We start from the raw sequence: 143,791 nt of genomic DNA, 5'->3' as shown, positions 1-143,791 counted from the left end.
TTATATGCTTTGTAGTAGCGTTATCCTTTCCCAAAGAAATCGAAGATTTGGGGAAAAACTAATGCAAAAAATAACGAAACAAGCTCAAAATCATCTAACGCATCCGGAAAATCCAATCTGTAAGAAAAGAGGCCCGTCGCATTAATTTGTCTCAAACGTTACACACAATGAAGAGCTTGTTAACCAATTTTGTCAAAACAAGAAAAAACAGAATTATATACGAATTTCAATTGCAAACCCGAAGTTCAAATCCAGGTTTTAAACTCTAAAAAGTAATATTTAATTCAATAATAGGAAAGAATCAAGTTGCTTCTTTGCAATGTTGGATTCTTCTCTTATATTTACATTTTTGTGTTACAGTCCCACCAGTGCCATCGTCGGCTTTGAAATGTGACTTCGATTCTAACAACCTATGTCTCTTCGAAAACAGCCAGAATGATGACTTTGATTGGACACTCGATAGCGGTGGCACCTCCAGCTCAGACACTGGGCCTGACTCGGACCACACTGTAGGAACTTGTAAGTTAAACCAATTACAAATAGGAGGAAAGGCTTGTCTAGGATTGCCTTGGGTATTGTTTCACTAGTTTTTATCTTAACCTCTCATCCAATTTAAAACATTACTCATTAACATTATTTTCAGATTCCGACTTAATTGCGACGAGGCATTGTTTCTTGATGTAAAAACCGAATATTAATACATGTAACCATGATATAAAAAGGAAAGGAGTCAAAAATTAGAGATAACGGTTCAAATATTAGCCACTTCGGTAGAAAAAGAATAAACAGGAAATTACTGCCTGATTTTAATGTGATCAAACTTTTACTTTGAAGCGAGTGGTTTCTACATCTACACTGAAGCATCGAGTCCCAGACTTTCATCAGATAAAGCTCAACTAGACAGCCCCAAAGCCATTGCACCTGCCACTGGTGCGTGTGTCAGATTTTGGTACCACATGTACGGGGCAGACATGGGATCATTGACGGTATACACAGGTGATGGTCAAGGTGGTCTCGGCCCTGCCCGCTGGTCAGCGAATAGTAACTCCGGAAACAAGTGGTTGGACGCATCAATAGATATTGCCTCTGGGCTTGAATTTCGGGTGAGGAACTAAACAATGTTCAGTCACAAAGATGGCTCACCAATTGAGAAAGCTCTTTACTTATCATGCAGGAAATACCTGTTTTGAGAAATCAAAACGTGTCTAGAATTTTGGTCACCAAATAGCTTGAAGTAAACTGAGGACCACTCAGCTGTACATGTTCAGACGTAAATCGACGTTGCTGAAGTTTTTCTGTTTAACCTTATTCTTTTCCCCCTTTTTTCTGAAGGTTTCTTTTGTAGGTGAGCGAGGAAGTGGTTACAAAGGTGATATAGCCATCGATGACATCGGCGTTGATGCCGGCAAATGTGGTACGTTTTCGCCTGTCTGTTATATTAATGTTTTATTAATGTGCTAACTAACAAATATTTCAATGGAGATAACCCTCATCAAAAATCTTTTCGAATCAAAAAATAATTACAAACACTAAATTCGACAGCTTAATACACAATGCGAGACGACTATTGCACTAGCTCCAAAAAATGCTAGCTGGAAACCAAACTTTGAGACATCCTCAAAGTTATCAGAAATTGTAAATTTCCAATTCGGAGTTGATGTCTAGTTTCATGGTTTTAACCCGATAAAGAACAGAGAGCGCAAACTTAGTTATGTTTTTATCATTATTTATTTCAAAAGCTTTTCCTTAATAACAATTTCTTTCTGAGTACTTTTTTTTATCGTTTGTTATAACTTTCGACTTTGTCGACAGATCCAACCGTGCCATTACCAGCTTTGAATTGTGACTTCGATTCCAACAACCTTTGTCAACTCAAAAATAGCGCTTATGATGACTTTGATTGGACACTCAATAACGGCAACACCCCCAGCGCAGACACTGGGCCTGACTCAGACCACACTACACGAAATTGTAAGTTGAATACTACCCAGTAAAAATAATAAATTAAAAAAACACATTTCGAAGGAATGTGCTTTTGTCATGTGAGTTCCTATTTAAGGTATGGTGTTTGCAAAATAACGTGTCCTTTTTTTTCATGTAACTTGAACTTATGACCGGAATTAAAATGTATCTTGACTTCATGATTACATGTACAGCAAGTGGGTTCTACATCTACACTGACGCATCTGCTCCCAGAGTTGCATCCGATAAAGCTCGACTAGACAGCCCCAAAGCCATTGCACCTGCCACTGGTGCGTGTGTCAGATTTTGGTACCACATGTACGGGGCAGACATGGGATCATTGACGGTGTACACAGGTGATGGTCAAGGTGGTCTTGGCCCTGCCCGCTGGTCAGCGAGTAGTAACTCTGGTAACCAGTGGGTGGAGACGGCAATAGATGTTGACCCTGGGCTTGAATTTCAGGTACGGAATTCAACAATTGTTTTTGGATTCATTTAATAAAGAAACCATGCAATAGAAATCTATTCTATATATTTTTTTAAAAGTCTGATAACCAGTTGTAATTCTTTGGACGTAAATGGAAAACAGCTATTTAACTATAGATACAACAGACGTCGGTTTGTTTTTGTGTTTCACTTTGTATTCCTTTATTTTTGCAGGTTTCTTTTGTCGCTGGACGTGGAAGTGATGTCAGAAGTGACATAGCTATTGATGATATCAGTGTTGAGGAAGGCGAATGTAGTACGTATTCTATTTCCTTTGATGTTAGCTTTGACCGCTGTGAATATTTGCACATATTTTAAAAATTCAGGAAATCCAAGCTTAGCGAATGACATGAAATTCAACAAATAACAAAATATGAGAAAATTGAATATCATCAAAGAAGCCTCTTTTTCTTGTATGAAAACAATAACAAATGTAAACTCAAGTTGTAAAACTCCTGAAAAGAAAATGAATTATAATACAAATTAAGTATAACAAGTTCATTTGTACATGTAAGTCAAGTTGAAGTGCTTAAAACTCTGTTAAGTAGTACTTCATATTCACATAACGGTAATTGTTAAAGTATAGGGGTAGATGGAGCAGAAAATAGTTTGATGCTTAAATTCCACCCTTTTAGGTTTTTGATACTGTTAATATATTTTTTCTCTTTTCCGCAAGGTTTGCCGACCGTACCGTTATCAGCTTTGAAATGTGACTTCGATTCCAACCACCTTTGTCAATTTAAAAACAGCCAGAATGATGACTTTGATTGGACACTCAATAGCGGTGGCACCTCCAGCTCAGACACTGGGCCTGACTCAGACCACACTGTAGGAACCTGTAAGTACAGACAAACGTGCAGGGATTTCCTATGGTGTCAGTGAATGCTTTAGGTATTGTTTCACCATCTTGTTTGTTTTTTAATTCATGTCTTTATTAAATATTCAAGGCATGCAACAGTGTCAAAACCTGGGACACTTTTATCAAAACACTAGATTCAAAGGACTACAATGTGAACTGACACTAAAGCAAGGCAGAATAACATACATAAACAACAATACAATCAAGTTTAGTGGGTCTTTAAGTTAAATAATAATACTTTAACTGAGCATAGGCGGGAACAAGAAAAAAAGGAAAACATCTAGTTGAATGTTGATAGAGCTCATGTGGGGTTTACTCGTCTTGAGTTTTATCATCTTGTACAAAAATATTACCCCTAACCTTTCCCACATTTTCACAGAAATTCGCATGCAGCATAATTTTGATCAGCTCAACCTCGAAAAGAATATCCTAAAAGAAATAATGAAAATATTCTCAATGAACATATTTTTTTTTTAAATATGCCTAACGGACTTTATTATTACTTCAATAAACTTGAAGAAGATTTTTTTTTCTGAATTAAAGGATTCAAAAGCTAAACTTAATTTTGCAGCAAATGGATTCTACATGTACACTGAGGCATCTGATCCCAGAGTTGCATCCGATAAAGCTCGACTAGACAGCCCCAAAGCCATTGCACCTGCCACTGGTGCGTGTGTCAGATTTTGGTACCACATGTACGGGGCAGACATGGGATCATTGACGGTATACACAGGTGATGGTCAAGGTGGTCTTGGCCCTGCCCGCTGGTCAGCGAATGGTAACTCTGGTAACAAGTGGCTGGACGCATCAATAGATATTGCCTCTGGGATTGAATTTCAGGTAAGGAACTGAACAGTTTTCTGTCACAAAGACAGCTCAATTAAAAGCACTCTCTCTATTTTGGAGGGAATACTACCGAATCGTGTGAAGAAATTTGATAACAATTTTGTTATCTTGGAGTAAACGAAAGATTAGCTGTATTATGTCAATACGGGAATCGACGCTGGTCAAGTGTTCTTGTGCAACTCTACGATTCATGTTCCTTTATTTCTTTATTTCTGAAGGTTTCTTTTGTCGGTGAACGAGGAAGTGATTACCACGGTGACATAGCCATCGATGACATCAGCGTTGACGAAGGCGATTGTAGTACGTTTTCGTCTGGTTTTTTTATATCAGTTTTTGATTAATGTACTAATTAACAAACACATTTCAACTACTGGAGAAAACTGCCGTCAAAAATATTTACGAATCAAATACGAAATGAAAAGAAAAAAATCAAAAAGCTCAATACACCATGAGAGAAGAATGCCCACTAGTTCCAAAAAAATGCTAGCGGTAAATCAAATTTGGAAAATTCCGAAAAATTATCACAAATTGCTCATTTCCAAATCACGCTTAATGTCTAATTTAATGAAAACTCCGTAAAAAAAATCAGAAATTACAAATTTCCGATTCACAGTTAAAGTCTGATTTCATGGGGTTTTTTACCCAATGTAGTCCCCTTAAACGGATGACTTTTTCGTATACTTCGTATTATTTATTTTGTTTGATAATTGTATTTCTATGACAAATAAGTATTTCTGTGTACACTGGCCCTTTATTAGTTTGGTATAATTTTCTACCTTTGTCAACAGACCCAACCGCGCCATTACCAGCCTTGAATTGTGACTTCGATTCCAACAACCTTTGTCAATTCAAAAATAGCGCTTATGATGACTTTGATTGGACACTCAATAACGGCAACACCCCCAGCGCAGACACTGGGCCTGACTCAGACCACACTACACGAAATTGTAAGTTAAATTCCACCAAGTAAAAATAATCAAAAAAGCACATTTGGAAGGAATGTGCTTTTGTCATGTGAGTTCCTTTCAAAGATATGGTGTTTGCAAGATAACGTTTCCTTTTTTTCATGTAACTTGAAATTATGACCGGAATAAAAAGTATTTTGACTTCATGATTACGTTTACAGCAAGTGGGTTCTACATCTACACTGACGCATCTGCTCCCAGAGTTGCATCCGATAAAGCTCGACTAGACAGCCCCAAAGCCATTGCACCTGCCACTGGTGCGTGTGTAAGATTTTGGTACCACATGTACGGGACAGACATGGGATCATTGACGGTATACACAGGTGATGGTCAAGGTGGTCTTGGCCCTGCCCGCTGGTCAGCGAGTAGTAACTCTGGTAACCAGTGGGTGGAGACGACAATAGACGTTGACCCTGGGCTTGAATTTCAGGTACGGAATTTAACAATTCTTTTTAATTCATTTAATAATTAAGAAACCATGCAATGGGAATCTATTCTATACATTTTTTTTTTCTAAACGTCTGATAACCAGTTGTAATTTTTTGGACGTAAATGGAAAAAAGCTATTTAACTATAGATACAACAGACATCTGATTGTTTTTGTGTTTCACTTTTTATTCTTTTTTTTTGCAGGTTTCGTTTGTCGCTGGACGTGGAAGTGATGTCAGAAGTGACATAGCAATTGATGATATCAGTGTTGAGGAAGGCGAATGTAGTACGTATTCTATTTCCTTTGATGTTAGGTTTTACCGCTTTGAATATTTGCACATATTTCAAAAATTCAGGAAATCCAAGCTTAGCGAATGACATGAAATGCAACAAATAACAAAATATGAGAAAATTGAATATCATCAAAGAAGCCTCTTTTTCTTGTATGAAAACAATAACAAATGTAAACCCAAGTTGTAAAACTCCTGAAAAGAAAATGAATTGTAATACAAATTAAGTATACCAAATTCCTTTGTACGTGTAAGTCAAGTTTAAGTGCTTAAAACTCTGTTAAGTAGTACTTCATATTCACATAACGGTAATTGTTAAAGAATAGGGATAGATGGAGCAGAAAATAGTTTGTTGCTTAAATTCCACCCTTTTAGATTGTTGATACATATTAATATTTGTCTTATCCGCAAGGTTTGCCGACCGTACCGTTATCAGCTTTGAAATGTGACTTCGACTCCAACCACCTTTGTCAATTTAAAAACAGCCAGAATGATGACTTTGATTGGACACTCAATAGCGGTGGCACCTCCAGCTCAGACACTGGGCCTGACTCAGACCACACTGTAGGAACCTGTAAGTACAGACAAACGTGCAGGGATTTCCTATGGTGTCAGTGAATGCTTTAGGTATTGTTTCACCATCTTGTTTGTTTTTTAATTCATGTCTTTATTAAATATTCAAGGCATGCAACAGTGTCAAAACCTGGGACACTTTTATCAAAACACTAGATTCAAAGGACTACAATGTGAACTGACACTAAAGCAAGGCAGAATAACATACATAAACAACAATACAATCAAGTTTAGTGGGTCTTTAAGTTAAATAATAATACTTTAACTGAGCATAGGCGGGAACAAGAAAAAAAGGAAAACATCTAGTTGAATGTTGATAGAGCTCATGTGGGGTTTACTCGTCTTGAGTTTTATCATCTTGTACAAAAATATTACACCTAACCTTTCCCACATTTTCACAGAAATTCGCATGCAGCATAATTTTGATCAGCTCAACCTCGAAAAGAATATCCTAAAAGAAATAATGAAAATATTCTCAATGAACATATTTTTTTTTAAATATGCCTAACGGACTTTATTATTACTTCAATAAACTTGAAGAAGATTTTTTTTTCTGAATTAAAGGATTCAAAAGCTAAACTTAATTTTGCAGCAAATGGATTCTACATGTACACTGAGGCATCTGATCCCAGAGTTGCATCCGATAAAGCTCGACTAGACAGCCCCAAAGCCATTGCACCTGCCACTGGTGCGTGTGTCAGATTTTGGTACCACATGTACGGGGCAGACATGGGATCATTGACGGTATACACAGGTGATGGTCAAGGTGGTCTTGGCCCTGCCCGCTGGTCAGCGAATAGTAACTCCGGAAACAAGTGGTTGGACGCATCAATATATATTACTTCTGGGCTCGAATTTCGGGTAAGGAACTAAACAGTTTTCTGTCACAAACATAGCTCAATTAAAAGCACTCTTCTTTTTTGAGGGAATACTACCGAATCGTGTGAAGAAATTTGATAACAATTTTGTTATCTTGGAGTAAACGAAAGATTAGCTGTATTATGTCAATACGAGAATCGACGCTGGTCAAGTGTTCTTGTGCAACTCTATGATTCATGTTCCTTTATTTCTTTATTTCTGAAGGTTTCTTTTGTCGGTGAACGAGGAAGTGATTACCATGGTGACATAGCCATCGATGACATCAGCGTTGACGAAGGCGATTGTAGTACGTTTTCGTCTGTTTTTTATATCAGTTTTTGATTAATGTACTAATTAACAAACACATTTCAACTAATGGAGAAAACTGCCGTCAAAAATATTTACGAATCAAATCCGAAATGAAAAAAAAATCAAAAAGCTCAATACACCATGAGAGAAGAATGCCCACTAGTTCCAAAAAAATGCTAGCGGTAAATCAAATTTGGAAAATTCCGAAAAATTATCACAAATCGCTCATTTCCAAATCACGCTTAATGTCCAATTTAATGAAAAACTCCGTAAAATAATCAGAAATTACAAATTTCCGATTCACAGTTAAAGTCTGATTTCATGGGTTTTTTTACCCAATGTAGTCCCCTTAAACGGATGACTTTTTCATATAGTTCATATTATTTATTGATTTTTGATAATTGTATATCTATGACAAAGAAATATTTCTGTGTACACTGGCCCTTTATTAGTTTGGTATAATGTTCTACCTTTGTCAACAGACCCAACCGCGCCATTATCAGCCTTGAATTGTGACTTTGATTCCAACAACCTTTGTCAATTCAAAAATAGCGCTTATGATGACTTTGATTGGACACTCAATAACGGCAACACCCCCAGCGCAGACACTGGGCCTGACTCAGACCACACTACACGAAATTGTAAGTTAAATTCTACCAAGTAAAAATAATCAAAAAAGCACATTTGGAAGGAATGTGCTTTTGTCATGTGAGTTCCTTTCAAAGATATGGTGTTTGCAAGATAACGTTTCCTTTTTTTCATGTAACTTGAAATTATGACCGGAATAAAACGTATTTTGACTTCATGATTACATGTACAGCAAGTGGGTTCTACATCTACACTGATGCATCTGCTCCCAGAGTTGCATCCGATGAAGCTCGACTAGACAGCCCCAAAGCCATTGCACCTGCCACTGGTGCGTGTGTCAGATTTTGGTACCACATGTACGGGGTAGACATGGGATCATTGACGGTCTACACAGGTGATGGTCAAGGTGGTCTTGGCCCTGCCCGCTGGTCAGCGAGTAGTAACTCTGGTAACCAGTGGGTGGATACAGCAATAGATGTTGACCCTGGGCTTGAACTTCAGGTACTTAATTCAACAATTGATTTAGGTTCAGTTAAAAAGATGGCTCATTGGAAAACATGGTCATTTGAGAAAAAAAATCTGAAAATAAAAATCTATTCAATACATTTCACGAAGTCTGATAATCAGTTTTAAATGTTTGGACGTAAGTGGAAAACGGCGACTTAATTCATGGGATAAACGACGTCTGTGCAGTATTTTGTTGGACTATGTATTCCTTTATGCAGGTTTCTTTTGTCGCTGGACGTGGAAGTGATGTCAGAAGTGACATAGCTATTGATGACATCAGCGTTGATGAAGGCAAATGTAGTACGTATTCTATTTACTTTGATATTACAAAATAATTATACCAAACTCCCTTTTAACGTGTAAGTCGAGTTTAAGGGTTTAAAACTAGGTAAAGAAGTAATTAGTTTTCACAAAATGGTAATGATTAAAGCATAGGGGTAGGTAGAGCAAAATCATACATTTGTTGCTTGAATTCCACCCTTTTAGATTTTTGATACATATTTATATTTTTTTTATTTCCGCAAGGTTTGCCGACCGAGCCGTTATCAGCTTTGAAATGTGACTTCGATTCCAACCACCTTTGTCAATTTAAAAACAGCCAGAATGATGACTTCGATTGGACACTCAATAGCGGTGGCACCTCCAGCTCAGACACTGGGCCTGACTCGGACCACACTGTCGGAACTTGTAAGTGTACGGGAAATCATGTAGAGTTTTTTCTTATGGTGTCAGTGAATGCCTTAGGTACTGTTACTGAAATTGGCGGGCAGCATAATTTTCAACAGCTCAACCTCGTAAAAGCACATTCTAATAGAAAGAATGCAAAAATACACAATGAAAAATTAAAAAGATAAAATAAAATATGCTGTAAGTACCACATTGTTCATTCGATAAAACTGAACAGTGATTTTTTTCTGAATTGATGTTTTCCAAAGCCTCATTTAATTTTGCAGCAAACGGATTCTACATGTACACTGAGGCATCTGATCCCAGAGTTGCATCCGATAAAGCTCGACTAGACAGCCCCAAAGCCATTGCACCTGTCACTGGTGCGTGTGTACGATTTTGGTACCACATGTACGGGACAGGCATGGGATCATTGACAGTCTACACAGGTGATGGTCAAGGTGGTCTTGGCCCTGCCCGCTGGTCAGCGAATGGTAACTCTGGTAACAAGTGGCTGAATGCATCTATAGATATTGCTTCTGGGGTTGAATTTCAGGTACGGAACTGAAAAGCTTTCTGTCACAAATGTATTTCACCAATTAAAAAATTCACCTTATTTATCAAGGAGGAATTTTTTGAGAAATCGGACTGATAACCAATTTTGTTAGCGTGGAGTCAACTGAAGACCAGCTGTATTATGTCAAAACGTGAATCGACGCTGCTTAAGTTTTCTTGTGTTACTTTATACTTCGTGCTCCTTTACTTTTGAAGGTTTCTTTTGTCGGCGAACGAGGAAGTGATTACCATGGTGACATAGCCATCGATGACATCAGCGTCAATGAAGGCGATTGTAGTACGTTTTTATCCGTCTTTTTTATCAGTGTTGGAGAATGGAGAAAACCAACAGTCAAAAGGTTTTGCGAATCAAAACGAAATAACAAAACATGCAGGCAGCTTAATACACAATGAGAGACGAATGTTGCACTAGTCCCCCACCCCCCAAAAAAACCAGTAATTAAATCTGTTAAACTATTTGGAAAGATCCGTAAAAGTATCAGAAAACAAAAGTAACAGATTTTCAATTCACAGTGTAAGTCTACAACTCATTTTTTTAACTTTATAGAAAGTACCATTTAAATAAAATAAGAGTGAAAGAACGATACTAATAATAGATATGTGCTTTGCAACAACAAATTACTTCTGTGTACCCTCCCTTTTATGTTTGGAATTACTTTATTCTTTTGCGTTACAGTCCCACCAGTGCCATCGTCGGCTTTGAAATGTGACTTCGATTCCAACAACCTATGTCTCTTCGAAAATAGCCAGAATGATGACTTTGATTGGACACTCAATAGCGGTGGCACCTCAAGCGAAGACACTGGGCCTGACTCAGACCACACTGTAGGAACTTGTGAGTTCTCATGAAAGAACCTAGAGCATATTTATTCCTTTCTGCTTTGCGGATATTTACCAAAAGTGGCATGATCAAAACATCGTTATCAAGGTTCACCCACGATTGTTGTTAAAAAACAACAACTCAGATTTCACAAGTGAATTCGTTTTGAAAATGGGTGACATGGGGATGAACTACATTACCGGAAACAGTTCTCTGACCTGATCCGTGATTAATTTTGCAGCAAGTGGTTTCTACATGTACACTGAAGCATCTGCTCCCAGAGTTGCATCCGATAAAGCTCGACTAGACAGCCCCAAAGCCATTGCACCTGCCACTGGTGCGTGTGTCAGATTTTGGTACCACATGTACGGGGCAGACATGGGATCATTGACGGTATACACAGGTGATGGTCAAGGTGGTCTTGGCCCTGCCCGCTGGTCAGCGAATGGTAACTCTGGTAACAAGTGGTTGAATGCAGCAATAAATATTGATCTTGGGAGTAAGTTTCAGGTGAGTAATTCCTCTTTGAAATGTCACGGACTCATAACGACTCCTTTCGGGAAACATATACTCAAAAGTGTGCTCGTTAATAAAGATTTATGTTACTTCATTCGTTCAATCTTGAGATAATCTTGCTCCTGACAAAAAAATACTAATAGAGGCATTTACTTAAATGGACAAGACCCTCAAAAACAGAAGCAGACGAATCTTAATCCATCAATATGATAATTGCTGGTCGATTATTTGTTTTGCAGATGATTTTCATCGGCGAACGTGGAAGTGATGTCCTTGGTGACATGGCGCTTGATGACGTCAGCGTCGATGAAGGGAAATGTAGTATGTAAATTGGTGACTATTGAAAGAATGGCTGTGGAAATATTGACATGCATTCTTATTTTCAAGACACGTGGCCCTCCTAGACCAATGAAATTACATTATCCAAGCACACGATATCATAATAGATTTCACTGTAAACAATACAGATCATTTCAATTCAAATTTCAATTAGAATGCTTCTCCCAAAACTTTGCTTCTTTAGTAGTGTTGTGGTCCTCTCTGACTACTCCTGTATCCATTAATCCACAGACAAGCCGTTCTCGCCAGTTGACTGTGATTTTGATGGCACAACGCCCCTTTGCAATTATACCAATAGCAAGAGCGATAATGGGGACTGGTACCGCAGGTCTGGTAAACTAAACAGTGACTCAATTGGACCCGCTGCAGACCACACAACTGCAAACTGTAAGTTGATAATCAGGCTTTGTCACGACAGCTCTTTACAATTGAGTTCAGAAAAAAATAGGGGTTACCAAGAAAACGATTTGTTTCATCATACGGAAACTTTTGTGAAAGGATTATTTTACGGTCCTCAGCGTTAATGTGTTCAGTGAATTAGCAGTGTAAGTGTGTGGGTGACAAGGGCGGATCCGGGGGGCCAAAGGGGGCCATGCCCCCCCCCCCCCAAAAAAAAACCCAAAACGAAACCATTTTTTTTTTTTATGTTACATCGCAATAAAGGTAGGCAATGAGTACACCACCATCTTTTCCCCCAAAAAACATTGGTTAAAGTGGTCAGAAATTGCCTCAGATCGCACCACAGAGCATCTAGAATCCAAAAAATTTTCGGGGCCCTTAAGCGGGCCCCGAACCCCACGCCGTAATTTTGTTGGCCTACTTTTTTGGGGGACCAAAACATTTTTTAGCCCCCCAAAAAATTGTGTTCTGGATCCGCCTTTGGTGGGTGACGTTGATAAGGATACTCTACAGTCACCAATTTAAAACAGAAATAATCTGCAAACTTAATTTGATTGCACATTAGATTAGTGCTGCCCCCAAGGTTAACAAGTTTACATCAATAGAAAAGATACATCAGGGACTTTTCATGATCAATAAGCATTAATATTTTGCTAACTTTAATTTAACTGTATGGTCTGTTTTGATATCCCTTTTATACAATGCATCTTATAACAGCCTCGGGCTACTACCTCTACACATCTGATTATGGTTCTAACCAGCCACGCCTAGAAGGGGTTACGGTTGTTGCACCAGCCAACGGCGCATGCATCACATTTTGGTATCACATGTATGGCTATAACATTGGCACACTCAATGTCTACACCGAGACGAATGACGTCCTTGGCTCGGCTCGTTGGTCTCAGTCGGGATATACCAAGGAAAGCAAGTGGTATGAGGCATCAATCAGCATCGATCCAGGAAGTGAATTTAAGGTAAGCTATGTGATACCCGGATTGTCTTTTGCTAAATACGAATACCGGCCTGTTATGTTAATTTTTGATACTGTCTCAAACCAAACCCTGTCTCCTTTCATTCATAAATTTCAACAATTTTCACTAAAACTGTCTTCCTTTCACAGCTCGTATTCATTTCCGAAAATGCATTCGGTTCCCAAGGCAACATTGCAATTGATGATATAAGTCTATCTGATGGAGTATGTTCAGGTAAGTTTGTTTCACATTAGGTATTATATTGATTAATTTATGTAGCATTTGATGATTGTCACTGATATTAGAGGTCATTGTGAGTGACTTTATCTGCACTTTGTTAGTGCTGATACAATAGTTCAACAATCATTGAGTCCGTACCCTCTGTGAGTTCAAACAAAGTTCTCTATTATATCCACAGCTCTACCTCCAAAAACGCCTGATCCGTCCTTCCTGGTGGACTGTGATTTTGACGATGTCATCCACCTGTGTCATTATACCAATAGCAAGAATGATGATGGTGATTGGTATCGCGATTCTGGTAGCATGAACGGTGTCTCAATTGGACCAAGGACAGACCATACTACCGGGAACTGTAAGTTTCAATTTAGTCTTCGGCGATGATTGGTGTAACAATTAGTTCGTCAGGGGACTTCAGAGAGACATTGTTTAAGTGGATTGCGCTGAAGATGTACTGACTGGCTTTTATTTCTGTATCGTTAACTAAAATCATATCGTGTATCTGTAGGCCCTATGTCATTTCCCAACATATATTAGCGATCTCTCGAGCTAGTTTTACTTTGTGTTATACAACGATGATAAATATATGCCACCATTTTACGGAATCCTTTTTGTAAGGTCTAAAAGTTAAAATCTGAGCAACGCTGATTTATATTTTATGGTGAATATTGCCTCTTTTTTTTTCTTGTTACGTCGCAGACAGGACGCAATCATACAAAGCCATGTGTCGATCACAAACTGAAAAGTAGTCATTAAAATAGCTCATCATTGGAAATCCATTTTGCTGTTCAGACTTGTCTAATGTCTTGATATAACACGATTTAATTACAGCTTCGGGCTACTACCTCTACACACCTGATTATGGTTCTAACAACCCACGCCTAGAAGGGGTGACAGTTGTCGGATCAGCCAACGGCGCATGTGTCACATTTTGGTATCACATGTATGGCTATAACATTGGCACACTCAGTGTCTACACTGAGACGAATGGCGTCCTTGGCTCAGCTCGTTGGTCTCAGTCGGGATATACCAAGGAAAGCAAGTGGTATGAGGCATCAATCAACATCGATCCACGAACTGAATTTAAGGTAAGCGATGTGATACCCAGATTGTATTTTGCTAAATACGAATAGCAGCCTGTTATATTTGATTCCCTTCTCAAACCAAACCCTGTCTCCTTTTATTCATAAATTTCAATAAGTTTCACTAAAACTGTCTTCGGTTCACAGCTCGTGTTCATTTCCGAAAATGCAGTCGGTTCCCAAGGCAACGTTGCAATCGATGATATAAGTCTTTCTGATGGAGTATGTTCAGGTAAGTTTGTCTCACATTAGTAACAGGTATTCATAAATACCTAAGAGGTTTACCCATTGCATACTATTGGCCGAGAGCCCGCCACGTGGCCGGTTTTAAACGGTCGATAAAATATAGGATGGCTGGTCTGAAACACTTTTTCTGGTGTCACATGAAACCTGGACACCTATGAGGTTTGTTTCCTTTGACCCGTTTGATTGGACGTTCCAATTTTCTACTAGGTATATGCGTGCGCGATACTGGCAACGAGTCTGTATTTCGAGAGTCCTAAATTCACACTATACTGGCATCACCGCGTTTTTTGCCTCATCGCGCATTGCGCCTATGTCCATTAGGAGCTGTTAACAACTTCTCGCGTAGGGACATTCTATAGGGGTGTTTGGAAAAACACGAAGTAAAATTGTTGACAAAATAGCTGAAAATGTATGCTTTTTCACTTGTTTTGACTTTTAGACCGATTTTTTTACTTTTAGACCGAGCCCTCATTGAGTTCAAATAATGTTATTGTTTATGTCCACAGCTCTACCTCCAAACACGCCTGATCCGTCCTTCCTGGTGGACTGTGATTTTGACGATGCCATCCACCTGTGTCATTATACCAATAGCAAGAATGATGATGGTGATTGGTATCGCGATTCTGGTAGCATGAACGGTGTCTCAATTGGACCAAGGTCAGACCATACAACCGGGAACTGTAAGTTTCAATTTAGTCTTCGGCGATGATTGTCTTAACAATTAGTTCGTCAGGGGATTTTCAGAGAGACATTGTTTAAGTGGATTGCGCTGAAGATGTACTGACTGGATCTTATTTCTGTACCGTTCACTAAAATCATATCGTGTATCTGTATGTCATTTCCCAACATATATTAGCGATCTCTCGAGCTAGTTTTACTTTGTGTTATACAACGATGCATGCCACCAATTTACGGAATCCTTATTGTAAGGTCTAAAAGTTAAAATCTAAGCAACGCTGATTTACCTTTCTTGATGAAAACTGCATTTCTTTCTTGTTACGTCGCAGACAGGACGCAATCATACAAAGACATGCGTTGATGTCTAATGTCTTGAGATAACACAATTGTATTACAGCTTCGGGCTACTACCTCTACACATCTAATTATCGTTCTTACAAGCCACGCCTAGAAGGGGTGACGGCTGTCGCAACAGCAAGCGGCGCATGCATCACATTTTGGTATCACATGTATGGCCATAACGTGGGCACACTCAATGTCTACACTGAGACGAATGGCGTCCTTGGCTCAGCTAGTTGGTCTCAGTCGGGATATACCAAGGAAAGCAAATGGTATGAGGCATCAATCAGCATCGATCCAGGAAGTGAATTTAAGGTAAGCGATGTGATACCCAGATTGTCTTTTGCTAAATACGAATAGCAGCCTGTTATATTTGATTTCCTTCTCAAACCAAACCCTGACTCCTTTTATTCATAAATTTCAACAAGTTTCACTAAAACTGTCTTCGTTTCACAGCTCGTGTTCATTTCCGAAAATGCAGTCGGTTCCCAAGGCAACGTTGCAATCGATGATATAAGTCTTTCTGATGGAGTATGTTCAGGTAAGTTTGTCTCACATTAGTAACAGGTATTCATAAATACCTAAGAAGTTTACCAATTGAATGTTATTAGCCGAGAGCCCGCCACGTGGCCGGTTTTAAACGGTCGATAAAATATAGGTTGGCTGGCCTTAAACACTTTTTCTGGTGTCACATGAAACCTGGACACCTATGAGGTCTGTTTCCTTTGACCCGTTGGATTGGACGTTCCAATTCTCTACTAGGTATATGCGTGCGCAATACAGGCAACGAGTCTGTATTTCGAGAGTCCTAAATTCACACTACACTGGCATCACCGCGTTCTGTGCCTCATCGCCCATTGCGCCTATGTCCATTAGGAGCTGTTAACAACTTCTCGCGAGAGGGACATTCTATAGGGGTGTTTGGAAAAACACGAAGTAAAATTGTTGACAAAATAGCTGGAAATGTATGCTCTTTCACTTGTTTTGACTTTAAGACTGATTTTTTTTTACTTTTAGACCGAGCCCTCTTTGAGTTCAAATAATGTTATTGTTTATGTCCACAGCTCTACCTCCAAACACGCCTGATCCGTCCTTCGTGGTGGACTGTGATTTTGACGATGTCATCCACCTGTGTCATTATACCAATAGCAAGAATGATGATGGTGATTGGTATCGCGATTCTGGTAGCATGAACGGTGTCTCAATTGGACCCAAGGCAGATCATACTACCGGAACCTGTGAGTTTCAAGAAATCCAGCCTTTGGCGATGATTGCCTTAACAATTGGTTCTTCGGGGGACTTTCAGGGAGACATTGTTTAAGAGGGTTGCGCCGGAGATTAACTGATGGGCTGTTTTTTCTGTATCGTTAACTAATTCATATCGTGCATCTGTAGGCTTTGTCATTTCCCAACATGTATTAACGATCTCTCGCGTCTTACTTTGTGTTATAACGAAGATGATCAATATAGGCCACCAATTTACGGAATCCTTTTTATAAGGTCTAAAATCCAACATCTCAACAACGCCGATTTACCTTTCATGGTGAATGCTGCGTCGCAGACAGGACGCAATCATACATAGACATGTGTTTTTTCACAAACTGAAAAATAGTCATTAAAATAGTTCATCATTGGAAATCTATTTTACTGTTCAGACTTGTCTAATGTCTTGAGATGACGCAATTGTATTACAGCTTCGGGCTACTACCTCTACACACCTGATTATGGTTCTAACAAGCCACACCTAGAAGGGGTGACGGCTGTCGCACCAGCCAGCGGCGCATGCATTACATTTTGGTACCACATGTATGGCTATAACATTGGCACACTCAATGTCTATACTGAGACGAATGGCGTCCTTGGCTCAGCTCGTTGGTCTCAGTCAGGATATACCAAGGAAAGCAAGTGGTATGAGGCATCAATCAGCATCGATCCAGGAAGTGAATTTAAGGTAAGCGATATGACACCCAGATTGGCTTTTGCTAAATACGAATACCAGCCTGTCATATTAATTTTTGATACTGTCTCAAACCAAACCCTGTCTCCTTTTATTCATAAATTTCAACATTTTTCACTAAAACTGTCTTCGTTTCACAGCTCGTGTTCATTTCCGAAAATGCAGTCGGTTCCCAAGGCAACGTTGCAATCGATGATATAAGTCTTTCTGATGGAGTATGTTCCGGTAGGTTTGTTTCACATTAGTAACAGGTATTCACAAATACCTAAGAAGTTTACCAATTGCATGTTATTGGGCGAGAGCCCGCCACGTGGCCGGTTTTAAACGGTCGATAACATACAGGCTGGCTGGTCTTAAACACTTTCTATGGGTCACATCAAACTTGGACGCTGATGAGGTCTGTTTCGTTTTACCCGTTAGTGGATTGGATGTTCCTACCCTCTAGGCATATGCGCAATACTACCAACGAGTCCGTATTTCGAGAGTCCTAAATTCACACTACACTAGCATCACCGCGTTCTGTGCCACGTTGCCCAGTGCGCCAATGTCCATATAAGGATCTGTTAAAGACTACTTACAAGAGGGACATTCTATCGGGATGAAAAACACGAAGTAAAATTGTTGACAAAATAACTGGCAATATAAAAGTTTGGACTTTTAGACCGATTTTATTTTATTTTTGACCGAACCCTCTGTGAGTACAAAAAAGTTCTTGTTTATGTCCACAGCTCTACCTCCAAACACGCCTGATCCGTCCTTCCTGGTGGACTGTGATTTTGACGATGCCATCCACCTGTGTCATTATACCAATAGCAAGAATGATGTTAGTGATTGGTATCGCGATTCTGGTAGCATGAACGGTGTCTCAATTGGACCACGGGCAGACCATACTACCGGGAACTGTGAGTTTCAATTTAGTCTTCGGCGATGATTGCCTTAACAATTAGTTCGTCAGGGGACTTTCAGAGAGACATTGTTTAAGTGTAATGCGCTGAAGATGTACTGACTGGATCTTATTTCTGTATCGTTAACTAAAATCATATCGTGTATCTGTATGTCATTTCCCAACATTATTATCGATCTGTTGAGCTTGTTTTACTTTGTGTTATACGACGATGCCACCAAATTACTGAATCCTTTTTGTAAGGTCTAAAAGCCAACATCTGAGCATCGCCTATTTAGTTTTCAGAGTGATTACTGCCTTCCTTTCTTGTTACGTTGAAGACAAGTCGCAATCATACAAAGAATCCCGGTACATACCGTTATATCGTTTTGCCGTTGTGGATTTCCTCAAAAACAAACAATAAACGTACCATTGACTGCTTTGTTGTTTTACAGTTTTGTAAAACGGTCAACAGTGTTAAGTGACCCAAAAAAATACTTTTTTTAATTTTTAAACTGATAAACTGTTAGTTGCTTTATTTTTAGAGTGTTGTTTTACAAAAACATGACAATGACATAACGGTCATGTATCATGTATCACCATCATGTATCCATTGTGAAATTTCCTCCTTGAAATTGCCTGAATAGACTTGTCTAATGTCTGGAGATGACGCAATTGTATTACAGCTTCGGGCTACTACCTCTACACATCTAATTATCGTTCTTACAAGCCACGCCTAGAAGGGGTGACGGCTGTCGCAACAGCAAGCGGCGTATGCATCACATTTTGGTATCACATGTATGGCCATAACGTGGGCACACTCAATGTCTACACTGAGACGAATGGCGTCCTTGGCTCAGCTCGTTGGTCTCAGTCGGGATATACCAAGGAAAGCAAATGGTATGAGGCATCAATCAGCATCGATCCAGGAAGTGAATTTAAGGTAAGCGATGTGACACCCAGTGTCTTTTGCTAAACACGAATACCAGCCTGTCATATTTGATACTGTCTCAAACCAAACACCTGACCGTTCATTCATAAATTTCAACAAGTTTCACTAAAACTGTCTTCGTTTCACAGCTCGTGTTCATTTCCGAAAATGCAGTCGGTTCCCAGGGCAACATTGCAATCGATGATATAAGTCTTTCTGATGGAGTATGTTCAGGTAAGTTTGTTTCACATTAGTAAAAGGTATTCACAAATACTTAAGAAGTTTACCAATTGCATGTTATTGGCCAAGAGCCCGCCACGTGGCCGGATTTAAATGGTCGATAACATACAGGCTGGCTGGTCTTAAACACTTTTCATGGGTCACATCAAACTTGGACACTTATGAGGTCTGTTTCGTTTTACCCGTTTGTGGATTGGATGTTCCAACCCTCTAGGCATATGCGCAATATTGGCAACGAGTCTGTATTTCGAGAGTCCTAAATTCACACTACACTGGCATCACCGCGTTCTGTGCCACATTGCGCAGTGCGCCAATGTCCATATAAGGATCTGTTAAAGACTACTTAGGCCTACGAGAGGGACATTCTATCGGGATGAAAAACACGAAGTAATATTTTTGACAAAATAACTGGCAATATAAAAGTTTGGACTTTTAGACCGATTTTTTTTAATTTTTGACCGAACCCTCTGTGAGTACAAACAAAGTTCTCGTTTATGTCCACAGCTCTACCTCCAAACACGCCTGATCCGTCCTTCCTGGTGGACTGTGATTTTGACGATGCCATCCACCTGTGTCATTATACCAATAGCAAGAATGATGATGGTGATTGGTATCGCGATTCTGGTAGCATGAACGGTGTCTCAATTGGACCAAGGTCAGACCATACTACCGGGAACTGTAAGTTTCAATTTAGTCTTCGGCGATGATTGCCTTAACAATTAGTTCGTCAGGGGACTTTCAGAGAGACATTGTTTCCAGTGGATTGCGCTGAAGATGTACTGACTGGATCTTATTTCTGTATCGTTAACTAAAATCATATCGTGTATCTGTATGTCATTTCCCAACATATATTAGCGATCTCTCGAGCTAGTTTTACTTTGTGTTAACGATGCATGCCACCAATTTACGGAATCCTTTTTGTAAGGTCTAAAAGTAAAAATCTGAGCAACGCCGATTAACCTTTCATGGTGATTACTGCCTTTCTTTCTTGTAACGTCGCAGACAGGACGCAATCATACAAAGACATGTGTTGATCACAAACTGAAAAGTAGTCATTAAAATAGCTTATCATTGGAAGTCCATTTTACTGTTCAGACTTGTCTAATGTCTTGAGATGACGCAATTGTATTACAGCTTCGGGCTACTACCTCCACACACCTGATTATGGTTCTAACAAGCCACACCTAGAAGGGGTGACGGTTGTCGCACCAGCCAGCGGCGCATGCATCACATTTTGGTATCACATGTATGGCTATAACATTGGCACACTCAATGTCTACACCGAGACGAATGGCGTCCTTGGCTCAGCTCGTTGGTCCCAGTCGGGATATACCACGGAAAGCAAGTGGTATGAAGTATCAATCAGCATCGATCCAGGAAGTGAATTTAAGGTGAGACATACTATTACCCAGATTATCCTTTGCCGAACACGAATGACAGCCTGTTATATTACTTCTTGAAACTGTCTCAAACCAAACCCTGACTCCTTTTATTCATGAATTTCAACAAGTTTCGCTAAAACTGTCTTCGTTTTACAGCTCGTTTTCATTTCTGAAAATGCAGTCGGTTCCCAGGGCAACGTTGCAATCGATGATATAAGTCTTTCTGATGGTGTATGTTCCGGTAGGTTTATTTCAGAATTAGTAACGGGTATTTATAAATACCTAAGACTGTTTTACCCATTGCATGCTATTGGCTTTTAGCCTAAACGGTTTATGGCTGGTCTTAAACACTTTTCTGGTGTCACATGAAATTTAGACTCCCAAGAAGTGTGTTCCCTTTTACCCGTTTATGGATTGGACGTTCTCATTTTCTACTTAGGCATAATGCGCAATTGACCTATTGCGGTTGCGAGTTAGCAACGCTCCTTAGATAACCTTATGGAGTTTTGTACGTTAAGTTTTGTTCGTCTCAGATATCGCACGTTCCTCGTCCATTTGTACATCATGTGAATTGACAATTTAAATAGCTCTATGACTATTTCACAAGCTGCGTTGACGCGATTCGTCTTCGAGTCCGTATTTCGAGAGTCCTAAATTCACACTTCACTGGCACCACCGCGTTCTGCGCCACATCACGCAGTGCGTGCCAAGTAAGAGCTAATGTCCATAATTATAAGGAGATATTATCGACTACTCGTGAGAGGCACATTTCATAGTGGTGTTTGGAAACTCACGAAGTAACATTTTCGACAAAATCACTGGAAATTTATAATTTTGAACCGTTTTGATCTCTAGACCGATTTTTTTCCCCTTTTAGACCGAGCCCTCTGCGAGTTCAAACCAACTTCTTGTTTTTGTCCACAGCTCTACCTCCAAACACGCCTGATCCGTTCTTCCTGGTGGACTGTGATTTTGACGATGCCATCCACCTGTGTCATTATACCAATAGCAAGAATGATGATGGTGATTGGTATCGCGAATCTGGTAGCATGAACGGTGTCTCAATTGGACCACGGTCAGACCATACTACCGGGAACTGTGAGTTTCAAGAAATTCAGCCTTTAGCGATGATTGGTTTAACAATTTTGTCGAGTGGCTTTCAGGGAGACATTGTTTAAGTGGATTGCGATGAAGATGTACGGATTTGACTGTTATTAATTCAGATCGTGTATAGAATATATATGATATCTATATTTTACATTTTACAATCTGTCGAGTCTTACTCTCTGTTACAATTGTGGTAAATTGTTTCAATGTATCATTTTCTGCACATCAACCACCAATTGATTGAATCCTATTTCATAGGTCTTAAAAGCCATCATTTGAGGAACGCTGAAATACCCTTTCAAATTGTAATCAACTAGGCCTATTCCCTTTCTTTCTTATTGAAGGTACACAATCATAAACAATATAAGTATAGTCATTTAAATACCTTTCATATGAAATCGTTTTTACTGTTCAGACAAGTCTAATATCTGAGACAATACGATTTTATATCAGCTTCGGGCTACTACCTCTACACCCCGGCATCTTCATATAGAACTTACAAGCCACGCCTAGAAGGGGTAACGGTTGTCGCACCAGCCAACGGCGCATGCGTCACGTTTTGGTATCACATGTATGGCCAAGACGTAGGGAAACTTGAGGTCTACACTGAGATCTATGGCGTGCTTGGCTCAGCTCGTTGGTCCCAGTCTGGATATACCAAGGAAAGCAAGTGGTATGAGGCATCAATCAGCATCGATCCAGGAAGAGAATTTAAGGTAAGCCATAAGAATATTAGAGATGCAGAGGACTATTTTAAGTATAGTCCCTTTCTCTCTCCTGAGGATTTGCAAAATAAAAGAATGAAAATTGATATAACAGCCAGCTGGCCGGTCAGTCACGCCCTCCCATTGGCCTCCCCCCCCCCCCCCCGTAACATCGACAAGCTATCGGCAAGAATTGTTTATGCATTTGCAATTAGCTTGTGTTAACATCGTGTGAGTTGGTTTCTTTTCCACAGCTCGTTTTCATTTCCCAAAGCGGATCCAGCTACCAAAGCAACATTGCAATCGATGACATTGGCGTGGCCGCCGGGAAATGTTAGGGTAGGTCTTTCAATTTGACGTCTTTTCTGAGCTCCGTAGAGTCGGAATACCCGACCCATTCTGATACAGTATTGCAAGTTAGGGGAAAACACGAAGCAGATTCGCTAGACCCCAGCTGTATTATCATGATTTTGCATGATAAAACGCATTGAAAGAGTTTAAATTTAAACACTTTCTTTTATGCATTTTGACCTCTTTAATTACACTTATTTAGTAAAACTGGAAAAACAAATTACCTTCATTCCATGCTATTTCAGTTAACACAGGCTTAATCAGTTATTGCTCATCTGAAGTTAATACTTATAAACAAGTACTTATTAAGGACGGGTGGTAATGTTAAATGATCATTCCGAATTCTATGATAACTAATTGAAAGACTCAATGTTTTTTTTCTCGTTTTTTCATCTTCTCTAAAACAGAGGTTGAAAACCAACTCGGAGGAATTCACGATTTCAGACGAAGTAACAACTTCTCGATCAAGTTTCTCACAGGATCTGTCCTAGTTTCGTTTTTTTCTTTTTGAAAATTATGTTTCGGATGTTCTCATAATGAATAGTTTTAGGTTTCACATTTGGGTAACTTTAATTTAGTCTAGGTTGAGTTTTGGGGTATGATGTAAACAAAGAATATGGATTCAAGATAATTTCAAAGAAATGACGTTCACCCATATTTCAAAAGTTAATTATTTGTTGCAGTTTCCATCATTGCGCGATCCTTTCAATGATGCTCAATGCAAAGCCTATTTTGCCACGAGTAGTAAATTTGGCTTGCACTACATAATACAATGTTGTTTCAAACATGAGGCCGACACAAAAACGCGAGCAGGTAGGCCAAGGTAGCTTCAGTCATTATATTTGTTCTCTTTAATAAGATTGTTTTGTTGTATTTAACTTGTTACGATTACTCTGGGTTTTTGGGGAGTCTGTTTTGTTCATTTATATGTAGTACTCAGTGTTTTGTTTTGTTTTGTTTTGTTTTTCTTCTTTTTTTCACAAACAAAATTAACCTAGCCCTGGATTAAGTCTAATAAATTTCTTATTTGGTTGGTAACATACCGTACTCTGCAACTGGAACTCCAATGACAAAAACTAACAATGACGTGCGCCACCAAGAGGTTTTACTAGGTTAGCCCTTTTCTGCAACGCATTATGGATAACGGAGGCGACAGGTTTTCCGGCTTTTTGGACGAACACGATTTAAGTCGAAATTCACTAGACCTCATAGTGCATTTTGTGATCTGTACTGTATGTGTACGGCGTGTGATAATGAAGGACGGACGATTAAATTAGGCCAACATGATAACGTCTACCCTGAAGTGGCTCGTTGAATCAAACGCTTGATGGCGCACTTGCTTTGAGGTCGTGTTCGAAATGGGTAGGCCCCCTAATCAGAGCATAGGGTTACAACTAATTTTCGTCTTCTTCACACGTAGTTTTAATTGTCGAAGACATAGACAGTAGGGTTGGACACAAGATTCGAACCAGGATTACTTGCAGTGAGTGAACATTACGAACCAGAATCACCGCTTATCCAAAAAAAAATCAAGGGGATCATTAAACGCTGGTGGACGCTCTTTAATATTTTACGAATCCCGTAAGCCTGGAAAGGAGATGGTAGCATCAGTTCGGAAACGGTCTCTTTTTCAATACCGGTGTAATTAAGAATTACATAAATGACCCATTGCTTATTCAGGTGCGGTTTATTTTGTTTATTAACTTCTTATTTTGAAGTAAGTTATTTCTTTTGTTTTATTAAATTCACCGCATTTCATTTAATTCTATTTTACTCAATAAGGTGGAGGGTTTGAATTTAATTCTATTCACTTTTTGTCGTGATTCTATGTTAATTTATTTCGAAGTGATTGACATTAAAACTTTCAAGCAGCACGTTTCCGTTGTTTTCATTTTTTTTTTCAATAGTGTTTATTGGCAGAATAATGTCATTGTATTGTGGGGTAAATTTTAATTCAACATTTCATAGATTCCCTTAATGTATATTATATTATGTATCAGCCTCTATCCAGCGAATAAAGACTCGCAATAATTAGCTCGTTTGAAACTGATGAAAAGAAAACAGACTCATGTGCGTGTAGCTTATTGAATTTTCCTAGTATTTAATCTCTGCCCATTAAAAATTGAACTGAGTTAATGTACTGTTCTTATGTACACGCATTTAAAAAATTAATGACTAGATATACAGGGTATGCTATCATGGCCGCGCCGAATCCGATCACAGACACCTGATACTTGAAAGTATACTTTTTAGAAACGGGATATCTTTGAAATGTATCGATTTTTTTTCTCTGGAGAAAACGTAGGTCTATAATTTGGCAAATATTGTTTCATTGACGGCACAGTTTAAATTACTGAGGAAACAATGTAGTATCCTGACGCCGCTTCTTTACTTGTCAGTGTACAAAGTCTATGGAGGGTTGAGTGCATTTTCCAAATATTTTCTTACAAAATTTAAAATGTTTCTCAGTCCAAGATTCATGTCTTTTCAACATTTTTTCTATGCTCTTTTGACTGGTTGAATTGACTGCCGGGTACTTTATTTACATAATATTGCAGTCATCCGGGTACTTTTTACGAAAGCATACAATACGATGATTTATTTTTACCACTGGAAGCCTAATATAAAATTAATGAGGTGTTATATCGCCGTATTTTATTACGTAATATCGCCGTAACATTGCGCTTTATTGCCGTTATAACAGGCCCGGATTACCCAATAGGCACAGTAGGCACTGTGCCTACGGCGAGTGCCTACGAAAATACCGCAGTGTGCCATAAAACACATAGGCCTACCCACACGCGCAGAGAAAAGTTTTTTTTTTTTTAAATTACTGTCATGGTCTCTCTCAGAATTTTCGATTTCACCAACTGACGCTGTACAGCATGTATGCATTGGCCCTACGTAAAAAAAATGTGCGTGTAAAGTCTGTCGTTCTGAAGCACGGTGCCAACCATGGGCGTCGATCGGTGGGGTGGGATCCGGGAACGGGGGACTATGGTGGCCCTGAAGGGACATCGCATATCGCAAACGTGTGCGCATACGTATGCGATGTCGCGAAATTTATCGCGAATGTGTGCGCACACGTATGCGATGTCGCAAAATTTATCGCGAATATGTGCGCACACGTATGCGATGTCGCGAAATTTATCGCGAATATATGCGCACACGTATGCGATGTCGTGAAATTAATCGCGAATATGTGCGCACACGTATGCGATGTCGTGAAACAATTCGCGAATATGTGCGCACACGTATGCGAATTTGTTTGCAATGTCGTGAATTTTATGGCATACCTTGTCGCATACCTTTCAGTAAAATTCCTAATGAACTGGGGAGTTGTAGCAGCTAGTCTGGAATCTAGACGTACTGTTAGATATAAATAGGGTCTGACTAATAAACCTTCGCGCGCACGCTGTTCCTCGTGCAATCGTTACTACTAGTACTGTTGAGCGCAAACTTGCTACTTGCGCAACTTTGAAATTTGCACGCGCAAGTTTCAAAGTTAGTTAGACCCTATTTATATGTAACAGTACGTTTAGATTCCAGACTAGCTGCTACAACTCCCCAGTTCATTAGGAATTTTACTGAAAGGTATGCGACAAGGTATGCAATAAAATTCACGACATTGCAAACAAAGTCGCATACGTGTGCGCACATATTCGCGAATTGTTTCACGACATCGCATACGTGTGCACACATATTCGCGATTAATTTCACGACATCGCATACGTGTGCGCATATATTCGCGATAAATTTCGCGACATCGCATACGTGTGCGCACATATTCGCGATAAATTTTGCGACATCGCATACGTGTGCGCACACATTCGCGATAAATTTCGCGACATCGCATACGTATGCGCACACGTTTGCGATATGCGATGTCCCTTCAGGGCCACCATAGGGGACTGATGTCGTTCCCCAACGATTTTCGTCCTTGAATAAAAATATGTAGCCTACATTTGATTCTATAGCCCAGAATAGCTGATTTAATGACTCCAAACTCGAAAAGGATGTTTAAATGATGATCTTGTGCTAAAACTTTGGCAGTCGTCAGAAATTGCCTCAGATCGCAACGCAGGGCGCCTAAAATCTAATCTTTTTAAGGGGCCTTTAAGCGGGCCCGAACCCCGCGCCGTTTAGGCTTCGCACTCGCACAATTAGTACTGCTAATTTGCATAATTATCACGCATAAATTGCACGAACTGTCATTGTCAAAATGACATTAATGAATTCGTTGACCCCAAACAAATGTCATGGTCTAGACATTTTGATTGGTGCATGAAGAGATCCTGAAGAAAGTCTTGTATTTTAAGGCGGTAGCTAATTTGCATATTTATTCATTAAATAAAAAAAAATTGTTCAAGGATGCCAAAGTGGCACCCATCGGAATATTGACTTTTAAGGTTCAAAAATAAAAATTAATGACAGGAAAATGCCAAAAAAAAAAAAAAAATTGTGCGGACTCTAATGTACGCTCCCGTGGAAACCCCCTACTTATCACCGAGTTGGAATTTTATAGGACTGCACGGTGATGTGATATAACACAATAAAATACGGCGACACATTACAATACGGCTTAGATACGGCGAGATGATGGAAATGGGTCAACTCGTACCCGAGTTAACTCGTACCCGAGTCAACTCGTACCCCAAAATTGACTCCCCAGTCAAGTCGTACCCGAGTTAGGTCGTACCCGAGTCAAGTCGTACCCCAGTCAACTCGTACCCGAGTCAAGTCGTACCTGATTTGACTCGTACCCGAGTTGACTCGTACCCACAGCTCAAAATAGTTGCCTATTTTCGAAGAAAAAAAATCAGTGAAACGAACGGAAGATCGGAGGGATATGATATGGCCGGTTGTCCGTGCAGGGTGACATCGTTTTTGCCGGGCCTGTGCGCGCACTCGCCGGTCCACGTGGTCGTACCGTGCACGGTGATATCGTTTTTGCCGGGCCTGTGCGCGCACTCATCGGCCAACGTGGTCGTCCGCGCACGGTGACATCGTTTTTGCCGGGCCTGTGCAGGCACTCATTGGCCAACGTGGTCGTACCGTGCACGATGATATCCTTTTTGCCGTGCCTGTGCGCACACTCGCCGGTCAAAGTGGTTGTGCGTGAACGGTGTTGCCGTCGCGTTGTTAGTGTCGGAACCTTCGCTGTTTTTCAACGGCATTAGGCCTTGGTCATTTGTGTAAGTTGTAGTTGTACATATTTAATACAGGGCTAATTTTCATACTTCAAATAAATGTTCTACCCAAAGTATGCATGCTTTTATCACTTTATTTTATTTTTATATTACAGATGATCTTGTGGTTTTCCGATGAACCATTTTCTGCTGCTCAAACCGATCGATCGGATGGTCTGTCACACAGTTCATGATGAATCGAATCGGATGTCAAGTTTTGAGGACGATACCCGATTAGCTCAGTTTTGTTTAAGATAAAACTTTCTCTTGCACTTGAATTACAATTTGCTAATGTCAAACAATCTTTTACACCCAAGGATCAACTAACAAATTGGTCCCCTAAAACTTATGGAAAGAGCATCTCTGAATGAAACGAGCCAACATTTTCCTTTATCGTTTTTTATCGAGTTGACTCGGGTACGAGTTAACCTGGGTACGAGTTAACCCGGGTACGAGTTAACTTGGGTACGAGTTGACCCGGGTACGAGTTGACTCGAGTACGAGTTGACTCGGGTACGAGTTAACTCGGGTACGAGTTGATACAGCGATATAACCCAATAGTATGGCGATATAACGGCCAAATAACGGCATAAAAAAATTAACTTGCGTAACGAAGTGACGAATAGGAGCCACCGTAGAATTCGGAAGACGTTCAGGAGCATGGAGTGTAAATCATGATCGATGGCGATGGCACTTTGCAATAAATTACGGCCTCTTGTTCAAAATCTTCCCAAGATTTCATGGAACCAACGGAAGCTTCTCATATCTCCAACCGTGCCGGCACGTGCAGCAGCAGCAGTAAGATGTATCAGCATCGATCGTAAGTTGGCATAAACTGAACTACCACAGTGTTGTCCAGTTTCCGGACACATTGTTTTATGTGATAATTGGGCGCTTTCGGTGATTTTTTTCCTGGCTGTTATTATTGAACCTGGGTTTAATTTCAAGATGTTAGGCTGGCTTTCACAAATTAAAGACTTTCGAATTTTTGAAATCGGATGACCACAAGCATGACAAGTGCCAAGTGGAGATATTTCACTAGTTTGTGTTTGTTTCAAAGACAAAGACAATTAATTCTCAACTGTTAATGTTATTATTTATGGTGTTCCCTAACGTGGCACTCTTCGACATAATACCCCAACTTTCCTCATCAGTGTTGCCAAACTTCTTTGTTGACAAACTTCAAATTCATTCAGTGAAAAAATACATTGACCTTGTTAATTAAGATAGTGGATATTTTGCCGGAGGTAATGACGGCAAACTAACGATTACTAAAGGTTTGCTGGCGGCAATCCATATCAACAGAGGGCGCTGTACTCTTTAAAATGGGGCTGATTTATAAGATGTATTAAATTCCCATCAAACGTTATGTAGCACGTTTGGTGTAGTGGTTAAGCAAAGGCTCTAGTAAGCGGGATGACCGCGTTCGAATCCGACCGCATCACATTTTTAAGTTTATTTTCTCATCCCCAAATAAATAAGAATATTCTTCTTTTATTATTTTAACATGTCCCAAACATTTTTTGCAGAGTATTACATTTTCTTTTTCAGATTTGTGGCTCTGGAGGATTTTTTTTTAAAGGGAAATAAAGTCCGAAATTATAAAATGGTCTGAATCCCATCTTGTGAATACGAGGTAACAACGATAATTTTGGCAAAAAAGGAGCCAGACTAAAACTTGTCACCAGAAAATGTTTTTTAAGTACAAAAAAACAGTAACTGCGCATGTTCAGTGCATATCCGGCAAACTAACGTTTACTAAAGGTTTGCCGTCTCCGGCAAAATATACACTGCCGTTAATTAATGCTTGCAATTTATCTCTGTGAACAATTTCAGTTTCACGAAATTAAATCCGAAATTAAAAAACGGTGGTGTCCGGAAATTGGGCACAAATTGGCTGAGTGTTCCCCCAACGTGGCGCACTTGAATAAATCTTTAAAAAAATCCAAATTAACATTTAAGAATTTATGTAAAGTTGATAAATTCTGATAAACAATTATTATCTCTACTTACATACCCAACAAGAAGTTTATCAGCAAATTATTTTCTATTTTTGGGGGGACATTTTCAAAGGGTTCACTGTGCACTTCGAAATTAAATCGGAAAATGACAACGAAATAAATTTTGCTTCTAACTTTGTAACGGGAAGATAAACTCGTAATTTATGAACGGAAGTGTTTAGAACTTGATGAAATTTCACTTTCTGTGAAATTTCAGTTAAAAAACTTTTGCTCTCGCTAGGGCGCTACTGGTGAAATATCAAAGTGCGCCACGTTGGGGGCCCCACCACGTTAGGCTACATCAAAAATAACACTGGAACTCACTTTCCTTGCCTGCTGTGAACAGTGCAACTTTAGCTGCATTCAACATGTCAGTAATCTCTAATAATACAACGTTTGGAGCTAGTCTATTTCCACACGCATTGTGCAAGTTAGCAATCATTGATGTATCCGATAGGATATTTGCTGACTGAACCTACGGAAATGGAGATGAGATGAGACAATTACTGCTGCTGGTGACGGGGGTGGCGCTCTTAAGTCTTTTTAATTTATGGACAAAAATGCAGTAGGGCTTCTCACAACAGAGATTCCCAAATGAAAATAACTTCACGCAGTAGGTCTTTAAAGCATCATAAAGCCCGGTTCATACTCGGCGCGCTCTTTGTTCAACTATTTACTGGCGCAGAATGCAGTTGCAGCTGGCAGGTTTAAATTAGGCCCAAAAAAAAGTAGTTCTGCTTCCGGTTACCCTTTTTACCCTATTTTGACAGCCCCTACTCTAGTTTTTTGGGGGGAAAATGAGGAAACAAAAACCTGAAAAGCATCAATTAGGCCTACTACCTTTTACCCTTGACTTCACGGAGACACCTCCATATGGTGTACACCAAAAAATTGCCAAAAAAATTAATCCTTACCTACATGTACCTACCCTATTTCCAAATGTCATGTAATCTGAAGCAGAACTACTCTCTTTTTGTTTTGGCCTTATCCGAATATTTGGTCAAACGCAGTTTGGAGTAATCAAATACGAATTTATTCAAAAACAGACAGCCCTATATAGCAATGCTTGAGTGAAGGGGAAGTTAGAACTTTTCATTAATCCTATTTATTTTTATTCTAATAGCTGCTGCAGGTCTGACGGAAGAACAGAAAAGCTTCCAGTCAGTAGCCCTCAATTTTGCAAAGCAAGAAATGGCACCCTACATGAGACAATGGGATGAAGAGGTACAGCTTTTATCAGTGTGGATATGAAGTGGCTTTGTCGACTTGGAATTTCATTTGAATTCCATAATTTTGTTATTCCCAGGCTGTGAAGTAAACTTGCAAAATTGAATCAGTCTCTGAAATGCTACACATGTATGTCTTCACGCAACATTTTCTACAAGAGTTGTTCCTAACAATTTGGCATTTACTGGTTAAAACGCTTAAACAGAATAAATCAAAATTCATGAAATAAGTTTTCTGAGCACTGAAATAAAACCAAAACTTTAAAAAGGGAACTTTGTACTCACACTACACGTATGTGACTTCCAGTTTATTTTACAAACATCAGATGCACCTATAGGGTTTACAAAGTATGAGAAGCACCTCCAGAAATTGACAGCGTACAGTGGTAGGAACTAGGAAGTGTGTGGACAACATTTTGTCAATCAGTAAAACATCGCCAGGCCAAGATCAACTTTCCTATGCCTCTCTGACATGCAACACACACATACCTGGCAGACAACAGCTTTTGCAAAAGTGTTTGCTACATGTATGTAAATGAAAGGGGCATATAAGAGTTTGGATGAATGTTCAATGATATGTATTCTCAGCCTTGCTTTTCCCCAAAATCTATGACTCAAGGAAATCTAAAATAAATTGTGCATCATTACACTTGATTTATGACCCAAGCTATTGTGGGTCATTACACTTGATTTATGGCCCAAGCCTATGAACAAGTTCTGACAAGTGAGAAAATTATCGATATTGCCTCTCCCCCCTCCCCCTCTCTTCCCCCACCCACCCTCTCCCACTCAGGAGATATTTCCCGTGGACATTCTGCGCAAGGCAGGCAGTCTTGGATTTGGAGGCATCGTCGTTGGAGAAGACGTCGGAGGTTCAGGACTGACACGTCTGGATTCCTCTGTTATATTTGAAGCCCTATCCCAGGGCTGTGTCAGTACCACAGCTTACATGAGCATCCATAAGTAAGATGACAGACCCATGTACATGTAATACATGACACAAAAACAATATTTGCTGGTACAAATTAAAGGGATGATTTTTTATTAAATGGGATTAAATTTATCGTAAAGTTTTTTTATAAGTATGTGATATGGGAACGATTGTCTTCTCAGACAGATCAACAAATTACACGAGTGATGACTTTGTCATCTTTCATCTCACATTCATTCATGATATAAGCAAACAGGCTGTTCCTGTTTGCTGCCCTCATTGGCACAACTTTCCATTCTGATTATTACCACGCAAGACTTATACAGTGAAACGCCGTGATAATGAACATCGAGGGATCCACAGAAATTGTTTGTAATAGTGATCGTTTGGTATAGCGAATTTAAGCTGTCGGTGCTCCGGTACTCCCGTTTCAATAAATAGCGCCCTTCAGAACTTCACCCAGCACGCCCTGGTAGTTACTCTAATGTGAATGAATGTGTTTCCCCTTAAAACACTGTTAATGGAAATCAAACAAGTTCTTCGACACCCAGCGTTGAAAATTTAACATTTTGTGCAAATGCAAGACATCAGTCTACAAACTTGTTAAAATGCACAGCGATGATATAGCAAAGTGGACAGGAGAAATCTCCCCTCCACTCCTCCCCCACCCCCTGTTAGTGTTAGAGCACTCTCTTATTTTGTCTTTTTTTGTCTTCGTCAAATGATCACATGATCACAGTATGTGTTGCTGGATGGTTGATGAGTTTGGTAATAGCAACCAGAGACACGCTGTTCTCCCTGCATTGTGCTCTATGGAGAAGCTTGCCTCCTACTGTCTGACGGAGCCTGGCAGTGGTAGCGATGCTGGGTCCTTATCAACCACAGCACGACGAGATGGTGACCATTACATCCTGAATGGGTCAAAGGTAAGAGGTCATGGGCAGCTTGGATAATTTGCCATGTTGAGGTCAAAGTCATGCCCTACCGGTACCTGTGGCTCACACATCCCACATTGCATCAAGATCTTCACAGCACTTGTGACGTAACACTAAATCCCAACATTTGAAGGTAGAATTTCGTCATTCAGATTAAATTCTTTCCAGTAATTTCATCAGACAACATTTTGATCAGGTAAGGGCATGAAACTGACAACCTTTGAAGCATAGAGACTCTTTCCTGTTAGTGTTTTGTAGTAACCATGGAACAACTCCACCCACATTTGTAACTTGTATCGTAATGTTTTTGCATTGCTTAAAATGTCCCTTATGCATTAAAATTTGATTTTTAAGTAAATTCACAATGTGGGGATAGTATTGTTACATGGATAGCTCGAGATTGGATGTCGATGCTTAAATTTGATTTGCAAGTAAACCACAAAGGGAAACTGACCAGGTGCATTATACTAATTTTTAAAAGCTGAACAAAGAAATTTACTGAAGTGGGGTTTGAACCCGCAACCTCTGGAGTACCATTGCGACTCTCTACCAGCTGAGTTATCAGGCCCTATGTTAGCAGTTCCCCAATTTTGTCAATGTCTTTGTTCAAGGGGCGCTAATCAGAAGCCATCAACCTGTATATTCCATGTAGCTAGCAAAACCCAATCTCACAATGCCATCAACATCAGCAATCCTGGGTAGAGCACCGGAACGGTAATGCGGAGGTCACAGGTTCAAACCACGATGCTGTCAATTTCTTTGTCCAACCTACTAAACTAAAATGTGAATTTGATTGTATTCAGGCATTCATAAGCGGTGGCGGTGACACTGACGTATACGTAATGATGGTCAGAACCGGTGAGCCAGGCCCCAGAGGAATATCATGCGTTATGGTAGAGAAGGGATCCCCGGGACTTAGCTTTGGCAAGAAGGAAAAGAAGGTACTGCTGTTATCATAAAATGGTTGTGGTTTAATCACAAAGAAAAAGGGATAAAAAAAAGTTGGAAATATACATACTGCGTAGAGAGTCCCAAGGTTTGAAACGTTCAATACCAAAAAATTAAACTGGCATGAGGAAGCCCCAGTCCTTTAATTTGGCACAAGGTAATTGTGTTAGAAGCTTTGTTTCCAGTCAACTGTTACATATTGTCTTGCTGTCATGGCACATGAATGCATATGGCACACAATTGGTCCATCTTTACATAAAGATTGACATGCAGGGTGAGTCAAAAAAAGTGTGCGTTCTCTCAGCAAAGCAAAAAAAAAACAACACACATCCCTATGTGATTTGTTTTTGTTTTGCTGAAAGAACACTTACCTTCTTTTTTCCCCTTAACTTGCTCTGTTTTACTTTGTGTGTCTGTGAAGAAAAAAATTTGTCTTTAACAAAAATTGAAATGATATGTCGTCCTGTACATAAGCCAGTTAAATTAATCTGATCATCTCAAAAACAGTGCTATTTCTACATCCATGCGTAAATTTCTAAAACACCACTTATGCGTTGATTTTGTTTTTTAGATGGGTTGGAATTCACAGCCCACACGGATGGTCATCATGGAAGATTGCAGGATACCAGTGTCTAATAGACTCAGTGAAGAGGGTATGGGCTTCCAGATTGCCATGAAAGGTACATTTTTAAATTAAATTTATATTCATTTGCTCAGATTAGTCATTTCATTTCGTTTGTTTAATTCGTTCAGCTCTCGCGGCCATGATTCCAAATTATAGCTTAACTAACAATGAATTGTTACATATAAAAATAATTTTGAAAAAAATACTAAATATCACTGAAATCAAAGAGATAATTAATTTCAAAAATAGACCAAAAATACAGCTTAAACATGGGTTTAACTTAAATAGCACACCTAAAATACGAAAAACCTTCATACCTTTTGCAATGCCAGATTAAAGGGAATATACATCATTTGCTTTTGCTGTAATTTTCAGAAATGGATGGAATTGGGGGGTTGGAAATATATAGCAAATATAGTTACACTGACTTTTTTGAGGTTTTGGGTTCGAAAATGCTATAAAAACCAAGAAAAACAATCATTTTCCTGAAGTCTGGTTCCCTGACTTCATATAAGAAGAAACAGAGCAGTTTACATACATTGGGGAATTGTCAGGTGAGGGAACCAGACTAGCTGGCTCGTACCCGTTCATAGGTTTGTAATCGATTGCACACAGGTGCGATGGTCAATGTGGGCCAGTATTTGAAAAAAAGCCAGTTTTTTCCAACGCTGATCGGCCGATCAGCGTTGGAAATTGATACAAAAATACCACTTTTCTTGAAAATAATAGTAGACCAGGTGCCATGATTTTACAGGATGCTTTACACTGTCATTCACTAACAATCCAGCAAAGTATTTCAAAATGATTTGGTAGTTTTATTTGTTGATGTTTGCAAATGTTGTATTTTCCCCTTTAAAGCAAGGACCGGGCTATTAATGTGAGATTACCACTGTTTCAGAGTTCTCTGTGATGAGAGTTTGTGTTGGGGAGCTAGTGGCAAAATATTATTTTGGCAAGTTTGGGGGAAAGATTTGCATTCAAATGTACATTGTGTTATTCAGTTTTTTATCAAGGATTCCTGTTTAAGGTTTTAAATCTAGTAACACTGGGAGCATGCAAAATGGTGTCCTGAAGAACAGCAGCTGTGAGACGAAGAGACGACATGGTTTGTTTATGCTTTTTCTTGTGGGAGCTAGGTAAGAACGATATCCCCTTGACACATGTAAACAAAGCGCGATGTCATGTCATTTATAAAGGCTATAACGTTTGCTTGTTTTCAGGCTTGAACGGAGGCCGCCTCAGCATTGCTTCATGTTCGCTAGGCGCCGCCCAGGCCAGTATAGAAGCCGCAAGAGACCACCTTAAAGTCCGTAAACAGTTTGGCAAAACTCTAGAGAAATTTCAGGTGAGAAATATTTTTTGGAATTAAAGATTATGGAACGACCGGCAGATTTCAGCGGAAGAAATTTTACAGTCTTTAATCTTTGTATTGAGAAAAATTGGCAGATAGAAAGTGTCAATGAAGTGTTTCAGTTGTTGGATCTGTTTTGAAAGGTTTTAGATTTAGATTAGTTGAGCCAACACACACACTGCTGGCCTAGAGGTTGAAACCTCCGCACACTTGTTAGGATACTGAGGGTTTGATTCCAACTCCAGAAAGGCTGTCGACTGTTTCTCACAAATCTCCTGAGAAGAAGTTGAGTGTACAGTACCAGTAGTACTTCTTTGCTAATGGAAAACATCTTCATCATCAGATTGAAACTTGAAAATGTTACTCTCATTGAATATCCACTGCAGTCAACATTTGTGTGCATTTTGCTCCAGTATTTGCAATTCAGGTTAGCTGAGATGGCCAGTGAGTTGGTGGCCTCTCGTCTCATGGTGCGCAACGCAGCGAGGGCGCTACAGGATGGCTCGCCAGATGCTGTGCCGCTCTGTGCCATGGCTAAACTCATTACCACACAAAGGTGCTCATGGGTAAGGAAACACCTCTTAGTTTTCTTATATTTAACATTTTTCTGTTTTTGCTGATGAATCAGCTTCTTGATCAATGTCATTGTTTGCAGTCTTTTGTTTATGAGCTTTGGTGTAAACTGTAAGAAACTCAATAGAATTACATATGGTAGCCATCTTAAAGGCCTTTAGTTATTTTAAATCAGTAATACTGAATGAACAATGATTCTGCTTATGCCTTTCTTAATAGCAGAACAGAGGCTGCAAAAACGGTTGCTCTGCATAATACCAATAAGGTCAAGTAAAAAAAGATGATGTTCCCGAAAGACTATGTATGTTTGGAAGAGAAAAAGTAAAATGCATATCATGGTGATAGAACTGTTGATTACATTAGGTGTGCAAATGAAAACAGCTCCAGCATTTTTCTTTGTCCTGTAAAAATTAAAAGAAGAGAAGTGCGGTTGACTTTTTGAGGTAAATTATGCAAGAATGTTGTCTCTTGATGAGTAACCAAATGCAGCCTTTTTTTCATAGATTTGCAACGAAGCGCTACAGATGTTTGGAGGTTACGGTTATTTGAAAGATTATCCAGTCCAACAGTATCTTAGAGACATCAGGGTACATGAAATATTGGAAGGTAAGTTTGAAAGCTTTGGAAAAATGTGTCTCAATTCGTTTTCTTTTTATTTCTTCAACTTGCCTATTCATGTATGTGATGTAGCATCCTACATATTATGAGTATTAGTCTGACGCCACATTTCATGTACTTCCATGAAGTATTTCATCAAAATGTTACATTGACTTGATCATTTGTTTTCAACTTTTTCATCTGTCACCAGGCACCAGCGAAGTGATGAGGTTACTTATATCAAGAGATCTTCTCCAAGAGTAGTGGAGTCTGTTAGAAGTAGCATCCGAATACACATTGAAATTCACTGGCACAAAGCAAATTCAAACCCCCAAAATTGAGTCAGATCACTTGTACTGTTGGTTAATGAAGATGATAGTACAGACTCTTATGTACAAGAATTCCCTCATTGGTGAAAATGGCAATGCATACAGATATCAAGGTGCGATTGGGCACCATCTTGCCCACATGTGGCGGGAGGAGAGGATGCAATGGAGGGGAGGCTTTGCCCCCCACTTTTAAACCTTACCCACCCACATTTGGCTACTGATCTTGCCGTGTGTTTTCTGTTATATGCAGATTTTATGAACAGTGAATAGCTTGCAGAATCCAGCAAAGTTACCTTCACAGGCTTCATAGCGTACATATCGCCCTCGCTTGTTCATGCGGAGCCACACCAAATGAAACGCGGCTTCAAGTTTTTCATTGTGCACCTAGCCTTTTGAGAAATTAAAAAAAAAAATTCAAATTTATTATTTGGACTGCAGTGGCTTCATGATCTTGAGCATCAAACTCAAAATCTGTGGGTAGATCTGCAGATTTGAGTAATTGTGGGTTCAGGTTTAGCCTATGAGGTATTTGTATGTGTCCTATGCCAAGGAACTTTATAATAAGATCAAAGCGCTTTACAATATAATTACCCAGCTCCCTGGCCAGGCCCGTCGCAAAGGGGGGACCGTGTGGGGCCTGGCTCCCCTTGGCGAGCAATTAATTGCCCTCCACCCCCCCCCCCCCCATAGCAAAAGCCATATATGTATTTTTGTATTTTTTATGGTAGTGCCCCCCCCCCCCCCCCCCCCCCCCCCAGTTGTTACCCCTGATGCTTGGGACTGGTGACGGTGCCGTCCCTGGGGAGTATGCAGCCGTTTGGGCACAAGGCAGCTAAAATCAGTGACAATTATTAATCATCACAGGCCCTCACTTTGTAACTACTTGCTTCTTCCTGCTGAGGAGTAAAATGGGTACAAGTGACGGCAGTGGTGGTTATTGTATTTGATTAAGCTGTTTGCTTCCAATATGGCAGCATCAAGTTGTATACTCCTTATATGAGGCTGTGATTGATGTAAGACTGTTTTATGGGCCCAGTACTAGTCCTATTGGTCGAAAAACAAAACCCGTCATGTGGGTGGTCTTAAAACCCTATCTAAACACTTGTCACCTTCGGCTCAGGCTATTTTCAGCGGCCAGGCCTCTAACTGGTTTTAAACCGCACAATTGTAACTGCTCCATCACATTGTTATCCCCTTATTATGATTTCTGGCCAAGATTTTGTCTGGGATTTGAGAAGACTGGATTCATAAAGTTTCATGGGAAGTTTTTTTTTTTATATACTCTTCACCTTTCAGCCTCAGCACAAATCTGGTGGCAGACTTTTCATTGGATTTTAGCAGCAGAGTGTCTTTAAATTTACTTTGGAAATGTTTGTTTGTATGACAGGAAATGAACCAAGGAGGTTCATATTTATGCATTTCAAAGGATATAGGATCATGGAAGAAATTATCAAGTCACGTTTTAACTATCTCTATGGTGTTTTCAAGTTATTGTTTATATTACACGGTGTGTTTAAAAAGCTTTTACAAATATAAAGAGTTTTTGGCCTAATACAGGCTGATATATTTATCAATTTCTTTATATAATTCAATAAATGAGGTAACTTTATTTGTACAGTAAACTGTTGGCAGCTCTTTGTCAGTTTTAGTTTGTTTTGTTCGTTTCTGAGACTGGTTAGGGTTTGCTGGTAACGTGAGTGGTTGGTTTGGTTATAGTTGGTCATTACAGTTGGTACTTTATATGTAGTGATAGACTGGTTTACAGGCCGGCTCGATTGTCATTGCTTGCTGGCAGTCCGTCTGGCTGGTCTGCTTGATGGCTTGAGGATCGGCTGATCAGCAAGCTTAAAATTTTGCCCCAGGGGTGGGGATTTTAAAACCCAGGGCTGATTTTAAAATCGCTTCAAAAGTGGCAATCCCCACGTCTGGTTTGAGGCAGCCCAGGGTAGGGGGAAATTTTTTTTTTTACTTGTATTTTCTCTCCATAAACCGTACGATTAAATGTAAATGTACGATTCATAATCCAGAACCCACCCACCCAATTCCCCGCCATAAATCCACACCCACTGGGCCCTAGGCAGGGCCGGCGCAGTGAGTACGTGACTTCCCGCACGCGCGTATGTCCTTTTGTTTAGTCAGTGACCCCACACAAATATTTCTAGTTGCATGTCCTTGCCGCGTGTGGTCTGGGTACCGCGCGCAGTTATCATGGCGCTCCGAAGACTTGCAACTTGGTCTTGGAAGCAGGGTCAATTTCCAGGCTTTCGGACGGCATTATGTGCAGAGCGATTAGCAGCTGTTAGTAGAACAAGTGGGCCAGTGCTTGTTGTAAGTATTTCAGATATTGAATTAAAAATATTGTGCATCTGTGTGAGTTTAATTTTCAATCAATGGCCAGCAATGGAGACGGCTATCAAAATGAAAACACTGAAAAAGGGGGCGTGGCGTAGGTGTGTGCTATTAATGGCGAGTGTATGGCCCCCTTCCCTATAACTTACTTATAGTTATAAGAGAAAAATATCCACTTTTAATTTATTTATTTACCAAACTAGTTGATGACATTCAGAACAAACAGGTATGACATTGATCATGTTGATAAAGCCTAGGGCAGGGTTTTGACTTTTGGAGGAAAATTTGGGGGGTAAAAATTAAAATTAAAAATTAGATAGTGGATATTTTGCCGGAGGTAACGCCGGCAAACTAACGTTTACTAAAGGTTTGCCGGCGGCAATCCATATCAACAGAGGGCGCTGTACTCTTTAAGATAGGGCTGAATTATAACATGTATTATTCCCACCAAAATTGTGTAGCACAATCGGTGCAGTGGTTAAGCAATGGCTCTAGTGAGTGGGATGTCCCGAGTTCGACTTCTGATCCCTGCCACATTTCTATGTTTTTTTTCCCATCCCCAAATAAATAAGAATATTCTTCTTTTATTATTTTAATATGTCTCAAACATTTTATTGCAGAGTACTACTTTTTCTTTTTCAGATTTGTGGCTCTGGAGGATTTTTTTTTAAAGGGAAATAAAGTCCGAAATTATAAAATGGTCTGATTCCCATCTTGTAAATACAAAGTTACAACGATAATATTGGCATGGAGCCAGACTAAAATTTGTCACCAGAAAATGTTTAAGTACAAAAAACCAGTAACTGCGCATGTTCAGTGCATATTCGGCAAACTAACGTTTACTGAAGGTTTGCCATCTCCGGCAAAATATCCACTGCCTAAAAATTATGATGATGATGATGATGACAAAACGCAACACAAAAATAAAGATGGTGATCACCGCAATGTGCCATGAACATGAAATACCGCGCTGAATCGAAGAGAAGACTGCTCTTTAGATTAACATGATTGAAAAGGTCATTTTTTAATGATAAACAAATTTGATCAACATTATAAGAGGGGCCCTACACTAGCTACACTACACGATCACCATTTAATTATCATAAGACTATATGTAATTAAACTTTACTTTCACCTTTGGTATAGAATGCAGTAGCCTGTCGCAATATTTTCCTTTTATGAACTGCATAACCTTAACCGCTCGTCATTTGCAAAACGTTGAAAGCATCAAACGAATGTGAGGCTCAGCCTGGCCGGGGAAATATTTTCATCTTTGTTACAAAAGAATATGACTGAGGTAAATTGATATGGATCACATAATCTCAAAGAGTTGAAATTTAAATAACATGTTTTACTTTTGTAGATCTACATGTATGTTTAAGTAGCAGTTTTGGACTTGTGTTTACACAAAATAATCATACTCGAAGTGGAGATAGTTATATTTCATTTGTTGTAGGAAAACCCTCATAAAAAAATGCCTTAGAAATCCCATGGGGAAAAGAGTTAAGAACTGAAATCCCAGCTTGAGCATTTAGGTTTGTTTTCATGTACTTACGAAAAGCAAGTGATTCACTGTATTTTTTTCTATGCATAGCAATCTCGACCTTTGACCTCCGACGGATCATCTTCGGAGGAGAAACTTGCCGCAGAGGCCTCTCGGCGAAGTCGGGACAAGCCCAACGTCTTCCAAAAGATCATCGATAGAGAAATCAAGGCAGATACAATCTATGAAGATGAACAGGTTGGTAAAGAACACTTAGGATATAACTCATTTCTCTACATGGAATCTTCCTGACTCCTTCAAAATTGTGCAGAATCCCAAGGCTATATATTATTTGAAATTGAAATTTTCAAGAGAGACAAATTCCATCTAAATGAATAGTAGTGCCTGGGCTTTTACCTTCCTGCATCCTTCAAAATCCTCAAAACTCCCAAGTAGATTTGAAAGATTCAGAGGGTTAAGATTATTCATAAACCCTAATCACTCTCTAGTCATTTTGCTAATAGAGCTAACACTAACAGAACATTCATGGGCAAAGTGAACATCATGCCCTTTGTGCCACTAGGCTTCAACAGTACTTAATCTATCAAAGAAGTGCAAAACTAGGTGTTGGATTTTGCCAGATTTGGGTTGACAGGAGAGGTATCACTAACCTCGTTGAGACTTTGTCTTTGAGATTTTCAAAATCCAACAGAATCCAGCAGTGCTGAAACATAAAGTTTGATCATTCTAACATCAACCAAAATCAAAAATGGAAGGCCTTCTGTTATAGGCCTACAAAGATATTGATGAATTAGGCCAAAAAAGAAAATAGTTCTGCTTCCTATTACATGGTATTTGAAAATAGGGTAATTAGGTAGGTATGGATTTTTTTTTGGGGGGGCAATGTTTTTGTGTGTATGATCATATGGAGGTGTCTGCATGTATCAAAGGGTAAAAGGTAGTAAGTTTTTGGTTTTCAGGTTTTTTTCCTCATTTTCCCAAAAAAATTAGGGTAGGGGCTGTCAAAATAGGGTAGGTAGGGTAACCGGAAGCAGAACTCTTTTTTTGGGGGGGGCCTTACAAATCCCTTGTCCAGCTAAGATATAGGTCCAAAAGTGTCCAAGCAGCCAAAATCAATCAAGGGATTGTTCATTTCTAACTGCTTTGGCTACGGTTTTGAATGGACTGTAAATTGATTGATCTGTTAGTGCTATGGCTGGCTGCTGAGGGTTGGTGGAATTTGGCCAGTCACAATGCTCACCCTTTCTGATGTGACTAGTCTGCGTGTAATGGTATAGCAGGGAAATTGGATTGAGTTTTTGACCAGTTGTTTGTGACTGTTCAAATGACATCTGAATAAAACATGTGTTGAAATCTTCACGTGACTTCTGTCTGGGTTTCAGTTTACACAAATATTGTTAGATCCAACAGTAAATTTATTAAATTGTTTTATCCAACAGTGTATGGCCTTCCGAGATGTTAATCCAGTTGCACCGGTTCACATAATTGTCATCCCACGCAAGCCGATTCCTTGCCTGAGTGAATCCAGCGATGCCGATGCGCCTGTGAGTATTTTCTATTAATCTGCATTTTGTCACAGAAATTTTTTTTGTTTCCTTAAAAAGGTAACTAACTGCTCGTCCAAAATAGTTCATAGAGAATAGCATTTTGATGGCATTTCTTACAATAATTGGCATTTTCTGAAAAATATTTGTTACCGTAGTACTACCCTATATTTTGAGGGAATGAAAAAAATAGGGGGAAATCAAAGTAAAGTACCCAAACAAACAAGTTTCACAAAGAAAAATGTTGACTTTGATGTTAAAAACTGTCCTGTACTTGCGTGTTGACTTTTTGAAAGCAGGCATGTAACTTTTCATAGGATCTGCTGATATTCTCGGGTTTTTTTTCACTTCGCACTTATGCCGTCACAAATTGAAAAATACTGAAATATAATAATAATATAATAATAACGGCAATTTATAACGCGCCGGTATCCGCCATAAATGACCCTCATGGCGCAATACAAAAATCAAGTCAAATCAGAAATAACAAAACAATTAAATTTAACTAAACAAGAATATTCTGAGTGATCTGAAACAAATAGGTCTTCAGGGCCACTTTAAATTCAGAAAGCGATGAGATATTGCGAATGGCGAGGGGTAGTTTGTTCCAAAGATGAGGACCTGCGTAAGCAAATGATCGATCACCCCAAGATTTGTGAGTGTGAGGGACAACAAGCAAAGAAGCATCAGAAGATCTCAATCAAAAGTCTTGAAAAGCTTGAAATTTCCTATGTTTTGGTTATTTCCCAGTAGGGAGATATGGACTGAGTCATGCCATTTACTAGTGTGTTAAAGTTTCTTCCTGGTAGATGTCCTTGGGTTTGGTTTTTCACGGGATTAAGCCAAATTTCATCATTTATTAACCCTGACGGTGTTTTGCTTTTCATAGCTTCTTGGCCATCTTATGACTGTTGCACGTAAAGTAGCAGCACTTGAAGAACTAAAAGATGGTTTTAGGATTGGTAAGTACAGACAGCCTTTTCCCCCTTTTCTTTGTTTTAACATGTGGAGTGCTGTGGCCTGGTGGTTAAGGGCATCGGATTTGCTGTCTGCGGGTAATCCTGCAGGTTGTAGGTTTGAGTCCAGCCTGGGGTCATGGTGCGTGTGCCCTTGGGCAAGGCACTTTGTCACTCATTGCTCCTCTCATCCCAGGAGTAAATGGGTACCTGTGAGGGCAGAGATGGTTATTGTGGTTGATTTAGCTTCCTTACGCCTAACAGGCTGCATCGAGCTGTATACTTCTCAGGGAAGGGAGAAGGTTTCAGGAGTGTTTGCCCGTTGAAACAGGGAAAATAATAATTGTAAAGTGCTTTGATGCCCCGTTGCGGCGTAAAAGCGCTATATAAATGCCTGCTATTATTATTATTATTATTAACATTATGGCCAACCAAACTCGCCTCAATCTTCCCCCTTTCCAAAAAAAAATGATAAAACCTAAAGTATTCTATAAAGGCATAAGACCCTGTCAAGTATTTAAGTTTTCCAACTCTAACTCCCCTTTTGGCATTTTGCTAGGGACCTTGCCAGATCACCCGTAGGAGCCCAATGACACAGTCTTTCTTCTCTAACTTTCAAGCTACATTGAGTACACAAGATACCCTGTACTAACCTTAACCCTCCCAAGTTCTACAAAACCTAAAGCTTGTGTGAATTGTTTGAAGGGTCGTGTTGTTAGCGGGGCATTCTAAATGTGAGGATTCCAAGTTTTATTCGCATGCTTACAAAACTCTCTGTCTCTCGTCTTCCAGTTTTGAATGACGGTCGCCATGGTTCCCAGTCTATCTACCATCTCCATGTCCATGTCATCGGAGGTCGACAGATGCGCTGGCCACCAGGCTAACGTGTGGCAACCAGGCTATCATGATTGGCCACACACTGATAATAGAGGGCTCCTTGAGAATGCATGACCACTGAAGTCGTAGGAGAACAACTTATTTTGCAGGATGTGATTTTGGGTTGTTAATCCATATGTGATTGGTTGTCGTGGATTTTGTATAAAACTGGAATTTTGTGATTTAATTGACGAACGCGGTACTAAACCATAAAGTATGGGTCAAAATGAGATTTTGGCTTAACAAACGGAGATTATAACGTCTGACAGTTGTTGAAATTACAGCACGGAGCATAAAGCCCGTATAGCAATGTTCTATACAGATTGTGCCCACCTTTGATCTCCGTTGCATATCAAGTCTTTAGTTTTGTTATGAATAATGATGTACCCCTAAGAGCTGTTTACACAGAAATCATGTGATATTAATGTTGAGAATATTGTTTCAATTTGTTTGTAAATAATTCCTCTATCGTGGCAATGTTTTCCCAAATCAGAAGGTCATTTTCCAAAAGATGTAACCAACAAGTTGTTCATTTTTGATTTGACTCAGAAAAAAAGTCTTTTGGGCAATTTTAAGTTGGGGTTTTTTTTTCAGAGCCTTGCAGATTTTTATTTCACCATCCTTGCCACAAAACAAATAATTATGCTTGTACATGTAGTAACTAGTACAGCAAATGTACATTGAGGTCAGCTTAAACAACTCGCATTTAAAATATCAGAGTGCAGGAATTGTTCCTTAATTCAGTGAAAGTTGACACACTGCTGTAGTGAGCATGGTGAGTGAGGAGTCTGTCCGATTCCAAGCCATGATAGTAAATAACTTGGCTATCGCTTGCAGTTACATTTGTGCCTATGGCTGCGGCTGTAGCCACTTCCCATAGGCTCATGTGTTACAGCTAGCCATAGCCAGGTCATTTTGGAGGCAGTCTGTGTTCAAATTACTTGGCTACGGCTTGAAATTACACACATGTCTATGGCTGTGGCTGCAGCCACATCCCATAGATTTGTGTGTTACAGCTAGCCGTAGCCAGGTCATTTGGAGGCAGTCTGTGTTCAAATTACTTGGCTATGGCTTGAAATTACACACACGTCTATGGCTGCGGCTGAAGCAACATCCCATCGACTTGTGTGTTACTGCTAGCCGTAGCCAGGTCATTTGGAGGCAGTCTGTGTTCAAATTACTTGGCTATGGCTTGAAATTACACACATGTCTATGGCTGCGGCTGAAGCAACATCCCATCGACTTGTGTGTTACAGCTAGCCGTAGCCAAGTCATTTGGAAGCAGTCTGTGTCCAAATTACTTGGCTACGGCTTGAAATTACACACACGTCTATGGCTGCGGCTGCAGCCACTTCCCATAGACTCGTGTGTAATTTCAAGCCGTAGCCAAGTACGTAATTTGGACACAGCCTCAGTCCAAGTTGTCAGTTGTGAATTGAGTCACATGAGAGTCATGGAAAGTGCATGAATTATAACAACACTAGCTGTACTTTATAATAATGCATGTGTACCTGCTTATTGATGCTTAGAAAAGAAAAGTGAAATTAATTATCAGAGTGTGGGTTGTCGGTGTATGTGAATTACAGACAAGATGTATCAAGCGTGCATGAACAGTTTTCTTTGGTTAGGTTGTTTCCTGCTCTTTTCACTCCTTTTTGTTGCAATTGTAAATGGAACTCTAATACTTGTGCAGTTGTGAACCCTTTTTTTTCGTAGCAACCAAGTTGCATATCTGGGGAAATAACTTGTCAGTATGAAAAATGAAGCATTATGCTAAAAATGTTACTGCAGTATAAACATGTTGATGTTCAGTAGAGATTGGCAAATTTTCAACTTCAGTTGCTTGAAACTTGCTGAAAAGTTAAAAAATATCGAATTTGTGCAGATAGAATTTATTATTGTGGAGACTTAAAGGGAATGTACATCATTGCCTTTTGTTGTAATTTTCAGAAATGAACTATTCGAGGGGTTAGTATAATAGATCAAATATTGTTACACTGACATGTTTGAAGTTTTGTGTTCGAAAATGCTGGAAAAACCAAGAAAAACAAAAATGTTCAAGTAGTCTGGTTCCTTGACTCCACTAAAGATAAAATGGATCAATTTATAGATGCCGGAAAATTGTAAGGTAAGGGAACCAGCCTAGCTGGCCTGCACCCGTTCATGAACATAACCAATAGCAAACAAAATTTGGACTGAAAAAAAGTGTAAAGTTGGAGCAGTAGTTCAAAAATAGTTAGGTTTTTCCAACGGTGGTCGGCCGACCACCGTTGGAAATGTATACAAAAATACCATTTTCTTGAAAATGACTTCACACCAGGTGCCATAATTTTACAGGATGCTTTAGACTGTCATTGACCAACATCCTAGTAAGGTATTTCGTAAAAACTTGGTAGTTTTATTTTTCGATGTTTGCAAATGTTGTATATTCCCTTTAAAAAAATACCTAAGAGAGGGAGAAAATTATGGTAAGATTATGTCACTTCTATTATAAAGCGACAATTGAGTTTTAAAATATGAAAATATGCTGTGTAACCAAAAAAAACCTGATAAAGAAAAGTCCGAGATAAACTTTGTGACTGGTTTGATTACTTCCTCTGCAAACAAGTGTAGCGCCCTCTACCGGTACTCTGTTACCCCTCCCATAAAGAAATCTCTCAAAATCATGAAAATTAAAGACATAAATGAGTACATATCGGCCGCCCCCCCCCCCCCCCCCCCCCCCCCGTCATCGTTTTGTTTAAACACCACGGTAAACCCCCAATATTTTGGCATGTTTTACCTTGCTGCGTGAATGAAACAGGTTCATGTGACCAGTGACGTCACTTTAGACAAGGGAGGCCGCCATCTTGTGGCCGAACTATGCACAACATGCAAAAACTAGCGAGATCCAGAACGCAGTAAGCCAAAACCTCAAGAATAATCTGCTCAAAGTACTCCTATTTCTGGTTTTTGTCGAAAAAAATTAATATTTAAATATTATTGGGAGTATCTGAAAGGTGTGAGGACAAGTATTTCCCCTGAAAAATGGCGACAGGGGGTGGAGGAGGCAAGAATTTTAAAGTCGTCTTACTCGGCGAGGGGTGTGTGGGAAAAACGTCACTTGTGCTACGATACGTCGAAAACAAATTCAACGACAAACATCTTTCAACGTTACAGGTAATTTGCTTTTTTTGCTGTGACTAAACTAAGGCTGTTTTCCTCTAGTCTAGGGAAAGAATGTTGCATTCTGACGCCACTTGTTTTCATCATACATGTCATAGTAAGCATGGTAACTAAAGGGGGAGTAAAGGAAACTTGGTCCATTTTGTATCTTTATTTCAGAACTTATGCATGACTAGACCCGTGAACGTGGCTTGTAAACTACGCCACGCTGTTGTGTATTTTCGAACCTGGCGAACGTGTCCCTCTGACTCTCCGTTACACACACTGGACGTTATTTTGCCCATGTAATAAGTACTCACATATGAAGCTGTCTTGAATTCTATTTGTACGTCAAAACTTGCATTTGACGAAAATTGAGGAAAATTCTGGCCCCGGTTCATGAAGTCCGTCCGCTACTCCATGGCTACTGCTAGCTGCCATTTTCTCCCATCTGACGCATGCGCATTGCGTTTTATTTTCGTATGATTCGACGGCTGTTTACTGTCGCAGCTAAAACAGACATCGTTTTAGACAAGTTTCAAGTCCTTTCCTCTCTCACCGCACCGCACGCGGTCGCACGTGCGCCCGCGTGTGTGTGCGCACACGTACTGTACACGAGATGAGCCGAGCAGCCAATCGTCTGCCGGGGTTTTTTTTCGGGGTTGCGACATGAAACAGCCGTCAATCTGTCCAAGCGACTTAGACGCGTCCGGGGTTATTTGTCAGGGTCAGGTTAAAATCTAATTTCTACACGTTCGTATGGGTCTTTACTGATGGGCAAATTTCGTCGAAATTACACAGCCTAAACAATCGGACGGGCAAATTTAGATTTCTAGGTGAGTACTCAACACCCATACGGAATTATGTATGTCGGATCGATTTCGCCAGGTTCGAAATGACACAAGAACGTGGCGTTGTATACAACGCCACGTTCACGGGTCTAATGCATGACTTACCTGGTCAGGGTTGATGGTCACGAAGTATGACCTTTGACCTTTTGAACGAGCGGTCACTGTGTGGGAGAATTTGACCAGCATGTAGCTGTTTTTGAGCGGGCCAATGCCTAGGGCGTGTTAATCGTTTTGTTTTTAACAGAAAGGTTTTTCCCCACCACTTTTTTACATTTCTTTACAATAAATTACGGCACAACTTAGCTGGAGTTACCCAGCCCTGAGTTTTATCATTGGTTGATATTCTACGATGTCCCATCTATCACTTCTGGGATGCTTAGGTGTAATGATGTTCAATTTTCCGAGATATTCGTGAATCTTTCTGGAGCCCATATGCACTCGTGAAACGTCCGGTGATGGCAGCCATTTTGAATGTGACAAGAGATGACCTCAAGCTGTGACGTCGCGTTTATGCAAATTGCTTGTCGAGCGAGGGCGCGAGTTGCAAATGCGACGGCTGTTTCCTGTGCCGTAGATCCTGAATAGAGATCAGTGCACGTGGCCCCCAGACGATAAATGCATGGTACAGGAAACAGCCGTCGCATTTGCAACTCGCGCCCTCGCTCGACAAGCAATTTGCATAAACGCGACGTCACAGCTTGAGGTCATCTCTTGTCACATTCAAAATGGCTGCCATCACCGGACGTTTCACGAGTGCATATGGGCTCCAGAAAGATTCACGAATATCTCGGAAAATTGAACATCATTACACCTAAGCATCCCAGAAGTGATAGATGGGACATCGTAGAATACAACCATATGTAAGAAATTCCCTGCAAATTTTATGAAAACGTCCTCAGTAGTGCGCGGACCACGGTGTGTGGCCTTAGGTTCAGCACAGCATACCGACGGCCACACTAGTGGGGCTAGGCTGCGTGGAGCCGCAGTGGACCTACCTCCGAGAATTGCGCCCTCTACCTGTGCGCGACTCCACGACTCCGCACCTCCACGGCTCCAGTGCCACGTCACAAGCGCGCGTGCGCCCTCCCTTCCTTAGCGAGGAAATTAATATGGATATGGATGCTTCGTTCTCAAAAAAATGTAGTCTACTCTTAGGATCATTCATATGGATATCCTACCGCCGAGAATTGCGCCCTCTACCTGTGCACGACTTGGCGCCTCCGCGGCTCCAGTGCCACGTCACAAGTGCGCCCTCCCTTCCTTTGCGAGGAAATTAATATGGATATGGATGCTTCGTTCTCAAAAAAATGTAGTCTTAGGATCATTCATATGGATATCCTACGGCTGAGGATTGAGCCCTCTACCGGTGCGCAACTCCGTGACTCCACGGCTCCGCGCCTCTTTTTTACTTGGACCTAGATAATCAATTCCTGACACTGTCTCTCTGACGGCATTACTCCTATCCTCACATCGCCGGCCTCGATCCAAGGAGCCGTGGAGGCGGGGAGCCTTGGAGTCACGGAGTCGCACGCTGGTAGAGGGAGCAATTCTCGGAGATAGGTTGACCACGGCTCCACGCAGCCATACGGAGGCGCGGATGTAGAGTGGAATGGCCCTGTATTCTATAGTTGTGCCTAAATTACATCATAAAAATTAATATTTCCTGGGAAAAATAAGAACTAAACCCCTAAATTGCACAAATCAACCCTTAAGTTAAAATCTCAAAGTGAATCTCAAGGCCTGATCCAATTAACCGCGCGTGTACGCCCCCACGGCCCGCGCCCCAACGTGCCAAGCCAATACAATAAGCAAGGTGATCGAAAACAGCCGCAGCAGCGCCCTCTGTTGGTCATAATTTGATCACCCCTACATCAGCCCTGCCCACTAAATGTTGTCAGCCAATCATGCATCGACCTGATGACCTAACCAATAATGATTGACAGGTTGGCTTGATTTGACGTCATCACCCCTGTAAAGTCTCAAAGAGCGCCACCAATGATACCCGTGTTCTTACGTGACCCAATAACATGGCCGCCGCACCGCGCAACGGCTTACGCAAGTTCAATTTTGGACTGAATTACAAAGATTTCACGGAGCTGTTCTGACTTCTGAACAATGGACAATCAAGGGCAGGAAGTAAACATCATGCGTAAATTTTATGTTAACATGATACCTCGGGCGCATTTTATTTAGCAATTAGTAGCGGGCGGTCGAATTCTCATCCTGTCGAAAATACCAGCTCTTACCCTATATCATCTCAATGAAGGACGGTCAGTCATTGCAATGAATCTGGTAGTGGTAGCTTGAAATTTCCAGCTTTCTAGGCTCATGACATGGCCGAGATTCGCCAGGAAAGCTGGAAATACTCGGCCATGGAAAAAATGTTGCAACCCTTACATTTGTTGAACAATGCAACTATATTTGTGTGGCTAAATTTATTTGGGGCTTGTGATATCAAATTTGTGACTGCCCAGAGAATTAATTATACAGTTTATATTGTCCTTAGACCAACTTCCTTGTCTCGTGTTTGAATTATTTTGAGTTTGTGGCAATTCACTGGCAAGTGTGGCCTCCATGGGGGGTCCCCGTAACATACATGCAACTACATCTTTCATTATGTACATAATTGAATTCATGTAAATGCATACACTGCTAATGTTATACTGTAAATATGTATACATATACACTGTATGTAATACCCTCAGAAATTTTAGTACCAAAAAGTTAAAAGAATGCAGAGTTATGTACAAAATAATAATGCACATCATGGTCGGAATTATGCTTGAAAATATCAGCAATGTGCACAATGTACAACTCTAAATTCAAAGTTCACAAGAGTACATGTACATTGTAGCTATGTTCAGTGCCATTTTATAAACGTTTACAAACACACACATTGATGTTTTGGGGTTGCTTTGTATATTTACTAATAACAGGATGCATGCAATTTAATAATTTTCTCTTATTCCGTCTTTCTCGTATTTAGGCATCTTTCCTCAACAAGCGGTTGAACATTGGAGGCAAAAGAGTCAATTTGGCAATATGGGTGAGTACATTGATAGGGTATCCACTTGCGTAAAAAAATGGTAAATTGATCAAATCTGGCCCTTATATTGAAAAGCTCAATGTTTTAAAATCTAGCTCATATTCAATACATTTCATATTTTGTTATACACGCTGTTTATTGTCTGCAACTTTTTCGGTTATTGTTTGCTTGTGTGCCCACATGTAACGAACCATTTGGGTATTCGCCTGCATACTTCAACCCTAACCTTCCAAAATCCTCTTTGCAAAATGGAGAATTTTGCAGGATTGGGGCCATATGGCAAAAATGTGTGGCTGATTTTGGAGGATGCACTGTTTCAAGGCCTTGGGCCGGACCTTGTGTTGTTTTTGCTCAGCCTTACATAAATTTAGGCCTAGATTATACTTGAAATCCTCCGCACTGTTCCAGGATGACACTGGCTCTGCTTCAACGTATTGACAGTGATTGCTTGAGGGTTTTGCAGGATTGAGGCAGTGGTCACCCTCCAAGGACCACATTCAAGAAATAAAGGAGCATTTTGCAGGATTGAGGCTGTATGCTATTTTTACATGGATTCAGTTGGAGGATTTTGCAGGATTGAGGTTACATCGTAGCAAAAATGCCTAGGGAGTTAGGGTTAAATCAGTGCAGTGTAATCATTGATAACTGCAGGCTTTTCTGCCAGACATGAGACTGAGCTGATGAGCGGTTGCGCATTGCAGAGTTCTCATCTCAGTCGTGAGTGCGCGTGCAGGTTCTACATGCGTGTGCGCAAAGCACGCATTTTATATGAGATTAACTGTATGCATTTTTACAGACTGGACACGTAGCCGTTCTTGACCAATGAAATCACAGTATCCAAGCACACAATATAACAAATTGTGTTTATGGCATTGCAAACATATTATTGAACTGACTTTTTGTCTGTTTTACAATGACAGGACACAGCAGGTCAGGAGAGGTTTCATGCACTAGGACCCATCTACTACAGAGACAGCAATGGGGCAGTATTAGTCTATGATATCACAGATGAAGACTCATTTGCAAAGGTAACCACAAGCTGCTAAGTTAATGGGGATTATGACGACCAATTAATCTACCAGGAAATACAAATAATCTCAAACAGAATAAGAATCAAGATGGGATTCCATCAAAGAACATTTAAGCAAAGTGATAGTCTGGTTCTCAGACACATCCGCATGATATTCTTGATTTTGAAAGTATCGAGCAAGAACCAGTCTATAAACAAGAGCGTCTTCCCTTGTGGTTTGCATGTGCTATTTCAACACTTTATGAATCATATTACATACTAGGAAGGTGTCCTGCTAAGATGGGGGGAAGGGAACTTGGTTATTGACTACATTGGAAATTACATCTCTACAGTTTTCGCCCACAAGTCTGTAAGGTGGACTTAGATTGACTATTTGACTGACGTATTTTGCCAACAGGTGAAAAACTGGGTGAAGGAGCTGAGGAAAATGCTGGGCAATGAAATCTGTCTTTGTATAGCAGGTGAGTATTAGAATGAACGTGCTCCATTTATTGTCAAAACTCTGGGGAAAATGTCACCGTTTTGTTTGCATTCTGATTCAGTGGCACCTATAATAGAGTGCTGTTAAAAAACTCATTTCTATTACGAAATATCTCTGATCAATGATGAAATGATGTATATTTTTGCTTGTATATTTTTGCTTGTCCTAGAGGGCTTAGCCTAGTTTCCTCTTTGCACTTTACTGACTGACTGAATATCACTTGTGAATTAGACTAGCTACCTATCTAGGCCATCAGCCCGGGGGTTTGGTCAGTATCAAAACAGGGCATAAATGATTATAATGAGCATGCGCAAGGTATGCCGCCCCTAGAGTGGTAACAAGCATTTTGATGGACATTTTGAAAAAAAGGTGATAACACCCAAAAAGCTGCCACTGTTGCAATGCTATCACATATTTTCCAACTCCCAATGTGTATACCTTGCCAAAAATCGCTATGACGATTAATCCTCTCATTTGATACCGGTGGCCAAAATTTTGGACCGAGGCTGATGGCCTAATCTCACTGACTGACTGTCACTGTGACTTACACTGGTATGAGAGCAGCTTTTCATGGCTTGCCTATTCATTGTCAGGTAACATCTGCACCACATGCACATTAGTCTGGTGCCGCTTGTTTCATGTACTTTCATGGTGCACTTGTAGGCAATAAGTCCGGTCCTCATGTGACCTGAAAAAGTGCATTATTCATTTCCAACACATTACCATTCGGCTTAATCTACAATTTTTCTTCATTCTGAATCAGTGGAATAGAATTTATTGCACTCTGGGATCATCTTTACTAGGCATGCCTTTGTTTTTTTAGTAGTCCATCGGGTGCCCGGCAGAAGTTATTTGAGCATTCTGACGCAAACATCACTTTTCAAGAAAATTGCTTTGAAAGGCTTCAGTGTTCCCCACGCGTATTATGAATCCAATGTTCTACCATGGGTATCATAAATCGTACAAATTTTTTTATTTGTCACAAATTTGAATCACAATTTTTGGAACAACTTGTGTTAATTTCCGATGAATTTCTGATAACGCTTTTGCGCACGAGGGCGTACACGCATGCCCTTCTGCCAGGCACATGACGAGTTATTCACATTATGTTGTTGAACCTACTTCTATACCTTGGGATTTTTTTCCTATTTTTAGGCAACAAGATAGATCTTGAAAAACAGAGAAATGTGTCCGTTGCAGAAGCAGAAGCGTAAGTATATGAATTATTCATGGCAGTTCAATTCTGTTGTAACATAAACCTGTTGGCCTATCTTATTATTTCAGATGTGGTGTGCTACTTTTCTCTCCAAAATAGAAAAGCAACATGTACAAAAAGGGCGTAGCGTAACATGACAGGGCGCAAAATAATGACAGACAATGGACTGAATGGTGCCCATTATTCACCTAAAAACCTGTCAATTACGGCAATAATGATACTGTCTGATGAGTGAAGATGACTCTTGTTCAAAATTCTGGTTAAAGGGAACACAAATCCTCGGTCTCAGCCATGCATTTAAGTGCACGATGAATGAGACCAGTAATCCACTTGATACAAAATATGATTTGACAAAAGATATTCGCCAGTTCTGGCTGTGTTTGTATTCATGGAAATTGACGTTTGTCATTATCAGTTCACTTTTATTTGTGTTCTAGGTATGCGGCCCAAGTCGGTGCCAAACACTACCTAACCTCGGCAAAGCTCAACAAGGGAATTGAGGAGATGTTTTTGGACCTTAGTAAAAGTAAGTGCTCTGTGTTGCTCTGTGCTAGAAACTTTGTACAAAGCATAATACAATGTAGGGGATGTTGTTTACCAAAAAAAAAAAATGGAATATGAGGGAGATGATTGCAAACCCCAACTTCCTGCAGAAAACAGTTGTTTCATGTGTACCAGTACAGCTGAAAATCCTTGGCACTCTGCAGGACTTCTGTACCAGACTTGTGTTAAGACAGTTTTTGCACTGGACACAGTTATCTTGAAATATGCATGCTGGTAAAAGCTATGAATACAGTCCCTTTTGTCATCAAGATGAAGAGATATGAATACTGTATGCATTGTATGTAACACTGATTCAATTAAACAGGGGTGTGAAATCTCGGCTTTAAAGCTGATTTCAGCTTTTTTTGTTTTGGATTTCAGCTTTTTCCCCTCTCTTTGCTGTGTACAACAGTATATTAGATTTCCAAAACTCAGTTTCTTTACACCTTTTTCGGCTGTTTTCAGCTATTTTTATCAGTGGTCACTCACACTCCTGAAAGGTGGTTGCTGTGCAGCCTTGTTATGAGGTTTAATAATAAAGGGCACTTACATTTTGAAGTTCCATGTGTGCTGTCTGTCCAAAAAATCAGTGCACGTAAGGAGAATGACATGGTTTTGCCAAATATGTTGAAACCATTTCATGCAGTATATTCTTGAATTCTAAAGGAGGGGTTTGGAACTAGTCTTGAAGTGATCGTTGGTTCCTTGTTCCTATGTACTGTTGTCCTATGAGTAGCATTGCATGCAAGTGGAGTATCCTACATTGACGGCCATGTTCGGTATTTTCACCGTTGGGGGAGGGATGTGGGTACTTGATCATAGAATCCACAACAATTTGATGTCAAGTACACAACACTGACTTGAACACAAGGATTTTGTCTTGTTCTGTTTCCAGGAATGCTAGAAACAACGCCGTCCGATGATCTAGGCAAAGGTACATCATCAGCAAGGGCTTCAAGGAAGACAGTCACCATTGTGGATGACGAGGACATGCCGAAGCAGAGTGGCGGAGGTTGCTGTTCATAAACAGTCCACCCATCCTTCCCTCATCCCTCCCCAACTTCACTGATTCTGTCATTCAGTGGCGGTCTTTGCACGTCTCCTTTATGTATATAAATACAATGCTATCAACATAAAAAAAATTAATTGTGTATATTAATTATAGCAAATGCACTCTCCCAGTGAATGATATAAGGTATGGTGGACTAACGTCGGACAGTGATGGCTGGTAGCAACGGACCCTGACTGAAGATAAGGCCATGTCTGAATGACATGCCTATGGCTGGCGGTCACACGCAAGTGGCTGTGACTGCAGTATCCATAGATACATGTGTAATTCCTAGCCGTTGCCATCTAATTCGGACGTAGCTTAAGTTTTTGTCAATTGAGGCCGAAGGGTCATTAACCCTCCTGCTGTCTGAACAGTCACAGACAGTCAAAAAAAATCAATCCTCTTCCCCTGCCATGCCTTTCACATAGGCTAGCCACCAACAGTCGGATCATATTTCAAACGAGCACTGTGACAAGTCAAATTCAGTCAACAGTAAAAAAAAAAAAGCAGGAAAGTTCAAGGCACAGCTGGCTTATCAATCACCTACAGTCAAAGCATAGCTGTATCAAGTTACATATTACATGTCACAGCCAGTCAATCCAGCTTAATGTAGGCTGGGAGCTTTAAACTGTTCAAAGCAGATTGATTTTGACTGAAAGTGAAAGGACAAATTTGCACAGAATGTATGTTTGCATAGGAGAGTTAATGGAAATGATCATTTATTCCCACGGCTGATAGTGGACCCTTCCCGTCCGTCAATCAGTGTGCATTGACCAATTAGATCAAAACGTTTGGTCAGGTGACCATAATAGCTTGGTCACATGCACTGTGAGATATGGACACAAACCACAAGGCAGGGCTTATGGCCAGATCCAGACCGGTCCATTGTAAGATGTTCAAGTCCTGTGCCTTCTGTTGCACTGGAAGGAACAATTGTTAGTGGCAGGAGACTTTGAAACAAAAGGAGCGCATTCAAGCTTGTTTTGTTGTTGATTCATTTGCCCTGACGTTCTCAACAAATCTTTTCCGATGCCCTTCACAAATTTTTGTATGTACAATAAATTCAATTTATAGCACAGGAAATTATTTATTCCATGATTGCTAGTATTTAAGATACTCTATTGTTGCTTCAAACAATCTCATATAATTAACTAGATGTCTATTGCATTAATTTTTAAAAACTATTTTAGTATATCTGAAGTTTGTTACTGAAGGATTCTAATATTAGTTCTTGCACATTCTTGACTGACACTGTTCATGGGAATCAGAAACAAATGATCTAATTGAGTCATTCCGGAGGTACTGGTTTTCACAATAATTTGTCCACTATCACTTTTCTTTTCTTCTAAGTCTGGAAACAACCAAACTTCTAAAACTGTTAAAGAAACGCAGAAAAGACTTTGTAATGTTACACAGTCTCAGAAGATCCAGAGAACTTAATTTGCCGGTCATGTCACAGAATATTTTAGAAACTTTGTGGGTGACAATTGAACTTTGAATTTTGTTTTCAACCGAGGCTTTTGAGAATGGGATATGAAGCTTGTTTGTTGTCTTGTATTTCTGTGACCCTGTAAAAATATTGAGAGATTTGGGGTTTTTTTGTCAGATATGAGAAACCTTCATCATATATCTACAAGCAATTTGATTGCTAAAGTTCAAGACTGGTTTGATTTGACTTCCCAAGGGATTCATTATGGATTTGAAATTAAGAACATGTAGTCGTGGCTGAACATGAGATTTGTCATGTGTCAAGTCGAGTTTGTTTTCTGTTATGTGAGATTCACAGTAGAACTTTAGGATGAGAAAAACCTTCGACAGTGCCAAAATTGTGAAGGATACCATTACAAAGCTAAGACAGGTGTAACTTTATAGTTTGATTTCAAACCTTTTCAACTGTTCCAGTTGTTACATCAAAAATAAATACATATAGTGCAAGATAGAAGCATCCATTGTGCTCAAAATTACACCGATTTCTGGCCTACAGCTTGTAGTTGCTTGACGCATTATACTCGGGCTAGGGCTGTGCCAAATACATGGAATATTCAAATATTTTATCCGCTACCAAATTTCCAAATAGCATTTTTCGATTCAATATTCAAAAATTGTTGAGTTGTCTAAAGGAGATGATGAAAAACGTCCATGGTGTTATTCTAAATTGTATAAGTGTTGTGGTTTTATTGTTTGTCAAATGCTACACTTTTGTTTGAAAGCCATTTCCTCACATGATTTGAGAGGTCCCATGAAAGCTCCAGTCTGCAGCCAGTTTATGCAGCCAGTAATATTCCATTTCAAAATGGAATATTTTGAATGTTCGATCAAGTCTAAGTGGTAATAATCAATTACTAAATGATTCAAAAATGCCCAGCCCCAACTCGGGCACATGCTGTCATATTTGATATGGTATTTAAATTTCTGTGTGTCTTGCTAATGCAACATTTGTTTGTATAGTGCCACACTCATGTTAGACTGTCCCTCACTCAGCCCAAAATTTAAGAGTTACCTAAACTTCTCATCATCCTAAACTAAAAATCGAAAAAGGTGCATTACTTCTACCTGCAATTTGGTAGATTTGTTTGATCTGGGCACCATAATCACTTTAAATGGACTTTCTCTAATCCAGGTCAGTTGAGGTCAATCAAGGTCAAGGAGAGGTCAACCCACATTTCTCCTGTGTGGTTGGGGCTTTGAGTCATAGTTTTTCTCGTTAGTTTGTGTCGTAATTAAAATCGGATTGTTCATGACAGACTTAAAGACCACTCTTTCGTAGTGGTTATTTTATAGCTACATGTAATAGTGCATATTACTGCATGGAATATGTTTTTATGTAATTTCATTTGTTTGGTATTTTTTTTATGGCCGAATGTCAAATTCCAACCAATAGTTGGCAAAGCAAAGTTGTTTAATTTGAGGTTGCTTTGAGAAGTTGAAATATGTTTTAGTCAGCTAAATTGGAGTATTTGTAAAAGCTAAATACAGATGCCAAAATTAAGTTTATTGCATTATGGTAGAATTTAGAGACAGAATTCGTAAGGGGGAAAATGTTTAAAAAAAAAAAAAAAAAAAAAAAAAGGAAGAAAAAAAAGAGGCCTATTTCCTGTCTTTGCTTCTTAAGCTCTAAATACATCATAAAATCGAAATATTGATTGCTGCAGCTTCATTCACCATCCTTAGGAAATTAAAATCACTTCCATAGATAAGTGTTCATGCATAGCAGCCAATATCCTTCATCAGATTTCAAAAGAAGCTTCAAACAGGTGATTTTAAATTATTGTACAATTACTTAAAAAATATTCTGTGTAATCTAACTGGAATACACACAGATGGTATGGTGTACTTCTTGCAATTCTTATCTTTTTGTAAAGTAGGGCAGAGGCCATTAAAAGACTTTTGGTAAAGGATAATGTCTGGTTGGGATTTGACATTTGACCTTGATGAATATATATATAATATGTACATACAGTGCCAACAGAACGTAACTTGGTGTTAATCAATGGTCGATTAAAACATTTGCTATAAATTAATGAACATGTTGTTTGAGTGATTTTCTTTTATTTGTCCGTGTTAGTGGTGTGCCCATGTTTTTATACAGGACTAGTATTTCCAGAAAGGACTAGTATTTCCAGAAAGGAAAAATCATGTTCTCATTGCTAAGATTAACACTCAAAACACAACTGTCATTGTTGAAACCACACTCATCTGAACTTTACTTATTCAATATTTTATTACAAAAAATCAGTGAATGATTAAGGCACAAATACTTAATAAAAACTGAAACAAATGGTCTGTGTTCTTTTTGCATTTTAAAGGCATTTTTGTGGTGTTCAAATACATTGAGAAAAACTCAGGAATAAAGATGCAACATTCCCCCATTTACATATTACACATTTTTCAACAAACATTTTGCATATTTCATTATTGCTGAGTATATATTTCATATTCAATACTTCTCATTTAAAAATTCACCAATGTAAATAATTTTTAATTGCATATTTTCAAGTGGTTAACAGTACCTAATATTCCTTTAAAAAAAACACCAAAATTTGCAGCAAAAGATATCTGTATTGACTATTAAATCATAAACTACATAAACTAAACACTTCAAAATTGTTTTTCCATTCAAATCATGTACCAGTACATGTTTAAAAAAAAAAACTTTTATTTTTCTTGTAAATCCTCAGTATGCTTACACCACATAACTAAAATCATTTAAATTCCTTAAACAAATGTACAAAAGTTATTTTATTCCACAACTGAATCCACATCGACTTGTTACGCTGTAATTCTGTCAAAATTTAGTAGTAGACAAATAAGGAAAGTGTATGAGTGCATTGCAAGAATAATTTCATGAGTTGACACAGAGAATGGAACATTCCATCTGTAACTGAATGAAATTCTTCTTTTCATTGCACGAATGTAAACATTCATTATTTGTTTTATACAACACCTGAATAAATCCTCGTCATCTGATCGGTTACTTTGTTAACTGAATGTATCAGAGTTATCAGAGCCGTGTTGAAGTGCAACCAATAGTGATCAACGACCCACCAATCAGATGACAGGGATATATTCAGGCATTGTATAAAGTTATTTACTTCAATACAAATCATTGTATTTCAAGGATCTAAAAAAAAAAGATCTTTGGAAGTGCGTTGCATTGTTAGGGCATGTTAGTGTATTATATGACATCTTGACTCAAATTTCACGCATATAAATAAATACAACTTGGTTATATTCATTTCAACACATTTCATATTCTAGAGCTACATTTTTTTTTCAATCTTAAAGGCAATATCATCTGCTTCTCATGCATTTTGTACGTTTCCAATAATAACGCCACTCAAAATCCAAAGAACGTTCAAAATCTAACCTGTTCAAATTTCAGCTCAGTGGATGCTTCACGTTTTGAGAAAACAGTGAAAAACCATACACAACCTTTTGATCATGAAACACGATTTCATTGACAGCACTCTTTATTCCAAAAATCACTCAAGTGACTGATTGTTGGAAATCACCTACATGTCTTGATTTCTTCTAAATGACAGCACACCAGATGGAATACTTTCAAAGAGTGTTTAGTGCCAGTACGATCTTTAATCCAAGTCAATATTATTTTGATAATTTGGTAGGTTACTTTGGGGATAAATGCAAATGATCCTAGATGCCTTTAAGGAAGGGCAGGACTTGCGACTGATAATCAAATTCCCAACTAAACCAGCATTTTATCATTAAGAACCATTGATTATAATAAATAATAAATTAAATCAGTCACAACAGAATATTTAGTCATATGTACAAGCCATGCCTCAAGTTCAAAACTATATATATTTCATAACGAATTTGTCTCTTAAAATAGCCATGGCTAAATTAAATATGGAATGATTGAATAAGCCTATCAGGGCCAATGAAATACATTAATACCTGAACATTGGACACCAAAAAACACTATTCCCAATCCAACCACAGAGATGTAATCCAAGTCTTCACCAACCATTTCAGTTAATTTATCCCTCAGAAGACAGTATCGAAGTTTATACACACACAAATTGTCCTGAAAGACGTGGCGATCATGAATCATAGATTTCAGGGACTCGGTGCAAAAGTACCTACCTCTCAGGAGTAGAAAACAGAGAGATATGATAGGCACTTGGCTGCAGAGCATTCCTCGGCAAAAGACGCTATCAGGTTTGTGCATATTCAGAGGAAATTAGTCAGGCGTACCACGTGCTATATGTGACCCTCCTTGGGCCACTTTTTGAAAACTGGGATATTAGGGTCATTGGAAAGGACATTGAACGAGCTTTTCAATGATGTATAGAATGTGGGAATCGACAAAATCTGAGGGAATTATAGAAATTTCAGAAATTTCTTAAATCCAAATTTGTTGTTAAAGTTTTCTAAATGAACTCCTTGACAAACATTCCTATAAAAGCAATTAGAATGATATTTGGAGTATGCGTTCATCACTTGTCCTATTTCTACAAATCAATATTCTTTGTATTGTAGGCTGTGTCTGCACTTCTGACTGGTTCTGTGCTGGAGGGTCAAATATGTGACTTATGGCTCTTTGTGAGTAGGCAAAACAGTGCTATTTTATTCTGCATGGATTATACAAGGTGCATGGAAAGAATTTTGGATTGGCATTGTGTGGCCTTCTCGTGAGCGCTAGTCTAGAAGTCAAGGTGCCTCTACAACCCCAATTGGCATGAAGTATCACATCATGACATTTAAGATTCCTTGCATATCTATCATAAGCTACACCTCGACAGTGATTTTTGCTTGTTGACCACTCAGTGTACTTGTGCACAGAGCCCTAACAGATCTGTGGTTATGGTACTCAATTTCAGGAAATCATAGCTTTCTTATTGTGTCTGCATGTTAGACGTTGAGGAAGACAAATGTTTTTGAGGGACACTGCCTGATGGATATTCCTCGGACACACGGTGAGATAAAAACCTTGGACCAAGACCTCAGACTTTCAGCAGACCTTAAAGTTATGTTTGAACTTTGAAAGACCCGGCAATCATGATTGGTAGGCAAGGAGCGTTTCTGCATGTTGGACGTTGAGGATGCGTAGATCTAAGACAATCTGTAAGCAGCGATGGAAGACAGAGGTATCTGAGCCGTGGCTGAGATACAGGTATCGCTCTAGGAGACCAAGCAGGCAAGTCTGAAGCTTACGGGTACACTCTGCATCAGCAAGACCTTTACGATCTGGTGGAAAAATGAAAATATATGGTAACGGAATAACGCAGACTTGATTTGAAGACATAGTGTATTATAGTTTACTTCAGTAAAAAGAGACTTTACAATGAAACACAAATGTAGACAGCAATCTTGGCTGAAAAACAATTGCATGTTAGAAAGTCTGCACTTCAAAAGACCATTGAGTTTTGGTATAAATTTGTTTTTCATCTGCTAAGTCTTTTTAATAACACAGAGAGAGAATTTGTTTTTTCAGACCAAATATCAACCTTATCCCTCCAAGATTCTTCTGGAAGTTTTTGAAGGATTTTGTATGGTTAAGAAGGAAGAGCCTATATAACCAATATTACTTTACATGAGACTGGATTGAAAGATTGTGCCTCTGGTTTTCAGTGAAGTGGAGGAGTTGGCAGGATTCAAGAATGTTCTTAGCAAAAATATCCTAGGGATTAAGGTCACCTCTTTGTGTATAGGCTGAGAAATGACACCCGATAGTGTCGCCAAGCTTTTATACATGTATCGGCGCAACTATCTGTCTGATTCAGGCGATTAATTCTACACTTGAAGTCGTTGAGTTGATGCGACTTATAAAATTGATTTGACTGAAGGATTTGTCATTTGATTGAAACACAAAAAGCCTACATCCTGACTAGTACTAGTGTGCAGGCTTGATTTATCACTGAAATAAGAAAGTGGTAGGAATTACTTTAAAGTTGAATCATAGTGAACAAGGCCCCATGACAGCAATACATACGTACTAAAGACAGTCGCAGCCTACATACACAACCAACCATAGATTGTTGCGTCATCTTCCAACTCACCTGAGGCTATTAAGACTACAGCATGTAGGAGCACCGTCTCCGACTGAGTCAGCTGAAGATTTTTCAGTTGCTTAGCAACAGAGAACATGGCTTCCATCAACTCACCTAGCTCTGTGATCAAGAAAAATAAAAGTAGTGGTTTTTGTTTCACTCTAAAAAAAAAAAAAAAAGCAGCGATTACACAGCTGCCTTGGCAAGTACATAATTATCAGGTCAACATTTACATTGTAAAGTGTCAGCAAAATACATGTACATGCCTGGTGTGGCATTAGCATATGCGGCCAGCTGAGATACTGGCTTGACCATCTGATGACAATATTATTGGGTGACACAGACTGTGCTTAAAGCCAGAGTCCATCATTTGCAGCTATCCAAAAAGTAACTGGCGCAAAACATACTTGGTTGAAAGATAGTAAGGGGACTAAACTCCCTGTGAAATTATTCTTTCTGGCAAGCTGTCATTTTAAAGAAATCAGCGAAAGAAGACCTTTCCAAGGGTGCGTCTTACGAAGCACCGTTGGAAATTTCCATTTGTAAATCATTTTATTATTCGGCAAAACACGCGCAAGCGTTGACACAACGAACACGTGCGCGCAGTTGCTATAATTCGTCAGATCTGTGCGTGACATCACGTAGCCTCAATCGGCTCAGTGAGAACATGTCTCGGACGCTGAATTCAGGCCCAATTCAAAACATGATTCAGCAACTTTTGATTTGAAATCGAGATGCTAGAATGTTGTTTTTCTCGAAATATACAGCTAAAGCTGAGCTGAAACTTCATCAGGTTAGTTGTTTAGCACCCTTCTTTAGATTTTGAGCACTTTTGTTGCTTCAAACGAACAAAATGCATAAATTACAAATGATGGACTATACCTTTAAAGAGTTACAAGCATATTATGTTCTTCCTCCAATTTCTGAGGGCTGTCTAGCAAACAATCTTGCTTAACAGATAAACATGCTGAGCAAACATGAGTTGGGACCCAGTCAAAATCAATACACGTACAATGACATGTTGGTTGGTAGCCTGTCTATCCAGACAAACGTCTTCTGTCCCTAGCAACAATCTCCATGACATTGGCCATAGGGAAACTGTCATCAAAGCCCAATCTCATTCACTGTTAAGCACATAATTGTCTACTGAAAGAACATTCCTACATTACTCAGGGAATGTAAAATTTAAGCACAAACAAACATTCTAACTTCAGAGGAAGCTTCTGCTGAAACTCGTGGCACAATTATGGATAAATCTGTGTACATGCAATTTCTGGCCAGATTGCCTCTTTTTTTCGCGGAAGTGGCTCAAATAGTTTTCCTGCACTTCCATGATATTGTATCCTAAAGATCACAACGCTTGTTGACAATAAAGCCTGCTGCACACCTTTCTACCTTCACTGGATCACCTGATCACCGGATCACCCGTACGGTTTTTTTTTCACCGTTGAGGAGAGCAGACATGCCTGATTCTGTTCTATAATCGGTCACATGAAGACCAATCACATGATGATAAAATGGCAGCCGTCAATTTTGAATCATGTGACTTCCTTCATGAATCTGATTGGTTAACATAAATATCATTTCCGGTGAATTCAGAGTGCTGCCCGCACACCTTTCCGGTGACATCCGATCAGGTGAAATTGGACAGGTTTGATTCCATCTGGTCACCCAGTGTACGCGTACGGTCAGATCGGTCCTACTTTGCAGCGCGCACCTCTCTTATCTGTACGTCCGATGGCCCAATGATCAGGTGAACAGGTAAAATCAAAAAAGGTGTGCGGCGGGCTTTAGATTCTAAAGTTGCTTGAGAATATCCAGTGAAAATACATTCTCTACTACCACTGTCGAAGGTTTTCAAAACACAACCAGTGGCCAAAAATATGTAGTAACTGGTTTCCAAATTTATCAAATCAGGCATGCAACTCGGAGTAACCAAAAATACAAATGCCAAGCTTCACAAGACTTTGGTAGTTGCAAGCCTGAGAAATGACACCAAAAACCTTACTTGTCTGTTTGAGCATCTCTCGGGTGAACCTCTGGCCTACCAGTTGGACGGAGTCCTGGTTCACATCCAGTATCTCACATAGCTGGAGTAGTAAGACCTCAAAACAACCTGCCTTTAAAAGGACAACCTGGGAGGGGATGGAACACAGACAAAAGATTTAAAAACTTGGATTGACTTGCGATTGACTTGCGATTGACCGATTAGACTTGCAATGGATATAACTACAACTCTCTCTCTGATTATCTGAGGGTTTGGCTGCGTGCTGTCCTTACCTGATCAGGATGTGGAATGTCGTTGAATCCTGGGATGGATTTAGTGAAAGCGACGATGCGACCAATGGCAGGAGAGAAGCGACTGGAGAATGCTTCTTCCTTGCTGGAATCTGGACCATTGCTAGTCTCAGAAGATTGATGCTCTGCCGTCTGTTGAATGACAGTTAAAAGGACAACATATTGTGTACTTTAGATTGTTGAAGAAATCATGCAATGTGGCAAGCATCTTTCTTTCTTTTTTGCCTCAAGTAGATATTTAACTTAAACGTTTTATTCAGTGATAAAGTGCGGGGTTTTTTTCACTGAAGTTGAAATTGAATGAAGTGCATTAGGACTCCTCCTGGGGAACATTAAGAACTGTTTAGCCCAATAGGTCCTGTATCACCCCAAACTGCCCTGCCTGTTTTTCCCTGTACTGCCCGGTCAATGAATAAATACAATGTAATATAATGTAGTACTGGTGCCAAGGTGTTAACTATTAAATGTCAAGTATCTAAATTTAAGCCTGAGCAGTGCCTATGGTTTTTTTAATTAACCTTAACCACCCCAACCCTTCAAAATCCAACTGCGTGTTTTGTTGGAATCTGTTGGAGTGAGTACCACACTAGTAAACTGATAATGCCTTACATTGGGTCAGGCGTACCACCATAATCAGAATCCAACAGTTTGGGCGTACAGTTTACCATATGGTGTTGGAATTTGCAGGACTGAGGAAGGTTCTTAGTAAATCACTCAAGGGGGTTAGGGTTCATGCGTAAATTGTTTTGCAGATGAAAGAAACCAAGAATGACACTTTCACACAAACCTGTGACATCTCAGGAGACCTGGGAATTTCTTTAGGTATTTGCTTCCTAATTGCAGCTAACAGAATGTTCTCAAGGTTTGCCCACTGTTCCTCCATACCCTCAGCATACGCCCCACAAATGGCATCCACTGTGTCTATCCCATCATGCTCCAGTTCAAGATGGCGTCCAGTCTCCACGGTAACTACATCTCCTGAGGCCTTATTCTTTTTTGGATTCCGGCTCCATTCAGAGCCGTTTGCATTGACCGTGCCACTCGGCAGGTAAGTATTGCACTTGCGTTTACTCTTAGGAGCTTTGATTTCGTCTTGCACTGGGGAGAGAATGTGTCTCTGGGGCGCATCCCTGAAGCCTCCTTGGGAGACACTCAGGAGAACTTTGGTGCCGTTTTGGTACTGAAGCACTGCATTGTGGGCTGACTTGCTGGGAAAATCTTGAAGCTTGACTGCGTGTGAGTCTACGTAAACCGGTTGACCATTGCTTGGCTCAGGATGTGTAACCTTCTGGACCTCTGGGGCTGAGTTTTGAACGATCCCATTTAAGTTTTCAATAGTTTCCTGTTTGATTCTGTCAGATTTATCAGTTTGGTTTGGTATAAGAGGGTCTGTTGGGGCCAATGGTGTCACGCTTGAGTGTTTGTCTGGCATGATACGGGGCATGGAGGCTAGATATCGCAAGTGGGATGTAGCAGAGTAATACTGGGGACCGTTGAGCAACATGGGATAGTTATGATGTGGGGAGGCTGCTAAATTAAGAAATGCCTTGGACTCGTCCTTGCTGTAGTTGACAACAGCGCCCTCTGGTGAGTGACTATGAGGTTTTCCGGGCAATCCGTTGACGATTATTGCACTGGTTGCCGGATGTTTCCCATTTGGGATTTGCACTTTCTGCAGATCAGCGATCTTCGGATATTGCAGCATGTCGTTGGGTTTTGGGTCAGTTTGACCTGGCGGGTCCTGATTGGACGAGTGGCTGAGATCCAGCGGTTCTGTAGAGGGCGCTGTTACGGTAGCTCGGCTGACGACTTCCCGTCTGGCTGCCTGAAGTTTGGCCTTCTCTTTCTTGGACATTCGGCCAAACCGTACAGCTTAAAATTGAAAGAAATGATAAATCTGGCATTAATTAGTAAAACTTTGAAATCAGTCACTGCAATTGACGTATCGCGGTAGAATCGCGTCAACGCAGCCTGTGAAATATTGTCCAATTATATAATATACCGGTACAAATGGACGCAGAACGCGCAAAATCTGAGACAAACAAAACTTAGTGTACAAATATTACATAGGGTTGTCTAAGGGGCGTGGCTAACTCGCAAACGGCGATAGGTCAATTATCTCTTGAGACACACAATGAAAATTAAAATTCTACAAACTGACTACAAAAAGCCATATTTGTAAAATGGTCAACAATTAACAATTTGAAGTGACATGTAGTGTAGACCTAACTGTTTGATGATATTACATTCAAAACAAAATGTACCATTTCTGGACATGCCCATGTCAATGCACTTTTTGAGTCGACAGGACTGGCATTGGTTGCGACTGCTTCGTTTGATCTCGCACTGATCGGCATTCAGGCAGGGGCGGTACGTCAAGTTCTGCTGGACAGTCCTGCGGAAGAATCCCTGTCAAGAAAAGACAGAAGAGGAAATCAGACATCTTAGAAATCATACCCTTCAAGTTCATTTCCAAGTTGCCAAAAACCCAATGTTCAATTAAGTGCATGATCATTTTTTTTTGGTTGCTTTGTTTTAGAGTTTTTGTTGAAGAAAATGGACATCGTGAGCATGTCCACCCTGCTCAGAACAGGTGTATCATGCCCCCCCCCCCCTTTTTTGTTGTATGTACCGGTACTGTTCCCACATTTGATAGTCTTGTGAGTAGGAAAGCCCCCTCTATCATCAGGCACATAACAAACAGGGCTAGCCAGATCAGACATGGCAGGAACAGAACATTTGAGAGCCATCAAAGAGCTTTTCACAAAGGTATTCCCCCCCCCCCCCCCTGTCGCCAGACCAATCTATATGGAGGGAGGAGGTTGACCACAAGTTTGCTGACAGATGATGTATGTACAAAATGTAACTGGGCTAGAATTGTTATTCTGCATTTTACTGAATTAAGATTTGACAAGTTGGGGGGGGGTGCCTGGATTCCCTGAGAAATGTATGACATACGTAGTGTCAATCCTAATGCAAGTGTCATGTTGTCTGTATGGGTGGCCACTTTTGTGAACCACAGTGACCACATATTTGAGTTGGGGTCCAAACACCAACTGATATCAACACATGCAACAGGTGGAGAGAGGTACATGTAGGTCTCTTGGCCTGACCATGGTGTGACTGACCACATCCATGGGTATTTTCTGGGAATCTACAAGCAATCCCCTTTGTGGTTATTTTTAATTGATGTAAAATGCTGAGAATGTCTCTATTGTCATTCTGAAATAATGATTGATGTCTGCAAAAAAAGAAAAACAAAAAGCAAAGACACATATACCTTGTATACATTGTCCCCCAATTATTAAGAAAACCAACCACACACATCATACAAGGCAGTTGTGATAATCTGACATGTTTGAGAAACTACCTCTTAATAATCACACCAGGTTTAAATGTACGTGAAAAAAATATCCAGAACTTCTCAATTTTTCTGAGCCATTTTTCTCCAGGCCTGAAAAAGGTATTATGTATCTACTGTGAGTTCTACTCTGAATAGTGATGCAAACAACTTGAATTTTATGTTTTAAAAAAAAGGAAAATTGTACCACAAATACATTTTAATATAAATTCGAGTTCAAAATACGCTTTCATTTGCAGGTCAATAATCTGGCTGCTTTTTAGCGGCCGTTCCCACGTTCAACCAGAAGTCAAGTGTTTCATTTATACCTTCATTAACTCTACACATATATCCTCTTGACACAGAAAGCTACAGTTCAATTTGTTTGAAGAGGATATTCAGGTCATATCATCAGAATACAGAGGCCAGGGTGATGTTTTCAGGCAATTAAATCTGAGAAAAGTTGAAGGTACATGTACACGTCACATATTCTACATACAATACATTTTGTTTGCTAGTCTGTAGCATTGCCAGGGTGGGCGTATGCAAGGGGGGGGGCAGACAGATGCAAAAGAGGGGGGGGGGGTGAAAAGAAGAAAACCAACGGCCAGATGTCAATAGGAATTATTTTATGGTGGTAATTTGAACAGTAGAAACTAGTGGGATTATTTTTGGGCAGTGGGGGGGGGGGGGGGGGGGGGTAGCCTTGACTTCACTTTTTGTTATTTTCTTATTCCATTTGCATGTTACCATGAAAATTGTAGCTGTAGATAACATGGCATATAGGTCAACATGATATGTACATGTATGTTATGAGTGGGGTCGCTGATGATGAAAGCGCCCTCTTGTGAGCAGGTTACTCACCTTGCATCCTTCACATGAGTGTACTCCGTAGTGGAACCCCGACGCTCGATCCAAGCAAATCTGGCACAAGATGTTCATGTCATTGTCAAAATCTGTCCAAATAAGGCCAAACAAAAATCAAAACAATTAAAAAAAAATCTCCAACAACTAAATAATTAAGCTCTATTAAAAGAGGTTATGACTTATCATTTATTTGTTTGATCCGGTTTTGGAAATCCTGTTTGACTTGTTTTACAATGTGTTTGGCCTGTTTTATAAATGTGTTTGGTCATTTGGATACATTGAAGTTTCCTTTGGGCTTTCATATTTGGTTTTTGTATGCTTTACATTATGCTGTCTTATTTTGATTATTATTAACTTTGTTTTATTTTGATATTTTTATTTATATTTATGTACATGTACTTTGGTTTTATCTTTTGTACAGCGCTTTGTGGTTTTTATATAAAATGGAAGGCGCTATATATGTGTAAGTTTTTAATTATTAAAAGCACCCTTTTTGCCAAACAAATGATGTATGTAAGAAACAAAAAGGAACCAGAAAGTATATTGATTTGCAACAGGGGCAAACACATATATTTTTTACTTTTTTACATTTAAAAAGCTCCAATTTAGTCATTCACCAAAGCTGTTGCCAGCTATTTACATTATTAAGTTCAACTCCTCCTTAAAAACCAAACAACCCAGCACAAAAAATAAAACGATGATTAACAGACAAAGCAAACACTAAACAAAACCAAATAGATCAGAGTGACAAATGCCCTTTTGCATGATTAGATTATATTACATTTTCATGATATTTTGACAGTTTCAAAACTGAAACAATTTTCAATCCGAAATGAAAACACTTTATTTTCACAGAAAAGGCAAATCTATTGTACTCTAGTCTTGCCTTGCTTTCATACTGGCCTCTCCCCTCTACTCCCCACAGACTCAAGTGCTAGCCACAAACTGCCCTCATAAAGATCATACGTCCTTGACCGACTAGTCTCATGTCTGGACGATAATTGCAGGTACCAAAGGCAGCCACTGACCCACAAAGACTGATAATAAGGTCCATATTTGGGTGGACAAAAAAAACATTCTTGTATTGAAACTCATACTTTACCCCAAAAAATTATCTTAAGTAAAGCACGATGATTAGGTTGGCACAATTCTATATCTACATACATGAACACTTTATTAAAATGAATGCAAAAATAGTTTCAATATACTAAAGGAAAAAAAATATATAAAATTGTAATGTTTTATACCTCCTGAACTATTTAGCTAACCTGTATTGCTGTTTCAGTGACAAATTAATACAAGAACAATCTGGAATTGAATCAAAATAATATAGAATTTTCTAGAAATATCAGTTTTTCTTTTTTCAATTCAATACATACTTTATTCTCACTTTATTCCATGATACAATATCAGTTTACAGAATCATATATTACAATAATGCAGTCAGCAAAGCTATGGAAAATACCAGAAGGGGGCACAATTCATTATTCTGTTTTGAACGTCTAGAAATTACTTAGTGATAAACACCCATTTAAATTCACAGAAAAAATCCTAACCATTGTAACACAATGTGTTGTGTTGTCAATAATCCCCTGACGTTTGACAATTTAGTTTCGCTTGAGTCACTTATTGTTGGCATTGTGTGGGATATTTGAGGGGACTGGTGGAGAACAAAGTATGTCACAAAGCACCTGGAGGAGATTAAATGGGAAAAGGACCGGGAATTCCCACAAATTTCTGCATCAAAACCAGGCCAGCATATCAAGGGCAAAAAATTAATATCGCCTCATAAAAAAAATTATGACCCTAGCAACCTAAAACTATAGTAAAAGGAGAAAGCATTTGAAAACGGTTTCTGCTTTTGTTTGGGGGATAGGGAGTGGAAATTCATAAATCAAATTTTGGCTTATTTGTTAGTTAATTATTCAATTTTACAACCGCAGCCGTTAGGACAAAATTATAAGAAAACAAATACAACCTATAACAATTTCCTTTAAAGCAATCACACATGCATTATTTAAATGGACTGGAAAAAAACCCTGAAACTTCACTGTACAATGAAAGTGTTTCAATACGTTGGGAAGAGTATTTTATGTCTTCAAATGATATTCACAATCAATCCAAACTAATCCAACTGCAAACAAAGAAATAATTGTATTTAACCGGAAACCTCTCAAACAGAGCCGCTACTGGTCTGGTTTCATAGAAACTCTAGCTAGCCTTGACCTAGTGCCTTGGGCTGTGGCCAGCAGCCACCAGGGGCAATGAAAGGAGGCAAAAGAACAGGCTAGGAAAAGCTGAACTGACCTGAAAACATTGACCTACATGTACATGTACATCTGGTTTGTGTTCTTTAATTAGGGTGTACACTGTACCGGTATGATTTCATACACATACTATTTGTGCGAGTCAGATCAGCTTACATGTCCTGACCAGAACTTTGTCCTAATTCTCCTCAAACCATATTGGACTAATCAAGGTGGGACAACTGGTCAGAGTGTGTCACTCAAATTAGCTACATGTACATGTAGATAAAAAAAAACTGAAACACACATGCAAACTAGGGCTATCCCGAATGTACCAAATATTCTAATATTCGATCATCAAACGAATAGTTGAACAGCTTTTTGCCGGTTTGAATTATTCAGGAAAAAAATTAATAAACTACACATGACTGTGATTTTACATGTATTTTAATTGTAAGGTTGTGGCGCTTTATCGTCAGATACCAATTTTTTTTTTTTTAGGGTACATGTAGTTCCTTGTTCTCATCCTTTCAGCACATTAAAACCCTTGAGACCTATAAAATTCCTAAAAACACTCCAGCCTTCAAACACCACACAACTTTTGACAGGTGTGGCACGCATTTGCAGGTGGCATGTGTAAAACTTGATCAGAGAGTTTCAAATAATTGAATATTCAATGGAATGCATAATTTCTGAATAATTGAATACTAAATTATTGAAAATGGACAGCGCGAATGTAAAGCAAGCAAAGTACAAGTAACATTTAGTACCCCACAGTTCAAAACTGATATGTGTATGACAGTACGCATTTGGTTTTTCCAAGGAAATCATGAACATTTTCTAAGGGGAAACAACCCGACCTTTTAAACACAGTAGTACATCGGTTCATTGCTCAATGTACACTGAACCTCCATTATTAAAAACCTCAGGATGTGAACACAGACATTTTACGGTTCATTTAAAGTTTAAAGGAAGTCCTCTTTAGAAAAAATAAAAGTTCAGAGCAAAACAAGCCCTACCGGGATAGCTGGCATTCACATTTTAAGTACCAGTATACTATGTTGTACACTATGTGGAGAAGTGATGTATAGGATGTGGTTTGGTAAACTGTATGACCAGGACACCAAAACCAAGCAATTTTCATTTTACGTTACCACATTTTTGTTAGGGGTTGGGGGGGGAGACATGAGAGAATTCCTGGGACACAAAATCTTTGTCATGTTTGTTGGACAGCACTGAGTAAAATGAGATACATGTACAATAAATTTTAAAAATTTTTAAATAAAGAAAAACTGACTATAATTACACAGAATTTGACTGCAGCTTGGGTTTGAAACTGCGACCTCCGGATTATCATTCCGGTGCTCTACCAACTGAGCCATCCAGCCCTATGTTTGGTTCCTCGTTTTTTTCAATGTCTTTATTAAAATGTTAACAAAATAAACTAAGTGAAAGTGTAAATTTTGAGCCGTCATAGTTCACGTACAGTGCTTACATTTGACTAACTTAATTTCTTTTGGAACACTGGAATATTTCTAATGTCTGACTATAACTTTAGCCTGTGTGAGAGTTTATCACGAGTTCATCCTTTCATTTTTGTTGGGAAATGGGAAACAGCAACACAACACATGCAGGAAGAATAACAATGAATTGGATGAGGCCCTGACCTAGTAAGTACTGCCATGGCGTGGGAAAAGTCTGAACCATTGTTCAGAGTTCACACACCGTCAAGTTTCCAAACGTCAAAACATGATGCGTCATGTTTGCATTGACCCGAGATTTGGCAACATTATATTCACAATAGCTTGAAAAGGTGTGTCCCGCTACTTTTAACCCTATTAAGTGCACATGACTACATAAATCCACACCCGAACTTGAAGTATTCTGATGGATGCTGGACGGAATATAAATCGCTAGGGATATGTGCGATGAGTGTGCAATTGGACATTCTGCACGGTGTTGGATATTTTCGTAGACTCCAGAATAAAAGGGAAAAAAGATGGTTTAAAATGTTTAGAGGCGTCACGGCGTCAGCTTGGCACATGTCAGTGCTCAACGTTTGGGGAAAAAGCCGAAATATTCAAAATTGGGATCGTATGTTTTTGACTATTCAATAATAATAATTTTAATTTAATTATTTCATTTAATTATTTTATCCAACGACCGTATGAGTGTTATTCATTGCACATCAGTAAACTGTTTCATTGCACATAAGGAAACTGTTTGAATTGACTTTTATTGTTGGGTCAAACATGCGGCAGTATTGTTAAAAATTTCTTCGACAAAAATTCACAAAGGTGGACACACCGTTAGACTTTTGAATGATTTTTTTGATCAAGGAATGACATCTTTGCTTTCTCTAAAATGACACTTCATACAATTCTACTGAATATGATTAATGTTACAGTATGGGGTTTAAGTGAAGTTTTGGGGGATAAATTTGCCACAGTGTTGATCTAAATTGTAAATTTATGGGGGGGGGGGAATAAACAAAGAAAGCGATTGGAGAAGATTTTGAAGTTGGTTTTGAACTGGCGGTCATCAACTGACTATGCGGTTCCCCATTTTGTCATCACAATTTTAACAATCTCAGTGGTTCATTAGGAAAAAAAGTTGTGTAAATGAAAAGGTCCTTTTTTTTCTAGGTCGCTGTTAGTGGTGAACTGTGGTATAATGTCAAAGGTCTATACATTTACATACATAGATAAACTCAAGACACACAATTCATGACACTTCCAACACGCATTCTTACAGTCTGGTTGATAATTAATTTGTGAGGTATTCAAAGTATTCGTCTTTCTCATGTCAGGTGTTTATATTCAATGCCAAGTCAACATATGTAGTTGGTAACATGATTTTATCAACATTGGAGAGCACCAGGCTATAGTAAAAAGATTTTTTTTTACTTGCCTTTTTGTCGATACAAATTCTACCAGAAGCAAATGTTTCCCAAAAATGATTATGAAATTATTCAAAAGTAAGGGCTTTACCTTAATTTTTTTTTTTCCATTTTAAAAATACATGCAACTAAGTTAAGTGCTTTTAATACGAGACAGTAGAAATGTGAGAAATTTTTCGGAATTGTTTGTCTGGTACAATACATACATTTCTCAGTGCAAATTCTTACAGTAAAATACTGTTAAAAAGAAAATAATAAAAGGGGAGAGAGCCCCCTTTTTAAGGGGTTAGTTAATGCCTACAAGTACTTGCTCACACTCGTTAATTTCTTTGATTTTTTTTACCTCAAAACTGAAAAGAAAATTTGAAGTACTATGTACGTGTATTTATTTAGTGATTTTGTACATGCCTACTCATGCCATCAATAAAACTTCACAATGCATTGTTCCATCTGTGTCACAGCTGTTATCTAAACAAAAAAAATGCTGTGAATCGGGTCACTTGGTTTGAGGTCACTGTACCACCCTGTAACCAAATATTATTGCAAAGGGTCAGCACAACACAATGGCAGTTACCATGCGTAAAATCAACCACAGATCCAACAATACCAAATATGGCGGAAAAGGACCCATTGAACTATTGGAAGGCCATGCGTAAACCTTTGTTTGGCCTATAATTTTGTTTTTCAAATATGCCTGGTTTTTCAAACAAACAAACAATCCATGGGTGTTTTGTGTGTTACGTTGAGGTTACAAACTGAATATGGCTAAACATATGTATTCTTCTGAGAAACACTTTCAGTACAGATTTATACACAGTCAAAAACAGTATCCTGACTATTTCTTTCCTTCTTGTTTTCTGTCAAATGAAAGGACACATCACAGTTCTTTTCTCTCAAAAACTGACTTTTGTTTCAAAAGGGCAAAGAAATAAGGTTCCAAAACACATCTGCATGTACATTATTGTAAACACAATCACACATAATCATTTCAATAATGTCAAGAAAAACACTTGAAAAGTAATAAACTCAAAAATCAAACAAAAAAAATCCATAATGTACATCTGATGTACAAACTCCTCAAAGGTACCGGTAATATACAATATTGGCAAACATCTTCATGCCCAACAACAATTTCATGCCCCAGGGTGGGGATTTTGGTGACTAAAAAACATTGTTACCGTGGACATACTACATGGAAAGGCAATCACTAGTGCGCCCCACGTATGTATGTCAGAGATAGTCACTTAAATTTTGCCCGAGGGGTGGGGGATTTGTCACTTCAAAAGTGACAATCCCCACATCTTAGGTTGGGCAGCCGGGGGGGGGGGGGGGGGGGGGGAACAATTGATAGGCGCATTTACTCTACTAACTCCTTTAAGTTTGGATAAAATTAGACACAAAAATGACTGACCGCAAGCAACTTTGAGTTTGAGCTGCCACATGCACTGTATGTTGGCATGCAAATTACAGTACAAAATTTGTTCCGACAAATACAGTAAAAGATCAGTAAATATCTGACTCCAATTTCACCCATTCCTGCTTTATGTGTATCTATCCTCTACAAAACAAGTTTTGCTGAATAGGTGAAAAAAAAAGACACTTACCCAGTACACCCGACCCAAGACGATCTCTGGCCTCCCATTCCATCTTCTTGTCTTTTGATGAACAAATTCAGGCCTTCGCTGCCTACAAGACTTTTCTCTGCCACAAGCTTCAATTTTTCAGGTCACTTGTTACAAAAAGTAAAAGTTACCTGAGAAACAAAAGCAAACGATGGAATTTGTTCATGGTACTGAAGAACATACTGCCTTCAAAACAAAGCATTTGCAATAACCTACAGAGTGCTGGTATATTACTTGTAAACATAAACAAAACACTATTAAAAATGTGCCTTTTTAAAAGACTTTTTTAAAGTAAAATACCGTACAAGTACACACTATCTTATATTTAACAGAGCAATAATGATTACAACACAATTTGTTAAAATGTTTCCTTCAATGTAGACTACGTGACAAATTATATTAGTTTTTATTTCCATTTATCCACAGTGTCACTTGTACTTTTTTTTTAAACACTTCTAGGAACAACAGGACTCCAACTCTAAAACAGGATGTTAAAAAGCTGTTTCAGTTTCTGCTTTTTTTGGTGGTTTCTAAATCTAAGGCAGAAAGAAACATTTTGGAAACTAATGTTTTCTTTGAAAATACTCTGTAGGAGTGTACTGACTAGCAAGATCAATATCCATATTTGTGTTTGACTTAAAGGTAATATACATTATACAACATTTGCTTTTGTTGTAATTTTCAGAAATGGATGGATTTGGCGGTTAGTAATTTATAGCAAGTATTGTTACACTGACCTGTTTAAAATTTTGTATTCATAGATGCTGGAAAAACCAAGAAAATGCCGTTCTTGTAGTCTGGTTCCCTGACCCTACCCCAGACAAAACGGAGCACTTTATAGACATCAGGGAATTGTCAGGTCAGGGAACCAGACTAGCTGGCTTGTACCCGTTACCGATTGCACACAAAACATGGACCAACGTAATTTGTAAATTGAGGGCAGTATTTGAAAAAAAGTCAGTTTTTTCCTAATTGATGCAACAATTCCACTTTTCTTGAAAATGACAGCACACCAGGTGCCATGATTTCACAGGATGTTTCACTTTTCTTGAAAATGACAGCACACCGGGTGCCATGATTTCACAGAATGCTTGAGAGATGAGACTATTATTCACTTACAGTTAAGTAAGGTATTTCATAATAATTGGGTAGTTTTGTTTTTGGATGTTTGTAAATGTTGTATAGGCCCCTATAACCTTTACTTTTATGAAATATTTGATGAAAAGAAGTATTGGCCTTTTGTAGCAGGGCAAATCTTAATATCCAAATACACTGTCACATCTAAATGCAAAAATTCATCAAAGAAGACAAGCTCAATTCGGCAGTGGGTTTGGTCCAAAATTCAAGCCTAAATCAATGCATGGCTATATTGTGCTTTACACCAAGAGTACATATTTCTGGGTACATTTGAAAATTATTTGACCTACGTTGACTAGTTTAACACAAATTTAGAAGAAGAAAAAAAATGATTAATTTCTTTGGGGTGAAAAAAAAAATTTTCCCAAAGAAATATTGTAACCTGGCACTAAATAAAAACATGTCGAAAACATATTTTCAAGTAGAGAAAGGTCTATGTTGTGCGCTTTCTTGTGATTTGCGCAATCATAAGAATGCGCATGCACATTCTTATGATTGCGCAACCGGATCCTTGCGCAATCTTCGCAAAAAAAACTCTTCCAGATTGAGCGCACATTCTTAAGAATGTGTGACAAGATAACGGTCTTGTCGCTGCCGACCACCGGCTATGCTTGGCAAGTCTAGCTGCATTCTTGTTCACTGATTCTTAACAATTATACTGTTGCAAGGCAAGGTCACTTACCTAGGAAAAGATTTAACGATGAAAAGTAGAGTGGATATGAAAGTACACGTATTCGGAGGACCGGGAAAAAATAAGAGACATAATAATTGTGTAGTGGAAAGAATTCTGATTTTTGGGATAACAAAATCGTTTTTTTCGTGACATGCATATGATACATACAGGGACTTGTAACTTGTCTAGCCTAAACAAAGCACTTCCCAGACTACTTCCCAGTCCTCCGTTATTACAAAACTTCCCATAGTGGGCAGAAAAAAGCAATAATATTTAACAGGTTTAATTTGATTCAAATTATCGTAGTTATACGAGTACAGAAGCATAGATCATTTTCTTTCCTCGTTATATGAATTATTTCCCCTTTAACCGCTATACACTTCATTTAACATAATTATGCCGTGCAATGTTTGTTAAGATTGCGCAATATGCGCAAGTGATATTCCCATGCAATCTTCAGAATGAGTGCTCATTCTTCAGATTGCGTGCTCATTCCTAAGAATACGCGCTCGTTCTTAAGAATTCGCGCTCATTCTTAAGATTGCGTGATTTGCAAGAAAGCGCACAACATATATAAAGTTGTGCAGCAAGCATTTCCATTGTTTACGCAAATAAAAGGAAACAGAACGACAAAAATGTGTTCTTTTAAAAAGTGGTTAGAGCTCGTCTTGACAACTTTTTCTCCCACGTGATGCAGAAGATATCTTTATTTATGCCACAAGGTCCAATCATAGGTCCAATTAACATGAACAAGAAATTGGTAATAAATAGTTACTCACCGAAATTACCACAGGACAGCTGCCCAAAATAGTCGCTGCAAACTGCCCGTACGTTCGTACGATGAATGCTTTGAAAAACAAAAGCATGCGTGCGTCAATACAACTTCTCAGAGCTGAGTGGGCACGAAAAAACTGGTTAGAAACTGAACTTTCGGAGGGCCTAGTTCACTCAAACGGATCAAAAGTGCCGGCGAGTACCCAAGGAATCAACAGTTAAAATGTTGAGGATTGTACTCTGTGAATATCACGGGGTAAACGCTGACACGAAATAAAGAGATTGCGTTGACCCACTGACCTACTTTGTGTTCCCAAGAAATGAACCGTCTGATGACCTTTATTTCCATTGCCCTTTAGCTTGATTAATTACAGGGATTGCTCTCAAGTTGCTGGTGACCTGAGGGTGTGCAAAGCAACGGCGCGCGTGAAAACAACTGGGTCAAGTTCTCCCGCGATGATGGACTTGCAGCCAATCAAATCTTGGAACAATTCCTTAAACTACATAGAATTGACAGAGGGCGCTATTCTATTTTCTGGTTTTAGCTGGCGCGGCGTCGTCTGTTGTTATGCAGAGTTTCTATCATCTGTGGTGTTTTGTTGCATGCAGAGTTTCTAATGGTGTTGTGATATCCTACTGATTCATTGCAGGTATTTAGGTAAGCAAACAGAGCCTGAAGATGAGGAAAATACCACTACACTCATGTGACTTAAAGTTAAATGTGAATTGATGTGTACAAATTAGTTGACCAAATATATGCAGTGGCTATCGTAACGGCGAATGTCGGACACTTCGCCCCATTTGCACGTCGCCCCATGTCACTTCGCCCCTAACCACTTCGCCCCATCCCCACATCGCCCCATCCCCACATCGCCCCATTCCCACATCGCCCCATCCCCACTTCGCCCCATTCCCACTTCGCCCCATTCCCACTTCGCCCCATCCCCACTTCGCCCCAGCCGTTACATGTAAAAAAAAAATCTCATTAGATTCACTAATTGCTAACCAACGGAAAGAATTAGCCCATCACCAAATGAACAATTCATAACCAACCTTTCAAGCTAGGCTCTCCCCTACCGAGAAAAAAGCTTGAAGTAAAAGATCCAACTTTGTTCCCAACCCGGCTATACCAACCCGTCTCCCACTTATCTGAGAACGACAATACCTTTGACATCCTAATTTCACTCTTTGAGGAACCAATCTCATCTAAATGAAGTTGTAAGTGTCACATATCAGACAAATTTTGACGGAACATTTTCCTCAAGGCAGTGAGTTCCTTTTAACTCACTGACCCATACCTACGGATTCTTTTGAATCCAGCCGCTTCCAGCGGCTGATGATTCACAAGCCAATAGGAGAGGCGTCTCTGAATGGGATAGAGCCATCATTTCTCTCATCTGTGTCTCGAGCACCTCATCAGAGAGTTTGTATTTTTCCTAAGTTTCTAGAATTGGGAGCATTTATTATCTGGGGTCTTTGGCAGTTTATTTGGTCTGCACCCCTAGCCTTCACCTTTTTCATACTACATGGGGCGAAGTGGGGATGGGGCGAAGTGGGGATGGGGCGAAGCGGGGATGGGGCGAAGCGGGGATGGGGCGAAGCGGGGATGGGGCGAAGCGGAGATGGGGCGATGTGGGGATGGGGCGAAGTGGGGATGGGGCGAAGTGGTTAGGGGCGAAGTGACATGGGGCGACGTGGAAATGGGGCGAAGCGTCCGACACCCGTAACGGCTGTCATGGCGGTATCGGGACAACTCGTACCCGGGACAACTCGTACCCGGGACGACACGTACCCCAAATTTGTGACCCGGGACAACTCGTACCCGAGACGACTCGTACCCGGGACAACTCGTACCCGGAACAACTCGTACCCGGGACGACTCGTAGTACCTTGTACTTTTCTTACCATTTACTTTTCTGTTCCTTTTTAGTTAGATGTAATTGACAAATCCGAAGATGTGGAAAACCAAAAGCCGTTGAGTTTTGGGGAATTGCCAGTGGTGACAAGCAAGAGATTGTTCTGGAGAGATTCTGGCAGCTGGCCGATGATCGTGGAGTTCGCCAAATTCGCGGAAGGAGCTTTAGCAATCATGAGCTTCGTAACTTATTTGATCTTCATTTATTGCAAAAACTTATTTCTAAAATAAGTGGACCGATTCATTAAAATTATAAAAATGTTACATATGTCACCTTCTACACTTTTTATGACATTAATTTTGATAACCATCAACAATCCCAGTAGCGTGTCAGTCTTTTGCATAATTATGTGAAATAATTCAAAAGTCACTTAATTAGAATTGTTAGCTTAGTGAGTAGCGTGAGATGCCATGTTTCACGCGTCATTGTGTTCCCGTTTGCAGGGCTATAACGCCAGCTACTAGGGCGGAGTTTGCTCGTAACTTATTTGATCTTCAGTTATTGCATTACTAAATAAGTGTACCGAGTCATTATGAAATGTTACATAATAATGTCACCTTCTACAGTTTTTATGACATTAATTTTGTCTTTCATTTCATGGGGTTTTATTTTACGGGGATAACTGACTCAATCAACACAAATTATCATACCATCAACAATCCGAGTAGCGTGTCAATCTTTGCCTATGTGAAATAATTGAAAAGCCACTTAATTACTATTGTTAGCCTTGTATAAGTAGTGTGAGATGCCATGTTTAGCGAGTCATTGTGTTCTGGCCCAATGGATAGTTCTGAAGACGCCGCTCCCGTTTGATCGGGGCCGCCCACGCCAGCTACTGGGGCGTGCAACCCCGATGCGTGGAACGCGACGTCGCCTATTGGGTGGCGGCTCTTCAAAAAAAGAGAAATCTGGAAAGCGATTGGTGGATTAAAAAGTGCCCAGAATCGCTGCAGAAGCCTGCAAAGTCTTCATCGGTTTATTCCAGTCTCTATTCACATAATTCCCAAAAAGAGATTGCATCAGAGTTTCTGAAACGGAATGAAAATAAAACAGTATTAAAAAAAAAAAAAATCTTTAGGCCAACAACAGAGAGACCTATTTAAATGAAAAACTTCTTCTCTATTTAAAAATGAAAAACGGAAATAAAATAATTGAATAATAATTGGTTGAAAATAAGTATGATAACAGTCGGCACAAGTAAGGCACAGATACGAGTACGCTGCACAGTGTTTTATTTTCAGACGGGTACGAGTTATCTCGGGTACGAGTTGTCCCGGGTACGAGTTGTCCTGGGTACGAGTTGTCCCGGGTACGAATTGTCTCGGGTACGAGTTGTCATGGGTACGAGTTGTCTCGGGTACGAGTTGTCCAACATTCGTCATGGCCATGATGGCTGTCAACCACCTTGATTTAGTTGATGAAATATTCCATGTCAGCATCTTTTGCTCTTGGAACCAGACTATCAAACGAATGGTACTCAGACTGTATTTCCCTTTAAAAAAAACATCCAAAGCCATAATATGGATCACTAAGAAAAAAATGAAATCTACTGCAATAAAAAGTAAGATTTGATTAAAAACATAAAAGTAAAGAAAGCGTTAAAAGAACGCAAAAAAAAAAGAAATTCTCACAAGCGTGAATTCCTTCCATTTTTTCCAGGTACCTTGTGTATGGTAGTCCAACATTTAACCATGGAGGTAGGATAAGATTGTGATATAGATTTGCAATGGTGTTTTTGTAATGCCGTAACGATAGCAGATGACAATCGTGTTATGGCTGCGTAACGATAGCCACTACAAAAAACTAATGTAAGAGAAAAAGGAAAGAAAGAACACAGTAACGAATCTTTAGTTTCTCTATCATAATTAGACATGTTCATCACCATGAACTAACCAAGGCAAAGACATCAAAGGCAAACGCTACCTTATCCATCACCATGGCAGACCTGAAGGAAGACTGGATCGATTTTGGCAAATTGGAGAAGGAACTTGATGCGGCTGTGGAGAAAGACGCTCGATACTGGCGAGAGAACGACGCCAAATTTCGTGCTGTGGACCAGCGGGTTGAGACGTATGAACAGTTTAGGTGAGACCAGTGGGTGTGGGAGGCGTGATTTGGGGGAGGGAGGGGAGGGGGAAGAGTAAAAGGGAATCAAAAACTCTGACCTCCAACTCTTTGCAGCACACCAGCAAGTCTCATATCTCTTTGAATGAGAGATTCACCACCCAGGGATGTAGTCGAGTCCATCACAAGTCCCTGGAAGTCTATCACAAGTCCTCCAGTCCCAATTCAACTCAAAGGAGCTTAGACAAAGGCATTCCTTTGTAATTGTTCATCCACTGTTACTTGTGACTGGACTTATAAACTGACTTGTGATTTACTTGTGACTGGGCTTGTGATGGACTCGACTTCATCCCTTTCACCACCTGTCTGTTTAAAAATATTAGGGTTTTAAAAATATTTAACCCTGTTTCATAGCTGGTAAATACCACTGAAGCACTTTTGCGCAACAGTTACAAAGCAGTGTGGGAGTGCAGAAGTGTCAATGCCTTTGGATTTTCCCTCCCACAATTCTATAAGGCAACTTTTGATATCAGCCCAGTGATTTCTGTGAAATCAGCCAAGCAGTGTTTATGATAAAGCCTATTCCAATATTTGTCAAGTACTCATACATGAAGTTGGACCAGTGTTGCACTTTTTTTGGATCCTATACTTGTGTGATGCAGGGTATGCTTATATTCTAGTTACATCCTGATTGTGAAAAAGACAATCTGCTTGTTTTGGGACTGAAATTCTCATTACGCTTTCAAAGAAATCAAACTTGTGTGAAAAAAAATCTACTTGTATCCCAGAGAGAGTTTTTCCAAACATACATGTACACAATCTACTCTGCTAATCTATACGCAACTTTTTTTTACAATGAGGTGTTTATCTCAAATTAGGTTTTGCCCTTCACCGACGTTTAAACACTGTATACTCAGTGTGTTACCTCCCGAGTGAAAGTTGGAAAAAATCACTCGGGTGGGATTCGAATCCATCACGACCTCCTGCTTTCTAGTGCAGATGGGTGGTCGAGTGGTAAGACATCTGCACTAGAAAGCAGGAGGTCGTGGGTTCGAGTCCCACCCGAGTGATTTTTTCCAACTTTCACTCGGGAGGTAACACACTGAGTATACAGTGTTTAAACGTCGGTGAAGGGTAAAACCTAATTTGATTTATATCACCCCGATGCAAAATTCCATGTTATAAGAGTTGTTGATCTGAATACAGGGATATAGTGAAAGCTGCTCACATCAAACCGTTGGACAAGAAGGACAAGATTGGGGAAGGGAAACGCAACCAACCGTGGAACCCTTACACCTCAAAGACGGCAGGTGCAGAGCCTCCCAAATCTGAGGACTTCTCACGAAAGGTAGGGTCATGCGACTAGTTATTGGTAAATAAATACTGTATGGAATTTGAAATCTTTCACTGAGAGTGCAGATTTTTATAAGAACTATCCGAAGGTAGTGTTCAAGTTGAGTCCATCACAAGTCCTCAAGTCTTGCAGTCTCAAGTCAAGTCAGAAGGTATCGCCATGAACTGCGACACTCATGTTACCATTTATCCCCAGTTCAGGCTTGTGACTGGACTTACGATGTGATTGGACTTATGATTCGTTACTTACTTTTGACCAGACTCTACAACACTGTCTGATGCAAAGGCACAATGACCTGCTGAACAATGGAACATAAAAGAAGAGGGGGGGATGTTTAGATTACTTAGAATTTTAGATGACCTTGATGATTTATGTCCCAATATGAACATTTGTTTTTCAACAGGAATCCAGCAGTCTCCCCAAGACCAGCCACGAATTCACGCGAGATTGGAAATCGCGCTGCAAAACACCCAGCGAGAAGTACCACTTACTCATGAGTCTCGGAGGCGAGCAACTGGGTCACATTTTTAGAGCCGAGATAGGCTTTGGTCTCCTAGGCGACTTCGTAACAGTGATGAACAAGGAGTTCCAGGGGAGCAATTTGCATTGCATTGTGGGTATCCTTGGGAGTCTGGCGAGAGCAAACCGGTTTGGGCTGTCGGTGGATTTCCTAAGCAAAACAGAAAGACAAGAGTGTGTGGAGTTGTTTCAGAAACTCCAACAAGCTTCCGAGGTTCAGGAGGAAAGTTCAGCAACTGCAAATGTCCCAAGCGATTCCAGAGCTGAAGAAGTGCCTTCAGAGACAGCAGTAAGTGCTGAACATCAGCTGCATCAAACGTTTAACGAAGGAACTGACACTGTTCAGGAGAAACTCACTTCACTGAGAGAAGTTTACAAGTTATGAGACAAGTAATTCAACAGTTTTTAAAGATGAGTCGTGTTTAAAGCTATGTTCCAAGAGATTGGAATTGCATTTATTTCTGTGTAAAAGTTTGCATCGTCAACCTGCTCTCTCTACCTTGGGCAGCACAGGTCACAAACCACTTGCACATAGCGCCCTCAATAGGCCAGGTTTTGTTACTGATTTCAGAGAAGATGAAAGTGAAAGGCATCACAGAACAAAGGCCAGTCCTTAGAGCCCTTTTAGCAAGAGTCAGGTTTGAGGATTCAAAGTTGCAAATGTTTATTCATTGTGAGTATAGCATGAATATGCAAAACAGCATGTACATAATTTGAAAACTCAACTATTTTATTGCCTTGGTAATATATGCCATACTGATTGTGCCACGCTATGGATTGCCAATAGCCATGAGCCATAATGACGTCACGCTTTGTTTACATGTGCACTTTCTTGTGAGAGCCAGGTAGAGATGAGAGCCACCTAGCTCCCATAGGAAAGCAGATCATGACGTCATTATGCCACAGGTTTATTTGGCAAATTAATGGCATCTAGGATCATTTGCATTTATCCCAAAAGTAACCTACCAAATTATTATTATCAAAAAGCTTACTTGGAATAAAGATCGTACTGGTGCCAAACAACCCGTGAAGTTATTCTGTTTGGATCGCTGTCATTTAGAAGACATCAAGAAATGTAGGTGACTTCCAACGATCAGTCAATTGACTGATTTTTGGAATAAAAGAGAAGTATTGACAAAATCAGGTTTCCTGATCAAAAGGTTGTGCATGGTTTTGCACAGTTTTCTCAAAAAATGTAGTATCCACCGAGTTGAAACTTCAACAGGTTGGGTTTTGAACAGCTTTCTTTGGATTTTGAGTGGTGTTATTATTGGAAACAAACAAACATGCATGAAAAACAAATGATCCGATATACCTGTGAATCAGCCATGTGCACTGAAATATGACGCGGCCCACTTCTTTGAATGAAAGGATAGTTCAGCTGGAAGTACCGAAATTGGAATTGCCACCTTTCTCTTTGTTAAAAATATTATAAAATTCTTCATCACTTTGAAATACTCTTTAGACAACAAAAACCAAAGGAACAAGACAACACAGTTACAAGCTCATCAGAAACATATCATTTATTTATTTGTTTTTGTTTTTGTTTATCTTTTGCCTTTGTACATGCAGGTAACTGATGCTAAACAGACAAGCCTATGGCATTCATTTGTCACACAAATCGACTTAAAAATATTTCTGGCGTGATTTTTTTTACATTTTTAAGAAAAAGTACCTTCATTATGAGGTACAATATTTATTGACAAGATTTTTAAATTACATGATCTCCAAAGTTGTTATCACAAAACACAAAACTACATGTATATCACTTTTAAAAAATAAGGGACAGAATCGAATATTTACGGAGGTGACTTTTTTGGTATAAAGATACATTTGCCATGTATAAATTTACATGCAGTATGGTGCAATAGGAACAAGTATTCAACTACGGACTTGATTATTAAGGGGTGATATAGTGGTAATGTTAAATCAATTACATATTAACATAAATACACAGACACTTCATATGCTTAAAGGAATCATTACAAGGAAAAATTATTATCTTGAAAACGTCCCTTTTTCAGTGCACCAGCTGAAATTTTTTTTTAATTCATTCGAAGAAACAACTGTGTTAAATATGATACATAAAAGAACAAGTTTGGGCTTGTGCCTAATTTGAAAGGTCCTGATACATAATTTGAATTCAAGGATTTTAACAATGAAACTGCTTTCTCGTAAAGGCTTTCTAAAAACATTTTTGTTTTGGGGTTACTTTGCTTCTTTTTTGGATACTTCAACATGATTCATGTTCAAACCCTTAATAGACGACAATGCCTGTGACGACTACTTTGTTACCTATAAGAGTACATCTTGCCACATTTATAACGAGCTTTACTCAATTCAAATATGGAAATTTAGAACCATAACTATCTCAAGTCATTGTTTTCCGTCTGTTTAGAACAATTTACCTTACGCAATCTTTCCAATTTCACTTTTAAAATGCTACAATCTACATGTATGTAGAGTTGATATAAGTGGAAAATAAAACGCAACATTTTCAGTGAAATTAACAATGGGTATTTCAAATTGAAAAGGGAAGGAATTAGAGAAACACGAGAAACATTATTTCAGCACAGGAAATGCAAGATCTTCAACAAAAGTGAACATTCTGGATTTTTTTTTTCCATTTTAATAGTTCATGATGCAAACTGAAACTGAAAATCTAAAAAGTATGCAAAATCTAAAGATGTAAAAATGCTTCAGTAAGACTCATGGGTCAGTATGATTACCCGGAAATAGTTTTACATATTTTTTTAAAAACTTTTTTTGGTTTCTGGAATATTTTCTGTGATGCATGTAGTTGAAAAGAAAAAACAAATGGTGAGACACTTGATATACATTTCTGACTTTACGAGAAAAACTTAAGTATAGAATTTCTTTTCACTATCTTCTATAGATTACTTTTCTTTTACTCAAAAATCAAACTCCAAAATTCGCTTTCTACGAGTAATACTAAATCATTTTTTTAAAGCTTTAAGCCAGCAACAAAAAAAATGAAAACACAACAAAGGCTGATGTTCTATCAGAAAAAGGAGGAAATATGTCAACTACATAGGATTATGGCACATGATTCATAGTGGTTATACACTTTTTTTTCATTGGATGAACTTTCTATATCTCATACAGCACTCATTTTTCAAATGAGATTCAAAGTAAAAGAACAAAAGATCTATAAAAAAAAAAAAAAAAATTACAAAAATGAACAGTGTTAAGATTCGGAAATATAGCATGATTTTTATCTCTTTACATAAAATAGGTTTGCAAATCTAAAATCCAGTTATACTCTGCTAATACATTTGATGTGACACTATGGCTAGCGTGGTATTTTTTCTGATATAGCTTTCAATAAGAAATCAGTGAAGTTGTCATAAATATCTTAAATACTTCTTGTGGACATGTTTCCAGTTCTAAAACAAAAGCCCAGCTTTTAAGGATACACCGTATCATCGTACTATCATTCACAGGCATTTCTACAATATAATTTCAGGTAAAAGAACAAGCTTTCAATAATCTACATTGATGAAAACTAAAAAGTTTGATCACGCAGCTTGCCGACACATTTTCAATTTGATCAGTGTTTTCAAACCACACAAAAGGAAGAGATCAAAATGGGAGAATAAAATATATATAGACAAACAAGACACACAGATAAAACTAAAATGGAGGATTTTCAATCCAGGGGCTGATAAACTCTTTATACATGTAATGATTGGAATCAAGGGAAATTGATGAGTTGTTGTATTATTCAAGAGACGCTTACATAAACTTCAGTCATTTCACTGGCATTTACTGGCCGACGACATCGATATAAACTTCATTTGTGGTCATATTACATCACTTCAAAAGAAAGGCTCCACCACATAAAACTTTCAACAAACCAAAAACAGAACATAACAATCTAAGTATGTTAACACAAGTCTTAGTAATACTAAGACACAATGACTTCATTTATGGTCAACAAGTTTGCCAGGTGTCCTGAGCATTCAGTAAAAAGACTGAATACCAAATATTTGACCCAGGTCAAAGTCTAAAGGTCAGACAGTAAAAGTATCGGATGATTTCCAAATATTCTTTACGACGAATCCAGGCACATGATCACTGTACACTCCGGGGCCCCCTTCAATGGAGAAACCATTGTGTATGCTATTGTAGAAGCTCCTGCCCTGTGACTGATCATCTGAACAATAGCTAGCACAATGCTTTCGCCATTGAAGGGGGCCTCCATGATAGAAGTGCTATTGTGCCCAGTTTGGTCTAAACGATGGTTACAAAATGTTTCCGTTTGGTTTCCTTCAAAATCCACAAATTTCAAAGCATTAAACAGACTCAATATACATCTGAAGATGAAAAAGTACGGGCATTTTGTTTAAAGTGGCACTTGAGGTTGGATTGTGATGTTTATTTGATAGAAAAGTGAACTAGTGGAAGAGCTCTTGATGCAGCAAAGATCATCAACCCTGAAGTCAATTCAGGTGCTCAAGTACTTCAATTCTCTCCAAAATCCACTTTGTACTTGAGTAACGTCTTCTTGTAGATGAAGCTGGGTGATCAGCTCAAGATGGCCATGAGGACATATCCTGAGCGTGCTGTGGTTCACGTGCGCACAGAGTATGTACAATCAATTTAAACTGAATTTGCAGCAACTCGGAGCTTTGCCACATGAGAGGGTCACATGTAAACATCTACACACGATGGAAATGACATATACTTGTCCTCTATTAACAATAATGTTTCCCATTTCCACCAGTAATTCACAGAGCCCATTGTCAACTATGTGGAGCAACCAATTCCATATACCTGCAAACTCCCAAATACTTAAGAAACACACCTACGTGAAGTTAGCGGGTACATCTTTTAGAATTCTAGCTGTTCATATACTCTGTGCGTATACCCCTGTGCATATACCCCCAGTGGTATAACTAACGTACTTGAGGGGCCTACACACTGGAAAATAGTACCCATGTACGATTAGTATGTGGTCCACAACAAAACAACGCTGTGTCACAAGGATCAACTTTTTGGGGGCCGCTGCACACCTGGCACACAGTTCACCGTTCAGTCACTGTACAGCTGTGTGTCAAACACTAGCACTAAAACTTGCAAAATTGTCTTCAAAAACTTTGAACAAGGTTTGTTTTGATATTGTAGAAACAAATAAAGGAAATGTGTTGGCCCACGTTTGGTGTGTCAATGGCTTCCCACAAAATACTTAAGTTATTGATAGAGTTCAGGCATTTCAGTGGCTGTAGGGTTAACAAGCATGCCAGTGTGCAGTCCAATTTACACATATTATTTGGTTTGTGCGTACCTCATGCATCAACCTATCAATTACATTCAGCATCCATTCAAATAACCAAAGCCACAATTAAAGGAATCCTTTAAAACCTTTTTTAAATTTCTTCCAAATTCTATAAGCTACTTTGGTTTGGGAAGAATTACAGACATGTGTTAATAACCATGAATATATCAAACCTCATCATGTCTTCAAAACACCTGGTTGTATGTATACATGTACTTGACTGCTCAAGTACGCAGACACAATCAGCGTGTCAGCATTCTATGTAACACACTATATATGAAACGGTATATACAAGGATATGAAAACTCACATCATTAAAGAATGTCACTGGTAGAAATACAGATTTAAGAAGTTAGGCTAAAGAAAAAAAAAACGTTTTTTGTGCTACTTATTGCTCCCTCATCTTGACCTTGTCAATCAGATCAGAGTGCCCACTGCAACAGGACGCAAACTTCAAATCTGTGTCCATCTACCCCACTCAACTTGGGTGTGTTTTAACTCATTTCAGAGGGAAAAAAAATAAATCAATAATAAATCACAAAATATAACCAATTTGATGCTCTTAAAAATCTGTGACTTTTAGTCATGTTTCCAACCTAATCATCCCAAAAATATTTTAATGCAGATGTCCGCCTGTTTTTAAAACAGACTTTCATTTGCATTTCAAAACGAATTTCAGTTCTCAACAGTTTCTTGGCAACTACCTTTGTGCTTTTTGCATTTGAACCACAATTTTTTTTTTTCTGCTTCGTGACCCAATGACACGCCAAGATATTTCATTCAAAAACAAAACAAGGAATAACAAAAAAGAAATTTGTATCAACTCTGCAGAGCACACTCACAATTCACAAACAAGCCTGCCCATTGGCTGCTCCGTTTATAACACGCTCTCTGATTGGACAATCCAAATTAACTCAACCAACAGGAATTCTTTCTCATCAATCTGCAGAAACGCCTTTGTTGTGCATTCCCATAAAATAAAACTACTGTGTACAACATGGAGGGTACTTAAATACTGAAGACGTAGACTAGTTGAGAAAAAAACTGGGTGCTTCCAACAGTGAACAGGATTTTACCCATGGAAACTTGCATTGAAACTTCCATTAAAATTAATCTCATATATGCAAATGCAGTGGATCTGATTGGCTTATCCTACACACTGTCAGCCATTACTGTCTTCTCATTGGTTGTCGGCTCTGTCAATCATTTCATTGATGAGGGCAGGGAATTTGTTGGGTAATTCTAACTTGAGGTTGAGTACTCTTTCAGCACCTGTTGGGAAAAGGAAGGAATTATGAAAAATGTATTGGACTGTAACAAGAAACGCTTCTTTTTAGGAAAGGATTCCTGTAGAAAGAGTGAGTTTCAAATGTGTGAGTGCGTAAAGGAGACATATCCACCAGTAACATTTCCACAGGCTAGAGGCCCCTTGACAATATCCAAAATCTCCATGATGGACCAAGGTTGAAACCCAGAGTTTTTGGCGACTCCTTCCACACTAGCAAGAATCTAACATGACATCTACATGGGCCCATGCTCTATACGGGTACAATGAACCCTTGATTGGGACCAGGATTAAGAGGCTCTACCAGGGTAGACAGGCCAAAACTAAGGCTGATCCATGTACACACCGGTGTCAGTGTGAAAGCTATGCCTTGGTGGAAGTGTTGGACTGGGCCCAGTTTTACCCACAGGGGACCCAAGTTGATCTTAACCGTTAGGCAAGATGGTATTGTGAAAAGGACTTAACGCTCCTTTACACGTCCCAATCTGTACTTACTCTTCACGCTGATACTTCGTAAGTCGGTGATCTTCATCAATATTTTTGCAAAGATATGTGGCTCTAGAGGGCGGCGTTTCTTGACGTATAGTCGCAGACCCTCCAGGAGGGGTTCCTGGAGTTTCTCTATTTGAACAGGATTCTCCAAGCCGGAGCGATCTATAACATGAAAAGACAATGAATGGTGATAGGGGTGTTTAGGGTTAGTATACGGTAACAAGGTCCAATGCTTTCTTCGGCAAGAATTGTAACTATTGGTGGACAGGAATTAATTCTTTCTGAAACTTGATCTCCAACAGTTACATGTATCTCTGTAGCACTTTCTGTCATTTTGACAGTGAGCTATGACTCCAAAGCTACATGGATGCCCTTAGAAATCTTTGCTGATGGAAAAGTTAAGAGTACACTTGAGTGCTCCAGGACACATGAATTGTTATACACTCTAAAATTAGCTAACCAATGACCATATCAGAACCAGGATCCAGTGTAGGCCATCAGCCTCGGTCCAAAATGTTGGCCACCGGTATCAAATGAGGGGAATAATCGTCATCGCGATTTTTGGCAAGGTATACACCTCCAGAGTTGGAAAATATGTGATAGCATTGCAGCGGTGGCAGCTTTTTGGGCGTTATCACCCTTTTTTTCAAAATGTCCATCAAAATGCTTGTTACCACTCTAGGGGTGGTATACCTTGCGCATGCGCACTATAATCATTTATGCCCTGATTTGATACTGACCAAACCCCCGGGCTGATTGTCTAGTGTGCAAATCGGTCATCTCTGGCTGTGGCTTTTGCAATCAGCCCATCATACTGACTGTCCAAAGCAGTGGCTATTCAGTATCCATGTGAGACAGCCTCACTGCCCAGTTGGACCCAATCTCATGGAGCTGTTAAGCAGGACATATTTGTGTGCTAAGCAAAAAAAACAGTGGGGTACCAGTCACAAGTACCAGTCACATTGCATGGAAGTTTGGCTGGTAACCTGCTTTTTGCTAAACAGATAATGGTCTGTGCTAAGCAAATTCTATGCTAAGCAGCTCCAACATGAGTTGTTTGTAAGACACAGAGCCCATTTAGGAATTTGTGCCCATCTAAGATTCTTTTACCTCCACTCATTATGAGACATCTATAACAAGTAAGTACACCTCCGTCTCACTAATCTCGAGCAATATAATTTTACAAGATACAGAGCCCATGCAGGAATTTGTGCCCATCTAAGAATCTTTTACCTCCACTGATGAGACATATGGCAGATAGCAATGACACCTCAGTCTCATCAATCTTGAGCTTGGAGATGGCCGTCGCAAACTGAAGGATGGTTTCCAGCAACCCACCGAACCCACCGCTCTTCAGCTGACTCTGACTCAGCTTAAGGCCGCTAGTGAACGTCACGCTGCCGTCTTCCATGTTGAAACGGGAGCTAATCCTGAGAATCTGTTGGAAAGGAGACGACAGTCAGGATGGATGGGGGAAGAAGGGATATGGCCTTTATAGAGTTGCCAGACAATAAAAGCCATTAGTGAAATGGCACCAAGTTCACGCACAGGTGGTATGTACACACTCAGTGCTTCCTCTACCATTTAGGACTTGTTAATTACAAGCGCACCTCAAATAAAGAATGCGTGCTCATAAATATGACATTACCTCAGTAATGAAAAACGCCAGGTAAGTCTATAGCATTTCTTATTTTGGTTGACCTGAGATCTGGCAAAATAAAAGGGATATAAGTGCGGTTCATTGACTTTGATCAATGCAATTCTTTCATCCCTGCTGATCAACTCGACCGACTTCTGAAAATAACACACAAGGACACGAGAAGATATTTTTGCTCTCCTAACTTACCCAAGTCCATAAAAATCTGCTCCTACATGTAGACTTTTCAGAATTGTGATGGATCAGAAATGAATACCGCAGAATCATTTAGTTAACAAGACACTTTTTTGTGCAAAGACGGTGCCTTGGAGTTGGACTCAGTGACCCAGTCAGTCAGATAGCCAGTCAATCAATCAGAGGACAATGGAATAGCAATTCAAGTCCAGCTTAAAAGCCAAGAGAGTTAGGGTTAAACCTAGGCAGAGAGAAATGCTAAGACGCTCGTCTTGAGAGATACGTTCAGGAATATGAAGCTCTTACCATGATTTCTAGGCATGCTGCCTTGAGCAACGTGATCTGGTCTTGAGTGGTTAGTCCCAGGAACCCGGGCAGCTTCTTAGCAAAGTCTACAACCATGATGATGGCTTTAGAGGACATGTCTGTCACATAGTTAAACAATGTCAGATTGGTGTCCTTCACGTCTAGTTGCATCGGCGATTCTTCAGGCTACAAGAGAAAACAAGAAGAACGGTTTATTTCGGGTTGCCGAATTATCATGTCACAGAAAAGTTATAGACCGTATCCGAATGACTTGGCTGCGGCTAGCAGTAACATACTAGTATATGGGTAGTGGCTACAGCTGCTCCCATAGGTGTTTGTGTAATTGTTAGCCACAGCCTTATAATTCTAATGCGGCTATACTCACATAAGCAATGTACAAAGCATAATATTTGCTTCAAATGGTTGCAAGTTAAAACGCCAAATACTAATTTTTTTTCTGGTTGGTTCTCTGCTCACCAAATGCATGTATACAAAACATGTTTGTTTAAGTTTAGCACTTCAAATTAGATTCTGCTGAATATACGTGACAGGTACAACTGTACTTATATCTTTGGAAACTCGTCAATGACCCAAAAATGTGCAGGGACGTGAATAACAGGAAACGTCAATACATCTTTGTAAAGGATCATCTTATTTTGAAACAGGTGAAGGAGTGCAGAAGAAATGTGCATAAATGATGGCAGGGAATTAATTGAACTTTTACGTACACGTTAGATATATGTACGTTTGCTATTTATTGTGTTTTTGTCATGACATAAAACAATCCAGTCTTCGCCAGACTGCCACTTTTTCCTTGAACAGAAAACATTACATATTCAAAGTTATGTACGACACTTTGATGATTGAAGAGCTTCAACTCCAGGACACTTCTCAAGAATTTCTTCAAAATGGCCAGAAATGTTCAGGGACTCGAGTTTCTGATATATACCGGTACATGTACTTAAGCCTCAGCTACTCTCCATCATTTTTTAGTCTATCAGTTATATTAAGGGTGCCATTATAAGGGTGCCATTCTAAGCAGGCTATTTGGAAGCAATCTACTCAAGAACACTGTGATATGGACTCTGTCTACAAGTATCTCCTCAACGGCACAGGGAGAATTGGGGAAGATCACTGGGACATTCAAACACACTGCCGACAGTGCCTGACGCCCACGCGAAGATGGCATGTGTTTATGAAGATTTAGAATATAATTAGTCGCGCATACTTCACGCTTGAACCAGTACCGCACATGGTTTGTCCCTCCCACTAGGGCTTACAAAAGTGGTCACAAAAGTGTCATCAACTGTTTGTGCACGGAGACCACTGCATAATACTAAGCCTCGTCAAGCCAACCATTTTGCAAAGGTGAGGCTAGACATATAAACATGCTGCCAGCGATCTGCCAGCAAACCAGCCCTGTCGTCAACCCATGGAACACATACAGCACGTTGGCAATCAGCATGAAAGACCTCAGACGCCCGAAAAAACAAATACTGGGTCCCTGCAGGGTTTATGTTATGACTGCCAATGTGACACACTGAACTGACTCCTTCAGATTGTCAACATAGTTGGGCTGTGCCAATTTTAATTTTTTGTTTTAAGTGAAAGCAAGTGTAAAACGTTCACATTCCAGGTACTGTAAGTGACCTATGGGCTCCGTGCACAAGTACCCCCTCAACGGTAAGGAAGGGAGAGTTGGAGGAGACCACTTAAAGTGACATTCAAACGCATTGCCAACGACGCCTGACGCTCGCACAAAGACACAATGACTTTACTTCGTACTACTTTTTACTTCGTGTACTTCACGCCACATGTGAGTGAACCAGTACATGTACATGCACATCGTATGTCCCATCCATGGGGCTCTCGAAGATGATCAAAAGCGCCCTCTCCAGTTCGCGCACACGGAGCACATAGGACAAACAGACTACATGTTCAACTCACTCAAGCCAACTCGAACCTAGTTGCAAAGACAAACATGACTTCTAACTTGCCAAAACTACAAAATGCTTAAGTGATGACTTTAAAACAAAAAAGTTTTCAAATTGCATTTACAAAACTGTATTTCAAACCACTGCGATTAAAGAAGTCTTGTCATCTGCTTCTTTTAAACTCCACTGAGAAGTCACACATATCATTAAATTTAAACCACAAAACAGCCGCATGTAGCTGGCTAGTATCGGCTACACTAACAAGTACATGTACCATACAAGGGGTTTTTCTGCTTCACATGAGAGGTACAGATCTGCACAGTCCAAAGGGATAAAGAATAGAGCAGAAGAAACAGCGAAAGCCAAGCCCAAGTCAAGCAAGGAAACTTGTCTTTGATCAAGAAAAGAAATTTTTGATTTCCAACTGAAGAAGGCTTTCATTCAAAAGACTCCTACATATTCAAAAGAAAGATCCAAAAATGTATTCATGACTCATCATTTGGAAACTCATGATCATGTATCTCATGTTGTATTGCCATGAATTAACATTCAGTCAACAGATGGCAGTAAGTCAAACACTGATCAATAATCAAAATGACTTTCATGTTAAGGACGGTTTCACTTAAAGTTTCTATATTTTTTTAAAAATTTTGCAGTAAAGTCCGGTGGGTAGCACTGGAAAGGCAAATGCAAACGACAAAAAAAGTGAAAAATCTGTAAACGAAACTTGACAATTTTCAAGAAAGAATATTTCCCTCAGTTCCCGAATTTGAAGCCCAATCATAAAACTATTCATGTTCCCTAATGAAAACTTAATATGCATCACTCTCAATCATGCCTGAATGTCAAATTAGAAGGAAAAAGGCAACTATTCCTTGTTAATAATGCCCAGATGATCACGAATAAACCACATGCCATCTAAATAAATCAATCGATCATCGACCTCTGGGAGCGCCTGAACACATTCATGTTTGTTTCCATAGGGACAGCACCGCATGTGCAGAACGCTAACGCATGCACGATGCTCGTGTTCATGTAGGGCAACGTTAAGCCAAGAATTTAAATCACAAGTTTATATTTTCTTTGGCCCAGCATTGATTTATTTGTTTACCTACCCATACGCCTAACCTTTTGCCGTCTTGCCACAACATGAGAGGGCTCGGTTACTGTTTTTCTTTCCCGAGCGCGATCATAAAAGGAGGACGACCCTATGCGTGAAAGGTTACCCTCCAACCCAATGTGGGGAATGTGAATGTTTCACATGAGAATGAGAGAGATTTATGACCAGCAATTATTTGGGTCAACATAATGATTTCAACCTGAATAAACAGCAGGGAAAAAAAGTGTGGAGTAACAGAGTCCCAGCTTTCTGTATTCATACTGAACCTAAATCCCAGTACATGCAAGGCACATTAAATGAAAATGTAAGAGTGTTTTATTTAATACATGTACTGATTTGAAGTTTGGGACAGAAATATAAAAAGATATTAAATCGAACAAGCTTTTCACATAACACAAACATGTTCGTGTTTTGCTGGTCATAATCAAGGATACTTGTAAATGTTTATGTTTTCATGACAATTACAAATGCACTAAGAGGAAGAAATGGATTAATTTGTGTCTATTGTCTACTCTAAATACACATCTGCCTTCCTCCAAAAAAAAAGACACTAGAGATATTAAATGCAACCACAACTTTGTGTAATTGTAACAGCTCTGACTTCCTTTAAAGCTCCTGTAAGTTTGATCAACTCTTTCCTGCAGACTAGCAGTACCGGGGTGAGAACAGTCAACTCACCACAATTGTCCCTTTGAACCCACTTCAAATCCAAATCAGTCTTCCCAACCTACCCTGCCCTACTTCTATGTCCTTATGACCCAGTCACCACGGCTGAAACCGGTAACCGCACACTCCCACAAGTACATGAGGATTGGAAACCACAATCGTTGTTGGTAGCCCGTGGCTCAGATTTCTGGCAGCAACAGAGATTCAGGGTTTTTTGGCGTTTATTTCCTTCTGTTTGTTTAGTTGCAGTTGTTTTACTCAGAAAATACACGGGGAAACAACAGAAGTACATACAAAAACACTAAACCTAAAAAAAAATAACTTCAACTTTCATGAAATTGAAATTTCATGAAAGCACTTTCACAAAAATATCATTCACTCACAATCTCAAAGTAGATCACACGTATTTCAATCTTTCGAATTGGATTAGTTTCACTTTTGAAAAAGTACATGTACAATGAATGTTTTCATACAGGGGTTAATGTTCCGTAATTAGGTTTTCATTTTCGGATGAAAGAAAAAGTAAAAGTACAGGCAGACCTTGACCGTTTGGCTGTTTTCGGGATTCGATTCACAACACTAGGGCTGTTCAAACGACTGAAGAAATTACCAGAAATGACAGATTTATTCGGCCAAATAATTTTGTATTGTTTTTCCTGCTCTGGAGTGATTTACGGAGTCAGTTTCTTGACTGGACTAACCTCTTCCAATACTTGTTATAAATTACCCAGGCACTGACGGTCAGTGAAAAAATTGCAAAGTGGTGATTATGTCTCTGTGTCATTTTCTTTTTTCTTTTTTTTTGCTTTTTATGGAGAGAACCATGATCAACTTCCCCAGATAGAGGTGAAATTTCAGCCAGGCCAGGGTTCTGAGCAATTGTCACGAGTCCTCGCAATTTCCTTTCTAACCTGACAAAGATCTGTTTTTGGTTTGAGGACGGTTTTGTTTCGTAGTCCTACACAAGGTACTGATTTGATTCCTAATAACATCCCCTCCCTCCCCTAACCCCCCCCCCCAAAAAAAAAAATCTAATAAAAGAGTAGAATAGAGCGTTTGAATTTATTTCTAAGAAAGTAAAAAAAATCAAGGTACCTCTGGTCTGATCAAAATATTCTGAACTGATCGTTGTTTATAGTGCTCTTTTCATCAAACTACATGTATCTTCATACAGCTTAACCAACTACACTCCTGATATCCTTATTATTTCCATTTACTTTGACGGCATTTTTACTCTCATCCTATCACTTGGTTGATTTGTTGATTTTCAAAATGTTATCATTTTGTATACAAAAACAGAATGCCTCACTCTTGGCATGGTTCACGAAAGACAGACAAAACACCTTAGTTTGCAATTTGCATCACATTTTTGGCCACTTGCCCAACAATAAATGTGTCATACATCTATTTACATGATAGGAAATAAAGCGGTTTGGTTTATTTATGTATTTTATATCTTAAATGGTTGTTACTGTATGTAGAATCCACGAAAAGATATGTATATGTAGTAAACTCAAATGGTTCAACAACTGAAAGTCAAAATCTTCAAGGAATTTAGCATTTTCAAGTGAGCAAATGAAGACAATGGTGATAAAAGCAACATGATGCAATATAAAGGTATTTGGATCAGGCAAAATGTTGGTAAGATGACCCTAAAAAGGAGAAACAATCAGTGGTGAATGAGGCTAAAAAAGAACGATTAGGATGAAAAGGGTATTAGTCTAAGCCATGGTATGATAACATGAATGTTCGTTTTGAAATTTAGATGATTTGTATTAATGACAGGTAAATGTAAAATGATACAAGGGATGAAACAAAGCAAGATTAGCAGAAAATGCACAGGAATCTTAAAAAATAAACAGCCAAACAAAATGCCACTGAGATTATCTCGTGGCGATTTCATAGGAATATTGTGATTGGAAATTTTGTTTTTGGATTTTGAGTTTGTCCCCACCACTGTTGGCTTGACCAGGCTGGCGTTATCTCTGTTATTAGCACATCCCGCCGTCTCGCTCTTGAAACTATCCGCCACTATCGTGTGAAGATTATCGGAATCATCCTCCATGTCCTATAGATACACAAAGAAAGAGCAACGGGATGGAGGGATTCAACAAACCAACGTGGAAAAGAAAAAAGAACACAATATCTGGTGGATTTTCCTTTTGTTTTCAAAGGAGCCACCTGGATCAGTTACATTTGATGGTGTGCAGTTAATTATGTGTAACTCACAGCTAATTCTTGCAAAAAAGAATACGTAAAAGTACACGTAGGCACAGTAGGCACAGATGTGCAACAGCACTGCACTATGCCTTAAATCAAAGTTTTCTTTCAGTAAAACAAGAATTTTCCTTTTTTTCCCCCAAATGATTTAATTTTTTTAATCCCAAGATTTCGTTTTAAACAAGCGTTTAGTGATCAATGGATAATTCTTATAACCTTCACAGTGCCTTTGTTCGAATCCTGCCAATTTTCTTATCCCAACTTCGTGACCCCAAATCGGAAAATCCCCCCAAAACCTTTAAACTTCCCTTTCCAGAAAGGTTACTGCAATAAATCTCCACAAATTTCAGACCACCCACTTCCAATTTTAGACCTAACCACTTTGATAAGAAACAGCAATCAATCCCAGGTCAAGATTTTTTTTTCAGGTAAACTACCGAAAAGGGGGAAAAATGCCTGGTTGTTAGATTGCAAGTACGGTACTTTATTTTTATCCTCCTGTGTTCAACCAGATAAGCAGAAAGGAAGAGCAGTAATCACTCCCATTCCCTAATTGGAGTTCTGGGAAAATGAGCCCAAATGTTAAAAGGTCTTTCCCTGGGTTTTACTAGAGAAAATGCCCCCCACCCCCCACACCAGCTGGGTTACAATGAAGACATCACTGCATGTGATAACCCTTACTGACTGCTACCATGAGCTAAAATGCAAATTTACAAGTAACATATTATGGGAATCAAAATATATTTTGTGAACTGTGAATTCAACAACCCATTTTAAAAAGTTCTCACATTACAATTTTCTGTCTTTAACTTTTTCTTCCTTTATGCTTTTGAATAACTTAAAACACCTCCATGTAGAAGCAAGGCAATTTTTCTAGTTTCTGAGGATCTGGTTAATATTTTATTTAATTACTGCATTATCACTTTAAGCACAAGACATTTTTTACAAGGTCTTTGAGTTAGACTGTGAATGTGGCTTTGCACCCATCAGACATACATGTACATGTATTTGTCTGTGGCTATGGATAGCCTCAGTAACACACTAATGGCACAACTTGAGCTATAGCCACAATACTGAGATGGCTCATAAACATGTGACACAAAAAATGGCCACAACTGAAGTAGTGTGTACAAGTGTATGACTCATGTAGGAGTGCTCCTTCTGTGCTAAGTTCCCTCCCTCTTTTTTTAGTCTCCTTTTCTCATGTAAGGGCATTTTTTTATCAACTTCTTCTTCACCCCTAAAACAAGAGTTCAAGCTTATGCTGCTAAAAATAGCCCCAGAAGCAATTACGCTCCAAACCAAAGCAAATAAAATCAATCATGTTCAAGTCTTGAAGTGACTTAGAGACCGTAGGGTCAAGAGTTCACGCTATGCCTGGCCACAGATGAAGCCATTCAGTGGAGATTCCGTTACCGTTACCTCCTCATGGACTCTACCCAGTGTATGCAATACATGTTCAGAATAAATTGCTGCATTTTAAAGTGCTCATCCTTTTCCCAAGTTAGGGGCTTTTTTAATCCTGTGTTTTGGATTTTTCCACTAGATGCAACCAATGAATGCAAATTCAACACAGACGAGGTTTCTATGGCGTAAATATTACAGGAACACTAATGATACCAGTACATGTAAATGTACACATCCCCATTCATTTATCATCAAACCAAAGTGGAGTTTGTTAATTACAATTAATTTTCCGATTCCACAAAATTCAATGTCTTGAAAGTTTATTGTTGGGTTTCCATCACCTCAGAGTTGCGCCTTTTACAAAAATTGTTTACCGACAGATTGTAAGAAGATTTTTTTGACACTGGTTGTGGTACCCGTACCTGTATCAGATTGGAATGGGCTGTCTGAACTAAGCTAGCTCTGTGGTTGTGTGGTGCAGACGTCTGCATTGATAAGCAGGTCACGGGTTCAAGTCCCACCCAAGAAGGCTTGTCTGATTTTTTCTCACTTTATCTGTTTTTTACATTACTGATTGTATATTTTGTGCAAGCTACTGAGTAACACATGTGCAAATCGATACATTCCCGTTACTGTTCTAACACCAATGTGCCATTACCTACTAACACACAGACCACGCAGCGGGGCAATAGAACAGCACTGGTGCAGGCGTTAGACAAATAGACAAAGATGCCATATGCTACCGGTACATCAATTAGTCATCAGATCACGTTCTTTCTTTTAAAGGGTGGGGTTTTCTGACATGAGCAGCCTAATGCCACAAGGTCAAGTTCTCAAAAGGTAAAAGGTCACATATCTCTATGACCTCTTTGACTTTTCCTCTTTTTCTAACTTGTCCAAGACAGGGGCAAGATGCTTGTTCAAGATAGAGAGGAAATGCCAACCCAGCAACAATGATAACTCACCACCCAAGGATTGTTAAAAACATGCCAGACCAAGACAAGTTTACACACAACAAATACCACAATATTAATGTGCCAATTAATCCAACTAAGAGAGACAAGCCAGTTAGTCATCAGCACAATTATATTCTCTAAGCCTTTGTGAGCAGCTTTGGTTCGACTAAATCAAACAGCTGATTCCAAAAAGTACATTTCCCTTGTTTGAATGTGATTGGAACGATCTCATGGTAAAGAGTAGTTGCAGTTACAAAATGTGAAGTACCCGGTACATGTACATGTAAATAAGCCTCTGTACTGTGATGACGTCACACTTTGTTTACGTGTGCTTTCCTAGGGTGCTCAGTGGACCGTGGGCCCCCACTGGCTCCATAGGAAAGTGCACATGTGAACAAAGTGTGACGTCATCAGTACAGAGGCTTATTCTAAAAGGTCCAAGACCAACACTTCTCTTAAAGACTTCACTTGGTCTATCTGCTACCGGTACCTTTGCCCAAATTCCCTTATTAACCACTGCTTCTTGATGAACCAAAAGCAAACACACAGACAAAAACACCCAGACTGATGGAGAAAAAGAAGTTAAACACAGGGAAACAGAGGCTTCACTTAGCGGACCAACGTACCACACTGAAGGCGGGACCGATAGGGTCCGCAGGGAAGGTCTCTACATGAGCTTGAAGCACTTTGTCTACGATGTCTTCAATCTCGGGCGGTATGGTCTGACTCTCCGTTACCTCTTGCTTTACTTTCTTCTTCTTGTTCCTATCGTTTCTTACACCTGCGCAATGCGATAAACAATTGGATTATATTAGTGAGGAAAGCAACGGGTCTAAAACTACCGGGCCTAATGTTATGGTGCTTCTAAGCAGTAGATATTGATTCCTTAGCAAATACATGAACTCAGCCGAGTACCAGCCACAATTAATACACACTGTATGAAACGTTGGCTAGTAACTTTTTTTGGTAAGCAAAAATTTTCTGTGCTGAACAAATTTCTCTGATAGGCCGCTCAAGAAAGTAGTCCCTGAGATTGGCAAGGAGGAAGAAGTAAGGACTAATGGGTCTGGGGGGGAAAAAGAGAGAGGTGGTGAAATGGAAAGACGTTTAAAACATGAAGGCCAGTTCATAATCAGCGTGAATACGAATGCAAATTTGTGACGTCCAGGCACTTTTTGGAGTGTAAATTTGCAAAAGTTGAACACGTTTCAACTCTGCGTGTTTTGTGACATCAATTTAGCATCGCTTTCACATGAACTATAAACTGGCCTTTAATGAGACAAGGTTATTTAAAAGATTGGCTCTCTACTATCCAAGGCAGGGGTGAGTCAAATGAGAGGTGCTGTGGAAATCAGGTTAAGAAATTAAGGGGGGGGAGGCTGGGTCATGGGGGAGATCAGGGGTAAGGAGGATTGAGAGGAGGGGCGAGATGTCTTTATTCAAGGATAAGGGTGAGTCACAGAGGGGTGCAGATGAGATGGTCAGGGAATGAGGGGGAAGCCTGGGTCAGGGGGAGGTCAGGGGTTATACAATGTAGGATAGTAAACCTGGGTGAGGGGCAAGATATCCTTGTCAAGGGATAAGCCTTAGTCTAAAAAGGGGTGCAGTGGACAGCAGGATCAGGGAAGTGGGGGGAGGCTGGGGTCATGGGGGAGGTCAGGGGGTATAAGAAGAGGACGGGTTGGGAGAGGGGGCAAGATGAGTTTGTAAAGAGACACAGCTGGGCCAAGGGCATGATGGGGTTTGATCAGGGGTACGCATGTATGTAGAAGGGGCAGGTTGGGTGAGGGAATCAAAGGAGATGACAAACTGAGGTACTTGACTAACTTAAGCTGGCTCAAAAAGGGTAAGAGTATGTGATATGGCTTGATGGCAACCAAGACAACTTTAGAAATTTGTTTGGTTTTTTACATGATTTTTTTTTTAATTCTGAAGAACTTTTTACTTATTTGTTTTGGGAGAGAGAGTTTCAGAAAACTTGTCATTCACCCCCTTTTTCCTGGGGGATAAGGCTACAGAGAGTAGGGGCTACAGTCAAACAAATGAAGCAGAGACATTCAAAGTTTGTTTTCTGAATCAGGTCTTTACGTATCACCATAGGACCAACGTCTTGTATGACATGTACAGTACATGTACATGTCATTATCACACGCTGATGCCAAGATTTGTAACCCACGTCTCCTACTTGCACTGCTGGAAATAAGACCACCGCGTAAAATGTACACATATGTCACATGACGTGAGAGGCAAATGTTGATGGACCGTTTAAGGAAAGAGGTGCCGGAAGTCTTTGCCACAAACGCCAGTCAATCTTAATTACAGTTTCTCAATTAAGGAGTGTCAGTGCCTACTGCTGAAGGGATCATGTCACAAGATGACTAATCATGTGCTGATAATGTGGGGCTCTTTTTTGCCCCTACAGACCTTTTTTCCCTTCTCTGTCAACCTTTTTTGCCCTCCGGAGTGTGAATCATTCATGAAAGGTCCATTCATATTACACCCACAGAGTTGAAGCCGCAGCACAACACAATTTATTATTATTTTTTCTCAGATCAAAACAGGTGGTGTTGACAGCTTGGGAAATCTAGAAAGATTGAGTTTGTTTCCAACTTCATTTACATGTAGATATAACTTTCTATCATAACCTTCTCTAACTTAGAATAACTTTCTCTCATACACAATGCTGGATTACTCTTTTGAAGGGAGAGACTTTTCACAACATGTATTAGGCAGTAGCATGCCTTTGTGACAAAATTATTTGGGGGTACGTTCCACATTGGTCATTAGTGAAGTAGTCTTTTCACCTTTTCCCAGAGTGCTCCAACTAATGTCTTACATTACACAACCACCCCAATGGACTCTGTGCACAAGTACTCCTCATGGTGACAAAGAGAGAGTTAAACACACTCTAGGACACTGAACAACAGGTGCTAATGTGAAGATGACACACATCTGATCATAGTCACATGAAAATTGTTTGTGTGTACTTTGCACCGTAAGCATGCCAATGAGTCCGTGTATGCAGTGTCTAAAGTGAGGAGCACTAACTGTGACTGTGAGTGGTCACAGAGGACTATTTACTGTTCATGCACGGAGTCTAGACCTTATGCGTAGCAGCCATCTTAGAGGGCAGTGCCTTAGTTTAGCTGGGATATGCATGAGTGAACCTTTCTGAGCATTCGTTGTTACTGCGTAGCAGCCATCTTAGAGGGCAGTGCCTTAGTTTAGCTGGGATATGCATGAGTGAACCTTTCTGAGCATTTGTTGTTACTGCGTAGCAGCCATCTTAGAGGGCAGTGCCTTAGTTTAGCTGGGATATTCATGAGTGAACCTTTCTGAGCATTCGTTGTTACTGCGTAGCAGCCATCTTAGAGGGCAGTGCCTTAGTTTAGCTGGGATATGCATGAGTGAACCTTTCTGAGCATTTGTTGTTACTGCGTAGCAGCCATCTTAGAGGGCAGTGCCTTAGTTTAGCTGGGATATGCATGAGTGAACCTTTCTGAGCATTTGTTGTTACTGCGTAGCAGCCATCTTAGAGGGCAGTGCCTTAGTTTAGCTGGGATATGCATGAGTGAACCTTTCTGAGCATTCGTTGTTACTGCGTAGCAGCCATCTTAGAGGGCAGTGCCTTAGTTTAGCTGGGATATGCATGAGTGAACCTTTCTGAGCATTTGTTGTTACTGCGTAGCAGCCATCTTAGAGGGCAGTGCCTTAGTTTAGCTGGGATATGCATGAGTGAACCTTTCTGAGCATTTGTTGTTACTGCGTAGCAGCCATCTTAGAGGGCAGTGCCTTAGTTTAGCTGGGATATGCATGAGTGAACCTTTCTGAGCATTTGTTGTTACTGCGTAGCAGCCATCTTAGAGGGCAGTGCCTTAGTTTAGCTGGGATATGCATGAGTGAACCTTTTTGAACATTCATTGATACTGCGTTGTTTTAAAATAACTAAAGATGCCCTCTAAGATGGCTGCTATGCATAAGGTCTTTTCCAGAAATGTCAGAAAACCTTCACTGCAATGATGAACTTAGAATACTCCAAGCCCTTAAAGTTCAAAAGTCAATGGCACATACTGAATGATATATCAAATGTGAAAAACGACTCAAAAAACGAGTGTAATTAATTACAGCAGCATTCTATACATGTACATTCCTCCATCTGTTCTGTCAATACATCAAACAGTTAATGGTATCATTTTGTGTGTGTTTTAGTTGCTCCATCTGTCATGTTACTTTGAAACCTGTTGATCTGTTCATTAAATAACCATGAAACAACAGGACTTGATATTATATTACGATGAAAGCTTGAATACATATTTTAATGGGGGCATCTATTATGGAGACTTCATTAGATATTTAATCTTTATCGGTATGGTTCTTTTGAAAGAGAAATAATAAAAAATATTTTAAAAAATTTAAAACATCCATAGGTAACCTTTTTTTTAAATATTTTTTAAAGAGTTTTTCCTTATTATTTGTACAGTGGGAGACTAGGCTCAAAGCAATTACTGAGCTATATGATGTGTCAGGTTTGTGGTTTCTTCTCCATTAGCCAAACAATGGTGTCCTGCCGGCTGTACTCGGCATGATCGTCACACACTCTCTGACACTCTCTTAAACTTTCGATTTCGCAGATAAGAAAAACCCAAATGGAACAGCAAGGCCTAGTTTCGGAGCCATGATCCCAATCTTGCAACAGATACCGATCAGCCAACTGCTGAGTTCAGCTCCCAATGGATCCCCCCAAGAGAACAGGGCAATCTAGTCCAAGTAATCGCGGTTTCAAATAAAGGAAATACTTGAAAATTGTCTTGCAATAACTGGAAAAACTGATACAGTTCTGTGCCTCCAGTTCCGTGCCTTTAGGAAGTTACACCGTACACGGAAAAATTTCTCCCTTTTTTGACATCACGGAGATAACATTGACTACACGCTGAGACAAGTTACAGAGTGTACATGTTGGTTGAATCGATGAAACAAGGTACGCTTGAGTGACGGTGACCGATATTACAAACGATAACCTTTAAAAAGCCAATTTATGAGCTGTTTGGTCTGATCGTGCTGCACGTCACATTGGGGCTAACAACGTTTCACAAATACCAAAACGGGACACCGACCCAATTCAAGATGACAGATCAAATCGGTGACAGGAAGACTTGTGGGAGAATGCTTTTTAGGAAAAAAAAGGTTTGGATTGGATTGTCGCAGAGGAGATAGACAAGAGAGCCATGCTAGCATGTACATGTAGATGTGTGTAATTGATTATAAGCAACATGTGGGCAATTCCAGTGTCACAGACATTTGGCCTACACTTCTTTTTTTTTATAAAATCTAATGTTCCTGCCAGAGCCAATTAACCATAATATCTAATTAAAGTTTAGGAGAAATTATCCAAGCTCCTAGAGTGGAATCTCCTTGACCTCTACTAGATGATAGATGTATAAGATTTGAAAAATAATTGAGGTTAATTCACTGAGCTCCTTGGGTGGAAAAAAAAAATTGTCTGATCTGTGATGTCCATGACCCTGCCATTGCCCATGTGTCAATTAACACTCTCAAATTTTTGCAGTCTGGGTCAAAGAACATTTCATGAAATAACATGGTAATCATTTAATTAATTGTTTACTTGAGGTAAAAAAAAAACGATTCTGAGCACGACGATCATTGAAATACCACTTCATTTCAAATTACTGGGAAAATGTAATAATTATCAAGGGGGCGGGATGACAAGGCCCCGCCCACTCCTGATACTCACAGTCTTTTGACATCCCCACGTCAAAGCACTTCTGAAGCCGACAGTACTGACAGCGATTTCTGGTGACTTTGTTGATGACACACTTTTTGTCTCGGTGGCATGTGTATTGCATGCTTTTTTGTACACTACGTCTAAAGAAACCCTGCATTTGAGAAACGCGAATACAAAGAAAAAGCATAATAACTTCAAGCAGCCATTTTTTGTTCAATGACTTCTCAAGGAATTACAATGAGGCGGAAGGTGAGTAAAAGTGAATTGAAATTTGAGCAGTCAATAACAGACAGAGGAGGGGCACGGTACAGTACTTACAAATACCACCCTGTAGTGGGACATCCAAAAGTCACTTACATGTAGTGAAGGAACACAGTTTTGAAGGGGAGGGGGCAGATTTGCAAACCCCCACCCCCCTCTTCCATCACCTATACAGTGTGTTTTATCAAGAATAGCTCAGCTTTAAAAAGTTGAGAAAAGTTCATATTCAGAGTACCTGAAAACCTGGAGAATCTTGATGACATTCGAGGGGCGTCTAGACGATCAAATACATGTAGTTTACCCCTCCAGTCTCCACCCCTCCCCTCCCCCCCCCCCCCCCACAACAACAAAAACAATGGTTTCAGTGCTTCAAAATGTTGAACTTAATTAAAAAATACCACATTTGTTATTATTTATGTCTTTCTGGTTTGTGAGCCTTATTTTTGCCCAGCACTTACTTTGCAACCTTCGCAGGCACTGACGCCATAGTGGTATCCCGAGGATTTATCCTCACAGACGAAGCAAGGTTTGTAGACCCTGGGCGGGGGTGACGGCGACTCACAGGAGCTAGTGGGAAGACCAGACATGGGGGATTGGTGTATCGCCACGGGAACGGGCATCTCGGAGGGCATTGTATACTGCATATAGCCTGAGTCTGAAGGAACAAACAGACAAACAAAAGCTACAAATTAAAATCAGTGATCAAGAAAATATAAATGAAATCTGATGGGGTTCAATTAGATGTGGGAAAACTGTACTAAAGATTGCAATAAGACAGAAGCTGCTCAGAAAAAAATGACCAGAGGATCAATTCTTTATACTGTACGATACAAAATTTGTTCGGACAAACAGGGGGGGAAACAGTTGGTCACTGTCCAATGTGCAACCTAAATTCAACCTCTTCAAAAAAAGAAGTACATACTATGAATTTCTTCAGTAATTTCTTTGTAACTCTCCAAAAATTAAACCTCTCTGTCCAGCAAAAAGTTACTTTTTAGCCTCCACATTATGGATCTGAAGCTGGACCTGATCAGATAGAACAAGAGGACAGTACATCAAGTTATTCTTTACTTTACATGTAGCATGAACCTCCTAATGGTAATTTTAAAACAAATACCTTGGCAAGAAATAAAGACGTCTTGCTTTGCAAAATCTTCATCAATGAAACTGACATACTGTACTACATGTACCTTGTTTATTTCCAAATTAAATGTAAGTTTTAAATTCCTTTACAATTTGTCTTCTTTGAACCTTACCTCATGTATGTAAATACAAATTTTGGAAATATTTTCTACTGGTTGGGGTCAAACCATGATAGTTCTTTACTAAATGCCAACAGTTCAAGAGAAAGTGCAGTACGTCTGGTACCATGTAATTTAATAAGACTCGCAGGAAACGGTTGAGATGAGGTCTTCATTTGATTCTAATCAATCAAGGTGTGAGACTGAAAGCCTGAGGATTGTCACAACATAACAAGAACTAATTCCCAGCTCTGAGTCATCTTATCAAAGGTAACATACACGTACATGTAAAGCAACGCCTGCAACCGTTGCATGACCGAAAGTGATTGGGGGGGGGAAAAAACGAAAATAAAGTTCATTTGCATAGTTCATGAAAACACAGATGTAACTATAACATGTAATCAGAGTCGACCTTGAAAAAGTGCAGCGTGACTACATGTACCTGTACGTGACCCATCCAACTAAAAAAAACACTACATATAGTTAAGCGCTAAGGAGGAAAATGGGAAAACAGGAAATGAGAAAATAAACAGAAAACGAGAATATAAACAGAAAACGAGAAAATGAAAATGAATTTCATAGTAAACAAATACGAAAACTGGGAATTACGATGAATTTATATTTTTTATAGGGTTTTACCCTCATTTCTAGTCAACCACAGCCTTGAATTCAATCTGAAAACCAGATGTTGGTCTACAGGTACATGTACATGAATTAATTAACTACAGTTCAAAAGCCTCATTAATAGAGTGTGTACGCTTCTGTGGTATAGGCCTACATGTATATGTTCAAGCTTTTATTAAAGATTTGTGTTAAGAAACTGTACGCAGGGTCAGACTAGGAACCAATTTCAAATGCCTGCATGTACACAATAGATTTTGGTATTTTAAACGTAACTCTGATTTTTTTCCCTGATTTTTTTTTTTCAAATTCAAAGTCACAGAAGCAAAACTGTACTTGGGTCTAAAAAATAAAAAAAAGAAATGTAGGGCCTACACATATTCAATGTACCGCCTACACACATTCAATGTACCAGCACGTTACACCTTAAAGTGTCACACCATTTTGTTATGTTTGAACATTAACACGCATACATGTTTGTGTACACGTTCGTAGGCGTTAGTTATTTTAAAATGAAACTTCACCTGCAGCTGTCTTTTAGATCTTTTATTACATGTATAATCAGATGATTTCGAGTTTAAATAATCCTGCATTTAAAGTTAACGCTGTGCATGCATTATCATTGATGATAGTGTTTTAAACATCATCCGACCATGATGCAGTTTGTAACATGCTAAATATGCAATGCTCTAATCAAGGCAATTCCAACATTATGGAAAAAAATGTAATGATTCATAGTTCAGATATATGACTTAGTCTGTAATCTCCTTGAACATTACTAGATGATGGATGTATAAGATTTGAAAATACATTTTCTGGTTTATTCACGGAGCTCTTAATTAAAGTACAAAAATAAAGTCTGATTTGTAATGTCCATGGGCCTTATTCACGAGTCGGCCATACTGAATTAAAAGTTAAGTAAAATCTTAATTTTTGGAACTTGCGAAGAGAAATGAAAGCAAGTCAATTACTAATTAATTCAAGTCTGCTTCAATGAATAATTTTAAATTTGTCATTAAACATTCCCTAATGTTTAAAACCATATTAAAAAAAAAATGGCAGTAAAATAAGGCTACATTGTGCCTGCATAAATACCGGTAGTCTGGCGCCATCCCATTCAACAGTAAACAATTAATGAAATACATTCAGGGAACTTGACAAAAATGGCTAACTCGGGAATAAGGCCCATGATGTTGAAATTGACCTTGAGTTCCAGTCCTGGACTTGAGTCCTTCAACTTGGGCTACATGTACCACTATTATATTTGAGAATCTTTTCAGTGAATTAGGCCTATCAGTACTGTCAGTATACCTGTATTGCTTTAATTATTCAATATAAGTAGTCAAGACAATGATTGTTTCAGAGCAAGATACACGTAACGGTATCAGATTATTAATTTACATGACGGTTGAGTAAGAATAGAAACATAGGAGCACAAAAAGGTCAAAGTTCTTCCATGTTATAACTGCATGCTAAGAACTCCTGAAATCATTATCCAGGTACCGTAGTCATGAATTGACACAGGTGGATGCTGCCAACATTTTCACAATCACAATCCCTTTAAGGACACGTTAAGCTCTAGGGGGGTCAGCACCACCCACATAATCCCAGGAATAGAGCCAGCCCAATAATCTCAACAACTCCACCATTCAAGCACGACCACCCAAAAAAACCTCAAATTACAGCGCTTCCACTCTGGCCAAAATAAACTTACTCAGCTGCTCAGTCAGTCATATTATTATATAAAAAAAGGAACATTTGCCAAAGAATACCAGTGAATAGCAAAAATGTGTCAAATGTGGTTTGTGTAATTGTTTGAAAATATCCAAAATGTTTGCAAATCTCAAAGGCAAAGCCAGTCCTAACAGGAAAGTTGACACCTTCTTAAATTACAAAAAAAGGGATTTATTTGTGTTTTGTTTCCCATTCAAGTAAAAAACAAATGGACTTATTCAAATGAGGTCTGCTGACTTAGATAGAACTACATGTACATCCTGGCCCCTGGGCTACTTTAGAAGAAAATCATAGAGTCTTTTGTGTTATGGTTCATTGGAAGTATCTGTCTGGAAACCCCCCTCCCTTTCCCCTCCCCCTCTTAAAAAAGCCCCAGCTGGTCTCCATCAAATCTGGGAGTAAACAGGTGTAACAGTCTAGTCCTAGACAGGCCTGGGTCAAGGGTCTGGCTAAACAGGGTAAGGGATTGGCTCAGGGGAAATGGAAAGCCTTACAAAACATGATATTGTCTGAGAGGTTTTTTTTTTTAGCTTGCGAGGTTCAAACACCTGCTTCAATATAATGAAATACATGTGTTAGAATGTACTACAATATTTGATTCACCAATGGGATACATTTTTCTTAAAGGCTGGTGGAATGAAAATGAAAAGTGAATTTGACTTTGCAAAACATTCACTGCCAATTTTGCTGAGCTGAAATGTGTTCAGGTTTTGTGACTTTGCAGCAAAAATACTGGCCACGATGGCACAAACGCAAGCAAACGTACCGTACATGTAGCAGTAATATCAAATGACATTCTACATTGATACATGTACGTAGGAAGAAGTTTTGGTCACGGAAACTTTGCTTTTTAGCTTAACAAATTTGTAAACTTTCATGTGGATGGAAACATTTGGCCTGGATTGATAAACAGATAATGTAACAGACTGACACTGTGACAGACCTGTCTGCTTGCCAGACAGACATATCATGGCAGTTGGGCAGCACTTTCACCCACCCACCCACCCACCAGTAACAAATGTCAAGTCAATGATTAACTAGCACAAACATCTATAGGTAAGGCTGGTCAGAGAACTTCCTCACACATACAATAATAGGAAAACCTTTCAGAGTTTTCCTTCTGCTAAAGCTGACAAGACAGAAGTTTAATTAGCTATCGAAAACACTTTGGCGTTTCCCTCTCCCCGCCCCCCACTTCTGTTAAGCTTTTACATTTGTGGGAATATCAATCCATCTAAAGATCAATGAATAATACTGACACTGGCATAGGAACATACCTACAAGGCTTACAAGCATTTCTGCAAACATCACCGAACAAATTGTTTTCAATGATGAAAACAAAATACCGATGTGAGAAATGCATCTGGTGACAGTTTTGATAAAATGATACTACTGATTTTTGGATTCTATTCACAGCAGAAAATGTCAAATCGATATGAATAATTGTACAAATGTACTGCACGTGTGAGCATGAAAACTGAAAAACCACAATTTTGAATTTCCTTGCCTTTATCTCGTTGAGCAAACTAGGAAGGCATAGGTTTATTTAGATCCATATAGAAATGAGGTAAACAAAAATGGATTTGTGTAAATTTTTGTAAAAACAGCTGTGCTTCCTGCGCAATTAAAATTGAAATCAACTGTTGACTCCCAACAGACTGCATGTACATGTAGGATGCGATTCAAACTGTACGTGTAACATGTTGACTTGCTATTGCAAAATACATGTACCTGATCAGAAACAAGTACTGGTACAATGTACCAAAAATGCATGTCCCAATAGCCATGAATGGTACATCATGTACATATGGTACTTGTTCAAACCGAACTACCGGTAACTTTTATGCAGATACCGGTATTCGGTTGAACGTTGCTCTCCCTCACATATTTAGACAGGAAAATACCTTGGTAATGTGAAATTTGATAACTTGTCAGTTTGGAAGTCATAAGATCTACAAGTATTTGAAAAGTATTTGGAAATTAAAGTGCCCTCAAAATTGCCCAAAAACCTCTTCCTAAAAGCTTCCATTTCATTTTTTAATGAGAAACACAACGTGCATTCCGTATGGCCCCCGTTTCATTCCCACACTACCGGTATTCAAGCCCTGCACCCAATCTCCCACAGAATCAGCTTAATGATATAATGTACAGCCCCGGTGCACGTGGCACTCCCCTTGAGCCTTTCAACCCCGCTGCCATACATGAATTGCAGATCTTTTTTATCCTCCCGTTTTCTTTCAGGTTTAAACTTTCTGGAATGTGCCTGTGTGTGAGAAAATGAGAAGACATGCAATGGGAAACCTGTGTGTGCAATCCGATAGAAACACACCACAAGTCAGAGTAACACTCTCCGTGGCTCTTTTTTTCTCTCTCTCACAAAACCTGGGAAGAATTATAATTTCCTAGGATTTTTTTTTTTTCAAACAATAATTGAAAGGTAGGGTAGATCATTTGTCATTTGTGCATTTTTTTCATTTGAAGCCAAAAAATTCTCAAAATCTAAAGACGGGTACTTAACAACTAACCTGATGAATTTTTAGCTCTGTGAATGCTGTATTATATTCTAAGAAAACAATATTCTAGGATCTCGGTTTCAATTCAAAAGTTGCAGAGTCATATTTTGAATTGCACCCGCAATCTAGATCCGAGACACGTTCTCATTCAGCTAATTGCAGCTACACGATCTTAAGCACAGAATCGACGAATAACAGCAACATCGTGTGCATGTGCGTCGTGTTAACACGTGCGCACACCCATTCATGGATTCATCAAAATTACAAACCAACTACAGTACTAACGGAAATTTCAAAAATGCGTCACCTGACGCATCTTTGAAAATTGTTTTCTTTTATTGATTTCTTCAAAATGACAGCATGCCAGAAAGAATAGTTTCGCAGGGAGTTTATTGCCATCACTGCATGTACCGGTACATATATTTAAACCAAGTAAACATTTTAACAATAATTTCATCAATTACTTTTTGAATAGCTGCACGTATACTTGTAATCTACTCTACCTGTAAAAGTAAATTCATAATGTACATGTTATGTTCATAAATGTACATGTACATGAAGTAATTTTCATGTACAATAAAACAAGTTTTCAAGAATTTTTTGGTGGAGGAAAAAATACCAGATTGGTTATGGAATTAAGAAGTGTACCATCTGCTGCACTTCATCAAAAAACAATCATCTCATATTTCAAATTAGGTTTTGCCCTTCATCGACGTTTTAAACACTCTATACTCAGTGTGTTACCTCTCGAGAGAAAGTTGGAAAAAATCACTCGGGTGGGACTCGAACCCACGACCTCCTGCTTTCTAGTGCAGATGTCTTACCACTCGACCACCGAGCTAACGGGATTGGTTGGCTGGTTCAAATCCGATGTACATAGCAGCGGGTACCGCATAAACTATTATAATATGGAACTTTTTGCGCCGGGGTGATATAAATCAAATTAGGTTTTGCCCTTCACCGACGTTGGTCGGTGAAGGGCAAAACCTAATTTGATTTATATCACCACGGTGCAAAAAAAATTCCATATTATAATACATCTCATATTTAGCTCTTTTGAATCAAATCAATGGCAAATGACAGATAGGTTTTGTTTCTCTGACTATCTAATCAGATGTGACGCTTGCTACAACACAAAGAAAACTGGGTTGGTTTCAGCATGATCTGAACAAACTTCTTCACAATTTCCACACAGGCTGAAGTGCAAGGCAGACATAATTGTTGTATTGTATCACAGACCAATGACAATAACGCTGGCTTCATTTCCTACAAAATTATTTAGTTAGATTCAATCCACTTGCTCCTTCCAAGGAGGCTGAAGGTCTGTCCTCAATTGAACAATTCAATTCAATTCAATTCAAGAAACATTTCTTTCCACCAAGAGCAAAATATAAGATTGACACAAGGACAAGGAGTCAGACTATCAGATGGAGGCATGATTTGAAAAAGCCCCAGCTTATAGGGGCATGCCTTACATTGATTGCTTCTTTCAATCACTGATGTATTAACTCATGTGATGAAAGAGTCAACACCACAGGCCAACATTTCTAGGCTGTCATCTTAAGAGGCCCAAAATGGACACAAGTCTGTGCTTCAAATCTTGATAGAGGTGATGAACAAGTAGCTAAGGTGTCAAGATGCCTAAAATTTAAGTGACTCACACATGGCTTCACTTTTTCATGTAAGGTGATGGACATGCGCTATCCAGTCAGTATTAAAGGATAAGGGCGTAAGTTCCACTGCGTTGATGACAACAGAACTTGAAATGTTTGAGACCTTGAACATCTAGACACTTGCGTGTCTGACGGAAATGAATAATAAGTTTGATTGATAGCCCATTAGGTAGATGGGCCTATTGTTCCGTCACATCACTCCACTGGCAGCCCATTTGTCACAAATCGCATTAATCCTATGAACTTTACAAATTACAACATGAATGCTCTGGGTCGTGGTCTTCAATGTCATTCCAAAAAATGTACTTTTGTTTTTTATTAACCTTCTCACTCTTGTACGTTGGGTCTGAGGATGCGGGGTGCAGGGGGGGGGGGGGATCACATTGAACAGACCAGTATGGTGACAACGCCTGGTCATACTTACAATTAGGGTTCATGTTCATGTTCATATCGATGCCACACGACACAGCAGCAGATGTCGTTGGTAGTGTCGTCTGCTGTTGTTGCTGTTGTTGTTGTTGCTGCTGCTGCTGCTGCTGCTGCTGCTGCTGCTGCTGCTGTTGCTGCTGCTGCGGGACCCTTATTGGCTCCTGGATGCCCCTCATGGCCTCGTGCTGGTGATGGGGTATGTGATGTACCAGGGAAGAGGCTACCAGTTCCTGCTGGGCCGGGTAGCCCCCGCCGCTACCCAGCTTCTGTTGGGCAAACTTCTCCACTTTGAACTTGAGTTGGACCCAGCTGCTGGGGCTGGGTGGGGCCGAATCAGAGGGTTCTGTCTTCACTACCCGCTTGTGGGCGTGACCCAGCTTGGGAGAAGGCGGTACATGTAGGTTAGCTGGAAATAAACCAAAAAAAGAAGAAGCTTAAAATCAACCAGTTGCAAAACGATACAATCTAGGATAAAGTTAGTGCATTTTTTAACTCTTTCTAATTGCTGGGGAAACAAATATTTTGACACCCATCTACATATTTATCTCATTACATTACAAAGTGATTATTACATTATTTTACAAACCACTTTCAGCTGTGATTTCTAGGTCAAACACTGTTCATGTTGAGTACAAAACTACAAAAGGATATCTTGTTTCCAATTTACACAGAAAAAAAACTAATCATGTTTGCCTAACATAATTAAGACCCAGCTTAGGTAAGATGTTGCACTTCAACAGGCTTTAAGAAATAAAGTTCTGTTCACATGGACTGGAAGTTCTTTACTGGAGTTATTACAATGACAAAAGATCCAAGGAGAATGCTTAAGAACACATGTACATGTATACACACATAGAACTTTGTTGTTTCTGATGTGAGAACCCAACAGTCATGCACAGTCATGTGCAACTTGGAAGCATCCCCTTTGAACATAAATTTCAACTTTGACACAAGGGACTGACTTGCACCCAAAAAAGGTCAAATACTTTCTTGTACATCAGCCTATAATCCCCTGTTATTCCTACAAATTCTCACAATACAAGCTGCCATTTCCAGAGTTGTTACTTTCACCACCCATCCCTTCCATCAATTCTCCGGTTCCCTTATGATTGCAAAATACCACCACGTCAACCAAAATTCCCCGCAGCTACCGGTTACAAAAGGGCACACCTCATCGTGAATTTGTCACGATAAATTTATGATGCAATCCCCAGAGAGTGTTAACATCTGCTTGGGACTGCCCCGCAACCGCAACCGGGGAAAAAGCCCATGGACTTGTGGTAAGTCCTCCACAAGAAACGACAGACGCTTAGAAGTCCGCGGATGGCACAGTCAACGGTGTATGATCATATGTGTGGTGTCCAGGATAAATTGCAGCACAGCATTGACAACATGCAATCTCTGTCTGTGCTTCCATCCTTTATTTAGTTACAGACACAAAAACTAGTGCGGGATGAGTTTCTGGGCCAGGGAAGTGACTGATTTAATTCATTAGAAAAGGTAGAAAGTAGGGAATTTACAAAATGCAGATTGGTGAGAGCAGGCTGTATTAATAACTCAGTTTCAGTTACAGTAGGGATGGGAAATGGGATATTATTTAAAACTTGAATAAAAACTGGTTGTTTACCAAAACAGATTAGACTTGTAATATTAACATGTAATGATCTCTTGCGCGACAGAGGCCACAGACTGGGACAAGTCTAGTGAAGTGACTGCCTAGTGCAAAAGGCAAAAGTAACAGAGAGACAGCATAAATATGGGTAGGGACTAGCTGTACCTCAGTACCATACATGTGGTTCTCATCAGCCCTGGTATAGTAGACTGTATGTAAACTCTCCCTCTCTCCCCTCAACCCCCCCCCCCCCCCCCCTTCATCATCATTCTCAGTTCCACTTCTTATCATCACTCATCAATCATTTTTGTTAGGGGGGTCCTACTCTAAGGTCAAAGCCAACACCAAGATCTGTGCCCATCAATTGTGGGAAAGTGGCGTCAATTTTACGGCTCTCTGAAGTTCTAGAGCACTGTTGGGGCCTGAGGTGCACAAACAGGCTTCTGTTTGCAGTTTCTTCTTCTACAGAGTCTGCATCCCTGAAATTATAGGAGGATTCACCTGTGATGAGTAAACTACATTATTCAAGCCGACAAAAATTGAACAAGACAGGATACCGTACTTGCAAGAGAGGACTCGGCAAACTGAATGTACCATGTACGTGTTCTACTTCCCAAACCACATACATGTAATGAAAATCGCTACAGCACATAGACGTTTCCCGTGTTAATCAACAAACCACAGCGTTCATGACATCATGACCGACCTTGCATAATTATCACCAGTGATTCCTGCTGGAAATGGCCAAATGCAGGAAAGGAAATGACACCATTCAGAGGATAAGAGCATGAAAACAAAGTTTGATAACCCAGTCTGAAAGCAGGTCACTGTCTGAAACAATCAGGATTATTGTGATGTGTAAGCAAATATATTTAGAACATCTACAAAAAAGAACAAACAAACAAACAAATTGAAATAATTTTGGTGTTTGTTGAAAGGCAGAACTATACAAAGTATGTACGGTACTTAAGAACAACACATCAAAATATGTACAGCCACGGTACAGCATACATGTGAACATGCACATTTGTAATGTACAGTGAATAAACACTTCAATAATTACAGAGAAACTACAACAGGATTTGACCCCCAACAAACCTTAGCCTTGAAGTAGTTAAAAGGCAAATTCTCAAACACCAAATTCAACTTTGTACAGAAATACAACAAACAGAACTTCACTATCAACATTTTGTTCATACAACACAGGCTGTTCAAGTATTTACATACGGTAATTTGTGGTCATAATATTATTGACACTGATACTGATACTGCATGCAATTAATTACTATTTTTCATAGTTTGGTGGTGACTTATGGCCTCAACCGCATAAATCAATTGGCAGGTTCAAAGCCACGCTGGAATGGTTAAACCTGGTCCTTATAGTCGATGGCTGAACCTGAACGATTTCTTAAAGTGGGCAAGAAATTTCTGTGAATCGCTGACAGTTCTTCAGACGCTGAAATTTTGTCAGGACTACATGCAAGTGTGCAACTGCATGAGAATAGACAGTTCCGTGTACACAACTGAAGACATTTCAGTGCAATTCAATTAAAACCAGTAACTGCACAAATCAAAATGATCAGGCAACACTTGTGTTTGGGTTCAAGATACATATTTTAACAACCCCAAAAGTTAAGCAAGCATCTCACATTACAGTTGACACTGTACAATGTGCATGTTCAGTAACCATACCTGTTATGAATATGCAAGTTGTAATTCATTTCAAATTAATACACATTTATCTTCTTGATAATTTCTCCTGACCACGACTGCTCCTTTAATATCACACAGAGGTATCCCCCATCTCCATTCATGGCAACCGCAATTAACATGGAATCCTGGGTACCCCCCCCCCCCCCCCAACTCTCATCCCACAGTCTTGCTTGCCAAACCGCAAGAATGCGTCTCCAGCCGGGGATACACCTCTCTCATCTAATTATGTCTGCGGTCGCTCAGGCATCTTCCCGTTTCTGTCACGCTCCTCGACGCTCAATATTCGACCGAGATCTCTCCTCGTTTCTCCCCTCACTTGCTTCATGAGAAGAGAGGCTTTTCTCGCTCTCTCAGTCCAACCGCAACTCATCACCATGTCTGGTGCCCTGTGGCGATTAAAGAGCTACTGACACCTTTGAACATGCACCAAGACATTTCTCCAAATGACCTTTTTCTTCTTAGCAGATTAATTTTTGGGTTTTACAAAATGTTTTGAAATGCAGTGCTAGGGAAAACGATAATGTTCACGATGCTTGTACATAGTATAGTGTGCGAGCCAAATGTACACACGTGTAGCCTCATGTAACAGGGCTGGTCGTCTCCTGCAGCAGAGAGTTAGAACTACCATACAATAACTCATTTGTTCCGACAGCAGTCGGTTTTTACAATATGAAATAGTCTTCTCATTGTATTCCAGTTCAACTTTTAGCCATATCTTTTAAAAAACAAAGTTCTTTTTTTATAGTTAAGGTTTAAAATAGAAAGGTTATTTTTTATGTGATTGCTTGTTTTATTGGTTTTAATATTTTTAACACGCAAACATTTGATGCTGTGAAGGTAATTGGATGTCCAAGCATGTCTGTATTGTCGAGGCCATTTTTAATTTCCCTGAATGTGATAAAAGTTTATCTATCTATCTATTTGGACATTAAATTTGCAAAATAATATTCACGTTCAACATGTAGGCCTAATTACTTTTTTTATGACCATTTATGAGTGACATCTGTGATGTATCCATGTTAGTCTCCCATTGTGACTAGAATTTAAATCCTTCAATGAAACAACTGTCTGGTTACAAGCACTCCATCAGAAATACTAGAAAGTTCCCCCAGAAAATGCACCAGAATTTATCACATGTGAAAGTCAGGCAGTGATGAATGCCAATTCTTGGGAACTCACAAGCAAACCTCTGTCAACATGATGAACACATCGGACATGATGACACAGAGTTTGGATTTATTGGGGAAGTAATCTATCTACTGTGTAGCTTATCACTGACATACCAGTACTTTACTCTGGCAAAAAGAAACTTGCGTGAGAACGCAAGATTAGGGTCTACAATGTAAGCCAGAAGCTAATTGGAGTGATCAGGCACATGTTCACAAACCCGGTTTTTCCCCTTTTTTTTCATTCAAAGATTTGATCACACCAATGATCCAATGCAATCCCAGGTGCAAAAACCTCACCCCCAAACTAGAGACTGCATAATCTTGAAATAAATGCTGGATTATGTTCAGGTAACCATCAGCATTAAACACCAAATATGGTGGAAGCTGTTTGCACGATTGAATGACAGCCATATCCGGCGTTCAGCAGTTGTTAAAAGTTCTCAAAGGTAGAGTAGATCATTTGTCTTTTAATGCATTTATTTGTTTTGTTTGAAGCAACAAAAGTGCTCAAAATCTAAAGGCGGGGTTGCTAACAACTGACTTGATGAAGGTTTAGCTCTGTGAATGCTTCCGGGTAAACAATATTGTAGGATCTCAATTTCAATTCAAAATTGAAGTGAGTCCAAAATTAGCGTCCGGAACACGTTCTCATTCAGACGATTGCAGATACACAATGTCACACACTGAACTGACAAATAATAACAACCGTGCGCGTGTGTGCGTCGTGTCAACGCTTGCACGAACCCATTCACCGATTTGCCTCATTACAAACCAACTACTAACACCCAAAGGATGATGATGATGATGATTTCTAACTGAAATTTCTGAAAATGCCTCATTTAAGTCTCATCTTTGGAAATAACTTTGTGTTGTTTTCTTCAAAATGCCAGCATGCCAGAAGGAATAATTTTACAGAAAGTTTAGTGCCATTATTTAGGCTAAGTTTTCGACCCAAGTAAGCTTTTTAACAACAATGTGGTCAGTTACTTTTTGGATAGTTGCAAAATGATCTACATTGTGTGTACTCTACACCTTTAACAGTGAATGGGTGAAGGGTATTCTCCTTTTAGTTTTTGGGGAAAGAAACAGTAAAACCCATAGATTGCGGTAAATTTATACATCATTGCAATGGCTTCATTGAACTTTGCACTTTGGAAATTTATACACAATTTTAGATGGGGTCAAAGTCTTAAAAGATAACACAGTAGGCAACAGCTGCACCTACTAAAATCATGAACTCCGACCTCTACACCCAACCCTTTCTTCATACCATTTCTTACTCTGTGTACGTGGCATAGAACACGTACATGTACAGCATTTCTGCACATGTACAAAATGTACATGAATATGTACATGAACATGTGCATGAACATGTGCACAATCCAAGTACATAAATCATGTACACATAAACCCACGTGAATATTTACAACATGTGCATGTATCCTTTCCCAAGCAATCTCCCCACCCATTGTTGCTAAACACAAGGCTCAGTATCCTTGGTGAGATTAGGTCATTTGGGGTCATCTTGTGGTTGAAGGCAAGGCTGACCCCATAACAAGGTCAACTGCACATGCTGTCTGTCAAGTGGAAACAATTTACTGCTAGACAATGGCCTGTTCCATTCTGCATTCAGAGGGGTGGCCCAGCTTTTTATTTGCTGGTGTGCTTAGATCTTAGTTATTGGTTTTGTGCTGTGGCTATAAAAAAGTAAATTAGTTTTCCGTAAAGGGGATCTGCACTTGGGCAAATCTTAAATTAATGTGAAAATGAATGCTAAAACATTTGATTACTGGCTACAACTGAATCAAAGTCACATACTGAACATACACATATACATGTATGTAAATCATCAGGAACGTGTACATGTACACCTTACAAGTTACATGAAGCATGTGTACAGTATACTGAGCATGTAACAGTTTTGGACAAAGACAAAAATAGAACAACTCTTTCAGCACTGCTAATAATGTGAAAAACTGACTAAAATAGAGGGCTGTGCCGAATATTCAAATATTCAAATATTCTGAACGAATACCCAAATACTTGTTTTCAATGTGAATATTCGGAGGTGAAATGCACTGAAATAAAAAGGTGAAAAACAAAATTGCATTCTGTTATTTCCAAGGTGCTGCCAGACACTTAAAGGTAGCTGATAGTGATACATGTGCCCAACAATAAAATGTAGAATCCATAAAAGAATATGGAAATAGTATTTAATGGACAAATAAAATGTGTGCATTCCAATGTGATGATGTAAACTGTGATGAAATAAATTATGATAAAACCTTCATGACATCATTTTTAACTGCAAATTGGATGACCGAAAATCCGCCTTTTGGTATAAGTGAATATTTGAATACTCAATTGAATGCAGGTCAAATATTCAATCATACAAATCGATTCAGCCCTACTAACATATCTTTGACTTTCTTCATTTTTATAAAACCTGCCATTTCGCACAACTCAAGTAAATTAATTTAGGCCCTACATGTACATGTCAGAGACAGTTCACAGGAGACCGTTGTCAATTTTTTTTTTCGATTTCTGTAGACGGGAAATAAAAAAGGGTTCAACCTTACTCTTTTTATTTTTAGTAATCTCCCAGAAGAATGAACTTGTCATAATGTGCCAACCCCCCTTAAAGGGGCACTACCGGTAGGTCCTGAAATCCCCGAAAATTTCATGTTTTGGATTGTTTACTTAGCCTATTTCAAACATCTGGTTGAAAGGAAACCAACCTAATGTCTTACCGTTCCCGAGAAAAGACGAAAAAACCCAGGTTGTTTACATCGGACATGACGGAGTACGAATACGTTTTTGTGTCATTCTCAGTGTACGATATACACGTTGTGTGTCTCGAGAACAGCGGTGACCAATCACCAATGCAAAAAATATGGTTTCTTCAACGTCCGCAAAAGGCGAACACTTTACGAATGAAATCACAACTAGCATCCAAACAGTTCGAATTTATGGGGTCGTAAAAGTGGACCCCGAAATTCGTTTTCGCACACATACAGGTAATACAGGAATAACACAAAAACGCACAGTTTTGAAAGGATAGTTGTGTGGATGTCTATATCCTACTTTAAATGTTCTTTCCGGTTTTACATAATCTCGTTTAAAGCGTGTTTTGTAGCCCAATTGGGCTATTCCAGGACCCAGTGTCCCTTTAACTTTTCAATTCCAACTTCACAACCCAAGATGCGAGGTTCCCCACCACTGAGTGCTTGATATATACTCCAGGGGCCACACAACCATCTTTTCTCAGTGAAACCAGAGCCTGTGCATAGATGAGATGTTGGCATTCATTCAGATCCATTCCATCTGTGTTACAATACCAAGCCATGCCCAGCCTTGACCCCCAGTGCTGAAACCTAAGACTTAGCCACGCTGGAACTTGCAAGAAGAAACTCTGGAGCCCTGTAAAAAGCAGCAGGAGTGAATCTACATGCACCGCGCTGACTCCCACTAGCTTTCTCCCATATTGAGATCTGAAATGGCCGGGATTCTTTTTTCTTCGGATCAGACTTTTCCAAACATGTATCTCAAGAGGATAAAGTCAGGCCAGGCAAATAAAATCTCTGGAATTAGTCCCGTGTGTGACAGCTGGACACATTACAGGATTGGTAAAGGAGATCTGTTAAACCATAGAGCCTTAACATACATGGTTTGCAATGCTGTCGAGTTATTTGGAAATTATGTCAAGGTCAAATTTTTTTTTCCAAGAATGGCCGAGATTTCTTCAGAGACTGGAATGAATTACACGTAGATGTACTATCCAAAGCACACATAGTCATGAAGATACATGTAACACAAGGAATGTTGGCTGACAGTCTAGATAAAATATTTGCAAGATATTCTTATCATAAAGAACCCTTCCCTAAAGCATATATTCTTCCACACAAATCTGTTATCTATTCCACCCGATGCAATTTGGGTTTTTCGCTGACCCCGACAAAAATACGGGACAGGTACGGGTTATACCGGGTCACAAGGTTCAGGCAACCTTTTTGCACCGAGACCCAGTGTCCAGATTCTTTTCCTGGGCTTCAGAATAAAAAAAAAATCATTATTAATTTATGGATTATTCTTTTCATGTACCGGTACATGTCGCTTGGGCTTTTCAAGATGAAGCCTCCATCTATCGATCGATTTCGCTGCCGATGAAAACTGTTTTTGAAATTGAAAACTGCATAAATTTACAAAAAGCCTGCAATGTAATACATGTATAAAAGCCAAGCCATCTCATTTCAAACTAAAAGACAAATACTGTTGAAAATTTGCACATGTACTGTACTGCACAACAAACTTTTCACGTGTATTCAGCTTGCAAACAAGACCAAAAAACCTTCTGCAAACTGTTTACTGACCCGAGTGACCTACAAGTTGTCAACAATACTGGGCCTAAAGCAAGTACATGTAAGCATGTCCATGTATATGGAATTCAAATTCACCAGGTACGGTACATGTACAGGTAGGCAAGATAGAAAGGAAAAGCGGAATTAGATGAAAAAATCCAGCAATCCCATCTGTTGAACTATTGTGGTACATGTACATGTATGTATGTACATATGCACAAACAAACAACTAGCAATTTCAAGAAGGCCATAAATGTATTCGAAAGCACAGCCTTAGAGTACATGCACAAGTAAACGCTCACATTGTGCTGCTCATGATGTCTCAGAATTCCAAAGTATTAAAATGAGGCCATTGGATTTGAAATCCGGGTTCTCTTTTGTCCATTTTTTCCAAACTTAAAAGAGCCACAGGTGAATGTAAATCCACTATTCTGAACCCTCACATGTTAAGTACGCCACTCTAGTCTCTTAAATTCTCAAAACTAGAACTTGTCCAGTGAAGTAAAAAAAACAAGTTGTGAGTAACCAGCCATAGTGTGTGTGTGAAGCCTGCACATGTCATTTTGGCACGTTCCACTCTTCTAATTCAATTAACTCAGTTGCATGGTTTAATTCATGAGCTTGCTACTACAGCACGACTTTGGTAACACTACTCACTGGGCTTGGGGGAAAAATCCTCCGCACTTGAGATATAAAGTCTCCTCAATCCTCAAGTTATTACATTTGTGGGTCAAGTGTGAATACCTGAATATTTCAATTGATCAAACCCTCCCCCTTTGTTTTTTCTTGAAGTTGCAGTTGTGTGGAATTGTTGTAATAATTTGTTATCGGAATGCAGGTGATTGTAAACGGTAACTCAGCAATAATTTTCTAGGGTGTGTGAAAAATCGTTTTTAAATTGGATGATTCAGGATTGTTAGAGTTAACTAATACTGATTGATACACATCGACAGATGTATGTATTCAATATTGAAATTTGGTTTTGATCTTTTTTTGGAGGAATAAAATAATGTTTTGCCACTACAAGAGCATCAGTGCAAAATTCCTTCCAACATTTTTTACATGCTCGTAAACAAAAAATTTAAACACAAGCCACCTACCCCCCCCCCCCCCCCAGGTGGATTACAGTCACCTGAAAACTTCCAGGACTACACAGAGGATTAAAACCAGGGCACTTCACAGGCTTTACTCCCGTCCATGAATATTAATAGAAACGTTCTATTGTGTGGGCCCTACATATGTACTTGGCGCTTGAAACGTCAAGACTAATCATCATATGGTAGAGAGAGTGGTATTAAATCAAGACTGGCATATATGCCTGATTAGACCGATGTAGTCAGGGAATGAACAAAATGTAGGTCATGGGAACGTAGCAGACAGACTGTAGCGAGGGGGCAAGAATTATAACCAGACTATGACACAAAAACATTTCAATTTTTTCTTCCTTCAGTGAAGGGGCAAGGACAAAAAACTCAGAATTTTTTAATTCATTTATTATTGCAAAAGTCAAGCCTGATTCCCAACGCCAGAATTGGTCAGAAAAGCAGGACATTTTCAAGTCTCTTTGTTATTTCTAGTACTGCACAAAATGCAAGTCTGCATTAAAAATAAAATGCTGATAATCAGTTCCTCAGGCTACCGGGTAAATCATATCAATTTGAATAGCCCTTGTTTTTTTCCTTTTACATGCAAATAATGTGTCAGAAATGAGGTAAATGTGTTTAGAGCAAAAAAGACCCAAAAGAGCATCTTTACATGTAGAATCTCAGAACATTTATTTAGTCTAGTCTGTGTTGCGCAGAAAATAAAACTAAAGGATTTGTTTGATGTCTTGCTTCGATCGCACCAAGGACAAGAAACAAGTACTGTACTTTACTCAAGGAGACAACGAGTCACATGAGAGAACTACAGCAGCTGAGTGAGGTCTTCTGAAGCAATCCTAAATGCTAATCTATGGAAATGTGACTAGATTCCACTGAATAAATAATCAGACATCATGACTATGACCCATTGCGCTGCACTTTCCCCACAATTAACTCTGGTCATTTTGTCTTCTTCCATATATACAAAGGTCAGGAGCAATCAGATTACACTTGCTCTACCTTTGCTCTTCAAAATATTCTTTTTCTTCTTTTCTCCAAACAAATTTTCTTTAAACAGGAAATGGCAACTTTTTTTCTATTTTGAACGATTTCAACCCTCTAAAGATACGCTTTTAGTTTGGGTCGCTTTTGCACGCCGCCCATAACATACAAAAAGATATGTTTAAATATTCAAAATTTGCACAGCTAATATTCCATATTAAAAACGGCAGAATTATTTTGTTCGATGTCTCGTTCAAAAGTGAATAACTTTTGTATTTTAGAAATTTAAAAACAATCTATTCTGCCGAGTGGAACTCAAAAATAGCACGGCGACAGCAACTTCAAATAAGCCTGTGCTAACAATGGGATATCTTTCAAGCATTGTTCTAAAATAGGGCACTTCTAACTAGCAATTACACTATTTTTAAACACATTGTTATTTGTCACATGTTCACGATCATGAACAATGCACACCTAGACCTTTGAACTGTTCCACATAAAAAAATTATTTATGGCTTTTCACCTTTACTTTATTAGTGTAGCTAACTTTAACTTCAACAGATCACTTCTAACTCTTTATCAGTTGGAAAAACATAGCCCAGAACAATGTCACTGTGCATTTTGTATAACATTAACCACACACATTGATTAGTTTCCCATATGTTCATGCATACATTGTGTGGTACACTTTGAACTTCACCTACATTTTGTAATAACATTAACCACACACAGTGATACCGGTAAGTTTCCATATGTTCATGCATACCAGTACAATTTGAACTTCACCTACATACATTACTGTACCTGTATTCCTAGTTAACATGGCTACTTCAAACAAATTGGAACACTCCTCCATACAACTAAAAAAGTTCTTAAAAAAATACCTGAACATGTGTATGAACTTACAAAAAAAAATGACATTTTTTCTTCTTAAATTATGCAATTTAAGAGAGCACATGAAAAAGGACATGTACATGTATATGGATAATATATAATGGTGTATAGTTTTTGCCATGTACTGTACATGTACACATTCACGTACATATACACGAGTAACTTAATTGTGGGGGAAATGATGTCATACAATGCCCTGTTCCGATTGGCTGGCTTTGTCAGATGAGGACCCCACCAATCCAAACATTGGGCCCGGGTGCATGACCTGAATTCAGTGAGCATAGAATTTTTTTCTTCAATGTGAGTGGCTATTATTAGAAGGAGGGCAACAAAAAATGAAAAACTTGATATTAAACTCACGTCTGATAAATCAAATAGAATGATGAATGGGTCCGTGTGTGTCTGGGGTCTGTTTGTGTTAGGACAGAGAGGGATTACGTCCTAACTTTTGCGTTGCCTAGATATTAAGTCACTTGTATATGACCCACATATGCTAGGTTGGGAGACCACTGCACTGATTTTGAAGAATAAATGCGAGCACCATACAACACAATCACTCTCCCACCTCCCCAATAAAAGAGGACAATCTGAAGTTGAACGTCTAGCCAACATGCAGTATATTTTCAATGGTTGTGCTTTAACCTCCTGCTGTCTGAACAGTCACAGACAGTAAAATAAAATCAATCCTCTTCCCCTGCCATGCCTTTTACACAGGCTAGCCACCAACAGTCAGATCATATTTCAAGCAAGCACTTTGACTAGTCAAATTCAGTCAACAGACAAAATCAGGCAAGTGGTAAGCACAGCTGTCTTATCAATCACCTACAGTCAAAGTATAGTGTTAATTAAACAGTCACTCACAGCCAGTTAATCCTGCTTTGTAGGCTGGGAGGTCTGAACCGTTAAAAACAGTCACTTGATTGAAAGGACAACTTTGCACAGAATGTATGTTTGCATAGTTGTGAATGGATGCAAATGTTATTTGGGGCAACATATCTGAATAACAAATACAAGTAAATGCAGACACATACAATGTATAATGTATCGGTATGTTTACACCTACCTTACAGTACAAATGTACATGTATGCAAAGGTGTTTGTGTTTAAAAGAAACTTTCACCTGCTATTCCTTAATTTTATTTTTATTTATCACTGCTACATGTACGATTTCAACATCAATTTCAACAACCACCAAAAGGTACATGTAGACGAACATGTACATGGACAATTTACATGTTAACTGTAGAGAGGTAGCAAGTGTATCATTCTATGATCAATTAAAAACACAACCATCTAACCGTTTCATGTGAAACATGTATGTATATATGGCTGTCTACCAAACATCTGGTTTCAGAAGATACAATGAACATGAAATACATATACCCTGTATACACAAAGAAACCCAACACTTTTTACTGAACTGTATCTGACTCTGTTCATTGTCTATTCATAATTGTACAAATTTGCATCATGTATAAATGTACATGGTATTCAGAAGGAAAGACTGAAAGGGTTTTCATAACAGGAATTAAAACTAGAAATGTAATTCACTGTGAACATACATGTACGTTACATGTTCACAGCACAAGTACATGTACACGTACAGAATAGGAAGCACTTCTGTTCAACCCACCAAAAATGTTCCAATATTACTACCTGCAACATTAGAAAAATCCTCAGTGCAATTACACATTGTATGAGCATGCCCGTATGCGCATTGATGTCACCAGAAGGTCAGCGATTAATTATCCAAAGAGACTGGCTCTGACGTCAATTAATTCTCATCGGCTCAAGGAGGCGCATTTAGGTCACCGCAAGCGTAAACCCGGGTGGGGGGAAGGTCGACAGGAAGTTTGTTCTCATTTTCCCGGCGCAAATGCCCGTAGACTTGTCCAGCCGGAATCTACTCTGCTCAAGTGGTAGGGATAGGGAACGGAAGAACCAGGCTAGATAGAGGGGGAGGGGGAGGGGGCTTATGAGGTAGAGAGAGGCACGGAACTTCTTGTGAAGGATGGGGATGTGAAAGGGGAAGCCCGTAGGACTGATATGGGGGAAGCATAAATATGTGCCAATAGCCTTGTCCGTTCTGCAACCTCACAGGAGAGATACACATTTCAGTACATGCACACTGCTCTCTTCAATGATACTTTGTTTCACTCTTTATTTAACCCTACCGGTAGGTACATGAAGCTTTCATGTCATATTTGGCTAGGAACCTTAGTGAATCTTCAAGAATTTGCTAATCATGGTATTTTCTTTCAACCTATTTAATGATATTAAGGGGCATCAAGCTCTGTGGAAACCAACACTGTGGCTGGGCTCTGCCTTCCTCATTCCTTCAAAATCCTCCTGAAAACCTCCAGGTGGATTTTATGGGGTCTGGGAGGGTTAACTTTGGAAGAAATACATTTTTTTTTACCGTGTACATTATTTAAAGTGTTGCCAAAACCAAAGAGGAACGACAACCATAATGGTTACTACCATGGAAATAGGTACATACATGTTGGTTTAATTACAAGTAGATTGACAGGGGTTCTAACAACCTTCTAATCAGTGGAACACAAATTTCCAAAATTTGCAGATATTTATCATTATGGCCCAGCCAAGTCCTTACACTAAACAAATCAAAGAAAAGATAAACCAGCTTGGTCTTCAATCTGTTACATTAAAATGGGAGGAGACGAGACGAAGGCCTGATTAAGGGGTTGCCAGGGGCAACCAGGGTTGAAGTCGGTGAGCAGACACCGAGCCAGACACAGGACCATGACTAGGAGTAGGATGACGTGCCATGTGATGGTTTGGAATGATTCATCCATCAGCTGGAGGAGAGAGTGAGCCAAGTAAATGAAACACATCCATAATGATTCAAGGGCAAGGTCTAGATTCAAATGGCCTTCCAATCATCTCTACCGGTAGGCTGGTTGGATAGTTTGTCAATTTGGATAAGACAACATTTAGACAACGCTAAATAAAAAGGATACTGCAACAGTATTTTCGTTCTATTTCATTTTCTTTCCACGACAAAAGCACAGGTATTTTGAAAGCCAGCTGTTACAATTTTTTTCTTTTCAGTTCATTTAAACTATGAAAAATGCTAACTTGGGAATATGTTCAGTTTCTGGCACAAGGTTATTTGATTAATTAGTATAGAAGTAAACAAACCTGTTTGTTTCCAGGCCTGTAGTCAAATAAAGCGAACCAAACTACGCTCCCCAAAATGCACTTTAAATGACAGTTCTGATGCAAGCATCAGTGAACAAACACAGCCCCCCCCCCTTCCCCTCACACACAAGTGCGGCTCTTTCACTATCAGAGTTCCAAAGGCCAGGCGTGATGTGGCAACGAACTGTCCCATGTGAATGATTAACTTGACCCCAGGAATAGAAGCAGGTTAATGCCAAACAACTTCATAAGTAATTCATGAACCCTGATGGTCCCCTCTCTCAGCAAACTCCATGTGAACGGCCACACAACCCAGTGAACTTTATCTCGACATGCATGTCATTAAGGTTTGTGCTGGACAAAGTACAACACTAAAGTTCTGCAAAAGATACATGTCATAATTTGAACAGAACCCTAAAAGAGCATTATGAAGCCTTTTTGTGTTATTTACCACAAGGCAGATGTGAACTAAATTTGTGACACTCCACTCCAGCACAAAAAACAATCGGAAGTCACACGGCCGCATTTCCGTCAGATTTTGTCCAATTCCCATATATCCTAATCCTACACATCATTTGAAATCATATATTCAATGAGCTTAAAATTGCAGTTTTCAAAGATTGGTCAAAGTGACTGGTGTTGCGCTGTAGGGTTAGTGAGGCACATTCTAGTAAAAACTCAAATTGAACATGAGCTGTACATGTACAGTACACTGTAATGAGCGTGATAATGTGCAATTAAAACACTTTTTTTCAGAACAAAGATCATTACAGGCTGAATGGCTTATAAACAGATGTCCAATTTTGCCAGAATTTCCCCTGACCAGGAACTTGACATAAAGTTCATGGCCGACTGGTCTTCCTGTTGCCATTCCAACTGCAGCTGCAAGGTTACCGTAGTGAAAATGTCAAATTAAATTGTTGGCCCTTCCAAGTTCCAGCCAACCAACCCTGGTGTGGCTATAGCAAGTAGCAGTTTTCGCACAATTTTCCAAAATATTTTGTAGTTTTCGTACAATTTGAACTTGGATTCACAAATAAGTCTATAACACGTTTGTTTCCCAGTGACTACTACATGTACCGGTATGACAGTGATTTTTCGTTTTTTCATGTCTGATATCTTTAAAACATTAACTCACTCCCTACTCTAGGCATTTTTGAAAGGCAACTTTTTCAATCCTTTTAAAATCTACCACTTGTTTACGTGTGCTTTTTTAATTTTAGGGACATCTTTACCCGTTTTGGAGACTGAACAGCACTTTCCTAATTCCTACATATACAAAAATCCTTTCAGACCCTCCTAACGAAGTGGATTTAAATGATATTGGGCAAACTTACTACAATATTACTACACTGATTGTGAAAGGGACACATTTTAAGTTTTAATGCCAAATATTTGGAACTCGATTTAGTGTAATAAATATTTTTTCCCTTTTCTCTGAATTAGAGACACAATCACATCATTTGATGTTTTGAATTTAAAAGTGTTTATGAATCAATTGGTCCTACAAAGATACTTCAAGACTAGTATGACAATTTGACAAAATATTTCTAATTTTCAGGGAATCACACTTCAAACACAACACAATACTGTATGAATTAAGATTGATTTGTTCTTTCTGTGCTAAAAATCTGAATTAGAATCATAATAAAGTTAAAACTTACGGGCTTCAGGCATCTTTAGTGGCATTTGTTCCTTGTGTCACCAAAATAAACAAGACAAGAAAAAGTTGGAAGGCAAACTCCCCGAATAACACCAGGCACGGATAGAAGCGACCGTCACGAGAGGAGAGACCCGTCACGAGAGGAGAGACCCGTCACGAGAGGAGATCGTCACCAGAGAAGAGGACTCCAGAAATGTATGGATCACAATGATGAATATGCACGCCCAAATAGGCGATAGGTAAGTTATTTCAAAGGAGCAATCCGAAAGATATTCAGGTTCTGGCGAGCAAATCTTGTCCTGAGATCTTGGCGATGAGAACTGTATGGATCCTGTGCAGTCAATGTAACTCGGGACTTGGCTGTAGTGTCTACCAACTAGCAGGAGAGAGCTTTGTTAAGTGCAGGAGTCATAGGGTCAAACAGTAAAGGCCTACTGGAAGAGAAGTGCGGTACACACCAAGCACATACAGCCTAGTATTACAGGCACACATGTGCGGATAGCAGCAGGGTTGGTTCAAACAGGAACAGCTTCACATGGCATCACACGGCACAATCAGGGACAAAAATAATCCTATGGAATCAGAGCATTTTACTGGAATTACACAACTGGTTACTCCGTGGCTACACTACAGTGTACATAATATATAAAAAAAGATGAAAGGAAAAACCGCACCGATACACACACACACATTCACAGGACTATGTACAAACTGTACATGTGGTCTGGGTCACAAACCACTCAGAGCTGGTTGGAGATGTGTGTGAGTGGCGCTATTGCTGGGTTAGAGCATTAGGGTCTACGGGTCGATGGATCGATGAATGGAGTCTGCTCAGTGAGTCTACTGACTGCCCTCAACGTGTGCGTGCCGCGCACACTACACTCCACTGCTGCTCAAGCCACAATGAATGACCTTTACTGCTCTCTCATCATCATCATGACCGTGTGTGTATAAATACCCACACAGCTGGGCCATGTTGGCATTTCAAGGGCGTCTAAGTCCAAGGCCCCTTAGGCCTGTAGGAAATGGCTACCTTGTAAACACACACACCCACCCACTGGGTAACCTGATGCCCTATTATTGGCCCCTAACACAAAAGGAAAGGTGGACCATTGCCAGGAAGGGATTGTAAGGTCATCACCATCATTAATATCAGTTTCCTCAGGTTTATAACATCGCACAATAAGGACAGGAAAAAATACCTAGAAAGATGTAATCAAAACGTAAAACTCACCATTTAGTCAGAAAGCAAAGTAGCTCATTACCAGTATGGATTCAGGCATTTTTTTTCATATACTTTTGAATGTCAGCAATGTTACAAATGACTACCCACCAGCAGAACGAAATATAACAACAGAACATTATTGTCCAAGCCACATCTCCTATATGTACCGGTACATTAACTTCCTAAATGTATGAATGAATAGATTCCACATTAAAAATTACCACAACACACTTTAAATTATTCAGAACTACATGTAATTGTGCGTACACGTATATGCTACAATACTGACTACTTTCAAATCAACTTTACATCGAGACTTCTGGGTTTTTTAACCAAGGGTATATACCCATATACATGTACATGTATCCCAAATAATTGTTTTAATCACATGCACTTGTACATTGTACCATTATTACCACATTGATGATTTTCAATGGGCAATACTGTGTACATATGTTTGTAATTAGGTTTGTTCTACGAAAACCAAACAATGTCATTCACATAACCAGCTTTGAACTCACTTGAGACTTAGCTACCGGTATTGTGAATTGCGGTTTATGGCATTTGAACAATGTTAATTGTATGGTTTTCCATCCGGTTTGATTCCTATCAATGACTCAGACGGATTGTAAACACTATCCCTGCCTACATCTACACAAAAAATGAATGAAAGCTTTTTTCCTTGGAAAGACTGGGACTTTACAATGTGTACAAAAACTAGTAAATGTAGTGTAAACGGAAAGAACGATCTGGGAACTGTGGGGGAAATACACAAAAAGCTAACAGGAGACAACTGCAAGAATAAAGCAAAACTGTAGGAATAAAGCACTCTGAATGTTTATGTACATGTACGTACAGTATGAATTACAATTTGCTACACAAACAGTCAACTAATTTCATGATTTATTTCTACATTTGTAAGTTGAAAACAAAATTGCTTGTACGGGTATTTCAGTAGGCCTAGATAAAACACAAGAATTTATTATAAAGGCTTAGAAACAACAATAATGTTGTTTTAACAGAACAGATGGACAATTTTGCCCGGAATTCAGTTTCAGACCAGACACTAATGTCTCTCTTACAGGAAATACCGGTATGTTGGATTACCATGGAGTACGTGTTCTCATGACAGCATAATGCATGCACAGTGTAATTACTTTGATATGTCAGTTCTGATCAAATCAAAAATGAAATCAAATGTCTGATTCAAACCGTATCAAATTTCGGAACGGTAATTTTAAAACCTTTTTCTGATGAACATATATTGCTCACAAACCCTTGTTTAATCATTTAATGTCTCAGATGAGACACTCTGAAATTGCGAGACTCGTTCAGGACAACCTAATTATAAAGAACACTAAACTGAAAAAGAGAAAATGAAGGAAGACTCACCAACTTACGAATGTTCTCACTCAATGAAATGTTGACAGGGAAGTGGTCAAAACCTGCAGAACGGTAAGAAGTTTATAAATCACATTATTTTATACCCAATTTATATTGTAAAAATTACTACTTGTCCCTTTTGTAATCTGGCTCAGTTTTCACTGAAAATCTCACACTTGCTTTCAGCTGAAAGGAAGAAACGATCATGTTATTCACAAATTTATATCAACAAGCATGAAATGGCATCACTTACAATTGAAATACACACATGTACATTTGACAGAAAGAGCACTGTACTGGTATATTACCAAACTAGCCTGCCCAAACACAATTTTCAGGCCAATTTTCTATAATGTAACAAATTTATCAAGTACACGAACATGAATATTGAAATTTCAGAAATGAAATTTTACTGACTAAAAAAAGAGGAGTCCCTACTGATACATAAGAAACAAAACATGTGCATGCCCTAAACCAATGAAGTACTACGCACCTCAAAACAAAACGTTCCTTATGCCGTTCAAAAATTGATGACGGACAGAAACACGAAGCATCCGGCGCCAAAATGCCACACCATGCAGTTTAATCTCCTCACATAATACGTGCTGTCTTTTGTTTTTTAATGATTCCACAGTCTCTTCCACCACGTCATAAAAAAAATTGAATACACGCACACTGTAATCTGACTGTGAATCATAATAACTGACTGCCCATGACATCAGGGGATTACGTAACCAGAGAGTCAATTTGCATAGAATGCAGACAACTCGGTTCTGCTGAAATAAAAGGTCAGTCAGGTCAGCCATGCCTGACCACTGAACAGGGTTGGCTGTCGTGTGGCTTATGGACATCACAAACTGACCGTTAGAACACGGACATGCATTCATGCGGGCATTTTGGTACTTGATGTGCTAATCCGGAATCTCTGTGGGTGCTCAGGGAGTGTCCAATTACATGTTTGTTTGTTTTTCGTTCATCAAACTCCTAGTCTACAGTTTCTACCACCAATTCATGTGTGAAAACAAAGTTGCTGACTTAATTTTTGGAGGATATTCCGAATGTTTGATTTAAATAATTAAAATAATAATTTTGAAAAACAACAGTCATTAAAATATGTTTTCTCATTACATGCATATAGAGCAATACTTTACTTTGTACGAAAACCTCAATAAAAAAAAATCTTGATTAAACCTTTTCTAACAAATTGGAGTGCAGTGGACTGATGTAGCAAAGGAAGAATGACTTTGAATGTGCTCAACTTCAAATGTAAATTGCTGAATTCTGACAAAATGTCATGAGTGACCTCAAAAACAGTAAAATATTCAGCCATGGAACAAAGGCAAACTGTTAACACCCATAAATTTATGTTCCCGCTTTTCGACTCTGAGAAAACAAACACATCCAAGTACAGTAAAAGGTATTTCCAAGTATTCTGGCATTGATGTGTCTTTCAAAGCCCCCAGTATTTGTTTAGTATTCCTGCCAAGTTGAGCATGTGAATTGATGTGATCCAAGCCCAGTAACTTGCTTTCTTTTTACAAACTCTCCTTCAGGAACCTGGATGGAAGGATACATGAACTGACAGTGAGGACTAAATCATAAACTTCTTCCATCTGACATGCTGTACAAATAAACACGCATCGACATTCTGGCAGATTCCAAACAACATTCTGTGTTTATGGTCCTTGACGGAATGTACTTCTTCAAGACTGCTTGAACATTCAGGCACAACCAGGAACCAGTATAAATAGTCAACATGTAAGCGAGAAGAATCAAATTCTGTTTTCTTTTTCTTCTTTACAAATTCAAGGGTATAGGCAGAACAACATGGAAAATCTGTTAGCATTTTTGGGGAATAGTTTCAGGTTACAAGAGGGAGACAAACAGGACGCCGAGAGTTTCGAAAGGGAAACTCTTGTTGTTTTTCCTTGATAAAACGAAAGGCATGAGCAAATAACATGTATAATATGATCATGAACATGGCTCCCAGTAGGCCTACACAGTACATCATAATAAAGACTTGATTGGACACTCATAGTCCAACAGGTGCACACAATCAAGAACATGAAGAGACTAGGGAAACTGACCTTATCAAGGGACACCAGGTGCTATCCCCCCAACCACCTCCAGACACCCCCTGGTGCTCATTAAAGAGAGATGAACAACACAAACAATGTGGGGCCTTAGGAGCTCCCCCAGCCTTAACAATAACAGATCCTGCACTGACAACAACACTGCTGCCTGCGTAGCTGATAGAGCCGGAAACTGTCACTTTCAAGCTAAAGCCTCTTTAGAGAGGCTCTTGTTTTTGACTGAAGGTGGGGAGCCTTGTGCTTTCAGAAAAAAGAGATGACTCTACCCACAGACAATGCCTTTGTGATGACAGTAACATTGGTGAAGGACACAATACTGACTGACACCATGGGACTACAGCCCAGTACAGGAAGCAAAGTACATTGTACTACATTGTATTTATACAGTTACATGTACAGTGTAGCACCTGAACTACATTGTATTACATTGTATTTATACAGTTAGCACCTGAACTACATTGTATTACATTGTATTTATACAGTTAGCACCTGAACTACATTGTATTACATTGTATTTATACAGTTAGCGCCTGAACTACATTGTATTACATTGTATTTATACAGTTAGCACCTGAACTACATTGTATGGTATTACACTGTATTCATACAACTAGCACCTGAACTACATTGTATTACATTGTATTTATTCAGTGATGATTGATGAATCCATAAATTGGGTAATACAGGAAAGGGCAGGGAGGTTAAAAAGTGTTTTCAATCTGTTTTGAAATAATGGGTTTTGTAAGACACATTCCATTATTTTTGGAAAGTGCTTGTTGAAATTGTAGGAATTTCATGGAAATCTTTATTGTGATGTCAAATAATGGCTGTACTTAATAAACTGGTTGACAGCAAATTCTGTGTTTTCCAGTCAACTTCATGCCTGGGTAAATGCAGCTTCTACTTTTTGCTGGCAAACACAAGGATTTCTTTGCATTAAGCACGTTTCTGCCCTCTAGAGGCAAAAGCCACCCAGTTTCTATTGAGTTTGGAAATCTGACATGTACTTCCTGTCGGGTATGAAAGACTAAGGCCAAGTAAAAAATAAAACAGCTTCTCCTCCACGCTGTTTTAAAACACCAAGGAGGCGGGCGCTGCCTTTTTGTTTTTTTCCAAGGTGGCAGATTTTCCAAGATATCGGATGGATTTTTTCCATGTTCTTGACTCTTGCTCTATAAATTGTGTTGAAAGGAGCCGTAACCCTTTCTACATACGGTAGTTACAATTTTATTGGAAACAAATTTAAAAAAAACATATTGACAATGTATAATTGCAAAATATATTGCAAATGTATGAATACAATTTTGTAAAAAAATTAAGGAATAAGAAAATGGGCAGGCATGAGAAACTGGTATAAATGTTTACTTGGCCTAAAAGACACCACATGTTCGTAACAAGGGAATGTCACTTTAACATCCTGTGTACGGAAAGGTCTAACATAGAGTAGGTGTTTGAACAACAGGCTATACACCCCGCCCCCCCCCCCCCCCCCCCCATACCCAAAGTAGGTCCCAATTTCAGCCAAATTATGTAATTTCCTATTTGGGGATAATGCAAGTACGTGAACATGTATACTGGTGCAGCCCATTAGAAACAGTTAAACTGCACAAGAGAGCCTACAAAGTAAAGACATTTAAGGGAAAAAAATCACCATACTTTGTTCAATCAAAAGTTTTTCAAAATGAGTTTACTTTACAACATGTTACTCATCAACACATTACCCATGCATGAAGTAGATCACTTTACGTTTAATTCAACAAAAGGTAGTGACAACAAAGAAAAGGGCCAGGCCAACAAACCGGAAACATTCGAGCGTTGCTTTCCACAAATTTTCTTTTAATAAAGGGAAGTCTGTTAGCTTACTGTCTCAGAAAAACGCTACGGGGGAAATCTGCACTTTGTGCTGGCCATGCTTCATCCTGCTACGCCCAAACACAAGCCAAATGTCATGTTTGGGTGACATTCAAATTGCTTTCTCCCTCCAAAATAATCTTGATCACTCTGTTTCCTCTCCTCCTTTGCAACTGCCCACTCTTATCCGTTCCCTTCTAGTTCCCGTCTGACCTACATCTGGTAGGGGACGGGCGCTTTTGTCAGTGTCAAAAATATCCACTGTGATATTTTTGTAACACTTCTTCGCAGAAATGCCAGACTCCGAGTCCATTGTAAGGAATTCTGCGACTCGCAAAGCCACAGAGGAAGGAATGGTACAACCTATCGTATTTTTCTCTCTCGTTTTTCCTTGAATCTGCAGGAAAGTTATTTATCACTTGATTTCATCAGAATACATGTAAAAGAATAAACTCAAAATGCGAAAAGAACACATGTTAACATTTTCATGTACATACTGTCGAGGATTATAAGGGGATGACATTTTTGTCTATGAGATACAATTACCAGGAATTTATCAAATAGTCCAAGTTCCCCAGTTATGAAATTACAAGTACATGTAAGTCACAGACGTGAAAAGAGAACATGATCCAACAACCTACAAAAGCATTGCATTGTACATGTACATGTCTGCTATTTTCATGATCAACGTACTCATAAATTATTGTAACCCTTAACTCTCGGGCATTTTTCTAAGAACTTTTTGGACTCCACCCAAAATCCGACAGGGGGTTTTCCTCAATTTACTCACCACACACATTCTTGCAATGAGGGCTTTGAGACTCAAACACTCTCTCTATTTAGTCTAGTTACACAGGAAGTTTTTGTTTACCTGATGTGGGAAGTGTTCTTGTCCTTAACAATAGTATAATTTCCGTCAAGGTTTTCTTTAGTTCTGCCAACAACTGTGGTTGCCAGGGCTGAATCATACCATGCAATAACAATTCCCGATGTCATTCAAAGAATATACAGCACAATTATCAATTCAGTATAATGTAACTGTTATGCAGTAGGGCTCTCATGACAAGTTATTGCCCGTTCCAGACCCATTCCCACAAAGTCTGTACATTTGTAAGTGGTTCATTGTATTTTCAGGCAGCGTTTGCATTTTTTTTCCCCTGCATTGACCAAGTTTGCCGTAGGGGAACTGAGGTAAAGAAACTTTGTCAACAAAAAACTTCCAGAACTTAATGTTTGGGGAAGTCTCTTTTCAATGATATTGGTGGATAATAAAGAGAGACTCAATAGGAATAAGGGTTTTTGAAATGGTGGCCTAGTGCTATTAATATCTTGGCCTTTGGTCGCTCTCTCTACAAAGGATTGGTTTAGGTACAGACTATTGATCAACCGCAGACTTTCCCACCAGTAAGTAATTCCAAATTGGTAAAACTGTTCTGGTGCATACACGTAAGCTTCTATCCAGCGGTTTGTTTACTATTGTGAAACATTTTGCTTTCAATCACAAGCTACCATATTTATTTCATTTCATTCTAAATACATGTACATACATGTACATGGAAGAACTTATTCAAATCACATCTTGAAACATTTCAAATATCTGAAAAAGACTTAAAATAAAAAATCATTCATTAATAAAACAATTTTAAAAAACCAGAATTTTTGAGAATCTGATTTTTATTAGTGATAAAGCTTGGACATTTTTTGGAGTTTTTGTAATTTTTTTTTTTAATATTTTGCAAAAAATGTTGAATTTTTTTCACTATCTTATATGCTTGCTACATTTAGGCCATATTGTCAATGCAAGAAAACACATGATTTTTTTATTTTGCAAATTAACATCAAGACTGCACTACATGTGTGTATCTTGGCTTTTCATTAAAAGGCAATTTATTGATAATAAATCAACACCGTTAGCACATTACACAGCATGACATCATCATCTCCATAAAGAATCACCTGTGGTCTTTGTTAGTTCAAAGTAACAGGTACAGAACGTGACCGGTTCTTCACGGCCATGCATCAACCAATCAGCTTCATTAAGCTGATTACACAGACTGATTCATTATATGCCAGGAAGGTCTTATCCATCAGCAAAGCTGGGCAATGAAGGCCCAGGGCATCAGATACCCAAATGCCCAATGCCCTTCAGGACATTGAGCGGCTACGGCTTACAATGGACCATGTATGCATCAATGGGAGTGGCTAAAGCCAACTCCATAGACATGCGTTACTACCAGCTGTAGCCAGTGAATTATGGACACGACCCAAAGACAATCCACACAGGTGAAGTGGCCATCTTGGTCTTGTTCCCCGAGGATGCATTCAAGGTTGCGTTGGAATCAAGTGGTTCAGAATAGCACCTGCTATGCAAAACTCATTCCTGGCATATTTTGAGCAATGAGATTTTGTAAGAAACTTAATTCGTCCACGGTGTGAAAACAAGTTAACATAAAGAAAAAAATTATACTGGCTAAAACAACTTCCATTCCTTTACTATTAATTAATCATACTCTTTTTTTTCAATTATTTAACCCACTTGGAATTTTCCACTGAACCATCTCAAATATTCTTCAACCATTACATAATTCTAGTATTTTGACACTAGTGGAAGCTCCAACACTTGTTCCTAAATGCTTTGGATCAAGAAATCAGATCAATTTTGTAAACTGCACCTTCCAAAAAGCCCTATCAATGTACAATTTGATAAGTACTTGAAAGTATGTGTACACCACACATCGTACATATTAATATAAATGTTTGAGAAGGGAGTAGCCCTTTTTTTCATAACATGACCACAATTTACCCTGATTACACACTTGACAGAAATGTGTCCTTTGAAAAGTAAACAGCACAAATTCTTGAGCAGCCCATTAATCACGTTCAAGGGAAATTGCATCAGAAGGACCCTTGAAATCCAGACCACAATCGGTGAGCAGCCTCAGACAGTATTGATTATTGTTCTGACGCATGTATAGCTTTAAACCCGTCAATAGATATCCTTGCCCATTCTGTCCAGCCAAGGATTTGTGAGGGCAGGGTCATTCTTACTGTGCACACATGGGGTAAGGATTCGGTAATGAGTCTAGACTCGACCGTAGTTTCTGAATGGTCTGGTGAATGGTCACGGCCAGTGGCACTAAGGCAAGGGATTAGAGCACCATAGGGGACTTGCCTGGTTAATTGGATACCACGCCAAGGACAATGCTGGTAATGGGGTTTCATTGCAAATCCACAACAAC

General features: G+C 39.3%; 8 protein-coding genes and 1 long non-coding RNA gene across 17 annotated transcripts in view; 7 read left to right on the top strand and 2 right to left on the bottom strand.

The window, feature by feature from the left end:
* LOC119740545 (MAM and LDL-receptor class A domain-containing protein 1-like) overlaps positions 1–18,429 on the top strand; it is a 24,646-nt gene extending 6,217 nt beyond the window's left edge. The window contains exons 6-42 of the mRNA XM_038215890.1: positions 361–519; positions 835–1,103; positions 1,333–1,414; positions 1,813–1,971; positions 2,157–2,425; positions 2,623–2,701; positions 3,125–3,286; positions 3,879–4,147; positions 4,372–4,453; positions 4,942–5,100; positions 5,280–5,548; positions 5,752–5,830; positions 6,250–6,411; positions 7,003–7,271; positions 7,494–7,575; positions 8,060–8,218; positions 8,398–8,666; positions 8,891–8,972; positions 9,198–9,359; positions 9,626–9,894; positions 10,110–10,191; positions 10,591–10,749; positions 10,976–11,244; positions 11,490–11,571; positions 11,821–11,976; positions 12,706–12,962; positions 13,109–13,193; positions 13,378–13,551; positions 14,028–14,284; positions 14,426–14,510; positions 15,031–15,204; positions 15,600–15,856; positions 15,998–16,082; positions 16,606–16,779; positions 17,236–17,492; positions 17,639–17,723; positions 18,227–18,429. Coding sequence (XP_038071818.1) covers positions 361–519; positions 835–1,103; positions 1,333–1,414; positions 1,813–1,971; positions 2,157–2,425; positions 2,623–2,701; positions 3,125–3,286; positions 3,879–4,147; positions 4,372–4,453; positions 4,942–5,100; positions 5,280–5,548; positions 5,752–5,830; positions 6,250–6,411; positions 7,003–7,271; positions 7,494–7,575; positions 8,060–8,218; positions 8,398–8,666; positions 8,891–8,972; positions 9,198–9,359; positions 9,626–9,894; positions 10,110–10,191; positions 10,591–10,749; positions 10,976–11,244; positions 11,490–11,571; positions 11,821–11,976; positions 12,706–12,962; positions 13,109–13,193; positions 13,378–13,551; positions 14,028–14,284; positions 14,426–14,510; positions 15,031–15,204; positions 15,600–15,856; positions 15,998–16,082; positions 16,606–16,779; positions 17,236–17,492; positions 17,639–17,723; positions 18,227–18,429 — 6,332 coding nt within the window. The remainder of the gene's footprint in view (positions 1–360; positions 520–834; positions 1,104–1,332; positions 1,415–1,812; positions 1,972–2,156; positions 2,426–2,622; positions 2,702–3,124; positions 3,287–3,878; positions 4,148–4,371; positions 4,454–4,941; positions 5,101–5,279; positions 5,549–5,751; positions 5,831–6,249; positions 6,412–7,002; positions 7,272–7,493; positions 7,576–8,059; positions 8,219–8,397; positions 8,667–8,890; positions 8,973–9,197; positions 9,360–9,625; positions 9,895–10,109; positions 10,192–10,590; positions 10,750–10,975; positions 11,245–11,489; positions 11,572–11,820; positions 11,977–12,705; positions 12,963–13,108; positions 13,194–13,377; positions 13,552–14,027; positions 14,285–14,425; positions 14,511–15,030; positions 15,205–15,599; positions 15,857–15,997; positions 16,083–16,605; positions 16,780–17,235; positions 17,493–17,638; positions 17,724–18,226) is intronic.
* Positions 18,430–19,177: 748 nt separating this feature from the next.
* Positions 19,178–22,473, top strand: LOC119740544 (MAM and LDL-receptor class A domain-containing protein 1-like). Its single transcript, XM_038215889.1, has 7 exons — positions 19,178–19,324; positions 19,462–19,546; positions 20,057–20,230; positions 20,687–20,943; positions 21,091–21,175; positions 21,859–22,032; positions 22,457–22,473. Exons 1-7 carry the CDS (start codon positions 19,178–19,180, stop codon positions 22,471–22,473), a joined length of 939 nt encoding a protein of 312 aa, XP_038071817.1.
* A 536-nt stretch (positions 22,474–23,009) lies between these two features.
* On the top strand, positions 23,010–24,970 carry LOC119742136. The gene is made up of 2 exons (XR_005272822.1): positions 23,010–23,084; positions 23,504–24,970. It is a non-coding gene; the product is annotated as an uncharacterized LOC119742136 (long non-coding RNA).
* A 3,891-nt stretch (positions 24,971–28,861) lies between these two features.
* LOC119740920 (isobutyryl-CoA dehydrogenase, mitochondrial-like) lies at positions 28,862–38,202 on the top strand. Its single transcript, XM_038216404.1, has 10 exons — positions 28,862–29,105; positions 31,409–31,509; positions 32,305–32,474; positions 33,182–33,368; positions 34,181–34,318; positions 34,897–35,005; positions 36,171–36,295; positions 36,715–36,867; positions 37,378–37,480; positions 37,683–38,202. Exons 1-10 carry the CDS (start codon positions 28,967–28,969, stop codon positions 37,733–37,735), a joined length of 1,278 nt encoding a protein of 425 aa, XP_038072332.1. The 5' UTR covers positions 28,862–28,966; the 3' UTR covers positions 37,736–38,202.
* Positions 38,203–39,942: 1,740 nt separating this feature from the next.
* Positions 39,943–46,942, top strand: LOC119740921 (histidine triad nucleotide-binding protein 2, mitochondrial-like). 3 transcript variants are annotated; one of them, XM_038216406.1, is made up of 5 exons: positions 39,943–40,125; positions 41,744–41,890; positions 43,093–43,197; positions 44,087–44,159; positions 44,946–46,942. In XM_038216406.1, exons 1-5 carry the CDS (start codon positions 39,967–39,969, stop codon positions 45,035–45,037), a joined length of 576 nt encoding a protein of 191 aa, XP_038072334.1. In that variant the 5' UTR covers positions 39,943–39,966; the 3' UTR covers positions 45,038–46,942. The 3 variants fall into 3 exon arrangements, with proteins under 3 accessions (XP_038072334.1, XP_038072333.1, XP_038072335.1); XM_038216405.1 differs by having other exon boundaries at positions 39,950–40,128; XM_038216407.1 differs by lacking the exon at positions 39,943–40,125 and adding an exon at positions 41,423–41,446.
* A 912-nt stretch (positions 46,943–47,854) lies between these two features.
* LOC119741749 (ras-related protein Rab-21-like) lies at positions 47,855–56,776 on the top strand. The gene is made up of 7 exons (XM_038217631.1): positions 47,855–48,188; positions 52,011–52,070; positions 52,991–53,098; positions 53,498–53,561; positions 54,737–54,791; positions 55,235–55,323; positions 56,236–56,776. The coding sequence occupies exons 1-7, from the start codon at positions 48,057–48,059 to the stop codon at positions 56,364–56,366; spliced, it is 639 nt and encodes a 212-aa protein (XP_038073559.1). The 5' UTR covers positions 47,855–48,056; the 3' UTR covers positions 56,367–56,776.
* A 3,310-nt stretch (positions 56,777–60,086) lies between these two features.
* LOC119740249 (nuclear receptor subfamily 1 group D member 1-like) lies at positions 60,087–80,138 on the bottom strand. 2 transcript variants are annotated; one of them, XM_038215498.1, is made up of 10 exons: positions 80,062–80,138; positions 79,767–79,834; positions 77,160–77,308; positions 70,408–70,499; positions 68,468–68,612; positions 66,991–68,075; positions 66,186–66,335; positions 65,914–66,040; positions 63,915–64,025; positions 60,087–63,102 (listed from the first exon to the last, which is right to left on the bottom strand). In XM_038215498.1, exons 3-10 carry the CDS (start codon positions 77,200–77,202, stop codon positions 62,912–62,914), a joined length of 1,944 nt encoding a protein of 647 aa, XP_038071426.1. In that variant the 5' UTR covers positions 77,203–77,308; positions 79,767–79,834; positions 80,062–80,138; the 3' UTR covers positions 60,087–62,911. The 2 variants fall into 2 exon arrangements, with proteins under 2 accessions (XP_038071426.1, XP_038071427.1); XM_038215499.1 differs by having other exon boundaries at positions 80,066–80,121.
* A 143-nt stretch (positions 80,139–80,281) lies between these two features.
* Positions 80,282–86,591, top strand: LOC119740250 (coiled-coil domain-containing protein 103-like). 5 transcript variants are annotated; one of them, XM_038215501.1, is made up of 5 exons: positions 80,283–80,419; positions 83,337–83,374; positions 83,547–83,762; positions 84,948–85,089; positions 85,499–86,591. In XM_038215501.1, exons 3-5 carry the CDS (start codon positions 83,614–83,616, stop codon positions 85,997–85,999), a joined length of 792 nt encoding a protein of 263 aa, XP_038071429.1. In that variant the 5' UTR covers positions 80,283–80,419; positions 83,337–83,374; positions 83,547–83,613; the 3' UTR covers positions 86,000–86,591. The 5 variants fall into 5 exon arrangements, with proteins under 5 accessions (XP_038071432.1, XP_038071429.1, XP_038071431.1 ...); XM_038215504.1 differs by lacking the exon at positions 83,337–83,374 and having other exon boundaries at positions 80,282–80,419; positions 83,575–83,762; XM_038215503.1 differs by lacking the exon at positions 83,337–83,374 and having other exon boundaries at positions 80,283–80,411.
* Positions 86,592–87,121: 530 nt separating this feature from the next.
* Positions 87,122–135,357, bottom strand: LOC119740356 (retinoic acid receptor beta-like). Of its 2 annotated transcripts, XM_038215623.1 has the most exons (10): positions 134,002–135,354; positions 117,341–117,751; positions 109,593–109,789; positions 108,883–109,024; positions 103,757–103,911; positions 100,502–100,615; positions 94,828–95,013; positions 93,924–94,128; positions 92,694–92,852; positions 87,122–92,185 (listed from the first exon to the last, which is right to left on the bottom strand). In XM_038215623.1, exons 1-10 carry the CDS (start codon positions 134,024–134,026, stop codon positions 92,094–92,096), a joined length of 1,686 nt encoding a protein of 561 aa, XP_038071551.1. In that variant the 5' UTR covers positions 134,027–135,354; the 3' UTR covers positions 87,122–92,093. The 2 variants fall into 2 exon arrangements, with proteins under 2 accessions (XP_038071551.1, XP_038071552.1); XM_038215624.1 differs by lacking the exon at positions 100,502–100,615 and having other exon boundaries at positions 134,002–135,357.
* Between the last annotated feature and the right edge of the window lie 8,434 nt (positions 135,358–143,791).

The sequence above is a fragment of the Patiria miniata genome, unplaced genomic scaffold (genome assembly GCF_015706575.1).
Source record: "Patiria miniata isolate m_02_andy unplaced genomic scaffold, ASM1570657v1 HiC_scaffold_5, whole genome shotgun sequence".
Lineage (NCBI taxonomy): Eukaryota > Metazoa > Echinodermata > Asteroidea > Valvatida > Asterinidae > Patiria > Patiria miniata.
The sequence above is the reverse complement of the archived record's forward strand: the minus strand, read 5'-3'. Positions and strand labels throughout refer to the sequence as shown.

Excerpts from the sequence above, each read along its gene's own strand:
- LOC119740921 (XM_038216405.1), top strand. The coding sequence starts at position 39,967 with ATGTCCTTGCCGCGTGTGGTCTGGGTACCGCGCGCAGTTATCATGGCG. Across the intron at positions 40,129-41,743 it reads CAAGTGGGCCAGTGCTTGTT|CAATCTCGACCTTTGACCTC; the intron begins GTAAGTATTTCA and ends TTCTATGCATAG. Across the intron at positions 44,160-44,945 it reads AAAAGATGGTTTTAGGATTG|TTTTGAATGACGGTCGCCAT; the intron begins GTAAGTACAGAC and ends CTCGTCTTCCAG.
- LOC119740250 (XM_038215504.1), top strand. The coding sequence starts at position 83,614 with ATGGCAGACCTGAAGGAAGACTGGATCGATTTTGGCAAATTGGAGAAG. Across the intron at positions 83,763-84,947 it reads GAGACGTATGAACAGTTTAG|GGATATAGTGAAAGCTGCTC; the intron begins GTGAGACCAGTG and ends ATCTGAATACAG. Across the intron at positions 85,090-85,498 it reads CTGAGGACTTCTCACGAAAG|GAATCCAGCAGTCTCCCCAA; the intron begins GTAGGGTCATGC and ends GTTTTTCAACAG.
- LOC119740544 (XM_038215889.1), top strand. The coding sequence starts at position 19,178 with ATGTATGGCCATAACGTGGGCACACTCAATGTCTACACTGAGACGAAT. Across the intron at positions 19,325-19,461 it reads ATCCAGGAAGTGAATTTAAG|CTCGTGTTCATTTCCGAAAA; the intron begins GTAAGCGATGTG and ends TTCGTTTCACAG. Across the intron at positions 19,547-20,056 it reads TTCTGATGGAGTATGTTCAG|CTCTACCTCCAAACACGCCT; the intron begins GTAAGTTTGTTT and ends TTATGTCCACAG.
- LOC119741749 (XM_038217631.1), top strand. The coding sequence starts at position 48,057 with ATGGCGACAGGGGGTGGAGGAGGCAAGAATTTTAAAGTCGTCTTACTC. Across the intron at positions 48,189-52,010 it reads AACATCTTTCAACGTTACAG|GCATCTTTCCTCAACAAGCG; the intron begins GTAATTTGCTTT and ends TCTCGTATTTAG. Across the intron at positions 52,071-52,990 it reads GAGTCAATTTGGCAATATGG|GACACAGCAGGTCAGGAGAG; the intron begins GTGAGTACATTG and ends TTACAATGACAG.
- LOC119740249 (XM_038215498.1), bottom strand. The coding sequence starts at position 77,202 with ATGGAATGGGAGGCCAGAGATCGTCTTGGGTCGGGTGTACTGG. Across the intron at positions 68,613-70,407 it reads ACTCATGTGAAGGATGCAAG|GGATTCTTCCGCAGGACTGT; the intron begins GTGAGTAACCTG and ends TTTTCTTGACAG. Across the intron at positions 63,103-63,914 it reads TGTAGTCTTAATAGCCTCAG|ATCGTAAAGGTCTTGCTGAT; the intron begins GTGAGTTGGAAG and ends TTTTTCCACCAG.
- LOC119740920 (XM_038216404.1), top strand. The coding sequence starts at position 28,967 with ATGGCGATGGCACTTTGCAATAAATTACGGCCTCTTGTTCAAAATCTT. Across the intron at positions 29,106-31,408 it reads AAGATGTATCAGCATCGATC|CTGCTGCAGGTCTGACGGAA; the intron begins GTAAGTTGGCAT and ends TTATTCTAATAG. Across the intron at positions 37,481-37,682 it reads GGTACATGAAATATTGGAAG|GCACCAGCGAAGTGATGAGG; the intron begins GTAAGTTTGAAA and ends ATCTGTCACCAG.
- LOC119740356 (XM_038215623.1), bottom strand. The coding sequence starts at position 134,026 with ATGCCACTAAAGATGCCTGAAGCCC. Across the intron at positions 95,014-100,501 it reads GCCTGGTCAAGCCAACAGTG|CCTGAAGAATCGCCGATGCA; the intron begins GTGGGGACAAAC and ends TTTCTCTTGTAG. Across the intron at positions 92,186-92,693 it reads ACGAAGTATCAGCGTGAAGA|GTGCTGAAAGAGTACTCAAC; the intron begins GTAAGTACAGAT and ends TTTTCCCAACAG.